A 144,179-nucleotide genomic window follows, 5' to 3' on the forward strand; every position below is an offset into this window, starting at 1 on the left:
CATAATCATTTTCCCTTGCAGCTGTGGGCCTTTTTACACACTATGCAGGGCAAGCCTGGGTTTGCCACTGAAATTACTCTTGACAAGGAGCTACAACCAGTCCTGATTGCCTCACGTATAATGCATGTGTTTGCGAATGCAGGTTTGTCCTGACTTCTTGTTCAGGGGCGGAGCCACCATTGGGCGAATGGGTCCAAAGACCCCAGGCTGCTGCCCCTCAGGGGCCGCACCTCGCGGCCCTGACATGCTCCCCCCGCGTCTGATGTCAGACGCGGGTGTGTGTGTGCTGGTTTAGCTCCTGAGCGGGGCTGTGGGGCCCCGTTCAGGAGTCAAATGGCTGGCACTGCATTTGCGGCGCAGCCATGAGCGGCTCTCTTCGCCATGCTGCAAACACAGCGGCGGCCCCAATCTAGCTCCCGAATGGGGCTGCACGGCCCCATTCAGGAGTTGGACGGCCAACGCTGTGTTCTCAGCCCGGCCAGAAGCAGCCCTCCCCTGCCTTTAAGGCAGGGAAGAGCCGCTCCTGGCCACGCGGCCCCATTCAGGAGCCTGACCACGCCCTCCACATCTGACGTCTGATGCGGGGGTGTGGCTAGCCCTGCGTCTGATGTCAGATGCAGGGGCGGGGTGAGCGGGGTCTCCATGGTGGCCAGGCACGGGCCGCTCGCGGTCTGGCTCCGCCACTGTTCTTGTTTACACTTTTATATTTTGTACACTTAAAACGCCTCAAGTCTAGACTAGAAAAAATGTAATGTGTGAAGAGCCTCTGAGGGTCAAACTTGACATAATATGAGACAACCTACATCTTTTTCAAAAAGCAGCCATAAGGGAGGGCTCATTTTGAAATGACGCTACAGTGGAGACAGGGTTAAACTCTTTCCTCCTATGCTGCAGCCCTGACACAAATTGTCTTCCTTCTACTAAAGCCACCATTAGCTGTGAAGGGAGAATTTGCAAGCAGAAATATTTTTCCGCACTTTCATGAGGCAAGGTGAGGCAGTCACCTCAGAGGGCAGATTATTGGGTGTCAACTGGACAGCAAGATGCCCCCCACTATCACGAGGTATAAGCCCTTTGGGATCATGAGGTAAGCTCTTTGGGATCCATCTGGCCCTTGCAAACTTCACAAGGAGAGCCTTTTGTCGCACTCCTTGCAAAGTTTGCAAGAGGCACAAGGAGATGTTTTTGACAACTTTCTCTCCTCCTCACCTCCCATGCTGCTTTCAAAGCTTGCAAAGGTCAGTTTTAAAAGTGAGCTGGCCCCCATTGGGGCATGGAGCAAGACAACATTTTGCATGTCCCCTCAGGCAAGGCAATACCATGGGTCATCCTTGCCTCCACACCTAATAGAAACCTGAGAGGTGGATCAGGAACTGGCACAGTTAAATCGTCCCCTGACCCCAGCCCACTCCGCTACAACCACTATCCAAATCACTTCACCCCCTGCTTCAGCTGCTTTTTGGGAAAGAAACCAAGGTTGGGAGCGGAATCCTCCTCTTTGGAAAGCCAGTGTGATATAGTGGTTAAAATGCTGGATTAGGTCAGAGAGATCAGAATTCAGTCAGCTTTCTGGAGTGCCTTTGGCCGGGCACCCCCCCTCCAGCCTAAGCTACTTCAGTTGTTCTTAGGATAAAGTGGGATAACCTATATTGTGTGTTGCCTTGAGCTTCGTGGAGAAAGGGTGAGATTCATAGTGTGGCTTCACATGTAACGATGGCAAGTAAATGGGAGGAAAATGCCAGGTGAGTGCACACTCTTCTGTGGTGTTTGAATATTCTCCACTGAACTTCAAATGCAGGTTGCAAATGTCAGTGGCGGAGGGAACCCAACATTGTTCATATGACATTGGCGGGTTCAGATTGCAGGGAAGAGGCAGAAGTACTGGGAGCACAGGTTCACTGGGAACCATCAGCTTTCTCCTACTTGATCACTGCCATTATGTGGGAAGCAACCCAGTATAATAGGCGGAGAGCTGGTCTTGTGGTAGCAAGCATGAAATGTCCCCTTTGCTAAGCAGAGTCCACCATGGTTTGCATTTGAATGAGAGACTACATGTGTGAGCACGGGAAGATATTCCCCTCAGGGAATAACTGGAAAGAGCAACACCTTCATGCTTGCATGCAGAAGGTTCCAAGTTCCCTCCCTGGCAGCATTTCCAGGGAGGTCTGAGCGAGACTCCTGCCTGCAGCCTTGGAGAAGCTGCTGCCATTCGGTGTAGACAATGCTGAGCTAGATAGACCAAAGTTCTGACTTGGTATTTGACAGCTTCCTGTGTTCCTAATACTTTAGTACATGCAGTTCAGTCCACACACATGCATTTATTAAAGTAAAGGTAAAGTGTGCTAACAAGTCAATTTCGACTCCTGGTGCCAAGAGTTACCTACTATTTCTTGCAAGGAATTTCACATGGCATGAAGGAGTTTTTAATTGTTCACATTCTGATTCAGCTCATGCTCCTTTTGTGTATTCCATCTTGTTATTTAAAAAAAATTTAAATTCTTTCTTTATGTAAGGTAGGCATGTTATAAATCAGATACCAGCCTGGTCTTGTTGTCAACAAGACGTATTTGACTCACTTCTGCTGCTGCCAGGCCTGTGATACCAAGCAGGCTCCAAATAATGGCTTCTTGATCTTTTCAAGCCTTTCCTCAACTCCCTCATCCAAAAGCAATTAATGAGTGTGATTAAGGGGGTTGTCAGGTGGAGAGAGGCACTTCCTGTTAGCACCTGTGGCACATCACAAAACACGAGTGCCGCTAATTTCCTAGCAGAAGGGTGTTTGGGGAGAGCACAGGCCTGTTAAGAAAGCCACTTTAGCTTCAGTTTAGGAATGTTGGTGTTCGGGTTGCCAGCTCCAACTGAAGCTATTCCTGGAGGTTCCCCCCTCCCATTTTCTCCAACATCAAGTCATTAAAACTCCCAGGATTGCTTTCAGTAGTCACCTGGGAGATGGATGACAGAGCTGTTTTCAATGCACGAGATCCAGCGTGGTGTAGTGGTTAGAGTGCTGGACTAGGACTGGGGAGACCCGAGTTCAAATCCCCATTCAGTCATAATACTTGCTGGGTGACTCTGGGCCAATCACTTCTCTCTTAGCCTAACCTACTTCACAGGGTTGTTGTGAGGAGAAACAAGTATGTAGTACAGCACTCTGGGCTCCTTGGAGGAAGAGTGGGATATAAAATGTAAATAATAATAATTAATAAATATAATGCACTTGAACATACGAAGTAATAACAAGTGCCTCTGAGCATGTGCTGAATCACTAAGTAATTACCACCAGATGACACATCTGAGATTAGAGGGAAGGGATTCGGGTACTTTAGACTCTGTTCCTCATTTCCTGCTCTGGTCCTTTTCTAGGAAGGTGTGGAAGACTCTCTAGAGCCTAATGAGTTGGTTTGGTACTGAAAGCTGAGATGTTGTAGGCAGCAGGTGTTGAGTGTCATTTAGGGTTGCCAACTGACTAAAGCTATTCTGCTGATTTCCAACCACCACCTCCAGTGTTCCCTCTAACAGGGATTTCCAGATGTTACATAGGAACATAGGAAACTGCCATATACTGAGTCAGACCATTGATCTATCTAGCTCAGTATTGTCTTCACAGACTGGCAGTGGCTTCTCCAAGGTTGCAGGCAGGAATCTCTCTCAGTCCTATCTTGGAGATGCCAGGGAGGGAACTTGGAACCTTCTGCTCTTCCCAGAGCGGCTTCATCCCCTGAGGGGAATACCTTACAGTGCTCACACATCAAGTCTCCCATTCATATGCAACCAGGGCAGACCCTGCTTAGCTGTGGGGACAAGTCATGCTTGCTACCACAAGACCAGCTCTCCTGTAGTTGTCGACTACAACTCCAAGCATGCCCAGCTGCAATGGCCTTTGGCTGGGGATTATGGGATTTGTAGCCAACAACATCTGGGAATCCCTGTTAGAGGGAACACTGACCCCCCCCCAATATTTTTCCTAATATCAAGCCATCAAAAGCCCTATCCACATGTTATGTCCAACACTCATATGATGAGTGTACAGGGTACACAGGTATAGATCTGTACACAGATAGAGTTATTCACATGTTGTCAGGTTGAACACAGGTGCAGCAGTACACTTCCTAACTTTACCATGCGTCCAAGGATCCTGTACCCAGGCTCACGTTAAAAAATGAACCCAGGTGCAGTCATTCACACAAAACCATGTATGAGTTGTACAGACATCTATCTGTACACTCATACAACATAATGAGCCCTTTCTCACGATCGGTGAGAAACGGCTTGAGGACAAGCAGAGAGGAAGCCCTGTAATCTTCCATCCCCACAGATGATTCTTGTTCCTGGTCTGGGCACAGAGTCGGAGATCACGTGCCCAGATGTGCAGCTGCTTCCTCAGGCAGTGTGGAGGATCAGGAGCCGGGACACATCACCCTGGGCCCCAGAACTCCCATAATGCACTGCATGAGTGCCCCCCACCGATGTTGGCCGGGAGCCCCACAGTCTCCCAGCCCCATATGCCAGCCGCCACGGCTGGCAGACGATCAGAACAACAAGGTTAAGGAATCACTTGCTCCCTTAACTTCATTTGAAGGGGGGCTCTGGCGGTGGGTTTGCCACTGTGCTGCTGGCAGGAGCCGTGTGGCTCCCGGTGATTCTCATGCGCAGGCAGAACCGAGCTGGGCTTCCTTTGCCTGGTTTTGCCTGCATGTGAGAAGAGCCTCAGTGGGTGTCTGAATTAGGCTAAAATCTTCAGGATTGCTTCCAAGTGTCGTTTGGAGACTGATGCCAATTCCTGGGGACTCCAGGCCAATCCTGGAGGGTTGGCAACCCTTGTGCCATTAAGGGCCATTAAACGACTACTGAGCTATGGGATGCTCTCCAGTGGGAAGTTCTCCTGCACATGCCCCAGTGGAAGGAATGGAGTTTTGCAAGAGTATGATAGTTTGTGCAGCAGAACCTCCTCCTGGATTGCAGGAGGAGAGCTGGTCTTGTGGTAGCAAGCATGACTTGTCCCCTTAGCTAAGCAGGGTCCGCCCTGGTGGCATTTGAATGGGAGATTACATGTGAGCACTGTAAGATAGTCCCCTTAGGGGATGGAGCCACTCTGGGACAAGTAGAAGATTCCGAGTTCCCTCCCTGGCATCTCCAAGATAGGGCTGAGAGAGATTCCTGCCTGCAACCCTGGAGAAGCCGCTGCCAGTCTGTGTAGAGAATACTTTGCTAGATAGACCAATGGTCTGACTCACACATCAGCTTCCTATGTCCCTATGCATGGCACATCAATTAACAAGAGAGGTGTGCCATCTAGATTTCTCACTTCAGGCTGCAAGATGTCTCTGGCTTTCTCTGTCTGAAAGGGAACTTTGAAGCAATTCTGAGGCTGAAGAAAGAAAACCCCTTCCAGCTAGAAAACTATACATGCAAACAAAACAAAACAATCATGAAAAGCTAGTGCTGGGGTGGTGGTGACAGAGAACCAACAGAGCCTGTTGTGCATTTGTGTCTTTAGAGGCTTAGGACAGACATGTGTACTTCTGGGGGTGGGGCAAAAAGCTTTTACTAACCTGTCGGGAGCAATGAATTAAATCCCAGTTAACTTGTTCGCTGCTCTCACTGTTTCTTTTTGGGATTAAAGGTAGTTTGGGAAAAAGCCGCTGTAAGCCAGCTTTCAAAATGAGGCAATCTGTCAAGGTGGCACAGTTCGGCAACAGGGCTGTGGAAGAAAAGCGACAGGCCCGGCTGGTGACTTTGCATGTGCAGGCACGCTCCTTTGCATGCAAACCCTGTTTAGCACTCTTAGAGCTGGCTGGTCTCAGGTGCCACTGGCATTAAGCCCGGTCGGTCGTGGCAGAGTTCCGGAGCCCTTTCCTGTCTTACTGAACCTCCAAGCTTCTCTAAGGCTCCCCTGGCCTATGCAAACAACAGAATGGGGTGGGAGCGAGGCATGAGTCCCTGAAAATGAGGGGGAGTGGATAATGTTCTCCCAGACCTTAAAATCACAATGGAGGCCTGGGTCACATTAGCGGCAGCCCACATGGCTGCTTGTAACTAACTGCATAGGTCGGGGGGGGGGCTGCACCACTCGGGCCCCCCTGCAGATGTTTGACTACAACTCCCATCATCCCTGGCTATTGGCCATTGTGGCTGAGGATGCTGGGAGTTGAAGTCTAAACCAGCTGGCGGGCCTACATTGTGCAGCCCTGGCATAGGTGGGCGGTTCCCTTTGACTCAGCAAGCCTGGTGGACCGAGCTCTATAGATCTACTCTTGGGCCTCAGCAGGTCAGAGGTCACCTTTAGCCTGCAAGACTAGCTTGACACCAGGCCAGTCCAGACCACCCCCCAGGCCCTATAAAGTCTCGGACTCTGAGCAATTTGTTACTGGGAGGAGCTACTGAGCAGACGCCTTGCGCTCTGAGCTACCTTCATCTCTCTATCTGCTCTACACATGAGCACCAGCCCTAGAGCCAGCGGCTTCTCTCTCCAGACTTCGCCAAGATCTGACATGAGCTAAAGGCACTCCCACTGTGCGGGGGGTGGTCTGCCATCGATATTATCGTCTCAGCCCTGTCTCCTATTACAACCTGCAGAAGACAAAGGTCCATGCTGGGGGGGAAAGGAAAACGTTGGGACTTAATGGCACTTCTGCACTCATGAACTAAAGAAATCTGGTGAGTTCTCTTTAAAAAGGGATGCACACAGCATCGTATGCTCCAACTCTCTCTTGTTTTTGAGAATCTGTCCCCGGTGAATCACTGGCCCCATCTTTGCCTCTTTGGGAATGGCTTGTCCACTTCCCCACTGCCCCATGTGAGTGGCTAGAATTGTCATTCTTTCAGATTTCAGCCCCTCCCCAGCATCTCAGGAAATTAAAGCTCCAAGCGAGTGGATGGATGTATCATGTCATTGGTGCACCTGCATGTAAGTGGGTGCACAACAGGAAGGCACTAAGCAGTGCACAGCACAGAGTGAGTGGAATTCAGTCTCCAGGAATATATAATAGTGGGTGGGGGACTTGTGCAGTAATCCTTGGTATAAGACTCTGTTGTTACAAGTGTATCCCTAGTTTCATTTATGAAATGCTGACGAGTATGGGCTTGATTCATCTGCTCTGGTAATCCGGGGGAAAAACGTGCTCTTTGTGGCCCTTAAGAACATAAGAAAAACCCTGCTGGATCAGGCCCAAGGCCCATTTAGTTCAGTTCAGCATCCTTTCTCACACAGTGTCCCACTAGATGCCTCTGGGAAGCCCACAGGCAAGAGCCACCGCTACTCCCTTGCAATGGATATTCAGAGGCAACTTGCCTCTGAGGCTGGAAGTGGCCTATAGCCCTCCGACTAGTAGCCACTGATAGACCTGTCCTCCATGAATTTATCTAAACGGCTCTGAAAGCCAGCCAGGCTGCTCCCTGCTCCCTGTATGTAGCATGCTTGTAGTCAGAATTTACACCACGCCTCCCAGGTTGCTTGGTCACACCCCTACACACTGTACCCCACACCTGCCAGGCTGCTTGGCCAGGCCCCTACACACTGTAAGCCACATCTCCAAGGTTGCATGGATGGTCATGCCCCTTACACACTAGACATCATGCCTCCCGGTTTCTTTGCCACACCCCTGTACACTCACAAGCTGTTTTCATTGGTGAAATGTTGGAGGGTATGCAATATGTGTACATTTTATACACAAGGGGACACTGAAAAAGCCATCCTCCTTGGCAGACAGAACAGGCCCCTTATCAATTGACTGCCCCCTGATGTGTGTGGTGCAGGGAGGATCTGCAGAGATGTGAGTTATACATGGTGTGGAAAGAGAGATATTTTTCTCCCTCAAAATACTGGAATTCACGGTCAGCAAATGAATTGCTTGACAGGAGATTCGGGGGAAACCAAACAAAGAGTACATATTTGCACAGCACATAGTTAATTTATCGAAGTCACTGCTACAAAATGCCCCTGCTAACTTGGCAAAGAGGCACCTTTTAACGTGGTGATTCTCTTTATTTAGCAGGGGGAGAATAACTGGCCCTTTTCACCCCCAGCACAGTACCTCCAGTGACTGTTGCTGGTGTCTATCTTATGTTTCTTTTAGATTGTGAACCCTTTGGGGACAGGGATCCATCTTATGTATTTATTATTTCTCTGTGTAAACTGCCCTGAGCCATTTTTGGAAGGGCGGTATAGAAATTGAATTATTATTATTATTATTATTATTATTATTATTAATAAATGTGGTGATGGGCACAGGTTTAGATGGCTTAGAAACAAGATTAGGCAAGTGATATCTCAGGGCTGCACAACTTCGGCTCCTCCTGCAAATACTGGCCATAATCCCTGACTATTCACTGGGGATTATGGGATTATGGGAGTTGTAGTCCAAAAACAACAGGAGGGCCAAAGTGGTGGTATCTTAATAGAACTTCCAGGTTCTGAGGAGGGAGTCCTTTAAGTACCAATTTTTGGGATGGGGGCAAATAGGAGGGAGGCTTCTTGCCTTTGTACCCTGCTAAGTGTTCTCCATAACAGCCTATTGGTCATCATCGTTACAAGCAGGATGCTGAATCTGATGGACCTTTGGTCTGATCCAGCAGGGCTCTTCTTCTGTTCTTGTTTCTTCAGCTAGTTACAACCCCAAGAACATCATCTCTGCTGCACGCATGCGCAGGAATACCATGCAACTGAAGAATGCACCATTCCCACATAGCTTCACTTATGCATGATCCAAGCTTCCCATTTAAGAATTTTGGAGGAGACTGCTCAATTCCTGGGCCCCCCCTTTTTTTGTGGAGCAGAATGTGCCTCACTCAATGTGATTTGGCTTTTTTTGTTTCCAAAGGAAACGAGGCCTGGAGGAGTGTGTGGTGTTTTTAGACATAAGGTACATGGGTGCGTCACTGGCGTGAGGTGGAATTAGCATAATAAATTGCCAGCTGCTTTCTTAACCTGTAGGGCAAATAACTTAAGCTGTGGTGGAGAGGTATTTCGATGAATCACACAAGGCGGGGCTCTTATGGGGCATCTTGTGTCGTCCTTGATGGGTTACGATGAGATGGATTGCACTGCCTTAAATTACTGGGGCAGGGCAAGGGGAGGAATGTGTAATTTATTTTTAAAGCAAGAGATGTTATGGAGCTCAGCCATTGGCGTAGCCACTGTTGAGCGGTGGTGGGGGAGGGACCAATGTTCCTCTGCAGTGGAGATGCGGAGCCCACCAGGGCACCTCTACACACACACACACACACACACACACACACACACACACACACACACTGCTGCTACAGAAGCCACCAGAGCCACAGCAGCCAGCACTGGGTGCTGCAGTGTTTCCTGCGGCCACTAGAGGCCGCACTGATCCCCTTCTGCCATCATGTGTGGGGGGCCCATCCAGCTGGGCTGGTGAATCAAGTACTGGCCAGCTGGACGGATTGCACATCAGTGCCTGGCTCCAGCAATGGCCCTTGAGTCAGCATGCTGATGCAGATGGAAGCGGCCTGGCCGGTGTGGAGTAGCATGCCCTCAGAGGAGGGGGAAGGCACAATGCCCAGCAGCAGCAGGGGTTGTGGGGGGCACAGCACCCATCTCCGCATCCTCTCCTGGAGCCACCACCAGCTTCCTACCCCCCTGGGCTCAGCCATGTCTGAAAGTCACACCTTCTCACCTTTAAATCCATCTCCCTAATCCCAGAATGAGCCACCTAGTGGCGCAGTGGGGAAATGCCTCGACGAGCAAGCCAAAGGTTGCCGGTTCGAATCCCCACGGGTATATTTCCCCTATATCAGACAGCAGCGATATAGGAAGATGCTGAAAGGCATCATCTCAGACTGCACGGGAGATGGCTATGGTCAACCCCTCCTGGATTCTACCCAAGACAACCACAGGGCTCTGTGGGCGCCAGGAGTCGACACCGACTCGACGGCACACTCTAATTTACTTTCACCCCAGAATACTTCCTGATGGGGTGTTTTTAGTCAGGAACTGCCACACCTTGTTCCCTCAGTGCTTATGGGTGTTGGTGATGAATTGTGGGCAGCAGCTGCTAGGTGGTGTAGGGCTTGAAGGCCAGACAGGGAGACCCAGGGGCAACCAGTCAGAGCTGAGGGATCAAACCATTCGCTGAAGGTCAGGAACATGCCAGAGGTCAAACCAAGCAAGGAGATCTTAAACCTGAGGCAAGGTTTGCTTCAGACAAGAAACCTCTTATACTCTTCCTCTATGTTGGGAGGCCAATAGTGGGCCTTACAGCTTGGGGCCTGGAAAGTTGAAAGCTGTTGCAGTGCAACAAGTCACCACATGGGGCAGTGGTAACGGGGCCATCACCTACCAGAGACTATTGGATGCTTCTACCCCACCCCCATATCCATCCCTATTATAATTGTAATTTGTAATTTGTAATTGTAATAATTGTAATTTGTAATTGTATAATTATAATTACAATTATAATTGTAATTTGTAATTTGTAATTTGTAATTGTAATTTGCATGTATTTTAATTGTAAGCCCTTTTTTGCAGACTAATCTTGGTGGGAAAGCCAAGTGGATATAATAAATAAGCATGGCAAGGAAGTCAGTGCTTGACACATGCTCTCATCTTTATTACTTCTTCCTCGTCTTTACCCTAGGGACTCTCCATGCGGCGGGATTCAAGCTGTGCAGTGCTGCTGGTGTCTATTGGGCAAGTTTCACTGCAAAGCTCACTGTCAGGAGTCTGCTGATCCTTGCTGCATGACATGTTTAGCATAGCAGGAACAGCTGGCCTGCATACAAACACCAATTTGAACTGTCCAGGAGTGAATCATTTTGGTGATTGGAGCATTACAGCCCAGTAATGGTGTGTGTGTGTGTGTGTGTGTGTGTGTGTGTGTGTGTGTGTGTGTGTGAATGTTGTGAAGACTTTGCTTCAACATGCACTCTCTCTCTGGAAGGGGCCAAAGTTGAAATGCAACAGATATCTACTACACAGGAACTGTGAATTGGATACATTCTCACCTCCCTTTCAGTCCAGTTCTTTAATTTGTGCTGGGAATAAAACTCCCACACTGCACCAGTGGAAGGCACTTTCTCATTGCAGAAAGCCAGAAATGAAATCCCCAGTTTCCGGGTTTTCACCTCCTGCCAAGCTGACAAGGTTCTTTAGGTCTCTGACTCCATTTGGAAGGAAACCAGGTTGGACTCTGTATTCCCCGCCCCCTGGACTTCATAAATAATCCCTTTCCTTTTTCCCACAACTTAAGTAGAGGCGAGCATTAAGGCCATGAAAGAGGGGTATTGCCCATTTCACTTGCTGGGCAATATTGCTCGGCAATAAGCTATTTCCCCGAACTGAGAAAAAGCAGAAAGAAACCTGCCCTGCTCCTTCCGTCATGGAGAGCAGTGGCAGGTGGCGCTCAGATTGGGGGGCAGCACATCTGACAGTGCCCACTCGGGCACAATTTGCAATGGGGGCTACTCAATGTGTCTGATTTTCAGTCCAGAGCAAAGTTCTGAAATTACAGTTTGCATTCTTAAGCTGCTGCTTTCTTGCTTATTAAATGTGATGCTCAAATCAGCCCCCCACCCACACTTCCTGCACCTGTCATTCAGATGCAAAACCTGTTTTGGAAAGAGTGACTTGAAAATGGCTCTCTTCTGCTCTTTTTCCTGTGCTAACAACCGGTCTGTGCACTAGGCAGACCTAAGGGCACCAAATCAGGGTGGGGGGTGGGCATCACTGCAGCTCTCTGTGGCGTCTGGGGCGGGTGGTCTGAACCAGATTATATCTTTAAAAATGCATAAGATGTCCCACCACTGCCACCCTGCCCTGCACCATTCCCTCATAGGAACATAGAAACATAGGAAGCTGCCATATACTGAGGCAGACCATAGGTCCATCTCGCTCAGTATTGTCTGCCCAGACTGGCAGAGGCTTCTCCAGGGTTGCACGCAGGAATCTCTCTCAGCCCTATCTTGGAGAAGCCAGGGAGGGAACTTGAAACCTTCTGCTCTTCCCAGAGCAGCTCCATCCCCTGAGGGGAATATCTTACAGTGCTCACACATGTAGTCTCCCATTCATATGCAACCAGGGCAGACCCTGCTTAGCTAAGGGGACAAGTCCTGCTTGCTCCCACCAGACCAGCTCTCCTTTCCTAGACCAGCTCTCCTCTCTCTCAATCAACATGGAGTCTGCCCCCACCATGTGCCCCTCCTCCACTGCTCAGCTAGCTGATGTGCATGTGTGGAGGCCAATTTGAAGAGCCAGCTGGGTAAAAAACTTTGCCAGGGCGACCCCTCAACTGTCTGCTGTGCATACATGCCCGTTAGCTGAGTGGCAGAGTGCACAGATGGAGTGGACTCCTTGCAGAGTTGGGCAGCCAAGTGGGACACCTTCTGCATTTCTAAAGGTATTGTCTGCTCTCTCAGCACCACCCCGCCCCAGGCAGTACCAGCGACCAAGTATGACTTGGGCACTCCCCTCCCACATTCAATTAAAGTTATATTCTGTACGGTAGAGAATATGACTTTAACAGAATGTGGGTGTGCGCCAAAGTCATACTTTGCCTAGGGCTCCAAAATCCCCAGGGCTGGCCCTATCCCCGAGTGCTTATAGCACCAAACCAGAAGGGAGGAAAGTTGTATTTCCAGGAAGTGGGGCCTACTGACCCTGCATTCATGACCTCCATGCCACACTTCTACATGCAGAGATTACAAGTCACCCACCTCGATCCATGTGGACACCACTGCCCCATCCCTGTGTCTGTGAAATGTCTAAGGCCTGGCCAGGACAGGGCATTGCACTGTGCTCAGTGAAAGGGTTCTTGCACAAGGATTGTGCAAAAACAAAAGTGAGCACTTCAGCCAATTGTACAAAAGATTCCCACAGTCGTTCCCATCTGCCGGATTGGAGCGTCGCAGACAAGAAACAGCAGTTCACCTGTTGAACTCCTCAGCTGGGAAATGGAGTTGAGAGCCTCCAGCTGTAAGATGGCCAGCCCCTCTGGAAAGGCAGACTCCAAGAATCCCCCAAATCCCTTGGTTCCCTAGGGCTGCTGATTTTGCAACTGACTCTTGCTCTGGTGCCTTGAACAGCAACTTGATCTGCAGGGAGTCATTCGCACATGGCTTCATGCGGGGCAAATGTTGAGTGAAGCCATTTCGAATTACACTTGCAGCATTGAGGGAAGCAGCCCCTCCCCTCTGCTCTCGGTTTTTGTTTTTGCAAGTTCACATGGCATGTCTCCGCGTTTTCCTTCTAGCCCATGGGGGCGGGGAGAGAGATTACTAAAGAGCTACGTCTGCATTTCTAAAGAGAGCATCTCTCTTATCATGCTAATGAGTCTACATAAGTGCCTCTCCCTATTTGCTCCAGAAAAAAGTAGCTCAAAACCAGAATTTTAAAAACCCAGAAATACATCAACATGAGATAGAATTCGCAAGACAAAGCCCGATTTGTGTGTGGAGTGGGTCCAAGGATCTCGAAGGGACTTTGGGGTAAGTTTGGCTGGTGTGTGGATGCAAACACTCTCTTCCGAAGGAGATTTGGGGTAGAAGCCCTGTCTGTAAAGCCTCCAGGAGAAGCTTTTCATGGCATGGATCTGAACATTATCGCCTTCTGATGGCTCCAGATCAAAGGGCTGTTAAAGGCACTGCATCGGGGGCCTGTTGAAAAGTTGGCAGGCAGTCCCACAGTTCTTTGGTATGAGCTTATCATAATCTAGTTTGAATATTTTAAGGTAGTATTTAAATAGCACACGGAGGTGTGGTTCAGATTATCCCTACACACACGATTAGGCAGCACAGACACACACACAAACGCATGCACAAATGCGCACGTGATTAGGCAGCAGCACATCAATGCACCAGGAGTGCAGTCAATAGGTGCACTCTCACATCCCTAATTGTGCATGAGTGAGGTCACTTAGAAAGTATTGTCCAAACCACTCCCAGGGGCTCCTATCTCAATACTGTTAGCTTTTTTTGTAATTTATTCATAATTTCTTAGGGTGCGATCCAGCCTTTTGATATTTTAAAAATATCTTACTAAGTTCAATAGGATAAAATGAGCCCCTTGTGGCGCAGTGGTAAAAACTGCCGCCCTGTAACCAGAAGGTTACAAGTTCCATCCTGACCAGGGGCTCAAGGTTGACTCAGCCTTCCATCCTTCCGAGGTCAGTAAAATGAGTACCCAGAATGTTGGGGGGCAATATGCTAAATCATTGTAAACCGCTTAGAGAGCTCCGGCTATAAAGTGGTATATAATTTATTTATTTATTGGCTTTTTATTTTATTTTTATTTTTAAAATATACTTTTTATTCAAGTTTCAAAACACAAAAGGACAAACACAACTTATACAAACATTCACGAAGACATACGATGAAGACTTCCATCTCAATCATTGGAACATGTGTTATTGACAGTAACCATTTCTTGCCCGTAGATTAAACATTCTCTCCCCAATAATCATATAAACTTAAGAATATTTTTGACACATTTGTTAATAGCCCTCAAAGGCCTGAGAAAAATCCATTTTATGGTGTATTTTTAAATAGACAAGAAGAGGGTCCCATTCTTTTTTAAAATCTTCAAATTTATTTCTTAGTAGTGATGTTAATTTCGCCATTTCTGCCAATTCTAGTATTTTAAGGATCCAATCCCCTTTAGATGGGCATTGACTATCTTTCCATTTGTGTGCAAATATCAGTCTTGCTGCCGCTGTTAAGTACATGAAGAGGGTCCAATATTTCCTCGGGAGAGCATTGTTATCAATACCTAATAGTATTGATTCTGGACTCTTAGGAAAGGTCATTTTGAAAAAATTTTTAAGTCCGTTATATATTAAGTCCCAATAACCTCTCACTTTATTGCATGTCCACCATAAATGAAAATAAGAACCCTCTTCTTTCTTACAAAGCAGTATATAAATGTAAGTGCTATTGCTATTGCTATAAAAGCAGGGGTGGGGGCTGATCCAGATTGGGACTGCAGTGGGTAGTGGTGCTGAAGCCCCATTACCCACCCTGTACTGTGACCCCAATCCAGAAAGCATCCCTCACTTCACCAAGCATCATCCTTCACCTTACTTCATCCCTTACTGCCCATCCCTTACTACTTCACCAAGCATCCAAGGTTCCCTTTTCTTCCAAGGGTTACCCTTAGATGTGAACCTGAACTAAGGCTCAGAGCCAGAAATTATTTTCAGCTGTCTTCAGTCCAGAAAGTAAAACAGTAACAGTGGGAAAAGATTGCCTCTGATCATATGTAGTCTCACGCCTCCTCCAGGTAACTATGTCCTACACACGAATTTTGTCCTTACATAGGAACCTGCCTTATACTCAGCCAAACCATTGGTCCACCTAGCTCAGTATTGTCTACTCTGATTTCAGGGTTTCAGGAAAGTATTTTGTAGGGAAGTGCAGAATGGTTCGCGGATGGAATGTTTCAACTGCAAACCGGCCGTTTCGACTGTTGTGAGCTCAGAACAGAACAGCTTTCAAATGAAGTGCCTGTTCCAAGCTCAGAATGGATTGACCACATTCCAAGTTGGAACACTCAAAGCATTTCGAGCGCCATTTTGGACTCCAAAAATGGTGCTCTTCTGGCCTCTGCACACGCATGGCAGCCATTTGCATGGTCAGCACCACCACGCAAGAGGCTGCCACATGTGCACAGAAGCCAGAAGAGCATCATTTTGGAGTCCAAAATGGTGCTCACAATGTTCTGAGTTGGAATCAGGCCATTCCGTTGGAACAATTAGCTCAACCAGTCATTCCAACAGAACGATCCAGGCATTTGTGTTCCATTCAGAGCTTGGAATGGAGTGCAAATACCTTTTCATGCACATCCCTAGTATTTTGCCCTACTTGGTGATGACAAGAAATTGAACCTGGGACCTTCAACATGCTAAGCAGATGCTCTGCCATTGAGCTATAACCCCAGATCCTCCCCACTGCATGCTATTGAGAGAGAGAGAGAGGGCCTACTAGGGCCAATTTCATGATTAATGATGTGTCTAGTTTGGCCCTTAGTTGTTGCTATTATTAAACAATTGAGGTCAGAAACTCTTGTCTGATCTAGTGCAGATCACCTGGAGATCTACTGGTAGAGCCTGTTATGCCTTCTGCCTGCCCCTGATGCATAACAGGCTACCAAGCCAGGGGAAATAAAAACGTAATTAACTGGTGAAGATAAAATTAGAGCATTCTGTGCCAAATGTCCAAAGGGGCTTTGTAACCACAGAACATGACTCAGTAAGAAGTGATAAGGCCAAAGGAATGGGGATCAGGAAAGATAGAATAACCAAGGGCAAAACAATTAGTCTTATGTGGGTTTTCTGAAATCCACTCCATTCTCTAGCATGAGATTGCTGGTTTGAGCACACTTAAGCCAGTTGGCACTAGATGGCAAAGAAAGATGTTTTTGAGGGTAGTTGTGCAATAGGACAGAATAATTAGGTCTATGTGTAGGGTATAATCTTTGTATTCGGTATTAGGGATGTGCAAAAAATTTCGGGCACAGAACGATCTGTGCCTGAAATGAACAATTTCAGGTGATTCGGGGCCGAACCGAATCACCCCCGATGCCCCCCGAATTTTTTCGGGCACGAGCCGAATCACCCGAATTTCGGGCACAAAAAATTCGGGTGATTCGGTTCATGGTTGATTTTTGGCGATTTTTTAAGTTTTAGTGACTTTGGGGCAGTTTGGGGGTATAGCATGGGATTTGGGCAAAAGGAGTGGGGTGCGGTGGTAGTGCCTAATGGGTGCAGGCTACCACCCCAATTTCAGGGGGATTGGGCAAAGGGCTGATTTTTGGTAAATTTCTGAAAATTTCATGTCTTTGGGGCAGATTGGGGCATATTGGGGCAGAAAGTGGGGGCTGGGGCAGAATAGTGGGGTGGGGTGGTAGTGCCTAATGGGTGCAGGCTACCACCCCAATTTCAGGGGGTTTGGACAAAGGGGTGATTTTTTGAGAATTTTTGAAGTTTTGGTGACTTTGGGGCAGTTTGGGGGCAGAAAGTGGATCTGCCCCAAAATAGTGGGGTGGAGTGGTAGTGCCTCATGGGTGGAGGCTACCACACCAATTTCAGGGGGATTGGGCAGAGGGCTGATTTTTTGAGAATTTTTGAAGTTTGGGTGTCTTTGGGGCAGATTGGGGGCAGAAAGTGGATCTGCCCCAAAGGAGTGGGGTGGGCTGGTAGATAGTGCCTGATGGCTGGAGGCTACCACCCATCCCCAATTTAAGAGTGATTGGGCAGAGGGGTGAATTATGGTGAATTTATTTGTATGAGGTTTGTCTTCATAAGGTGAAGTGTGCTAAATTGATTACTTCCTCATATTATTCATAGTAAAGGAAAGTGTGAAAAAGTGAAAGTGGGGTCATGAGAGTTGTTTAATTGAAAAAAATCTCATTTGCTATGATAGAATGAGAATTCACACCTTAGAAGTTTTTTCTGAGGTGTGAATTCTCATTCTATCATAGCAAATGAGATTTTTTTCAATTAAACAACTCTCATGACCCCACTTTCACTTTTTCACACTTTACTTTACTATGAATAATATGAGGAAGTAATCAATTTAGCACACTTCACCTTATGAAGACAAACCTCATACAAATAAATTCACCATAATTCACCCCTCTGCCCAATCACTCTTAAATTGGGGATGGGTGGTAGCCTCCAGCCATCAGGCACTATCTACCAGCCCACCCCACTCCTTTGGGGCAGATCCACTTTCTGCCCCCAATCTGCCCCAAAGACACCCAAACTTCAAAAATTCTCAAAAAATCAGCCCTCTGCCCAATCCCCCTGAAATTGGTGTGGTAGCCTCCAACCATGAGGCACTACCACCCCACCCCACTATTTTGGGGCAGATCCACTTTCTGCCCCCAAACTGCCCCAAAGTCACCAAAACTTCAAAAATTCTCAAAAAATCACCCCTTTGTCCAAACCCCCTGAAATTGGGGTGGTAGCCTGCACCCATTAGGAACTACAACCCCACCCCACTATTCTGCCCCAGCCCCCACTTTCTGCCCCAATATGCCCCAATCTGCCCCAAAGACATGAAATTTTCAGAAATTTACCAAAAATCAGCCCTTTGCCCAATCCCCCTGAAATTGGGGTGGTAGCCTGCACCCATTAGGCACTACCACCCCACCCCACTCCTTTTGCCCAAATCCCATGCTATGCCCCCGAACTGCCCCAAAGTCACTAAAACTTTAAAAATTCACAAAAAATCAGGACTTTGCCCAATCCCCCTGAAATTGGGGTGGTAGACTCTACCCATTGGGCACTACCACCCCACCCCAAAATTTTGCCCCTGGGCCCCTTTTTACCCCCCCGAATCGATTCGGATTCGGATTCGGATTAAATCCGAATCCGAACCGAATCAAGGGTGATTCGGGTGACCCAGATTCGGGCACAAAACAGAACGGGGGTGATTCGGCTCGGGTCCGAGCCGAATCACCCGAAAATCCGAATTGCACACCCCTATTCGGTATAATGATGTTCAGGGCTTTGGAGACTGAGGCTTGTACTGTCCTGGTCCAGCCACTGCTACCATTCCTGCCATTTTGCATATAACGTCAAAATGGTTGACCTGCTCATCAGAATGGCTGACCTAGACATGCATGACACAACACAGTTTATTTACACTGACCATTTGGATATGTGCATATTAAAGTCAAAATGGCAGCCACATTGGCAGCGGGAAGGAGAAGGCACATCTGAATCCTAAACTGTCATTGTGAGACCAGAATGGATCCAAACTGTATTGATTTGAGCTTTGCTTATGAAACTATGGGAAACACCTATATCAGGCAGCAGCGATATAGGAAGGTGCTGAAAAGGCATCATCTCATACTGCGTGGGATGAGGCAATGGTAAACCCCTCCTGTATTCTACCAAATAAAACCACATGGCTCTGTGGTCGCCAGGAGTCGACACTGACCCGACGGCACAACCTATGCCTATACCTATGTACACTCAAGGTTTTATATCTCTCCTTCTCCCAAATATTCAAGGAAGAAAATGGCATGTTAATTCTATTATGTGAAGAAGCTTGGAGTTGTGTCACTCATCACTAGTGATGACCCAGGCAGTGTCTGTGCCACCACATCCCACATTATGGTCACGATCACATTTTTGTCATGTGGGCTTATGGAAGAAATGCAAAAGCCACAGCTCTAGTAAAACTGGTGGACAGCCAGTTTAAATGACTCCTGGGTAGTCCCACTGAAATTAATTGGACAAGTCAACCTCTTTTTTTAAAGGACCATCCACAAGTTGAGAGCTCCTCATCATTCAGGGCAGCCCTTTCATGAGGTGAGGTGAGACAGTCAGTTCAGGGGACAGATTATTGGTGCTTTAGCAGGGAAACAAGATCCCACCCACCCCGCTGCCATCGGAGGAACCAATATGACATTGCAAGTTTTGCAAGGAGTGCCTCTCCTCACACTCCTTGCAAAGCTTGCAAGATGCACAAGCAGAGAAGAGGGGGCTACTCGCAACTGTCCCTCCTCACCGCGCCCCCCACACCACTTTCAAAGCTTGGGAGGGGGCTTGGTTTTGAAAGGGGTATGACCCCCACCAGGGACATGGGGCAAGGCAGCATTTGGCACCTAACTTCAGATGCCACAATATCTTAGTCCACCCCTGTTCATCGTGCTGGATGTTAAGCAAAGCAAAGCAAAGCAAAAAAGAAAAAGAAAAAGAAAAAAGATGGTGGTTGTGATAGTTGCCTGGGCATGGGGCAATTGTCCTAAACATCTGTGATTTTTAACAGTCTTTAGATAGAGTACAGGAAGTGTCAAGCAGGGCTGACTCGTGCTGATTAGGACCACTGGGTGCTAGACACAATCTCAGGCCACACCCAGGGCTTCTGGGCTGAAGGATGGACAACAATGGCTATTCCCTCTAATTTAGAAAACATAAAATCTAGCAGTTGCTGAAATGCCAGAGGTACCATCTGTGACAATTCTGTGCCAAACTTAAATATATAGAATATAATCACAGTGACAATTTACTCCCCAGTAACCAATGGTCATGCACTCTACCTAGCGTTGGTAAGTTAATTAAATCTTGTCATATGAGAGGAAATTGCTATCCTGATTCAAGCCAGAATAGATAGAATCATACTTTTGGATTCAAAACACATCAAGGGAATATTCGTGTTCATTTCTTCCATGGAGATAGAAGTCAGACCATGTGTGCTTGAGAATTCTTTCTTCCTAATCTGTGTTAGCTCTACTCTGCACCTGCTCAGAAGTACTCTTTATCTCATGCGCTATGAGGCTGAAGCCTGGTATTAAAAGTATGTCCCAGGCCGAAGTTGGGCTCAAATTAAGTGTTGGTCATCAAGGCTTAATTTGAACCAGGATTCACAAAAGCTCAGGCAAAGAGCGACAAGGGGAAACACACATGCACCCCCCCCCCCACACACACACACTTACCATGTCCCTCTAATTTCACCACATCAATCCTTCCTTCCTATGAGCAGCCTCTGTGTTTATAAAGACACCAAGCCAGGCCTTTGGGGAGTAGAGCTTAACTCCAGTCTGGCATGCAGCCGACAGGCTGCCGCCTGTGCAAAGGACCTGCTTTGCATTATTGGGGAATGTGCATTCCCTTCCACATGTGGCAGACAGATTGTGCCTGGGGGCATGGGGTGGCGAGCAAGCGGCTCTGCTCCAGCTCTTGACCCATATAGCTTGCAACCCGTCCTTTCCCTTCCCACCATTTCTTTTCTCCTCAACAAAACTCTGAAAGTGGGAAGGGGCCAGCTGGAGTCCAATGCCTCCTTGGATTGCTTAATATTGCCTCCACACACACCAGTCCGTGGTTTTGCACTGTGTCTCATACCCTCCAACACGTCAACGATGGAAACGGGGACATGTTTGTAACATCTCTATTAGGATAGCAAGGATCACGTCATGAACCACATCTCCATTATTACACATTGGGACTAAGGGACATTTCCCATATATTGTCTGCATAGATGTTCTTAAAAAGATCTAATTGACCTACTTAAAAAAAATTATTTGATTTATATACTGACATTCCAAAGGTGGTTCAGGGCGGGTTATGTTAAAATTAAAAATACATAACAATTAAAATCAAAAAGCCTGAGGGAAGCTGGCTCTCGTGAAATTCCAGTATGGAAAAGATTCTTACCCAATGGTCAGTGGAGCTATATCTTTGTTATCAAAGACAGGAAACAAAAACATGGTTTTGCCAGGGGATGTGTTTATAATATGAGAAATTATAAAAATATTTGGTATCCTATGTGCGTCACTAATTAGATGACAAGGTATGAGTGGATGTTCTACCCGCGCAAGGGGAGAGGGACGATTCCTGCTGCTCCCTCCTGCCTTCTGCTGCTCTTTGGAACCCTCCAAAAATCTGATGATCCCTGAATCCTTAGCGACATATTTTCAAGGGCTATAGGGGTGATCAGTAAAGGGAAGGGGTGATCAGCAAAAATTGCCCTTGTGTGAGCAAAATGTCTTCCGTTCATGGAACTGCTCAGGGGCGTTGCAAGGTTGGAGTGGGCCCAGAGACAAGATTTTAAAATGCCCCCCCCTCACTGAAGCTCAGCTCATGAAATAAAGAAATCTTAAATGAGGCTGAATAGTGGTAACAAAATGCATAGTAAAATGTGTGTGTGTGCGCATTATTATTTTTTTAAAGGTTTTGTAAATTGTGGACGATGCAAGTCATTTAATGGTACTAGAGAAAAACATGCTGTTCTGGTAGCTCCAGGTCTTAACACGCACATCAGTTTCGGAGGATGAATACAACTGAAGGAAGCCCGGGCGGGTGCGCGGCTGGGGGAGTCAGTCATGTGACTTGCCTCTGGGCCCGCCTCAAAGGCAGTGGGCCTCCAGACAACTGTCTCCCCCTGCCTTATTATAGTTACGCCCCTGGAACTGCTAGTCAAGATGCTGTCCATTGCTGACGTTACTTACTTACTTACTTACTTATTGCATTTATATACCACCTAATATTGAAATCTAATATCAAAATCTCTACTCTGCCTGCTGCCAGCCGCCTTGATTTACTCCACAACAGCCTTTCCTCAGCTGACTTCAGTGCCAAGAGGGTGATTGTTCTTTTGGTCACCATATACTAACAAAGCACAAATATATATGACCAAGAAATTCAATGTATATGTCACACAATGTCTGCAGTGCCAGAACCCAGAGCAGAGATAGGGAGCATGAGGAAGCTAGCCCAGTCAGGTGAGGCTTCCGATTTATGTTTGCATCCGTAACATGCTCAGAAGCCCCCACTGAGGGTGAAAGCACTGGAGGAGGGCGGATTGTATACCTTTTTGTGCCTTTAGCATGGCATTGATTTATCTACTAGAATGGATTTATTTAGAGCAGGGTTTCTCAAATTTGGGTCCCAAGATGTTGTTGGACTACAACTCCCATCATCTCCAGCTGAATGACCAAAGGTCATTGTGGCTGAGGAACATGGTTCTGGTAGTCCAATAACCTCTGGAGAGGGTGGGAGCTGTAGCCCAGCAACATCTGAGGATGATAGGATATGTAGTCCAACAACATTTGGGAACGTAAGTTTGAGAACCTCCGATTTAGAGCATTGATATACAGTGGTCCCTCTACTTACGAAATTAATCCGTTCCGAATGCACATTTGTAAGTCGAAAAATTCGTAAGTCGAAAAGTGGTTTCCCATAGGAATGCATTGGGAACGGATTAATGCGTTCCGGAGCCTAGAAAAAAGACCCAGACCCCCAGTAAGGCTTGCAAACTGCACAGGAACATTTCTTTTCAAGAATAAATAGGCAGTAAACAGGCAGGTAAGTCAAGGAAACCGCATGTAAAATTTGTAAGTCGAGGAAACCCCATCTAAAAATTTGTAAGTCGAGGAAACCCCATCTAAAAATTTGTAAGTCGAAAAAACCGCATCTAAAACCGGATCTAAAACTGCCGTTTGTAACTCGAAAAATACTTAAGTCGAGTAGTTTGTAAGTCGAGGGACCACTGTAATCGCTTTCAACATGTTCCTCAAGGCAGTTTACAAGCAAAAGCACAAAAAAATCCCAATCTTAAAACAGCAGTTAGGTTTAGCAGCCCAATTAAAACATTTTGAAAAGGCTCGGGAGAATAAGATTTCTTCCTGGTGTCCAAAGGAGAGCAGCGTAGGCGCCAGGTGTCTTGTGCCTATCTGAGGAGGGATTGCACAGATGGGGAGCCCCCACTGAAAAGACTCACTCTGGTCACCACCCACCACCCCTAGGGCAGCAAGGGCATCTAGAGGAGAGCCTGCAAAGTGCACAGGAATGTTGATGGGGAACAGGCATTCCTAGGCTGTTTAGAACTTTAAATGCCAACACCAACATCTTGAGATGCTTCAGAATCCCTGAGGCTATTGTCACGCGCCACCTAACCCAGACTAGTGATGTCCAGCCCGGGTTAGGTTGCACATAAGAACTGCTGGGATCCGGCCTGATCCTGGTAGGCCAGTGCTGCCAAGCCCTGCTTCCAAACCCGGCTCTTAGCCAAGATTAAGGGAGAGAGCGCCCCCTTAACTTGAGCTAACAGCTTGTGTGTCCTCTGAGACTATGTTTAGCCCCAGTGGACACAGAGATGGGCACCTAGCATGTCCACCTCCTGGGGAAATCCCCCAATGGATTGCAGATGTTGCGCAGTGCGTTGTGGGATTCACTCATTAACTTGTGGAATCCTCTGCTACAAGATGTAGCGACAGCCAACAACCTGGATGGCTTTAAGAGGGTTTTGGATAAATTCTTGGAGGAGAGGTCTATCAGTGGCTACTAGTCGGAGGGCTATAGGCCACCTCCAGCCTCAGAGGTAGGATGCTTCTGAATACCAGTTGCAGGGGAGTAACAGCAGGAGAGAGGACATGCCCTCAACCCCTGCCTGTGGCTTCCAGCGGCATCTGGTGGGCCACTGTGTGAAACAGGATGCTGGACTAGATGGGCCTTGAGCCTGATCCTGCAGGGCTGTTCTTATGTTCTTATGAATTATGGGAGAGCAAGTTGAGCAAATTACTTTGCCCCTCGACAACATCCTTTTCTTTCTCAAAGTGTCAGTTCAAAGTGCCAGATAAGACTGGGATGGAATTCTCCTTCTCATGTCATCTCATGTCCTTGTTTCCTGATTCCAGTGAATCACGCTCTTCACTGCCTGGTGGGAGACCCACTGGATCTGATTACTTATTATGATCCAATTACAGCAGATGTGAGATTAAGAATCTATTTTTTCTACTTTTCCCAAAGAGGCAATAAAACTGCCAACAAGAGGGTTTCCAAGCCCCGTCTCAACCCTTTTACTCTCCCTCCTCCTTCCCAAACTGATATTAACCTCCTGCTCCTTTCCAGCTCCTACAGTTAATATTTTTGCCTCCTGCAATAACCATAAATCGGCCTGGTTTCCCAAGGGGTCATATTATGTAGCCAGTGTTGTATATGCAGGACCACCTTGCAAGGCCTCCCAACTGCTTGTTCCCTCATTCTGGATATGCTGCTGCTTATCTATCTATCTATCTATCTATCTATCTATCTATCTATCTATCTATCCATCCAGCGTGGTGTAGTGGTTAGAGTGCTGGACTAGGACCGGGGAGACCCGAGTGCAAATCCCCATTCAGCCATGAGACTTGCTGGGTGACTCTGGGCCAGTCACTTCTCTCTCAGCCTAACCTACTTCACAGGATTGTTGTGAAAGAGAAACTTAAGTATGTAGTGCACTGCTCTGAGCTCCTTGGAGGAAGAGCGGGATATAAATGTAAAATAATAATAATAATAATAATAATAATAATAATAATAATTAATAATAATAATAATAATATCTATCATCTTCTTAAAGAATATGTACCACGAAGGTAAAGAAAAATGCAGTGTTAAGATGAAAATGATTGAAAATATGCAACTTCATTTAACCAGCAGTGAGGAAATGCACTCTGAACAGGCTCAGAGGCACTCAACTCTAGATGATTTAGTCTACACATTATCGTGAGCAGATTCTAGCTCAGTCACCCCATATATAAAACAAGCCTGTACAACCTTCACCTCAAACTCCTTGGCTGATTCATCCTAAAAAGGAGAAGTGCTCAGGAGAGGAGAGGGGACCTTAATTGTTGTGGCCCCACAATCCATGGAATCCCCTTCTCATGGCTTTCTCTTTACTTCTGACATAGGCTGAAGCTACTCCATCATGTTAGTACTTCTCACGGTTTGGAGGTGTTAAGTGACTTTGTGTTTTTATTGTGATTTATGCTTGTTTTTGAATTATTGTTGTAAGCCCCCTTGGGTCCTCTGGAGAAAGATGGGGTACACAATTTTTAAATACAAAAAGAAACTCAAGCTATCCTGGAAGCTATACCTTGTGACCAGAGGCGTAACTATAGGGGGGGCAGGGGGGGCACGTGCCCCGGGCACCATCTTTTCTGGTCACGTGGGGGGCGCCACCATGACAAAAATTTTTTTTTTTAATTTTTAAAAATTTTTTGTTAATACAAATGTTTCCTGCTCAGTGCAGCAGTGCTGCACCAGTCAAGGGAGCGCGTCGGCGCCCCCTCCCCCACGAGCGGTCCCTTCCACACCACCCGCGACCCCCCCCCATTGCTTTGCTGGCACCTGGCAGCCAGTCAGTGGCCTGGGTTGGCAGCGGCGGCGGGCGCTTGTGAGGAAAAACCTAAGTATAATGTAGTATGTTGGGGGCGCGGGGGGCATGGGGGGGCGCCATTTCAGTGCTTGCCCCGGGCGCCGTTTTCCCTAGTTACGCCTCTGCTTGTGACTTCATAAAAACAGCCCTGCCGGATCAGGCCTAAGGTCTATCTAGTCCAGCACCCTGTTTCACACACAGTGGCTCACCAGATGCCTCCAGGAAGCCAACAGGCAAGAGCTGAGGGCATGCCCTCTCTCCTACTGCTATTCCCCTGCAACTGGTATTTAGAGGCATCTTGCCTCTGAGGCTTGAGGTGGCCTATATCCACTAGACTAAACTTGAGCTAGACTAGACTAGGTAAAGTAAAGTGTGCCGTCAAGTCAATTTCGACTCCTGGCGTCCACAGAGCCCTGTGGTTTTCTTTGGTAGAATACAGGAGGGGTTTACCATTGCCTCCTCCCGCAAAGTATGAGATGATGCCTTTCAGCATCTTCCTATATCGCTGCTGCCTAATATAGGTGTTTCCCATAGTCTGGGAAACATACCAGCGGGGATTCGAACCAACAACCTTCGGCTTGTTAGTCAAACATTTCCCTGCTGCGCCACTAGACTAGACCTCCCCCTTAATCCTAAATGTGTGGGAGCTAGCAATGGTAATATGCTAATTGTAATTGGCTTGGGTCCAGGCTATTTGAGAGAGTACCTCTTTTGTCATAATCCCTGCTGCCTGCTACGATCTTCTGGTGAGGTCCGGTTACGATTGCCACCAGCTCATTTGGTGGTGACCCAGGACCAGGCTTTTTCTGTGGAAGAACCTCAGGACCCTCCTATTGTCTCAGGCTTTTAATTAGAATTAATTTTAATAATTTTAATAATTTTAAAAAACTTGTTTTAATAATTTTATTCTATTGTTTTTATTGTTTTGTATTTTAATTTGTGGCTTTAAAATATTTTAAATTTTGTACACCGCCTAGAGATATACATATCAGGCAGTATAAACAAACAAACAAACAAACAATATGGTAATTGTTTGTTATATTTCTATCCCGCCCCTTCTCCAAGGAACCCCAAGCGGTGTACATGGTTATGTTTATCTTCACAAGAACCAAACTCCAGTGATACTGCCTTAGCGCCCTGCCCATTCACCCAATCTGTGCATGATACACAAGTACACTTGCAGGTCTTCGATGGGATGATCAAGTAAAATGGCTGAGGGTTGCTTGAGAGTGAGGAGGAAGACAGAGAGAGAGTGTGTGTCAATGCATATAGGCTCCCTACAAACATCTGGGGATGTAAGCACATGGGTTTCGGCCTTACCACCAGTGTGCCAGGTGCTGCAGCAATCAAAACATGTTCACTTTCACCTTTGACACCTCTGACTTTTCACGCTTGGGTGTTAAAGTCCGATGCGTCAAAGGTGAAAGTGAACGTGCCTCCATTGCAAGGGTTGAGTCCAGGAACACGTGCAATAATAAAGGGGAGAGAGAGTGCTCTGAACCTGTGCAGAGGGTCATTCCCCCTTCACAGAGCAACCATAAAGAGCCCTTCTTCTCATCTGGTATTATGAAGGACTTCCCCTTCCAGATCTGCTTATAAATGGTCGAGTCGAGATAATAACACTGAATTAAACAGCCTTGGCTATCTCTCAGCGTGTAAACAAGATGTAAAACAAAACTCGCCTGTAAAATAACTAACATCTGGTGAGCTGCTCCTCCCACTGCCAACATTTGCTCTTTATTCCCTTCCTGTGGGAGGTTTGGGCTTTAAGAGGAAATGGTTTAAAATAAGTAGTTGCTTGCTTAACATCATTCACAATTCAGGCTGGTGTTGGAGAGTTGGTCCCCCCCCCACCCCCGCATCGTGTGTGTGTGTGTGTGTGTGTGTGTGAGAGAGAGAGAGAGAGAGAGAGAGAGCGCTTTTGTTCAGTGTGATATAGGAAGATGCTGAAAGGCATCATCTCATACTCTGCGGGAGGAGGCAATGGTAAACTCCTCCTGTATTCTGTCAAAGAAAACCACATGGCTCTGTGGGTGCCAGGAGTAGAAATCAACTTGACAGCACACTTTACCTTTACCTTTATGAAGAGAACAGTGGTCCACATACTGTGCAGCTAGTTGCTGATCTAAGCAACAGGCACACTCAGGAACATAGGAAGCTGCTTTATAGGAAGCCAAACCATTGGTCTATGTAGCTCTACACTGACTGGCAGTGGCTTCTCCAGAGTCTCTCCTACACCTACCTGAAGGTGCCAGGGAGTGAACCTGGGATCTTCTCCATGCAAGCATGCAGGTGCTCTGCCACTGAACTATGGCCCCCATTCTCTAAGAGGAATGTTTTACAGCTCTGAGCACTCACATGAAGCCACCCATCCAAATGCAAACCAAGGCAGACCTTGCTTAGCAATAGGGACCATTCATGCTCTCTACCACAAAACTAGCTCTCCTCCTCAAAGCCTGCCAATTCTGAGCCTTCTTAAAGGCCACCGTTGCAGCCTCTGAAGGTGGGGAGGCTTCTCCATGTAGCAGCAGAAGTACTATCATGCATTCCTTTAGTAGCCATGGAGCCTCCCCGACTTCGCAAGCCGTGGTGGCCGGGTTTCATGGGGCTCGGAAACAGCGAGCGCGCCTGTCGCTTAGATCAGGGGTTTGCTGCACGGTATGTGAGCCACCATGTAGAGTGGGTTACGGTTCTCTGCCTGTCGAAGGAAAGAAAGCTCTCCACAATTATGTGCGCAGCAGCACTCAGTCTTAGCACTGGTTTTAAGTGCACTGCTGGCTGGCTCAGTGCTGAAACATAATGGAAGACAAGGATGCTTCTGAACAAATTCATGGAAGACAGGTCTATTAATGACTACTAGGCTCAGAGGTAGGATGCCTCTGAATACCAGTTGCAGGGGAGCAACAGCAGAAGAGGTGGCATGCCTTCCCCAGCACAGCATCCCTCCAGTGGCTGTTGCTGGTGTCTATCTTATTTATTTATTATTATTTATTATTTATTTATTCGATTTTTATACCGCCCTTCCGAGCTGGCTCAGGGCGGTTTACAATTAAAAAACAGAAATCATTAAAAACAATTAAAACAGAAATACAAATATAAACACCAATTTAAAACATCTTAAAAAACAATTAGACTATCAAAACAATTAAAACCCTGAAAACCAGGTTAACATTAAAACAATTAAAACTAATTAAAAACCCTGAAAGGCCAGGCCAAACAGATGGGTTTTAAGGGCTCTCTTGAAGGACAGTAAAGAATTAAGATTACGGATTTATGTTTCTTTTTTGGATTTTGAGCCCTTTGGGGATTGGGAGCCATTCTCTCTCTGTCTCTCTCTCTCCCTCCCTCCCTCCCTCCCTCTCTCTCTGCTCTGTGAACTTTTGTTGAAAAGTAGTATAAAAATGGTTGTCGTATATCCATCAGCTCCTGCTTATGTGCTTCCCGGAGGCATCTGGGGGACTACTGTGGGAAACAAAATGCTTGGCTAGATGGGCCTTGGGCCTGATCCAGCAGGGCTCTTCTTACCTTCTTATGAGCAGAGGGTCTTTACCACATTACACTAGTGTATTACCACTGCTAGCTCTCACACATTTAGGATTAGAAAGGAGGTCACAAGTTATAGCTTCCAGGATGGCTTGAGTTTCTTTTGGCATTGAAAAATTGCATACTCCACCTTTCTCCAGAGGACCCAAGGGGACTTACAACAATAATTCAAAAATAAGTGTAAAAACCAATAAAAACACAAAGTCACTTAACAACACCAACCCATGAGAAGTACAAACATGAAGGAGTGTCTTCAGCCTATGTCAGTCAGAAGACAAGTAAAGAGGGAGCCAGGAAGGGATTCCATAGATTGGGGGTCGGGGCACTACAAGTAAGGTCCTCTCTCCTCTCTTGAGTTCTGGCACTTCTCCTTTTTAGGGTGTATCAGCCACGAGTTTGGGGCAAAGGTGCTGAATGTGATCAGACCATTTAGTAACTAATACTGATCCCCCTGAGTGGCGCAGTGGGGAAATGCTTGACTAATAAGCAGAAGGTTGCTGGTTCGAATCCCCGCTGGTACTATATCAGGCAGAAGCAATATAGGAAGATGCTGAAAGGCATCATCTCACACTGCATGGGAGGAGGCAATGGTAAACCCCTCCTGTGTTCTACCAAAGAAAACCACAGGGCTCTGTGGATGCCAGGAGTCGAAATTGACTTGATGGCATATTTTACCTTTACTGATCCCCCTGCTAACCATGTGACCGGCAATCCAATGGAATCAAGACTCAAGCACGCAGGTGAAAAAAGCACCATACATACATGGGAAGGATCTGGTGTGCAGCAAAGTCCTTTCTTATTTAGGGAGCTGTTTCCAGTTTGGAGTCCAGAGAGTGGTCTGGAAGCACCTGCCTGCTGTCCAGCTTCTGAAACGAAGCAGAATGGACCTGGCCAGCAAATGGATGGGGGACCACCCAGATGCTGGCAGCTCCATACACATTATGCCAAGCCCTTTGGAGGAAGAGCAGGAGACAGATGTTCCAGTGAAATAACTTTGTACTCTTGCATGTAACTGCCCCTGGAAGTGACCCATCATCAGCTAGCCACATGGCAGTCCAGGGGAATCATGCGCTTTCTCATCAATTAGTGCAAATGTACTTGAACATGCATATTAGTAAATGCAAGCAAAGAGGTCCAGAGCATTTATCCCTAAAAACAAACATCTGTGCCTGTATTGGAACGTCTGGGATAGATGTATGCTCATTCAGCTTGTTTACCCCAATCTGCTCAATTTAATTGGAAAGTAAACTTTGAGGGGTTGCAGGCTTTCGGAGAATTTGAGGGTTGTCAGTTTTGCTCCGTGAAAGGAGAGGAAGGATGAGAAATACTAGGTATTTGGAGAGCAACAGATGTGGCTGGGCTGGGACCTGGACAGACTGAAGATGCTTTCCCACCCACTCTGCACTCCACCCCATGACTGGAATACATACAAGATGCAGTGGGCACAGGTATGCGTATTTATTCACATCTGAACAGTACACAGTTACAGTTGTCCACGCAGCCACTACAAAATCATCTAAGATCACACACCTTATTTTAGTTCTCAGCATCCCCTTGAGTCATCCATCCATGCAAACTGAAAAGCAAGGGGCAAGGGCCTTCCAACAATCACAGTAAAACCTACGGACCAATCCAGTGCTTCTATCACAGAAATATTTATTCATGGTACGAATTTTTGAATAAACGGACAATTGTATGTCAGGCAAACCATGGGACAGGAGGATAACAGTATTAACAAAACAAAAATCCCACACACTTTGAGATAAACAAATGAAATATACAAAAGGCAACAAAGATTTTGTAAAGTCACTAACTTTGGCTGTTTTTAGTCTTTCTTTCTTTCTTTCTTTCTTTCTTTCTTTCTTTCTTTCTTTCTTTCTTTCTTTCTTTCTTTCTTTCTTTCTTTCTTTCTTTTCACTATGAAATTCTGAATAAAAATTAGAAATATGCCAACCAAGTTTTAAGGGGACATGTAGCTTTCCAACTCCAAGCTACATCTTTTTTCATGCAACTGTCTTTTTAAACTAAGCATGGTTCTGCTAACAGGAGTGCACTCTTGTTAAACTGTTAATTGATGCATTCAATGCAGTAGGGTGTTTTCCCACCTTTCTTGGGACTTCATGTATTCTCCATGCCCCCTCTTTTCTTGGCCCTCATCTCTCTGTAAGTGGTATAAGAACCCACCATCCCTCCCCCCTTTCTTGGGTGGAAAAAGCGTTTGGGTCTGTACCTCAGAGGCCCAATGTCCACACTTGACTAGTTCCTTTGGCTTTGTGCCCTCATGTATTATCAGATGTCTCCATATTCAGACAGACAACAGCACTGGCTGATTTACACCGCTATAGCAATCAATACTGTCCATAGAAACCCAGCCATGGGATGCAAAATTAATATTGTTCAAAGTCTTTATTATTGATTAATAGTGTTCATTCAGTCCATTACTTCTTTTTCGTTGCTGCTGCCTATATAATACTCTCAGAACATGGAAGCAGAAGGAAACATGACTTGACTTGACATGATAGAAGACATTGGGCAACTGCCTCTTTGCTCTTGCCATCATGAATGGCACCAGGGCGGGGGGGAGCACCCCCTGACAAACGGGGATCCCCCTGCAGCCATCTCCCTCACGGCTGGACCTCTGTGGGAACTTGAACGAAAGGCACTTTTCACATATGCAGCGTGTTTTCTTTTCATTATTATCAATCAATGGCTGACATGATGTGCAACCTAACATTTCCGTAATGCTCCGCCCCGGTGTGCTGTGGACAGCCTCAGCGCTGTTCTGAAAGAGCAGTGGCACATCATCTGCCATCATTTCCCCCAGTGCAGTGAATGGGTAATAGCTGGTTGTGCAGCCTCCCGGTCAGAAGGTACTGGGGCAGGTTCTGAGTCTGCAGATGCCCCGGGATGAAGCATTACGGAGATGTTCGGCTAGGCTGACCACCACGCCAACCAAAACATACAGAAAAGATCAATATATATAAAAGTCAGCTCCCATGGGTGTTGGGGCTTTTCCATAGACATTGTCTCTGTTCTGGTCCAGGGCATGCTTGTCTATGTATCTGTGTTCAGGCTTGGGAGTGGAGTCTAAGTTTCAGTTTAGTCTTCTTGCTTGCCATCCTGAATTCAAACTGAGAGGTTTCCCCCCTCTCTGCATAAGAGACTGTTACCCTGTTTATTGTTTTCTTAGCCTATGTTTTTAGTTAGTAATAAATATCAAACTCTTGTTTCTCATTTAAAGTTGGCTTCCTGTGTAATCACTTATACAAGATAAGTAGTTATTCTGCAACAATAGGTTCACCTCCATATATGTTTAGGATGGGAGCGTAAAATGTGAAATACACTGTTCGTTTTCTTTCAGAAATCTATCATGTGGGATACAGTTCAGCCCCCAACCCACCCAAAAAGTGCATTTTGCCACTTCTGAGCCCCCTAATATTTTTCTTTTATTGCCGCCACTGAATGTCATACCAGATGTGCTGTGTGGTGTCAGCGCATGGTGTAGTCCCTTTCTCCTACTAACCAATGATATGAGCCAAGGGTGATGGGACACTCACAGCTAGGGATGTGCATGGAACCGGCAGGGGCCGGTTCGAAGGTGGTGGGGGCACAGCAGGGGCCGGTTCGAAGGGGGAGGGTGCACTTACCCCTCCCTCTGCTTTCCCCCCACCAACGCTCTGTTTTTAAAGTCCTCGTCGCCCTGTGCCCTCTTTGGCCAGAAGTGCCGGGTGCTCATGTGCACACCACACTCATGCACACGCCTGGCATATGCATGAGTGAGCGCGGCATGCACCCAGTATGCATACATGCACCTGGCACTTCCGGCCACTTCTGGCCAAAGAGGACATGGGGCAGCAGGAAGGTACGCTGCCAGCCGGATGGGGACTTTAGAAATGGAGCGTCGTTGGAGGAAGAGCGGAGGGAAGGGTAAGTGCACCCTCCACTGCCCTTAAAGCTCTGCCCTGTGCCTTTGATCCGGCGGAACCACTGGCCAATCAAACCGGTTCCATGCACTTCCCTACTGACATCACTCGAGGTCAGGGTTGCATCAACTCCCATCACCCCTGACTATTGGCTACTGTGACTGGGGCTGATTGGGGTTGTAGCCCAAAAACAGGTGTGGAGGGCCGAAGGTGTTGTGATATAGCAGACTTTACAAGGAAGACAAAACCAAGAGACATGGAATGATGCAGCTCTTTCTCTCTCCTAATGCCTACTTTTGCTCTGAGGGACATGTCTGATGCGAGTGCACAGAGAGGTTGGTGTTTGTTTTAACGCTTATGATTAGCCTTGAGAAAGAGTCATATGGCTCAAAATGCACAGTGTATTTTATATAGGCAGAAGGAAAAAAAATGCAAAAGACACAATGAACTGTTCTAATAGTAAAGATGGTGTGTGCTATCTGTTTTGGTGTGCCATCACAGCTGTTTGGCTACAGGCAACGTTTTCATGACCACACCTTGTAAGACAAGGTTCCCAAGCTACCTCCCTCCTCCTCCTCCTCATACTACCAGGAAGGCTCTGAATCATATGCTGAGTCATGTGGCAAAGAGGCTCCCAGCTAGCTACTAATTGGTTGCTGCCCCTGTTCTTGTTTCATAGTCTTTGCCCAAGCAATGCCTTAACAGGCTCCTGAAAGATCTCCAATGAACATGCATCGAGATTCTTGCCTTCCCTCCAGACTGTAGCCTTATTCTTGGAGACATTTCCTTCTGTTGCTCCAGAAGAGAGCTTGACAATGTACAAAGCAAGATAATGGGCTTCTCAACAAGGTATGGGGATCCAATGGTTATGCCTATCTGCCAGAGTTATATACCGGTGTGGTTTCTATATACTGTATGGCTGCAATTATCTCACCACCATTAATAGGACTGAAAGGGTGATGGGAGACTGACATACATTGCCAAACTCAGAGGATGGATCACTTGAGACCTCTAAGAGCAGGCTGGTCAGAATACTTGGTTGGATTCGTTTCAGTAGGTCCATGAGACAATCTCTTCTTAAATTCACTTCCAAAATAGTATTCAGTTTCACCTGTCACTGATGGTGATGGTGGGTAGTTTTTGGTTTGTTTGTTTTTTAAAATCAACAAAGATACTTGCTTTAGGTATCTTATTTCTGACATGGGGTTGAACTTGTTGGACCCTGAGGTTCTTCTTTTAGTTCTCTGAATCCCTGATCTTCCAGAAGAGTTAACTAGGGGTGCAACAACTGCATCTGATTTATGGTCATTTATTAGAGCAGATATTAATTAGAGGCACTAGCTGTGGCTGTTCTCCCTCTAGGCAGGTATGCTGCCAAATTTTGTGACAACCAGAGTCTGTGCTAGATCATGCTGTACTGCCTGCCTGGTGTGGAACTGACTCCCAAAGAGAATAAAGTTCTACTGGAATCTGATAGAAACAGCCTGATCTTTTTATTTCTGTTAAGTCTCTGGACCACTCTAGGTCTCTATACACAGATGTGCCTCGCTCCATTGCAAGGTCAATGATGTCACAGATATACTTTGAAGCCTAATGTGGTCTGGAGACATTTCTCTGGCTGCTCTAAATTTGGTGCACATCCACAGAGGCCTTCAGTGTGTCACACAGTCAAGGACTTTATCGAATGCATGACACACTGGAGCACACACTTGAGGGCTTGCAGCTGTCTTAGAATTCCTCTGCATTCTGGAACATGAGTCAGAGAGTTCAGAGGAATTAAATAAGTCTACCAAAACTTTCCAGGCGTGGAACCCAATTGTTTCCCCCAGTTAGTATCAAAGATGTTATAACCTTGTGGGTTTATATATATAGTGCTATTCTCTCACAACCACTCTCCAATGTACCACAGTTGTTCTTGTTACTGCTAATAGCTACTACATCAGGCCTGCTCAACTTAACCCCTCCAAGCTGTTTTTGGACTACAACTCCCATAATCCCCAGCCTCAGTGGCCAATAGCCAGGGATTATGGGAGTTGTAGACCAATATCTGCAGGAGGGCTAAAGTTGAGCAGCCCGGTACTACATACACACTTCAGACAGGATTTACAGTCAGCAGAGTTATAAATATGGTCCTAACTGGTCATATTTTGGAGTCCCAGGAGATTGTATTTTGTGTGGTATGCAGAAATTGAGACCTTATCCAGAGACCTGCTGACCTGAGGAAACTACTATTGACTTGAATGCTCTGGATTTTATTGTGCCTCATCTCTTGCTTCCATCTCTACATGCTTGAAGAAAAGGTGATGTCAAGAGAAGGGTGTTTGTTGCTATAGGGACAGAATTGCTTGCTAGTCACACACTTTCAAGAAAGGTTAAAACATTTTGCCATACCCCCCCCCCCACCTTTTTTCTTCATTTGGATAGTAACTTAAAACAAGGCACATTTCTCTACAAGAAGAGAAAAAGGGTGTGTGTGTGTGTGTGTGTGTGAGAGAGAGAGAGAGAGAGAGAGAGAGAGAGAGAGAGAGAGAGAGAGAGAGAGGTGGTTAAATGGCCATGAAGTTAAACATTAAGGAACCTTCCTACCAGGGCTAAGATGAGGATGGGCCATAGCCCAGCGGTAGAGCAGATGCCTTGCATCTACAACAGGGGTAGGCAACCTTGGCTCTCCAACTGTTGTTGAACTACAATAAATTGTGGCTGGGAATGATGGGAGTTGTATTTCAACAACAGTTGGAGAGCCAAGGTTGCCCATCCCCTAATCTAGAAGGTCCCTGGTTCAATCCCCCGCATTTCCAGCCAAAAAAAGGTAGTGGAGCTGGAAAGGCCTCCATCTGTTCTGAACCCTTGGAGAGCTGCTGCTATTCAGAATAGACAATAGTGAACTAGACTGACTAACAGTCTGACTCTGAATAAGGCAGCTTCAAGTGTATTTCATTTTAAACATCTGAGTTCATGATAAATTTGGCTGCCCCCTTCCCAGGTTTGTTCATCTTCCACCTGGTATTCTTGTTATTTGGTAGCTCTCATCATCCTGCAAAATGAAAAGGTGGTCCCAAGAATCTTGCAAGATATATCCTTTTCCTCACTCTGAGCTGAGTATCACACCTAGAACAGCCACCACCCAATTCTGCCTAATGCCAGATGTTGAAGTACATCTGGAAGGCCCTGCTCAGTCAAAGCATCCAAGCAATTTCGAGGGAAGCGAAATAAATTTTGATCTATGTAGCAATATTTCTCAGAGGGATTCTGCACATTCCTAATCACATCCAAAGTACACTTTTGGCTGGAGGGTGGTAAATTAACCCTCATTCCATCTTAGCATCCATTTAGTTTTGTTTCCATTGCTTCCTGAAATCCTGTGTGCAGGACTGGGGGCAGGAATCTTTTTTCTGCATAGTTCAAGTTTAGAGGGACAACAGAAAATGTGAAATTATCTCTACTAGTGAGCCAACCTGTTCTTAAAATACTGCAAGCTTTCAAACCCCACAAGTTCTCAATGAGGTCTCTATGAATGTTCAGCCGGAACACAAGTAAAAATACAGATCTTTACCAGGGGCAATGGATTAAATAGCAGTTCACTTCTGTTCTGTTCACCAGAAACATCCCATTTAGCTTCTAAAGACTCTTTCCTTCCAACCATCCCTATATTATTCTTCAGCTCCCTGCAAAGTTTATGAACATGAAAAATCACCCACCAGTCCTGCCCTAGAGGAGGTGCATGCATCACAGGAGACAAGGAGAGCACCCAACCCAATTCTAGCTCCAAGGGCTGCTCATAAATCTTGGTGCAGAATACATGGGACGCCTCTCTATCCACTTCATGCCTTAAGGCCATCCAGGGGCTACTTTGCTCTCCCCCTTTTAATGCAACAGAGGTAATGGCTTTGATAACCCACAGTAATTGGTTCACTAGTCTGTCTGAAGAAGAACACAGAGCATTGCTTCCAACATCTCACCAAAACAACACCTGGGACAACACGGATGATGGTATTTGGCCTGGTTGATAGCATCACAGTGACTGGTAGTTCATTGACGAGTGCCCTTTGCACTATTTGTTTGGGTTTTCTTTTGCCAGCTCCGCTCTCCAGTATGGCTTATGACCCCTTTCATTGAGTATTGCCTGGTTTCTAACTCTGCTAGCTTTGTTTGCACCCAGGAAAGGGCTGAGGAACAATGTTCAAAATGGCTTGCTGGACCTTAGAAATGCATCTGAGCAAGAAGAAGAGAGCAGGGACCCAGAGCCTCTTGATGCCACTCGTGCATGGATGGAAATGTGGATGGACAGTGGTTTCCCTTTTGGCTCCATCCATATACTTCAAGGTTTGGTTTTCACAGTGTCAGTTCTGATAGCCAGAAATCGTGTCCTTCCCTCCCTCCCCATCCCAGGATGCTCCACAAGGCTCTCTCCAAACAGGTCTCCAGAGTGTCCTCTTAATGTTGCATATTCTTTTGCTCCAGGTCCAGTTCATCCTCTTTCTGCTTCTTCAAGCCATGCAACATGTCCAATCAGGCCTCTTTTTATTTCTTGGCTTAGGGAACACAGTGCCTAAGAGAGAAGAGCTGGTGACTGAAGGACAACAGGTGGGAGTGCAGAAAGAGAAGCTACACAGAAGGACGCAGAGAGGCACACGGACGGGCATTTGTGGTTGGAGGCACCTGAAAAAAGAGAGGCTGGACTCCTAGCAGCATTGGCTGGACACAGTTTTTCAGTCCTGCATTTCTGTAGAACCAGTAAAATGCTGTCACTCCAGGAGATTTTTTTTTTTTTTAAAGAAACCCACTCCATTTACCTTCCTCCACATTCTTTTAGCATTTTACAGTTTGCTACTGGCAAGAGGTATTGGGCGAAAATATTAGGGCAAGGGGGGGGAACCAAGTCAGTGCATATACGTAGGGTTGCTCCATGATTCCCTGAACTGGGGGGGGGAACAAACTCCATTTTTCCTTCACATGTTTCTCCTGAGAGGCACCAGTGAGGAAAGAGCAGGGTGGGGGGAACACAGAGGGACCACCCATAGTGCCTCCACCCCCTCTCCCTGCTTCACACTGGTGAACTAGCAGTGGACTCGCTGTAAAGGCTCTCCACAACGTCCCCTCTCTGGATTTTGCGCAAGGCAGAATAAAGGGCATCCATGGTGGCACTGTCCTTGCTGAACCAGTCGGAGAGCAGCGCGCGGACCGGATATTCGTCCTGCGTGAAGGAGTCTATGTGGTCTTCCTTGTAGCCCAGCTCCCCGGCCAGATGGCGCCATGCCTCCTCTGTGGAGCTATTGAGCAGCTTTTCAACCTCCTCTTGCTTGTTGGCTGGCAGAGTGGTGTGAAGGTTCCCATCTCCTTTAAGTCCTGGGAGGGGGGAATGGGAGAAAACAAGAAGGTTACAAAGGGGTAGAATCACATCAGGCCTGGAGACTGACACAAAGATTAACCCCTGCTGACTGGCCAAAGAGGCACCTTTCTAAAAATGGTGATTCTCTTTACTGAGCAGGGGGAGAGCAACTGGCCCTATCCATCCCCAGCACAGCATCCCTTCGGTGGCTGTTGCTGGTGTTTACCTTATGTTTCTTTTTAGATTGTGAGCCCTTTGGGGACAGGGAACCATTTAATGTATTTATTTATGTCTATGTAAACGCTTTGGCAACTTTTGTTGAGAAGTGGTATATAAATATCCGTCGTATTCATATTAAAGGAACCTGATGTAGCCCCACGTCTGAAGCTATGCAGGTCTGGACCCGGACATGACCTGGATGGGTGGTCTTCTGGGAACTCCATAGGCCTCACTCTGAGTTCACAGAGGATGGGCAGAATCAGGGTGGTCCTTTCATGAGGCAAGGTAGATGGAGCCAGTTATCTGGGGGGCTCCCCCTCGCTGAAAGTCTGTGATCTACTAATTTAAAAAATATATCTTCAGAACTACTCATATGTGTATGTGCACCTTATAGCCATGGAAGACAACCACAGATGAAATGCATCAAACACCTTGGTGAACATACAGCATTGTTGGCATTGTGGGAGAGGCTGTTTGTAACATGTTTGTGACAACAGCCTGCATGCAGCTGGGCAAAACACCAGAATTGCATGGACATGGTTGTGTGACGGTACAGCCATTATTTCCAACGCAATTCAAATCACTGCATGTGTGCAACTTCTAACATTTACACAAGAGCACTCTTGCACAACTGCATGCACTCTGTTGTTACGGGCACACAGCAACTCCCACAGTGCTGATCAACGTCCATGGGGAACTGTGCAGTAAGTCATATAAATATGACCTTTTCAAATGATTGTAGGAATCTGTATTGAACATTTCCTATTTAAGCTTCAGTGGCTATGAAGTGAGCACGCATATATGAGTAGTTCTGATGAATGAAAGAAACAGTGACTGGCATCCTGACTAAATTTATTCAAGGAAGTCCATTGAAGTTAAATGGATGTGAGGTTAACTTGTTGTTGAATTTCAGTGGGACCCTCAAATAAAGTTGATCAAGATATCAGCCACTGAGTATAATACATGTGTAATGTTTTACTGTATGATTTTGTCTGACCTCTTTTTGATACAGTATTTGAATAAAAGTAACCCCACATGCAAAGCATTGTTCTAGCAACTGCATGTATTTGCTTAAGAGCAGAATTGGCTCTCTCACCATCTGCATGGAAATCCAGATGGTGCGAGAAAATCCACCTGGAGTCTAGGAATGAAAGCTAATCTTGCATTCCAGAGGAAGAAGTACAAGAGAGAGAGATTTGGTTTGGGTGTTGTTGGGTTTGGGTTTTTTTTTTTTTGCAAATATTTGAGTTTACAGAACTTATTATGTCTGAACACACTGGCGCACAGACCGTAAAAGGAAACATGGGCGGCTGGAGCACCACCAACACTGCTGCGCCTGTGTAAACATCTCCGACCGCATCGTGGAACAGCGCTGTTCTGCTCTGGCTTAAAGTTGTGCAAATGCAGTTATGCAATGAAACACCCATTATTTCCAAAGGGTGTAGTCGAGTCACATGATTGCATTTGCACAATATTACACTGGAGTGGAACAATGTTGTTCTGAAACACCGCTGCCTGTATCGGCACAGATGCAGCAGCATGGGTGGTGCTCCAGCTGCCCACATTTCCTTGCACAGCACGTGACCCTTTGTATTTAAACCCAGATAGTAACTATTTGAACCCTGTGGCACAGGGCGTTTTTGCCCTGTGAATACGATGGTTGCACATTCATGCTTTATTTTAGTCTGTCATACTGAAAGTCAGGGGTCTGAAACCCGCTCCAAGCTCAGTGGAGAAGGGTTTCCATCCCACAATGCTTCTCAGCATCCCATCCCACAATGCTTCTCTCACTTTGGAGGTCAAAGAGTAACTGCCCACAGTTTAGAATGGCTGTTAAATCGGTGGGGAGAAAGGGCAGGAAGGTTGTCCTCGGGGCCAGCTCCAAGGAAGGGTGAGCTAATGTGGGCCCTGGCTGAGCGCCCAAGGCAAACAAAAAGCCCTTGGCCCAAGGCCTGTAGGAGGCAGCCGCCTAGGCCTTCGCTTCTACGTTGGGGGCACATAGTAGCAGAGCGACATAGTTCTGGTAGGCCAGAACAACATTGATTCATCCTGGGGGAACCCCACAAACTATATTCACTCCGGGCCCCACAAAAGCCAGAGACAGTCCTGCATGGCTGCCCTGAGGCCTTGGTGAAAAAAGATGGCAGGCATCAGCACAGCCACTAAGAAATGCTCCACAAAGTAAGCCTTCCCCAAGCCAGGGATGTTCTCAGACTTGGGTCCCCAGATGATGTTGGATTACAGCTCCCAGCATCCCCAGCCACAATAGTCTTTGATGGGATGATGGGAGTTGTAATCCAACAGCATCTGGGGACCCAAGCATGGGAACCCTGTCCCCAAGCCCCTGTTGGGGCTTACCTTACTGAGGAGCAACAGCAGGTCAGAGCACTTTTTGGTCGATGTGCCAGTGGCTCCTTTCTTCCTTTACCCATAATGCAATGCCCCTGCCCCCTCTGTTGATTCCCATGATGCAACAGCAGGAGTGACAACATTGCATTACAGGTAAAAAACATGATGGCTTCCTCACCTCCCGACTTACTAAGGGGACCCTCAAAGAGAGCCCCCCCCCCAGTGGAGACTCCAAGAGACTCCCCACAAACCTGGCCCTGGCTGACCTTCCCCCATTGGGTCTGTTTGGTTCACTGGCTTGTGTCCGGCTGCTCTGCAGGCAACCTATGTGTGCTTGCTCTCTGCCCGAGGCAAACTGTGGGCTGGATTTCATAGCCTGGTCTCCTGGGGAAGGGGAGAGCTAGTGGGTAGATCAGTGGTAGTTCAAGACTTTTGTGTGCCTGAGGCAGAGTACCAAATGCTGCCCCCTCCCCTAAGCATTCCCTCCCTCTTCCCCCCCTTCTTCTTCTTGCTGCCTCACCGATGCCCCAATAATCTACAGCCTCAGACAACCGCCTCACCTCAATGCCTCAACACAGGAAGCTGCCTTATACTGAGTAAGACCATCTCACTCAGTATTGTCTACACCAGGCCTGCTCAACGTTGGCCCCTAGCTGTTTTTGAACTACAACTTCCATAATCACCAGCCACAGTGGCCAATAGCCAGGGATTATGGGAGTTGTAGGCCAATATCTTCAAGCGAGCCAAAGTTGAGCAGGCGTGGTCTACACAGACCGGCTGTGGCTTCTCCAAGGTTGCAGGCAGGAGTCTCTCTCAGCCCTATCTTGGAGATACTGCCAGGGAGGGAACTTGGAACTTTCTGCATGCAAGCACGCAGGTGCTCTTTCCAGAGAGGCCCAATCCCCGAGGGGAATGTCTTACAGTGCTCACATGTAGTCTTCCATTCAAATGAAAACCAGAGCAGACCCTACTTAGCAAAGGGGATGATTCATGCTAGCTACCACAAGACCAGCTCTCCTGAGGTAGATGGTAGCAGGGAGTTTGGCTAAAAGGCCTTTTGGTGTCTTCCAGTGCCACGTTTCTGTGACAATGGCAGCCCCCTATTCCTGAATCAGAGTCCTCTCCTCCTGTTTGCCTTCCTCCCCCTTCAGCGTAAGCAGTTCCTTCCCTTGCCTTGCATGGATGCCGTTTGTGTCTGTGGTTGTTGATCATGGAGGCTTTGGCTGTCCACCGAAATGCCACTGTCGCTGTGAAGCTTCTCCCCTTCTGGCGAAGGTGTCTGGTTGACAGGGCGGTTGTTGGCACCTTGTTTGTTCTGCTTGCAGCTGTTCCATCTAGAGGTGAACATATTCAACAGCTGAGTCTTTTTTGAGGCTTACCCATCCTCCCCAGCTCAAGGTGCACTGCAGACTTGGCATGATCGCCGGCTGTAGATTCCTTCCTTTAGATCACAATGTTTCGGGCATGGCAAATATTATCTCAGGGCCTGCCCAGACAGCCCTCCCTGCAGGGACTGTTTAAGCAGTCCAGATGTGAGGACGTCTTAACCTGCTCACAAGGACTGACACATGTTGTGCAGTCCACAGCCCTGGCCTCCTACTCTCACCTGGGAGTAAAGTGCCTGTATTTCCCCTTCCCTGCCCAAGAGCTGCCCACTTCCCTGCTAACTGGGCAAAGAGGCACCTTTTACCGTGGTGATTCTCTTTATTTAGCATGGGAGAGTAACTGGCCCTATCCAACTCCAGCACAGTACCTCCAGTGACTGTTGCTGGTGTCTATCTCGTGTTTCTTTTTAGATCGTGAGCCCTTTGGGGACAAGGAGCCATCTTATTTATTTATTATTTCTCTGTGTAAACTGCCCTGAGCCATTTTTGGAAAGGCAGTATAGAAATTGAATAAATAATAATAAAAAATAATTGTGCTGAACTAGGAAATTGTTATTACATCTACTTTTAGGGTGGCATACAAGATAATACATATTATCACCTCCCCTTATTTTTATGCTCACAACAATCCAATTAAAAAAACAAAACACACACACACACCCAAGAATTAAACCAAAATTAAGCCAAAAGCCAAAAACTCCACCATTGCTGGCAGAAGGCTGTTATGTCCATCCCATCCCATAGAACAGATTGCTCCACATGGACTGCATTCAGAGGAGGAATGCCTGCTGCATGTTCATATGTAATGGTGCTTATATGTGAGTTCAGATTTTAACAGGTCTCAGTTGCATGCTCTGTACAAACTGGGTGTGAACCTTGCAGCCTTTATCCACAGAGCTAATTTCTGGGGAAACAGCAGCCTGAAGAAGTCATTCCAAATCTGGATAATAACAGCTGTCTCCGGGGGACACCCACGGCAAATCTGATGACAGTGGTATGTTGGCAGGCTTGTAGGCCTTTCTCCACTTTGGCCTGCAAAGATTATCCTCATTTGGGAAGGAGAGTGCTGAACACCACACAAGTACAGCTTGGGGGTGGGAGTTTGTTCTCTGCTGCTGCACATTAGCCCTTTACATCCTACCACTAGGCAGACTTAGGCAGTCGCCTAGGTTGCCAATTCTTGGAAGGTGCTATGTGCCTCCCTTTACCTCTCAAAGCAACCACTGACATGCCTGACTTTGCTAGGAGTTCCCATTTGCTCTCCTCACTAGGCGGATAGTGTGGGGGCTAGGGGAGCAAGTGAGAGAAGTCAACCATCCTTTGCTTTGCTCTCTCTCTCTCCCATCCCAAACTCTCTGCCGTCCTGGCAAATGAGCAGCCTGCATGGCTCAAGTTAAAGCTGGGGCTCTACATTTCTTGGCTGGGTGTGTGTGTGTGTGCCAAAGTGAAACTGAACCGTGTTTACCTCTTGAAAGCGATGTATGCCACCAGCCCCACCACCACAGCGGCCAAGATGGAGCAGTACACAGGGATGAGGTTGTCCGCAGTGCCGCTTCGGATGACCGGCTCAGAGCTGCCCATGACAGTGGTTGCTGTGTCAGCCACAGTGCTCCCGAAACCATCCAGAGCGTTTGGATCATTCGTGAAGGAAAAGGGGCTCTCTGGAGGAAGCTCTGCAAAGGAAGGCAAGGAAGCAAAATAGTGACACATCTGAAAAGAATGTGAGGTTGCAGGCAGGTGGGTGTGCATGGAACCGGCTGGCCTGGTTCGGCTCAAGTCCGGACCGGACTCAAATCTAACTGGGCCAATTCAGTCTAGCACCCCGCAAACCCCCCAGTTCTGTTCAGTTCGGGAGGAGGGTCATGAAATTTTTGAAGGTTTTTTTTTTTAAAAAAAAAATTACCTTCTAATGGCTCTATGAGGCAGCAGAGGTTCCACAAAGGTTTTCCCTACCACCCGCCGGCCTTGAAAATGCCCCCTTGGGCCTTTTTTAAAAAAATGGTCTCTGTGCATGTGCAAATGGCCTCTATGAGGCCCTGGGCCATGCCAGGCCTCGCAGAGACCATTTGCGCATACATGGCAGCCACCATTTTGGCCACTGCACCATTTGGGCCGAAAAATTGGCTGAAAAATTGGCTGAAAAGCCCCAAGGGAGGCATTTTGAAGACCGGCGGGGGAGGGGGAACTTCCGTGGACCCCCCGCCGCTGCCTCGAAGAGCCATTAGAAGGAAATTTTTAAAAAACCACTTCAAAAATTTCGCATATCCCCCCAAACCATAGGGGAGTTCAGTTCTAGGCTGAGATGAACTGGGGGGGGGGGTTTCGGTCCAGCCTAGAATGATCGAACCAAACTGGTTCTACGTCAAACCAGTTCGACATAGAACCGGTTCGCACATCCCTAGTGGGTGTGGCAGGTCAGAAGCCTTTTTTACTCATTTAGTTTGCAGTGGAGACTCTGCCCCTTCCTGCTGCAAAGGTTTGTAGCATGCCTGAGTGGAACCCCCATGCATACAGCTTTATGGAAGGATGGCTCTGTCCATGCAGTCAGGAATTTCGCTAAGAGAAGGTGACCAGACACTACACTCTGCATGGGGGTGCCACTCAAGGCCTAATCACATGTTCTGTTCAACACACATACAGTTTAGCCTAGTTCAGACATTATTGTACAAATGTACAGATGTCTGTACACTCTTACATGTGTTTGTGTGAATGACTGCACCTGTGTTCATTTAAAAAGTGAACCTGGGTACAGGCCTCTCAAATGCATAGTGCAGATAGGAAGTGTACTGCTCCGCCTGTGCTCAGGAGAACATATGAATCACTTTACCAGTGCACAGACCTGTACCAGTGTATAATGTACACTCGAGTTGTATGAGTGTTTAGCATAATGTCTGGATAGGGCTTCTGTTCTGTGTAGAGTGTGCATAGGCACAAATCCATGCACAGGTAAAGTGATTCACATGGTATGTAGAACACAGATAAAGCAGTACATTTCCTAACTGTATCACACATTTGAGAGGCCTGAACCCAGGTTGGCTTTTAAAATGAACACAGGTAGTCATTTCACACAAAAACATATACAAATATCCAGATATCTGAATGCAGGTACGGCAGAATGCCTGAACATGGCTTCAGTCTTCGAGTCTGCCACCCTCCCAATACACATGTTCACTGAACACACAACACTTCATAACTGCATGAGCCATGATATCAGTATGTGACCTACTGAAAATGATTCCTTTGCAGGTATTTCTTTATGCATAGCAAATGGGCAGGAGTCACCAAACATTGGAAGAAACAGTGTTTTTGGTGTATTAATGAATATGTGGGTGTCTATGGGGCTGTTCACACGACCACAGGTGAGTTGGGGGCAGGGAAAGGCAGTGTTCAACCTACCTTCCCCCAGACAACCACTTGCAGCCCTGAATGCGTGCAAGCCGCAATTCCACACAAGCAGCACTGCCAAGAGCAGCACTGATGAATCTTCCTGCTGCTCGCAGAAGCGCGGGTAAACAGAGGCCGGGACTTGTTGTCCCAGCCTCCAGAGATCCCAAAATGCACCATGCAACACACTCGATGCATTGGAGGATTCCCCCAAGAGACAGACACTCTAGGCACCCATCTCTGTGGGTGGCCGGGCTGGAAGCACCCTGGCTTGCACATGAGCAAGTCACACCTTGGCTAGCAACCAGGCTAAAAAGCTAGGCTAGGCAGTGCTGACCTGCCAGAATTGGGCCCGATCCCAGCAGTTCTCACATGCAGCCTAATCCAGGCTGGGAGTCCATAGCCTGGGTTAGGCTGCGCGTGAGAACAGCCTCTATGTGTTGCAAACTGTCCAGAGATGTGAGTTTGGGGCACAAATATACTAAGTTAGTAAGGAAGTCCAAAAAAGATAAGACTTTGTAGCTAGTGCCGGAGTACCTTGACCACTTAATTGGACAGCGAGCGCTCTTCCTCCAGTGCCAGAGCGGCACTGATGCTGAAGGAGGAGCATCTGCTGTCTGGTTAAGTTTTCCAGGCAGCTGGGCACCATCGACAAGGAGTGGGGTGCCAGCACTTGCTCCTCGTTCAGCACCACAATGACTCCACTGTCTTTCTGCTGCAGTGAAGGAAGAGTGTCTGTCTGCTGCCCAGTTAGATTTCCCAGGCACCATTGGGAGGGGGAGTGCGCACACAGCCACACTTGCTATTACCGAGGCGAGGCCCAGCAGACCACTGGAAGACCCAACACAAGACTTTGCTCAGAGGCCCCCTCAAGCTGGTGACAATCCTAACCTGGCAGTAATGTCAATAAGGAGCAACAGCAGCACGCCTCTCAATGCTGGGCTGGTGGCGGCTGCCATTTTGATTCCTCAACATGTCCCCAGCAGTGTCCCTCTGAGGCATCGTGTGTGTGTGGGGTGGGGGTGGGGGTGGGGAAATGGCTGCCAGCTGCCCAGTGCTGAGAGGAGCACCAGGGGGAAAAAACAAAAACATGTTCAATGGAGGTCCAGCGCTCTTCCCAAGGGAGGAAGCTGGTCTTGTAGTAGCAAGCATGGATTGTCCCCTTTGCTAAGCAGGGTCTGCCCTGGTTTGCATTTGAATGGGAGACTACATGTGAGCACTGGAAGATATTCCTCTTAGGGGATGGGGCCACTCTAGGAAGAGCACCTGCATGCTTGCATGCAGAAGGTTCCAGGTTCCCTCCCTGGCATCTCCAAGATAGGACTGAGAGAGAGAGGGACTCCTGCCTGTAACCTTGGAGAAGCTGCCAGTCTGTACCAACAAATATTGAGCTAGATGGACCAATGGTCTGACTCAGTAGAAGGCAGCTTCCTATGTTCCTGGGGCAGGCCTCAGCAGTGGGTCTTTCTGGGCTGTTGCTGGGACTATGACAGCTGCCTGAGGGGGCTGTGTGCTCATGCCGGGCTTCTCAGTCCCACGTTCAGCACCTGTTGAAATATCGGCATCACTGGTGTTGTAATCCACTGGGGCTGAAGTCTGCACTGGCCATCGCGTCGGGAAACCTGTCAAGAAAACAGGGGGGGCAATTTAGCAACAGAATCAGGAGTACTGAAGCAGGTGCGGCCATGATCCAAAATTGTGGGGCCAACAAGTGCAGGGCAAATTACAGGTATTCTCAGCTGTTCTGTGAAGCACCTGGATGGCGCTCGTGGACCACTCTGGGTTCACAGTCCACAGTTTGAGAACCTCTTGGCTAGGACATCCAAAAACAAAACTGGGATTCTAATATTTTAAACAAACGTCTCTGGAACCTATGCAAGAAACAAAAAGCTGCTTGGGTTCAAGGCAATGGATTTAGAGGGGGGCTTCAGCACATTTAATCTTGATGCAGGAGAGTGTCTATTGTCTCTTTTCCGGTAGCTGAGAAGAAGGGAAAGCCAATGGTTGCAGATTTTAAGTCCTGATTGTTCCTTTAGCAGCCGTTTGATCCAGGGGTGCCTACCCCATCCCAAGTGTTTGAAGAGGTCCCCCCCCCCATTTTATTGAACTCCCCGCTGTCAATCCTAATAAGTTTAACCCACATCTTCAATCACCAAAACATTTTCTTCTTCGTTTCACCACCACCACCAAAATGTGAGAAGTTAATCCTTAAGCTTTCCCTCTCTCTGCACCCCTGGTTTACTTAGCAACAATCGGAGGTGATTGTATTTAGCCTCATAAGAGGAAAAGTTAATCACTTGCCAACTGATGCATATCAGTTAGTTAGCTTATCCCCTGCTAACTGAGCAAAGAGGCACCTTTTAAAAGTGGTGATTCTCTTTATTTAGCAGGGGGTGACCAACTGGCCCTATCCATCCCCAGCACATCATCCCTCCAGTGGATGCTGGTGGTGTCTATGTTTCTTTTTAGATTGTGAGCCCTGTGGGAACATGGAGCCATCTTTATTTATTTATTGACTTGTGCACTCCTGCTCTAGAACAAATACTTTGGAGGAGCAAAGTGGTGGCAGAATATTAGGGAAGCAAGGATTTTGCTACACATTATGGCCATTTACACGACCTGTGAGCAGGATGGGGAGAGCCGTGCAGCTATTTGGTGGCTAGGGGAATGCAGCCGAGCCTCCAGAAATCCCTCAATGCACCTTTCAATGAGCACTCTAGGTTCTGAGGCTGCGTGGGCTGCAGGCAGCCTGAACAGACACATAACCGGTTACCAGAGTGGAAGGGCACTCTTGTGCCCTTTTACCTCGGTAATAGCCCGAGTACAAAACTTGGGATATCCAGCGGGGCAGTGCCAGGATCAGGGGCGTAGCAAGGTTGGCCCAGAGACAAGATTTTAAAATGCCCCCCCACCTCACTGAAGCTCAGCTCATGAAGTAAAGAAATCTTAAATGAGGCTGAATAGTGGTAACAAAAAGCATAGTAAAATATATTTATATATATAAAACCTATGTGCCACAATAGAACATCATCTGAAATTATTTTTAAAAAGGTTTTGTAAATTGTGGACGATGCAAGTCATTTAATGGTACTAGAGAAAGACATGCTGTTCTGGTAGCTCCAGGTCTTAACACTCACATCAATTTTGGAGGATGAATACAACTGAAGGAAGCCCAGGTGGGTGCACGACTGGGGGAGTCAGTCATGTGACTTGCCTCTGGGGGGCCCCCAAGGCAGTGGGCCCCCAGACAACTGTCTCCTCTTGCTCCATTATAGTTACGCCCCTGGCCAGGATCCAGCGCCTCCAGGATTAATAATTTACCTTATTAATGAAGCTGAATGTGTCTGTCATGACAAGAAACAAATCTGTCTACAACTTTCTTCAGATCAAGAGACTGGTCACTTTTATGTCAAAGTGTCAAACTTTCCCCTCAATAGCCGAGATAGCCAAGACCATAACATACTATGACTGTACTGTCTGACACTTTGCTGTAAAGTTCCAATCTGGTGGATAGAGGAGCAAAATGGGGAGAGGGGAATATATATATTGGGGGGGGGCACACCCACTAAACCTTGCTACCCCTTGGAGTCATCCCTGTTTGGTAAGGTGACCTTCTACCTGGATGGATCTACCGCATGGCAGCAGATGCCGCTTTCTTCCATTCTTGGTGGGTCAGCAGCTGTAAGAACGGCCTTCCAGCCTGTAGCTGCAACCTGCATGCCCTTCCTCCCACAATACAATACCCAGCATCACAATGCTATGCAGGATCCTGTGGGGGGAACATTATGAATTGCAGGTGCCAATTAATACACTGTTGGTGCTGCTGCTAGCCCACCAAGAGTGAACAAACCCCACATTTACCACCATGGTAAAGCAGGGAGGGGTGCCTGCCCACCCACCCAGTGGCTGCCTGTTGCCACCGGGGCCCAATCCCCCCAGGAGGTCAGGGTAGGCATCATCAGTGCCCACTCCCCACAATGCTGGGACCTCGGCATCTGCAGCCCAAGGATGCCTTGTGCGAATGTCAGCACTCGAAACAGGTCAGGTTGTTGTTTTCCTTCCTGGCCAGTTGGCACCCAAGGAAAAATCCTGTGTGTGGCAAGCAAAACAAATGCCTCTGCCTGTGTGAGTGAGGTAAAAATGGATTTAAAGTTTTGCTGCCAGGGAAGGCAAAACAACCCTGATATTGTTACGAGAGAATGGAAAAGGCCAGGAAGAGAGTACATACTCACTGGTTCTGTTTACCCATCTTCAGTGGTTAAGAAAAAGGAGGCCAAGTCCATTGGGAGACTGGGTGGGTGGGTTGGGGTGTGGTGTGGTGTGGCGTGCAGTGGGGGATTTCTTTTCCCCCTGGTTCTGTGAGAATGTTGGAGAGCAAAAAATCTGGAAATTGATAAAAGAACTTCACCCAAATTTAGTAGAGAGTAGGCTGGGCAGGGCAGTGGGCCAAGAAAGAGGGAAGTTAAGGCCTCTTCACACAGTTTTCCTGGGATAACAACCTCACAACTTTCTTCATCCTCTGATTGTTTAGAGAAGTGAGGCTGAGTGAGTTTTAAAAGAGTCAGAAACCACTGAGGAGATTGGGAGCTGGGTTGGTTCACCTCTCTTTCATCCCAGGTGAAGTTATTCCATAAAGGAGAGCAGGGGCTGTTATCTCTGGTGGGCCAAGTTCACAGTTCCATGGAGAAGCACAGTGATCTGTGAATGACCCAAGAGAATCAGGAAGGTGTGTGACTGAAACACCCTGTAATTCCTAGGGAGAACAACGTTTGAATGATGGTGGTGGTGGAAATAAAATAGATATATGAGACACAGGCTCGCAATTCTTTTCCTCAGTTGTGAAATGGAATAAAACAGAACAAATGCGGGAAGCAGAGGGGCTTGAGTTTTCTGATTTAAAGCATTGGCATAGATTGCTGCTGCTGGGGCTGTGCTGAAAGTTTGTGGATTTCAGTTTTCTTAATGGCGTGCTTTTGAAGGTGTAGGGTGTGTCATTGGATTAATAGCTACGTTTGCTGAAAAACAAGTGATTTTTTGAAATCATTTGATGGAACCCCCAGAACTCTTCCATACAATGCAGGGAGCAAGAGGTAAAATATTCTCCCCATGCTGTGCCACTCAGGTTCAAACTGCACCGCCAACCCCAACTAGAGCCCTTCAGCACTAGTGTACTATAGAGCAGAGGGAGGGAAGTCTTTGGGAAGGAGTTAAGGAAAAGGTTCACCTTCTCTACAACTCTATAATGCTAAAATGATCATGCGGGGCTGGCAGCAGTTTTTGGACTACAACTCCCATAATCCCCAGCCACAGTGGCCAATAGTCAGGGTTTATGGGAGCCTAACTACTGCTGGACCACAGAATAGGAGCCCTGTAGTCTAGCTGTGCTGTAGTGCTAATGTCTAGTGCTGTAGTTACCCCTGCTAACTTGGCAAAGAGGCACCTTTTAATGTGGTGATTCTCTTTTATTTAGCAGGGGGAGAGGAACTGACCCTGTCCACCTCCAGCACAGTACCTCCAGTGACTGTTGCTGGTGTGTAGCTTATGTTTCTTTTTAGATTGTGAGCCCTTTGGGGGTAATCATAATCAAATAAATAAATAAGAAATAAATAATACATAACTGTAAGATCTGCCCACTTCCCTGCTAACTGGGCAACGAGGCACCTTTTAATGTGGTGATTCTCTTTTATTTAGCAGGGGGAGAGTAACTGGCCCTATCCACCCACAGCACAGTACCTCCAGTGACTGTTGCTGGTGTCTATCATGTTTCTTTTTAGATTGTGACCCCTTTGGGAACAGGGACCCATTTTATTTATTTGTTATTTCTCTGTGTAAACCGCCCTGAGCCATATTTGGAAGGGCGGTATAGAAATAATAATGATGATGATGATGATGATGACATTTTGATGAGTTTCCTTTTGTTGTTGCTGTTATTTTTCTTATTGATGTGCTTTTAAAAAACAACAACAACAAACATTTGTATACCACCCAAAACTTACATCTCTGGGCAGTTTACAATAAAACAATACAAACAAAACAAAACAAAAGGTTGAAAACATTACAATGATTTAAAATTCAAAACAACGTTAAAAACGATTAAAACAGATTCTAATTAAAGGCCTGGTTGAACTGATGTGTCTTAACCCGGTGCGGAGGGAGGCCAGCGGTGCTTGGACTCAGCCCGCCAGGGCAGCCCTCCTAGCCCCGCCCTCTGCATCAGTGTCTGATGTCAGAGGCAGGGATGTCAGATGCCAGGGGTGTGGTTTGCCTCCCAAATGGTGCCACCCCTGCGTCTGACATCAGACACGGGGGGGGGCATGTCTGGGGTGAGAGGCACGGCCCCTGAGGGGCAGTGGCCCAGGTTCTTTGAACCTGTTTGCTCAATGGTGGCTCCGTCCCTGGTCTTAACTGCCCCTTTAAAAGTTGTCAGAGACGGGGAGGCTCTTATTTCAACAGGGAGCACATTCCAAAGCCTCAGGGTGGCAATGGAGAAGGCCCGTCCCCGAGTAGCCACCAGACCAGCTGCAGACGAACCTCTTCTGAGGTTCTCTTTGAAGGTGTAGGATGCATAGGCGGATTAAAGAAGAGGCATTAGAGGCGGCTGCCTGTGGCGGCAAAATTTCAGCGGCTTTTTTTTTTTTTTTTTTTTTTTGGAAATAAATAAATATTTCACATTGTGTGTCTGTCAGTCTGTGTGTGTCTGCCAGTCCTGCCGCCTGGGTGGCCAGCAGGGCGGAAGGATGGCAGCAGTAGCACAATGCTGCGATGTCGTTGTTGGGCAGCAGGGGGCTTCCCCTTCACTTCGGCATCGGCAGGGGCTTCTGCCTGATACTGGGGAAGGAACTATTGAGCCCTGGCAAAATCAGCCCCGGAGGCAACTTTCCTTAGCTTCACCGAGCGAGCGGAACTTCCCCCTCTATGGGCAAGAGCAGCGCCAGCGAAGGAAGGGCTTTCCAGGGCCACTGCCCCCGCTGGAGGTTGCTCCTGCACAACGGAGAAGCAGCTACTGTTACGCCAAAGTAAGCGCTCGGGTTACACAACGGAGAGTCCTGCAGAGAGCGAGGCTGATAGAGGAGCTCCCCAGCGGCAGCAGTGTTTGTGTAACAGCCTGCAGAGGCGGGGCAGGGAGGACTAATCGCAGAGAGCCGGCGAAAGTTGGGCTCTCAAGGTCTGGCTAGCTAGGAACCAAAATAAGTCCCAATGTTCAAAGTTTGCCCCTGCCACTGAATTATTATTATAGCAAGGGTAAATTTTATAGCTGATGATTCACGAAGGGATGTGTGCGGGAAGTCCACCTTTTTGTGTGTATTTGCAATGAATGACTGTTACAATTAATAAAAATTGAATTTGGAAAGAAAGAAAAAGGTTTGCCCCTGCCACGATCTCGTTAGGGCCCCCCGGGGCAAACCGTTTCCCTCTTAGTTCAAGTCCCCTCCTCCGCCAACAGTATGGGAACAATTTCCGGTTCCAAAGAGGAAAGCAGCTTCTAGACGTTAGCAGAGCGCCGGCTGCAGAAAGGGATGAGGAGGAGGTGGAGGCTGCGGCCCTCCGGCCATTTCACTGGGGCTCCTCCTCCCCATTAAACCCAGGAGGCTGGAGATCAAATCCCAGCAGGCCCCAAAGCGCGGGAAGAGGAGCCGAGGCCAAGGGGGTGGGGCATGGAGGAGATGTGCATGGGATGGATGGAGGACAGCGAAGCAAACAGGCAGCTGAGCCACCTAAGTGAGCCAGCGTGGTGTAGTGGTTAGAGTGCTGGACTAGGACTGGGGAAACCCGAGTTCAAATCCCCATTCAGCCATGAGACTTGCTGGGTGACTCTGGGCCAGTCACTTCTCTCTCAGCCTAACCTACTTCACAGGGTTGTTGTGAGGAGAAACCTAAGTATCTAGTACACCGCTCTGGGCTCCTTGGAGGAAGAGCGGGATATAAAATGTAAAAAATAAAATAAAAATTTAAACAGCCCCTGCCCCCAAAGACGGAGGAGGCAAGGAGCTCTGGCTGGCGGCGGCCGTGGTGGTGGGGCCTGGCTGGGGCGGGCGTGTGTGTCTGGGAGCTCAGCATACTGGCAGCCTCATGCCCATCCACAGCCACCCTCAGCAGGCAGCTGCTGCTCCAGTCCAGCAGGCAGGCGGCGACAGCATGGTCCATGGATGTATCATTGCTGCTGCCGCCCGGGATGGCAGCAGCCAAGAGTGTGGGCCTGCTGGCCAAGTGTGGCCAAGGCATCTCGGAGGGTGGTTGAGCAGAGGAGAGCAGCGGCTGGGCAGGCCAGTGACACAGCATGCACCAATCCCCATGTCTGTGAGTCTCTTGATGATGATATTGATATATATTCATTGCTTTGCGGCCGGAGAGTTGGGATTGGCTGGGAGGCGAGGCGGCTCATTCCTTGCTTGCCTACGGGCGGCAAAAGGGTTAATCCGCCCCTGGTAGGATGTGTCATTGGATTAATAGCTACATTTGCTGAGAAACATGTGCTGGTTTGCGGGGTTTATTTGGCTATGTGTCTTATTTGCGATATCCTGCTGCTGTAGAATGAAAAAAAACACCAACCCATGAATATTAAAACAACCCAAAATAATAACAATAATTGCAGATGGGCGGCCATCCTTTGTGCTCTCCCCAAAGGGCAGGCGGTGAGAGGCCGAGGGCAGTGTGGAATAAAGGGGAGCTGTGAACCGAAGGACACAGGCAGGCTATTGTTAGTGGGACTGCTTGCTCAGTGGGGGCTAGAAAGGGCAGGGTTGCAACAAGCCGGAAATGGCTATGACTGAAGTGGCACTTTGAAAGGGCAGCGGGAGCCTAACAGGCAGGGCTCTGTTCCCGGCTCTGTAATGAAAGGATAATCCAGCCATTCCTCCTCTCAGCTGAGAGTTATTGTTGAGAGTTATATGATTACTTACATTCGAGGGTTTTCAAGCACGGCCTCCACCTCCAACCCAGGCAGGGAGCAGTGAGAGACCAAAACGCCAGACTCGAGAGGTGCGAGGGCTTGGCCGAATGAAGCAGGAATATAGGAAGCTGACTTGGACTGAGTCAGCTGGGAGGAGGGATGATCTTGTGGTAACAAGCATGGCGTGTCCCCTTTGCTAAGCAGGAGCTGCCATGGTTTGCATTTGAGTGGCTACATGTGAGCACTGGCTGCTATAAGATATCCGGCCATAGTTCAGTGGAAGAGTACAGGACCTGCTTGCAGGCAGAAGGTCCAGGTTCAATCCCTGGCATCTCCAGGGCGCTTTCCAGATTAATCCCTACAACAGTGTCACTATGGATCTGCTAAGTGTGCTTCCATACTTCCTGTGTTGTGACACAGCAGTCCCTGTGCTGACAGGAGAGGAGAGCTGGTCTTGTGGTAGCAAGCATGACTTCTCTGCTAGCTAAGCAGGGTCCACCCTGGTTGCATATGAAAGGGAGACTAGAAGTGTGAGCACTGGAAGATATTCTGATGGAGCCACTCTGGGAAGAGCAGAAGGTTCCAAGTTCCCTCCCTAGCTTCTTCTCCAAGATAGGGCTGAGAGAGTTTCCTCCCACTGGGCAACAGCCTCTTCCCACAGCAGCAGTCCGTGATGCAACTCCAGCTGTCTTGCAGGTGTATGGAGCCATTTTGGTGCCAAGAGAGACACTCGGCTCTGTTGCCGCGGTGCCACGACCACCGCTTCTGTACAAAAGGGGGCCTGAGAGCTGCAAGGATCAAGCGCAGCCTGCAAGCAGGTATTTAAGACCAGTGCAGGGGGCAAGAAGGAGAGTGACCCATACTGAGGCCTCCTTCTCTCTACATCTGAGGAGTAGAAGGCAGATGTTGATGCCGTGCCCTAGAATTCTTCTTCACTTTGTGAATGAATACTCTGCTGTGCACACAATTTTATTCATGGATCAAAGTCAGGGTTTCTCAAACTCAGGTCCCCGGATATTGCTGGACTACAACTCCCATTATCCCCCAGTCACAGTGGCCAAAGGCATTCGCCTGCATTAGCTCCTTGTAACCGTCCACATCCACTTCAACCTTCTAGTCCTTACAATACGGCTTCCTTTGTTTCTCCACCCCTGACTGAGGGTAGATTTGCACCGCCTGGGAGTGCTGTGCCTGTTTCAGACCTGAACATGAACCAACTCCTCCTTGTTTCCAGGAAGCGGGTTCTGCATACTTGGCACCCATATAAAATGCAGGTTTGCAGCTGGCCTGACAGATATTTCCAGGGCGTGCTCGGTGCCAATCTCATCAGAAACGCCACTGCAAGCAGGGAGCCATTGTGCAGTTGTGATGCTGCTATCATGTCAGGGGCGGAGCTACCATTGGCTGAATGGGTTCAAAGAACCCGGGATGCGCCCAATCAGGGGCCGCGCCTCCTGGCCCTGACATGCCCCCCGTGTCTGACGTCTGATGTGGGGGTGCTGGTTTAGCTCCTGAGCAGGGGGTGTGCGGCCCCCATTCAGGAGATAAATGGCCACTGCCACTTCTGGCTGTGCCGCGAACACAGTGCCAGCCCTAGTCTAACTCCCGAAGGGGCCACGCGGCCCCTTCGGGAGTTGGAATCCAACTCCTGAACGAAGCCACAAGACTCTGTTCAGGAGCCAGACCACCCCCACCCCCACCCCCTGTCTGATGTCAGACGTGGGGGTCAGGGTGAGCAGGGCCGCTGCTGCACACGGGCCGCCGGTGGTCAGGCTCTGCGCCTGTATCATGTATCTTGTTATTAGCCTGGTAACATCTCCCCATAATCCCTTCCTCTCTCCATTCCACAGAAGCTCATATGGCCTTCAACTCCCCTTCCCCCTTCTTCCTGCTCTGTGCCTTCGGCCCTGTGACGGAGGCTAAAAGGACTGCATCACACTCAACGGCCATAATTCAAGGGGCACTTGACAGGACAGTGGGAACTCTTCACGTGGAAGACTTTTCTCTTCTCTGATTTTCATGCAGGGGGTCCTAGGTTCAATTCCTGGCAGCATCTCCAGGTAGGCCTGGGAAAGACCCCTGTCTGAAACTTTGGAGTGCTGCTGCCAGTCAGTGTGGACAGTACTGAGCTAGGTGGACCAATGATCTGACTCAACATAAGGCAGTGTTCTGTGTACCTATATTCCTATGTCTCTGTTCTGGAAATTATCTCCTGCAAGTACCTTCTCAAGAACTACTACTGTGCTGGAAAGCCTTTCCTGAAATCCTTGCTCCAAGTCCCTTGTAAAGGGGACTTGTAAATCCTTGCTCCCAGTCCCTTTTCTCAAAGTGATCACTCTCCTTCCTCATTGCAACTGCACTGACTGCCCATATTCCATTACTGTCCCTTCCGCCTCAGGAGTTAGAATTCACAGGGGCCAGCCCATTTTTAACATAATAGCTGATTACCTCTGCATACCGCATCTGACACTGGGGTACACTCCTCAATTGTGGTCTCATATTCCTCACAGATGGTGCAAGGGAAACAGGGGTCCACATGGTTGGCATCATCCGAGTAGGTCCCCGGCGGGCATTTCTCACATAAGGTGTTCTGGTCGTCGTTGCAGGGGTACACAAGGCCAAAGCCCTTTTCACAGACTTTGCACTCTTTGCAGCTGCTGCTCCTCTCATCCCGGTAGTAGCCATAGATACATTTGCAGACAGTGTTGTCGGACTCCACACAGGGCGCCAACATGCTCTCCAGGCCTACGCACTCTTTGCACGGCTTGCATGGCTCTATGGCACTCACAATGTCTGAATAGCTCACACCTGGAAGGCACAGAGAAGGAAAGAACAGAAGTGAGGGACAGTCCCTCTCAAATAACTTGCATTCCACTGACCTGTGTTAGTGTGGAACAGAGAGGGAACTTGGAACCTAGATGCTCTTCCCAGAGCGGCTCCATCCCCTAAAGGGCTCACATATAGTCTTCCATTCAAATGCCACCAGGGTGGACCCCGCTTATCAAAAGGGACAATTCATGCTTGCTAGCACAAGACCAGCTCTCCTCCCATGTGGCATGGGGGTGGTGGGGGCTCCTGAATTTATTTTGCAAGGTTTGGGGTAGGGTAGGGTAGGGGAAGTGTTAGTCCCCAGACAAAAGCAACCTAAGTCCCAGAATGCAATAAATGATTGCAGAGACAGGTCTTAATACCTGCCGACTTTTATATTTTCAAAAGGAGCATGACCATTGTTTCTTTGTCTCAGCATGCATTAGTGCATCCAGAGATCTTTCCCAACTAGGCGCAAGCTAACCTAATCTGCAAACAGGTTCCTGATTAATGTTCTTAAGAAGAACTGTCCTTATTTATATATACATTATTTATAGACGTGGAAAGGGCTTTTGGAGGGAGGAATGAGATGCAAAAACTGCTCTCCCCCCCTCTTTGCCCTTCCACACCTGGTCCACTGCACAAGAAGCACCGGGATGTTGAAGGCTCCTTGTGGATCTGCAGCCCTCCTTCAGCCGCTGGAGGGCTGCAGAGAATGTCAGCCACTATTTTTAAATTTTAAAAATATTTTTAAAAACCCAATGCTACATGCCGGGTCTAGTAGAAACACAAAATGGCAGGCAGCTATGCTGGTTTCATAGCCAACATTTTTAAAAAAAATCTGAACAAGAACAGTGTCATAATAGCTTAGCTTTATTAGGGTCAACTACAAATCACAAAGTAGTGAGTCAGCTTTTGAGTCTGACAGGGCTCTTTCTCAGGCACGTTATTAAGAAACAAGAAAAGGATGCTGGTGCAGGTCCAGGGGCATAGTAAGGTCAGCATGGGTCGGCGTGGGCCCTGGGACAAAAAGTGCAGATGTATCATTCCCCCCCTCCACACACACACACCACAAACTTCTTCTTATAAAGGAGAGAGCAAAGAGCACGCTGACACCCAACCACCCACCCCTCTCCCCCAGGCCTGTGACATTTGTCCCATCTTGTTCAATTACAGCTATGTCTCTGTAGAGGACCTTAGGGAAGTGTGGGATGGAACAGACAGGTAAGGCAGGCTAAATTGTGAGTATGGATTCAAAAGATGTTAAATCTTTGGCTACAGGGGCCTTTAGTAAATTAAGCATAACAATATGCTGGCTGTCTTAATTATGGTCCTTGTTTCCACCCGCCCCGCCCCCCCATTTCCTCCCCAAATTAAGCAATCCTATTGTGACTCCTGAAGGATAGGGGAGGCCTGTTTAAAGTTTGCATAACTATGCCTGAAGGCAAAATTCACTAGCTATTCATGGTTGTGTAGTTATAATCTGCTTGTAACAATAAAATTGACCTGACTCCCTCACAAAGATCTCATAGGATGAATCACACACCAGAGAGAATTATAAAGTGCATTGCAATGCCTAAAGAGGCAATATATTATGATTTAATGGGGAGTTAAACCAGCGGAAGGAGCTATGCATACACGCTGACTTCAGGTTAAAATAGTTTATTTTGATTTAGCTTCAGGCTTTGGCTCCAGTGAGCCTGCCTATCTGTTTGGAAACAGGGTGGGGAGGAGGATCTCCAGTTTCACATGTGCAAGGGGAGAAAAGAGAGGTAGGGGAAAGATCTGTACCTGGATCATAGAATTGCTAGGTACAGGCCCCAAGAGGGCCTCTGTATTTTTCAGAGCTGAGCAGAGAAGCAAACGCCACTAGCAGCAGTTTTTCCTGTCACAATGCTACAGCAAACACAGAAGCCAGATCATATCTATATCTATATCTATATCTATATCTATATCTATATCTATATCTATATCTATATCTATATCTATATCTATATCTATATTAGGGATGTGCGAACCGGTTCGGATCTATGATAGCAAATGAGATTTTCAATGAGACACCATGAATCCACTCTAATTTGCCCAATTCCTTTCAAATAATTCTGATAGCTTCCTTGCCCACCCTAAGAACTACCAGCCACCACACTGCACTCTACGACACCTCCTTCCCCCCAACGTGAAGCTATACATTTGCTGCAATCCTAATTATTCTCTATGAGGAATTCAAAAATAGTTTAACAATTCACCAATAATCAGAGGAGTGTCCAATTGCCTTGGGATTTTTTTGGGTGGTAGGCACCCCTATCTGTATACCACCCACCCCACTTTTGTGCCCTTAGGTGCTCCACAATAGGGGATATGGACTGGTTCTGGTCCCATTGTACTCTATGAGAAAAATAATTAAAAATATTTCAAATATTCATAAAAAATCATAGGGGTGTCTGATTGCTTCAGGGTTTGCATGGTTGTTGGCACCCATGGGTGCTCCACAATAAGAAATAATGGCCTGGTTCGAGTCCCATTATATCCTATGAGAAAAAATAAAAATAATTTTCAAAAATTCATAAAAAATCGTACGAGTGTCCAATTGCTTTGGGGTTTGGGTGACAGGTACCCCTGGGTGCCAGCTACCATCCTACCAATTTTCAGGTGTCTGAACTGATCTGAACCGGTCCGAACCAGTTCGGATCCAAACTGAACCAGGGGGTGGTTCGAACAAAACCAAAACCAAACCTCCCCCTCCTGGTTCGGACCCGGTTTGGATCCGAACCAAACCGGGCAAACTGGTTTTGTGCACATCCCTTATCTATATCTATATCTATATCTATATCTATATCTATATCTATATCTATATCTATATCTATATCTATAAACAGCTTCACACAATTAGTGTGGAGTGCCTTGACGTGGTTTGCGGGGAAAGCAGGCTTAGCCCACTCTCCCTGCAGACAATCGCCCTCAGAGCCCTGGGCAGCCGGATCGGCCACCCACACAACTACTGGCTCCATCACGGAGCCAGTGGGGGCTGTTGGGATCTGGAGCTACTTGGCGCCCGGAAGCCCCAGGATGCCCCACACAAGTGCACTGGGCATTCGGGGGGCAGGGGGGCGAGCCTGGGAGGTTGGTTGTAGCCTCCCAGCCAGGGGTCTACTCATGTGTTGCCATGCGCCGCGGCAGCACACGAGCAGAAAAACAAGGTTAACGGAGGGCTCAGAGAATTAACGGAGAGTGGGAGACTGTGAATGCACCGCTGCACCAGCATGCATAGAGCCTGGCTTGGCAGCTAGCTGGCTGCCCTGCCTCGAGCCAAGAGGTGAAGTTGCTGGCCTGGCTGGGGAGAGCAGGCTGGGTGACCCTTGGGGGAGGAGGACAGAAGACTGTATGTGTGGTAGACCTAACTGGGAGATGGATGTGCAGTTAAGAATCAAGGGCCTTGTGAACTCTGCACCTAGACAGCAGACTGAGCAGAAATACAGCTCTCCTGGTCATCAGCTTCACAGTGGTGAGCTGTTTTTGTTCTCAAATTATCCAATTTTTAAATTAAACTATGCATACATAATACCAATAAACATATGCAAAGTTTATGGAAAGTGGAGACTTGGGTACTTTTTTAGTGGAAAGTGTCCTCTATCTCCACTTTCTTGGTGATGGATATCGACTTTTTTCACCATCTGGATCTGGCAACCCTAGGCATAGTCCAGACTAGCCATTTTGCCAGGACCCAGAATCAGAGTGGCTGTTTGAAGCGCCGGCAGGCAGCTGCTATCCCCTTTCACCAAGAATTGCTTTTGGCATGGGTTGGATTTGAACAAATGGCCTGAATGCAGCCAAAAACCTTCCTAAGAGCCTTGCTCTGTGACACTCAGTGACTCCCAAAGCTGAGGTACATGCACACAAAGCAAACTAAAACTCTTTGAAATCAGTTCTTTAATTTGAAACACATGGTTGCTGCCACCTTAATGCTGATGTGCATGTGTAATCTCCGCTTCTACACACAGAGTCTGAATATTCCTCTGATTATTCTGACTTCATCAGATCTGCTAATTTCAAGACCTCTCATCTCTAGCTGCAAAACTACAACAAATAATCCAAACGAATGAATTAACTGAAATGAATGTTTTTTAATCAGCAAAACTGTAAGATGGTGAATTATTCTTATTCATATTTGTATAATTATGCCATACACGGAAAGCAGTCAGTGACAGATAACCCCTTGTAAAATAAAAATTAAAAATGACTTGGCCTGTTGCCTACGCCTGCTTTGTCTGTTTGATGAGAAGAGGAAAGAGGGAGATTGCAATGAATCTAGACGAATTTTACTGGATGTTTTAATATTTGCAATCATTTAGCTGGTGTTTCTACACATATCAACATCTCAAATGCTTCTGTCTGGTCCTCCTACAGCTCTGTCAGGATTGAAGAGCAGGCAGATATTTTGTTTTTCTGATCCTGACGTGCAGCTGACCTCCAGCACAACCTTTATCAAAAACTGCAAGAAAAGCTCTTGCAATGAGTTCTGGTACCATTGTTGCATGGGGGCGTTGGGGGTTGGGATGTGATACTTCTCCCTGATAGTCATCACAATGCCATGTAAACAATGATACTTCTACTTATTTGTACTTTTGCAGGGATCATTCTTTTTAGGGAATGTTGCAGGTGCAATATGTGGGGATGGGACCTTCGCTGTAGAGCATCTTCTTTGTATGTAGAAGGTCCCTGGTTCAGTCTCTCCCTGGCATCTCCAGGAAGTTATTCACACATGGCTTCATGCTGCGGGGTAAATGTTGAGCGAAGCCACTTCGAATTGCACTTGCGGCATTGAGGGAAGCAGCCCCTCCCCTCTGATCTCAGGTTTTATTTTGGTGCAGGTTCACATCACATGCCTCTGTGTTTTCCTTCTAGCCATTGTGTGTATGTGTGGGTGGGGAGATTTCTAAAGCCTATATCTGCATTCCTAAAGACTGTATCCCTCTTATCATGTTAATGATTCTACGTCAGTGCCTCTCCCTATTTGCTCCGGCGTTTTCAGAAAAACTTGCTTAAAACCAGCATTTTAAAAATCTGGAAATGCATCGAGATAAGCTAGAATTAGGATGACAAAGCCTGATTTGTGTGTGGAGTGCTTCCAAGGATCTCGAATGGACTTCGGGTAAGTTTGACTGGTGTGTGAATGCACACACTCTCTTCTGGAGGAGATTCGGGGTAACAGCTCTGTCTGTAAAGCCTCCAGGTAGGGTTGGGGGAAACTCCTGCCTGAATCCTTGCATAGCTGCTGGCAGTCAATGTAGACAATACTGAGCTAGATGGGCCAATAGTCTGACTCAGTATAAGACAGTTTCCTATGTTCCTATGTTCTACTTCATGTCGGAGTAAGAAATTCCCCAAGACCACCTGAAATCCCAGCACTCTGTGTGGGATATGGGTATGCACATGCTATGAAATCAGTTGGAGGATAATAGTAGAGTTGTGTTGCTTGTCAGTAACCATGTCTCTGTTGTCTGTTCTATTGAAGTTGTTCCTGCTACCTCAAGAAACTGTGTTCTTAATTGTCCCTCTTCTCATACGATATGAAGCTGCCTTATCAGACCATTGGTCCCTCTAGCCCAGCAATGTGTCTACTCTGGCTAGTACAAGCTCTTTCTGGTAGAGACTATCTATCTATCTCTGCTCTGGTGGACCAGGCTCAAGGCCCATCTAGTCCAGCGTCCTGTTTCACACAGTGGCTCACCAGATGCCTCCAAGAAGCCCACAGGCCCAGATGCCTCCAAGAAGCCTGCTGGGTGATGGCTTGCCCCCTCTTCTGTCATTGCTCCCCTGCAACTGGTATTTAGCGGCATTATGCCTCTGAGGCTGGAGGTGGCCTGTAGCCACCAGACTAGTAGCCTAGTAGTCTGGACTTTCCAAGGTTAAACCTGGAAAGGCATGAGCCGGTCTTGTGGTGGTGAGCATGAATTGTCCCCTTTGCTAAGCAGGGTCTGTCTTTGTTTACATTTCGACGGGAGTCTACATGAACTCTGTAAGATAGAGAGCCCTTAGGGGATGGGGATGGGGCTCTGTAGAAAAGCATCTGCTTGCATGTGGAAAGTCCAGGTTCACGCCCTGGCAGCATCTCCAGGTAGGACTGGGAGAGAACCTTAGAGAGCCACTGCCAGTCAGTGCTTTCAATACTGAGCTAAGATGGACCAAGGGTCTGGTTTGATATAAGGCAGCTTCCTATGTGTCTATATTCCATTGAGCTGAGACTCCTAATAAGTAGAATCATAGAGTTGGAAGGGCTTTATAGGCCATCTGATCCAAACCCTTACTCAACAGCAGGCATCCATAACAGATGGTGGTCCAGGCTTTGCCTGAAGAGCTGCCCACTCCAGGGCTGAGACTGCAGCCTTTGGCTCCTCAGGCAAACAACTCAGGGCAGCCAGCCACCACAGCCACCTGGAGCATTCCCAGATGGCGATTCTAATTTGGCTTCCCCACGGAAGGGCAGGTGTATGTTCACATATCCTCCAGATTTTCCTCAAAATCCCTGGGAGCTGTCGGGGAGCACTCCAGATATGATTCGGGTTTTTCATTGCACATTAAGGACTTGGCCCGGTTTATGTCCGGGGGACTTTAAAAATCCACTTTTTGCATCGGTTTTGGGAGGCAAATTCTAACTTGCAGTAAAGCCTCGCAGGAAACCCGCTGTAAAGCCTGCTGTCTGGGAAAGTTCCTGAGAACATGGAGTTCCCCTAGACAATATGAGCTTGCCTACCTACTAAGCTCTTCAGCAGAATCTCTGCTCTGGGTTCTGCCACTCTTGGAGGTGCAACTGGCAGTCGCACAGTCAGGGGGCTGGGTGTGATGGCAGCACCTGGATTATGGGGTTCACATGGCCCCAATGCTGAAAATATTTCTTGACAGGTCATTAAGACTTTCTGCCTTGTTTTGTCAGCCATTCGGCCTGAGCTGAACTTTCTGTCTGGCTCTTTCTCTGTTGCTGTGATTATTTAACATCACTTATGTTGCTATCGTGTTTTAATTACTGTATTTTGTTTTCATTAGTTTTTATGGGTTGCTGTGTTTTTTTTAACACATGCCACACTGAAGGCCTTTATAGGCAGAAAGGTACTAGCATTAAGAAGTACTAAGGATAAAATTAAATAACTGGTCCTGCCTCTTGTTCCCAGTATAATCTACTCTGGCTTGCTGTAGTTTTCTAAGATCTCAGACCGAGATCCCAGCACCTGCTATCTGAAAACCTTCAAAACTGTAGGGACTGAAACTAGGGGGACTGGTCTGCATGCAAGGAAGAGGTTCTACCCTTGAATTGTGGGCCTTCCTGCAGGACAACTCTAGGCTGATTCTTTTAAAACATGGTGAAGTGTTACATAGGAACATAGGAGGCTGCCATATACTGGGGCTATTCTTACAATCACAAAAATGGGGCTAGGAAAATCCTAGCCTGATTTTTGTGATCGTCAGAACCACCGGGCTCGCAGCCGAGCCCGGTGGTTCTGGAGTGGCTAACCCGCTCCTGTAGCCCACCCCTTAGCCCGGGTTTGCAGAGCGAGTGCTCTGCAAACCCAGACTATCTGCTCGTGAGTAGCCACGGTGCGGCTCCGCATCGCGGCTACTTGTGAGTAGACCACCAGCCGGGAGGCTTAAAAGCAGCCTCCCAGCTCGGGGGTCTCCCCAGTATGCCCTGTGCACTCGCGCAGGGCATACTGGGGCTTCCAGGGGCCGCAGGCCCCCAAGCTCCCCAGCCCCCACTGGCTCCGTCTCAGAGCCGGCCATCGTGTGGGCGGCCGATTCAGCCGCCCAGGGCTCCCTGCCCACTCATGAGCGGGGACAGCGGGCTTAGCCCGCTCTTCCCACTCACCACTAGGAACCGGGTCTCACTGATTGTGAGACCCGGTCCACTGAGTCAGACCATTGGTCTATCTAGCTCAGTATTGTCTACACAGACTGGCAGCGAGTTCTCTAAGGTTGCAGGCAGGAATCTCTCTCAGCCCTATCTTGAAGAAGCCAGAGAGGGAACTTGGAACCTTCTGCTCTTCCCAGAGCGGCTCCATCCCCTGAGGGGAATATCTTACGGTGCTCACACATCTAGTCTGCCTTTCATATGCAACTAGGGTGGACCCTGCTTAGCTAAGGGGGACAAGTTATGCTTGCTACCACAAGACCAGCTCTCCTCTCCACCATATATATATTGTGCCATATAAAACAGAGATAGTTATACTGAATGACTGAAGAGAAATTAAAACCTCAGATCAGCAAAAGCAATTAATTGTGTTGCTATGAATATCAGCAAAATTTGAAATGGCTCGAATTTGGGGGGAAAGAAGACCATCAGGAATAAGAGAATGTTTTTAAAAAGTGGTAGGGGTGGAATCCTAATACAGGACAAATCATCTTCATAAATTAAAGTATCTTTGAATGTGAGTTACAAATATTGGGTTTTTTTAGAAAGGTGGATTCCTTTTCTTAATGATATTGACAATTCAAAGTCCACTTATACTAGGCCAGAGCGGTTAATGTTGATATTCATTATGTGAGACATTTAAGTTTAAAATGTTCGCTTTTTGATAGTAATAGTGCTGAATTATGTTTGTATTTTGTTTAGAATTTCCTAGTTTTATGTGATCTATCATTAATATTATTGCTTTGTGTGTTTTAAATGAAAAAATTGAAACTAAATAGGTTTTTAAAATGTGGCAAACAGCATTATGGCTCCCCAGCTTCCAACTATTATGTGTACACTAGCAGTGTCTCAGTCTATATATCTCTATTATCTATATATCTATTATTATTTTTATACCGCCTAACAAAACATCTCCAGGCAATTTGCAGAGCAATGAAAAAAACAAGACAGTTAAAATGCTGAAATTAAAACAGACCAATTAAACACAGCCATCAAATTGCCTGGTTTAAAAGATATGTTTTTAAAGCTCTCTTAAAGACCAGCAGTCCTTATATCTTGGCTGGGAGCGTGTTCCAGAGCTTGGGGGCAGGGCTGTCCCTAAGAGGGTACAGGGCTGGGAACGAGCAGCACTCCCCTTCAGCCTCCCCGCCCCCCACTGGATACTCAGCAGGCCACTCCCCATCAGCTGTATCCCTCGCACACCCCATCAGCCACTGCTCCTCACCCCACTCCCTGCTCAGTGAAATGAAATGAAAGGAATGCTTCAGTAGAGGAAAATTCCCTAGTAGCTTTAGGGTTAATTTAGCACGTAGCTAAAGAGTTCCATCACCTCCCTTCCTCCTCCTTCGAGCAAAGAGAGAGGTGATCAAACTTCTCAGCCCCATATGAGCTGGATACTAAATGAGGGTGCTCCAGGGTGCTCGGACGCCTCTCATTTAGTATCCAGCCCACGCGACACTGGGAAGTTCGGTTGCCGCTCTCCTCGCTGGAACAATGAGGGAGGTGATTGAATTCCTTAGTGCTGTGTGTTAAGGAGAGGAGAGTGGCAACCGAACTTCACAGCACCATGTGAGCTGGATACTGAATGAGAGGTGCATGTGCACCCTGATGCTTAATCAGGGCGCACGCAGGCCTCTCGTTTAGTATCCAGCTCGCATGGTGCTGGGAAGTTGGATCACCTCTCTCTTTGCTTGGAGAAGGGGGGCGCGGAGCAGTAGCTGATGGAGAGGGTGGGAATGGTTGGGCCCAGCCACAGGGTCTGGGAGAGCACAGGGCTGGGGGCGATCACCCCTCTTTCCCCACCTAAAGGACAGACCTGCATGGGGGCAGCCTCAGAGAGGGCCCAACTGAATTGCTTCCAGACGAGCTGTCGACAACTGCAGGGCAATCTCTCCAGATGATCTTAACAGGTGATGTGGATCATGTAGAAGGAGGTGCTCTAGCAAATAACCTGGATACAAGCTGTTTAGGGCTTTATAGATGATTACCAACAACACCATATTTACTTGGAAGCATATTGGAAGCCAGTGTGATGCTTTCAGAAGAGGAGAAAGATGGTCTCTCCAAGTTGTCCCAGAGTCCAACCTGGCTCCCACGTTTTGCACCAACTGGAGCTTCCAGACTACCTTCAAAAGCAGCCTTATGTAGAGAGCATTATAGTAATCAAGGAAGAGAGCCAGTCTTGCAGTAGCAAGCATGAATTGTTCCCTTTGCTAAGAAGGGTTCACCTTGGTTTGCATTTGGATGGGTAACTACATGTGAGCACTGTGCTGTAAAATGAATGTATTCCTCTTAGGGAATGCAATATGGCGCTTAGGGAATACAGCTCTTAGGGCCTTAGCTTAGTGGTGGAGCTTCTGTTTGCACACAGAAAGTCCCAGGTTCAGTATCTCCAAGTAACATCTCCAAGTAGGGCTGGGAAAGACTCTTCCCTGAAACGTTGGAGAAGCTGCTGCCAGCCTGTGTAGACAATACTGAGCTAGATGGACCAATGGTCTGACTCGGTATAAGGCAGCTTCCTATGTTCTTAAGCCTAGAGGTTACCAGCATGTGCACCAGTGTTTTAATTATTCATTATTTGTCAATGAAAGGGAACATAATGCTTTCAAGGATCCTACAGAAAAGTCCAATAAGTCAGGAGAGTTTCTTTTCCCCAGTCTTTAACATCAGCTGCTTACATCCAAATATGTTTGAGCCTCATAAAAATTCTCATAGTGCCAACATTTCAACTCAGCAGAATCCTTCCCAGTTCCTATACGTTACTCTGGCAGTCATAATATCTTAATCTGGCATCCACCGCAGGGGGCGGGGAGGGCACCATGTTTGCATCTTCCATTGCATCTGTTTTCCGTCAATTAGTTATGGGAAAGGATTAGGATTGTGGTGTCCAATATAAACATTCAACAACTATGCTAAAATTGCTGACTTTCCATTGACCCTATTCTTCGTTCCTGTGTCTTTGGTTTCAGCTGCACTCCGTAGGGAATTAAATCCGGTATGTAAATCAAACTCTCTGTGACCTGACCCACATCCCTGAAAGACTCCCAAACCTCTTCACCCCTTTTTCTGCCTTAGGATCTCCCTCATCACCATCATGTCCCAAAGATGTTTCAAGAAGGTGAGCTTATTTCAAAATGTTGCAAGGACACAGTCACTGGCTGCCTAAAAACTGGTCACCCATGTCCCAGTGTTAGAGCAGGATCCCTAGTATCTGGGATAAGCTATTGAGATCACTTTTATTGGGTCGATTTTGATTCACTTTTATTGGGTCGATTGGGTCAGGATATGCAAGCTTTTGGGTCACAGAGATCTTTTTATTTGGGTTGCTAGCATTACAGAGAACTACAGCACACAACAGCTACCTAATGGCTCAGCGAGGAAATGACTTGACTAGCAAGCCAGAGGTTGTTGGTTCGAATCCCCGCTGGTATGTTTCCTCCATATCGGGCAGCAGTGATATAAAAAGATGCTGAAAGGCATCATCTCATATTGCGTGGGAGATGGCAATGGTAAACCCCTCCTGTATTCTACCAAAGGCAACCAGAGGGCTCTGTGGGCACCAGGAGTCAACACTGACTCAACAGCACATTTTACTTTACTTTACAGCATGTAAATCACTTTATCTGTGTACAGATCTGTACCTGTCTATACTGTATAAAGGTAACATGAGCCGTCGAGTCGGTGTCAACTCCTAGTGACCACAGAGCCCTGTGGTTGTCTTTGGTAGAATACAGGGGGGGTTTTCCATTGCCATCTCCCACACAATATGAGATGATGCCTTTCAGCATATTTTTATATCATGGCTGCCCAATATAGAGGAAACATACCAGCGAGGATTCGAACCAACAACCTCTGGCTTGCTAGTCAAGTCATTTCCTCGCTGAGCCATTAGGTGGCTTGGGGATACACTATATACATGAATGAACCCTATTCACATGCTATGTTCAGCACTTGTACAAGGAGTGCACCATGTATACAGGTACAGATCTGTACACAGGCACAGTTATTAATATTAAAATTATGTTGAACACAGGTACAGCTGTACACTGCCTATCTGTACCATACATTTGAGAGGACTGCAACCAGGTTCACTTTTAAAATGGATGCAAGTATAGTCATTCACACAAAAACATGTAAGAGTGTGTAATGTCTTTCTACAGGTGCTGAACATAACATGTGAATAGGGCTTATATTGGCTTACCAACCCAGCATATATGCACTGAGAAAAGCTTTACCTGGTGAATTTTCACTTGTTCTGCAGTGATAAGAGTACAGGAATGTTGCTAGAAAATAAAAGTAGGTATCCTTGCTCACTGTCATTAGGGGATGATGAGAAAGGGCTCACTATGTGTTCACTGACCCTCTTGGAGATTTAACTTCTAGAGATTCTGGGGAGGGAATTGAATCCTGAAGAATGAAAATTCTAGCAACTCCCATGAAATAAGCTTGAACAAGGCATCCCCAAGAAGCAAAGATAGGAACCAAAGAGGAGCAGTGATTTACTAGGAACAGATTCCAGAAAATAGGGGCTGGTGTGCTGTGCAACGTTACCCATGCAGTTGAATGTAACATTTCTGTGGCTGCTGAAGTGCATAATGGCACAAATGGAGTTATGTGACAGTGCAGCCATTATATAGCATGGCTGCACTGCCACATAACTCAATTTGTGCCATTTTTGTGCACACACAACTGCACAAACATCATGTTCCACTGTGTGTATACGTTGCACAGTATGCAAGTCATGGACTGTTCCTGGTGGTGACCATTGGAGCAAAAAGCAACTGATGCTCTAACTGGGAGGAAAATGGCATTTCTCCACTGACATGTCACAGTTTGGAAAATACTCTACACCTAGAGGAAAGCTCTCCAGGTCACAATGAACAGCACCCGTGTATTTATACTGTGCGCACACAGAAATCTGAAAAAGGCCCTCAGATGCCACAATGATTGCCTGGATAATTCCTGATGGCAAAATATGGGGTGCTTGAATCCAGGTTCCACGCTGACCTGGATGTCAGGTCAAGCTTTTCTTCTTGTTCTTCTAGTGAGGTTTGAATGGGGCATGGAGGGCTTGAACCCGCTCCTCCTGAAGGCTGCTAGATATATTAACACTAATCTGCCATTGATTTCTTCCCCTAGAGCAGTCCAGCCCCAGCCCCCAGCCGCCTAGTGCACCGTATTAATCTTTAATTAGCCGTGTGATCTCTTGAGGACATTCTTGGGAAATAGCAATTTTCCCTCTGAATGGCAGGATGCAAGAAGTCACTCTTCAGATTGAATGCCTCCATCAACACACGCCATGCTCTCATTTAAACTTGCCCTTTGCTGTCACTATCAATGAGGCAGTGGCCTTTGTCACTGCCCTCTCCAGCAACCTCATCAAGTCCCCCTTGTAACTCCAGGAAAAGAAGTAATACGCCTAAATTGCAGGAAGAAACATTACGGGGTACTACTAGGAGGAATTCTTGAATCGCTAGAAGACTCAAGCCCTGGGAAGAATGTTTTGGAAAGCGTCTATGCTCCAGAAGTGGAGGAGCCCAAGATCAGTAGCAGAGCACATGCTTTCCATGCAGGAGGCCCCAGGCCCAGATTCATTCCCTGGTATCTCCAACTAAAGGGCCAGGTAACAGATGCTAGGAAAAGCCCTGCCTGAGACCCTGGAGAGTCAATCAGTCAGAGTAGACAATACTGAGCTACCAGGAGCGTAGAGACCGTTGAGCAAGGGGGGGGGAAATTGTACCCAGGCCCCAAGGGTCTGGGGGCCCCCAAGGCTCCCCCTCACCCAGGACGCCCCCTTGCCCCCTCCAGCACTGCCTGGGAGTGTGAGGCATGTCCCTCTTTTCTCCAGCCAACATTTCAATGAAACGTTGGCTGGAGAAGGATGGACTCTCTGCCCGGGGAACTGGCCCCTCCCCTGTGACTTATGTCAGACACAAGAGGGCGGGGCCAGTGCCGAGAACAGGGCTGTCACAGCTCTGGCAGAGTTTTTTCCCCCTGTCAGCAGTTGGTGGAATTGCTGAAAGGGAACTCCTTTCCAGGGAGCTCTCTTCCAGGTTGGCGATTCCACCAAATGCTGACAGGAGAAATGAAACTCCACTGGGGCTGTGACAGCCCCGTTCTTGGCACTGGCCCTGCCCCTTGCATCTGAAGCAGGTGGTGTGGCTTGGCAGGCACACTTGCTTTGCATGCGTGAAGGAACACCCAGGGGTGGGTGGGGGCACCAATCGGACTTTGTCCTCTGGTCCCTACCAAGCTCCCTACACCGCTGTGCATTATGTGGAACAATGGTCTGATTCCGTATCTCACATGTTCCTAACAGAAAACCCTCTGGTTAGATTAGAGCAGAGGTTCTCAAACTTGGGTCCCCAGATGTAGTCCAACAACATCTGGGAACTGTAGTCCAACATCTGGGGACCCAAGTTTGAGAACCCCTGGATTAGAGAGCTAAAGACACTCCAGTCCATCCATCATGCCGTGCAAGGCACAATGGAGGAATGCTGGACAAGGGTGCTGTCACAGCATATAGTTGTAAAGCTGTGTTCTCACGGTCATAAGGATCCTGGTTAAAAGTTAATCAGGATCAGCGAGCCCAGCAGAGGTGATTGTGAGAATACAGAATGTCAGGGCAATCCTGGTCAAACCGCTCCAATTAACCAGCATTAGCTGGAATAGAGATCTAGGACTGAAGGCAGAGATGGTTGGAATAGTGAAATCACACACAGGAGACCTGTTCACACATTAAGTTCAACACACACACAATCTGTGTACAGTATATGCATGTAGTTATTCACACATTAAGGCAGTTCACATGGTCACTAAGAGCGTAGGACGAGCATCCTACCCAGCTTTGGGAGCTATGCGCACTTCGACTTTCCAATCATCTGCTAGCAAAAACCTAGTTAGGAGGAGGGGGAGTGATAGTCTGCAAGAGAGGAGTCTTACCCAGTACTTGTCCCCAGCATTTTAACATGGTAGGAGGAAAAGCCATCCCACCCAGCTCCTCTCTCATAGATGATCACTTCACACTCCTCCTACCCAGATTTTTGCTAGTGTACAATCAAAGATCAGGAGTGTGCATAGCTCCCGAAACTGGGTAGGATGCATAGCTCCCAAAACTGGGTAGGTCGCTCGCTTGCCTACTCAGTTAGTGATCTTGTGAACTGTCTTATTATATTCAGTGCACATACAGTAATACATTTTCTAGGTGTACCCTAGAATTACCCTAGAAATGTAGGTGTACCCAACATTTAAAGAAGCCTGTACCTAGGTTCACTCAGTAATTCACACTAATATAGGCAGCTATACATAGTCTAATGTCTGAATAGGGCGAAAGAAGGAAGAGCTGCTGATGGCTAGACATCTGCTCTTGATCTCTTCTTATCTCTCTTCTCTTGGAGGCTTATCTTTCCTGCCCCTGCCCCTGCCACTTCCTTTTGAAAATTAGGTGCTAAGAAGAAAGATAAGAGGAGTTAAGCAATAGGACAGAGTCAGACAGACAGCAGCTATGCCTTCACTGCCTATTATTTTTCTAGTCTATAGCTTTCTTGGTAGAGGAGCCGCCATAATCCTCAAACTACTGAGCTCTCAAGTGGTGAGTGTAATGTGTAGCCAGGCTCCAACATGACTACTCTTCTGGAATCTTTGTGTTCCTTGAGCAAAAGCAGGAGGCTCCAAAAGCACCAAATCACAGCACAAAATGTGACCGTCTTTCTCTCTGTGGGGTTTCTCCCCTTCTCCAGGAAAATCTCTGTTGCCCCTCTTCAGAAGAGCAAATAGATCCATTGGTGTTTATTTTAGGAAGTTTCATAAATTATTCGAGAGAATAATAATTCACGCTGGGAAACAGGATTTGAGCCGTGAAAGAGTTCCCGTAGATCTGGGTGATGGGAGGTGGCTTAATCGAATATCTTGCTCTGGGAATAATTAGGATCCCAACAGAAAAAGCTTCCACATTATCTTCCTAATATGACAGACCAGCCTTTTGCCCACATTAACAGTGCTTTAGAGAGGTAACAGATCTTTTTCAGACCTTGGAAGGCTGTTCCAAAGAGAGGTTGCTGCTCATGGTGTGCACATGTTAGTTTCTGATCATCAGATTTTGCAGGCTTTCTGTATTGTTTCAGAAAACCTGCCAAACCTATTTGGCCAGATGAGACAGAATAAATATGTGCATGCACATAAAAGCTTCAGTCTCAAGCTACTTTCAAGTCTTAATGTTGAAAACTATTGTTTTTCTCTAGCCCAAGGATTGCCTTCAGTTGTGAATTTCTGCTGAGAGGGTAAAATCTAAATGTGGTGGATTTCAGCTCCTCACTAGGGTTGCCGACTAGAAAAAAATATAACCTGGCTGGGTTTTTTGTTTGGAGGCAGCTGCTGGAAAATAGAGGCAAGCCCAGTTTTCTCCTCCTCCATTGCATTTTCCTTCTATTAGCTGTACACACCTCAAGTGAATAGACCACTTTCTGTCATGATCCTGGATTTGGGCCTCCATGCACACACTTGGTGGAGGAGGTGGCCAGTTCAGGAAATGAGACAGGGTGGGAAGCCATATTCCCTGGAACAGGGATTCCCAGACATTGTTGACCTAAATTCCCAGCATTCCCATCCAAAGCCATTGCAGCTGGGAATTATAATCCACAGCATCTGGGAACCCCTGTTACAGAGAATATTGGTGGGAAGACTCTATGACCCAGACACAAAGTGACCCTGTGTTGCTGGGACCTCCAAGAGCAGGGGAGCCAGGGGAACCAGAACCAGCATCCTCACCACAACACTAAAACATGGCCCTGCTTTCTATCCTGCTCCTGGCTGATCCAGATTCTTCTCCGCTGGACCATGGACAGCTCCAAAGGTCAGAATCAAATAAAGTGACAGGACTGGATACTGCAATATAAGACAGTGTTGCTCCAGCGAAGTCTAGAAGCAGACTGTTGGCTGTTGTGGTTGCTGCTTAGGCAAGATAAACTGGCTCTTCCCCTTTCCCTGGAAAACCTCTGTTCTTCAAAGGGGTCCCACTTGATTCTTCAAACACTGGCTCTGGCAATGCTGGGACTTCTCCTATCGTTGGAGGGCCATAAGGGAACTCCTCTGAGTCAGAGGCAGGGCTGTGCTCTTGGATTGTGGTGGAGGTGCTTGCTCAGGTTCCCCTGATCCTCTTAGAGTAGGGGTGTACAAAATGGCTCGACGTCAAGAAAGTTCAGCATCAAGCCGGTTCGGTTCAACGGCTTGGGGTCAAACCGAACAACCCCCTGTTCAGTCTGACCCCAGATTGAACATCCCCAAATGTTCAGGGGGTTCACAAACTTCTTTTAGTTAAAAAAAATTACCTTACTCCCCTCGGGGGAGTTCCTGGAGGCAGCGTAGGGTCCGCGAAGGTTCACCCTCCCCCTGCCGGCTGTCCTGCCGGCCCAGTTTTTGGCCTTCTCCCAGAGGCACGACGGCCATTTTGGAGGCCGCGCACCTGCGCAGTTGGCCTCTGCATGGTCCAGATCCCCCCCAAACCAAACTGAATGGGGGGATTTGAGGGGGAGGTGCTGGACTAAACTGGCCCGGTTGGGTTTGAGGCCAGTCCGGACTCGAACCAAACCGGGCCAGCTGGTTCTGTGCACATCCCTATCTCAAAGTGGGGGGTCCAGGAGAAAGAAGTCTCCCACAGTGTTCCCTGTAACAGGGATGCCCAGATGTTGTTGACTACAACTTCCATAACCCCCAGCCAAAAGCCACTGCAAGGGAGTGACAGCAGGAGAGAGGACATGACCTCACCTCTTTCCTGTGGGCTTCTCAGAGGCATCTGGTAGGTCACTGTGCGATACAGGATGCTGGACTAGATGGCCCCTGGGCCTGGTCCAGCAGGGCTGTTCTTATGTTCTTATTGCAGCCGAGGATGCTAAAAGTTGTACTCAACAACATCTGGGCATCCCTGTTATAGAGAATACTAATCACCCAGGGTCTAGATCATGGCTGATTCCCAACCTGTCTCATCTTCTGAACTCTCCAACTGATCCCCCAAGTAGGGGGAGCCTGGTTCTGAGGTCATGCCACCTTCATTCTGACTTGGAGTTCTTTGAGGACCTGCCAGTCCAGACAGAGATCTCCCAGTGCCAACAGGGTAGAGCTTAGAAAATTGAGAAGGCCCCTTTAAACAACAAAGCCTTTCGTAATGCAGGGGCAGGGCCAATCCACTCTTCCTAGGCAGTAGGTATAAAACATCAATCAGCTCCAAGCATCTTCTGGAGCAACATCCATTGCATGCTTGTTCTACCCAGCTCTCTTGATCATTTACTCGGAGCTGTCCCAGGTCCTTACACCTTTTCCACTGGGGCTGTCTGGTGTCCCTACTGGATCTCTGCTTTGGCTGAAGCCCCAGCTTTGCTTGAATACTTTCCTGTTTTGCTCCATCCCCAGACCCACCAAAAAGATTCAGCTCCTAAACCTATCCCTAGACTGCTGGGCTCCACCTGCCAAGTCCATCCACCACAGAGGCCACCCCCAGCTCCAGCGGGTTCCTTCTTCAGACTCTTTTCAGGGATAATATTTCACTGAAAGGGTCAGAAGCCATTACTGTGATCACGGAAGTCATCTAAGTGGACTCTAACCGGGGAGGTGGGGGAAATGAATTGGAGTGTGTGCTAAGGGTGACATGAACATGAATTGCCACTGGTGCTGTCACTGGCCAGCTAAAAATCCTTGATAATATCTATTAACCACAATGATATGTGCTCTGAGACCTTACCAGAAGGGTGCTCTACATATGTGTAAATTAAATTTGTTTGTGAGTAGGGCAGAGGCTGATAGCAATAGCAATAGCAATAGCACTTACATTTATATACCGCTCTATAGCTGGAAGCTCTCTAAGCGGTTTACAATGATTTAACATATTGCCCCCAACATTCTGGGTACTCATTTTACCGACCTCGGAAGGATGGAAGGCTGAGTCAACCTTGAGCCCCTGGGCAGGATCGAACTTGTAACCTTCTGGTTACAGGGCAGCAGTTTTACCACTGCGCCACCAGGGGCTGATACCCTGGATGTACCAGGAGATGGCCAACTACAGATGCATATTGGGATAGAAAACACCTCAACTGAGTTTGCACTAATGATCTTGAACTGGCCAGATGCAGAGTCTCTTCTCACAAGCAGTGAGAAGGACTCCAGAGTGGACAGCAGGGAAGAAGGCTGCGGGGCTGCAGGGTAAGAATATGACTGCTCCCCCTGTGCTGGGCGTGCCCTCCGCTCGCCCAGACGATTCCCTGTGCACCGAGGCAGCAGGGAGGGCTGGGGGCTGGGATGTGTCATCCCAACCCCCAGAAATATCATGATGCACTGCACGAGTGCACGGTACATCATGGGGTCCCCTCCCCCTCGGGGTCCCCGCAGTCTGGCAGCCATGGTTGCAAGTAGCTTCGTCTGCCAGATAGTTTTTAAAGGGGGGCGGTTAAGGGAGCACTCACTCCCTTAACCTCATTTTAAAGAGTGGCTACTGAGGCAGGTTTGCCAATCCTGGCGGTTCACATGCAGTTGCAAAACTGGGCTGCACTCTCGTAGCCCAGTTTTGCACATACGTGTGAATAGCCTCGCAGACTCAAGTTCCGATATTAATAATAAGAATAAGAATAAGATATTGAGATTACTTGAGATCTTTGACTACCGAAGGCCCCAGATGTCATCCAGATTTGAACACAGGAACACTTTGACTTGTTTGCAAGATAACAGAGAAGATTTACTAAAGTACAATCTGAGAACTAAAGATGTGGCCTGGACATTTTAATTTGGTTTGGGGTATTTGGAAATGAAGCTTTGCACAGGATATAAAACAGACAGAGAGACAGAGAGGCTGCTCGTGTGGAACGCTGGGATCCACGTGGATCCCAGTGCTCCGGCCCAGCCAAACCTTTCTTTTAAGCCCATCTCTTAGCTGAGGTTAAGGGACCGAGCTCTGAGCTCCTTTGAGGAAGTGTGGAATATAAATGTAATAATAAGACAGGAGGAGGAGGAAAAAGCAGCTGCATGGCATGAGATACATGCACACTAGTTCCAAGCATGAATTTACTCACCCTCCACACATTCCCGCAGTGCCCGTCTTTCTTCCCAGCATGAATTCAGACTCTCTTCAGATGCAGGTACTTGTGCAATTTTACAGCACCACCTGCCAACCAGCTCTTGCTTTCCATGAAGAACCAATTACTGCTCTTCTGGCAAATGGTTGTTCTTCAAGGGAAGCAAGAGGTGGCCAGCAGGTGGCGCTGTAAAATTGCACAAGTACCCTGCTCTGCATCTGAGCAGAGCATGAATTTGTGCTGGGATTGGGAAGGAAGACAGAAGCCTGCAGGAGTGTGTGGAGGGTGAGTAAACCCGTGCATGGAACTTGCATGCAAGCTTCTCATGTCATGCAGCTTACTGTTATCTGGAAGGACCCACAGTCTGAACTTCCTATATGTACATCCATATCTAGTTTCTGTTTTTCGTTTTTAAACAGCATTCTAATAATCTATTTTTTTTTTGCTTTTTGTGGTCCCACCTTCTATTCTGCATCGGCTCATTTGCTATTGTTTTTGCCTCCTTCTACAACTCCCACCTCCAACTCAGTGTTGGAAGCACAAACTCGTGGAAACTAGTGCCAAAAAATAAAATAAACTCCCTTAATCTAGATGCCTGTAAAAGGCATCCCAGAAGGCAACAATAGGGGCAATGATTTATCAAGGGCTGAGATCAGAAAACTGTCTCTGATAAATCAGGACCGTGGAGCAAATCTCCCCACTCCTGCATGGTCTGTAATCCCTCTGAGCAGAGGCTTTGATTTGCCTCAATCCTCCTTCCTCTTATCTTACCATGGTTTAATATCCAGCTTTGACTCAGTTGTTGGTGCAAACAGTGCTTAACCTGGGTAATTCCTTACATCACACTGAATTATTGATAGGGACCATTAGATTGGTGCAGAGGAAGAGAGAAGGCAGCACATCCGGAGAAGAGGAACGGATAGGCGGCATGGGTGTATTTTCAGGGGCAGTGAGACAAGCCCTTCAGACAGCTATTGAAATTATGCTCCATGTGATGATGGATGTGGAGGAATACATGCATTATTTCCATTGCCATCGCTGTGGCATTGCCACAGATCCAACTGATTCTCAGTATAAGGCCAAAAGTGACAGCAAACGTCACCACACAAAGAGAATTCTGGGTAGTGGTGGCTCGTATGGGGGGAGGGCAGAAAACAAGCCACAGGTGCTGCTCGTTCTCCTCACCCTGGCCCGGCTCTTTTGCTCTCTCCTGCCTCACCCCATAGCAATGTTAACCTAAAGTGCCTGGGCTGGTATTCGCAAAGTTCAGGATTGCAACCCCCAACCCAGTGCATACCAGCCGGTGTGCCCTGGGTTAATGCTGTGATGGCGTTGAGGCAGGAGAGAACAAGGCAGCCAGGGTGGAATCAGAACAGTGAGAACGAGCCACAGCTGCGAATCATCCCACTTCCCAGCCTCGTCTGTACTGACCACCACTGGTCCTAGGGTTGGTCCTTCTGCACATGGATGGGATCTTTCACTCCTGGAAGGGCTGCTTTCCACCTGCCACTAGAATGTTGTTCCAGAAAAGGGAAACTAAATCCAAATGACACAAAAAAATCTCAACTGCGCTGATAGGGTCTGAGCTGGTGGTGACAAAGCAAGAAAGGGATCTTGGGATCATGGTGGATAATAATGAAAACATTCACCCTGTGGGTGGCAAACCCCCTGCTAGGGATCATTAGGAAAGGAATCAAAAATAAAACTGCTAATATTATAATGGCTTTATACAAATCGATGGTGCAAACACAATTTGGCTAATGCCCTGCGCAGAGTAACATGGGTGGTTTTCAAACACCCATGCTGCTTCAGGCACCTAAAACAAACTCTGCATTGTTGTTCAAGAGCACTTTTTGCACTCATATCTAAAATTATGCAAACACAGTTGTGCAACGCTACATTTATTTCCTTTTTTGAAAATGAATTTTTTGTTATTTTACATATCTTTTTAAGGAAAGCGGGGTGGGGGACACACCAACAAAGCATTTCCACAAACAAAAGATAGCAATAATGAAGCAGGATGTTAATCTTACAAGGAATATCTATCAGATACAAGATAATTGTACTGCAGCTAGTGCAAAATGCAGCAGCCAGGGTTTTGTCTGGAGCTCCCTGGTGGGAGCATATCACTCCCCTTTGGAAAGAGCTGGACGGGCTACCAGTTTGTTTCCGGGTCCAATTCAAGGTGCTGTTTTTGACCTTTAAAGCCCTTAACGGTTTGGGCCCAGGATACCTGAGGGACCGCCTGCCCCCAAGGGTTGCTGCCCACTCGACGAGGTCATCTGAGGGGGCTCTGCTCCGGGTGCTGACAATGAGGGAGGCTCGGCTGTCGTGCACTCGGGACAGGGCCTTCTCTGTTGCTGCCCCCAGACTTTGGGATGCTCTCCCAGTGGCTATTCGCTCTTCGGTCTCCATCATGGCTTTTATAAAGCATGTGAAGACTTGGCTTTTTACTCAGGCTTTTATGTGATTGTCTCCACTGCTGCTTCTTTGTATATTGTATGGTTATTTTTATGTATGTATTAAAAAATTTTTTATTAGATCTGTTTTTATATTTTAGCATAATATTTTAATTGTGTAATTGTTATAGTCCTGTTAATTTTTTCTATGTGAACCGCCTTGTGATTGTTTTTAATTAAAGGCAGTATATAAATTTAACAATAAATAAAATAATTCTTCCCTGCCTTGCCCAAAAGTAATCACAGGCCCTTCTTCCCTATCAGCTGCTCAGTGGATTTGTCAGACAAGCCACCTGGACAAGCCACCTACCTACTATCAGAAGGAAAACCCTGCGCAGGCACAGAATTCCTTGGCTGAATCTTGGGATTCCAGCCATTGTCTGCATGCATTAATACTACAGCTCACTGATATTGTTCAAGATTCAGTGTTCTTTGTCCTTCCCAGGAGTGAATAATATTTTAACTTCTGTTGAGGGAGAAGATTTATGTAGCATTTTAAGTGTGGCTCTCAGTTTGAAAGCGCCTTTGATGTTCTGAAAACCTGCATACTAGAGATGTGCAAAACAATTTGAGCTCAAAACTATTTGAACTCAAAAAATAGCCATTTCAAATGTTTTGAGCTCAAAACGAAATGACCTTAAAATAAAATGCCTGTTTCAAGCTCAAAACAAAATGACCCCGTTTCAAGCTTGAACCGCTATGAGTGTTTCGAGCACCATTTGGGAGGGCTGTTTTTCTGGGATGAGCTGGCCTACTGATTGGGGTTGGTGAGTAGACCAGTCATCTGGGTGGGCCGACGCGCTAAGTAAGGATTTGCACACAACCTGTTTTACCAGTTTGATTCGAATCTGAACCGGATTCAAACCTGACCAATTTGCTTTTGTCCCCCTATGGACCGGGGCCCGGCTCAGTTTGAACTCGAGCCAGTTGGGCTGGTTCGAGGGGGCAGGGGGCTTCTGTAATTGTTTAAATGCTTTAAAAAACCCAAAGTACTTACTCCCGCAGTGGCTTCATGGGGTGCTGTGGCAGCTCCCCCTACTCCCACTGGTCACCCCCCCCCCCCCCAAGTGTCCTGAGGCCAGTTCAGCCCATTTTGAGCCTCTGCACATAAGCATGGCCATTTTTTCTGCGGTGCATGAGCACGGGCCATTGGTATGACCACATAATCTATATATATAATTCTCCTGGGTGTGCCCAGGAAAAATGCGTACCAGCAGCCCAGCTGATTGGCTGGGCTGCGGGGGTGCCTGATTGGTCCTGGCGGCACACCCAGGAGAACGGCGGCGGCGGCCATGGCCGCTGGTGGGTCCGGCCTGGCAGCGACGGGGACAGGCCGAGGAGCTGAAGTGCCGGGCCTGGCCGGGCAAGGCGAGGAGGCAGCGGGGGAAGCTGGGCGAGGCGGCAGCGGGCCCGGGCAGGTGGCAGGCCCGGCCGGAGGAGGCGGCGGGCCCGGCCGGGAGGAGGCAGTGGGGGAAGCCGGGCGAGGCGGCGGCGGGCCCAGCCGGAGCCGCGGGCGGCGGCGGTGGGCCCAGGCAGACCCCAACTAGAGGCACAGATGTTCTGTGCCCGGGCCCACTAGTTTACAATAAACTGTCAGCCAGTTTATTTTATAGAAGTTGTTAGAATAAACCAAGATCAGTTCAGGCATAACAACTGATCTTGGTTAGTTTCTAGCCAAAACTGGAAGGAAAATTCTTTGGAGCCACATGAGGACAGGGGAGGGGGACAGGGGAGGGGTGCACTCCTGAGGCTACGAGACAAGAGCATGGAACTACTCAGCTTTGACCATAGTCCCATGTGACATCTGGACTGGCCCTCTCACTCCCTGCAAATGTCTGAACAACTGGTTGGCCAAATAAAGGTACGCTTTCAGCTATGACTCTTAAAACATCACTGGATGAATCAATCAGTGCTGTTATTTCACAAGGACTCTCTTCCTCTAATGCACATTGGCTAAATGTCTATTTATTTATTTCATATATTGGAAATATGTATATCCTGCCTCTCCAGCCCAATGCTGCTTGGCCAACTTAAAACAATAAATCACAGTAAAAGCACCTTAAATTAAGAATTAATTTGGCGATCAAATATTGCATTCTATCCAGTATCTTTTATGTTTTGTTGTTTAGAAGTTTGTTCCAGTGGGGATCCTGTAAAGAGTGTGAGGGGTGGAGTCCGAAAGGAAAAGGGAGGGAAAGGAGAAGGAGAAAATGGAGTTGTTTTCAAATAAACTCTTAGTTAAATCTATTTAAGTTCACTTTGTACTTGTGAGGGAAGCAGCTATAAAACAGCAAGCAGTCTAAAATATAGGGCTAAAAATTGGAAACCCAATTAAAATCACAGCTCAAACACAAAGATCACTGGTACAGACAGCAGGTTAACATGGTTTTTCTATCAGTAATAAAACAGGCTCCTCTGAAATCTACTTAGTCTCTTTGCTTGCTCTTTGCCCCTCAGGACTTGTTTCTTCTAACTTCCTCTGTTTCTTCTAACTTTCTGTTTCTTTCAACTTCCCCTTTATCATTTTGACATCACACAGGGAAAAATTCCAGGATCATTTTTTAATGTTTCCCTTTGAGTTTTTCTTACAAGATAACATTCTCTGCAGCTATGGGAACATACAGGCCCAACCCAAAGACTCCCATTTTGCAACCCAGCAGCTAAAACTGCCATCCTGTATGGAAACAGCTTGGGAGCACAGATGCAGAAGAGCGTCACAAGGTCAAATGTGTGCACAGTAACATAAAACAGGAGCACATGTGTTTATGCCCACAACCACCCACAGACAGATTAACCAAGATAGACAAACATCCATGCTGTGGTAGTTTCAATGTGGTAGACCAATCATAAATCGGATCGTTGTAAGGCTTCCTCCCACCCATCTTCCCAAATAGATATCCCAGATGAGAGAGGAAATGTCTCCATCCAGTAATGGGCTGGAATTTGAGGTTTAGCGGGGTGAAAGGGAATGTGTCTCAGAGCACAAGCTTGGAGATGCATAGCCAGCCTGATGAGGGAAAGTGTGTAGGGTTCCGCATGCCTGACTCTGTTATTGGATGCAGCTCCATCATCACCACGGGTATCACCTGCCACCCCATTACATCAGGCTTCTGCAAACCCAACCAAGCAGCCCCTCCAGTGGAAAATACATTTCTACATGTGGAGTTTATTTGCTGAATCAGAGTGTAAGGAAGCATTCGTACTAAAACCCCTCCTGTTGCAATTTGAGATGTGTCGGTCTTACTTGTTTGCTGACCCATAAACATGCTGTGTAAACGTCGTTCTGTGACACAGAATCCACCTTGGGATTTTCTTAATGAAAGGTGGGGTATAAATTTAACAATAAATAAAAATAGTGGTTAAAATGTCAGATTAGGGCCAGAAAGACTTGGGTTCATTCTTGCGGCTGTGTAAACCACTAATTTTGTTCAGAAGCAGTATATAAAAAATGGCTGACATGTTCTGCAGTATAACATCGATGGTGCAGACCCACCTATGCTGCTGCAGAGCTCTCATACACACAGTGATGCTGCTGCACAAAAGGGCTGTTCTGGTACTTGCAGGATTGCAGTTGTGCAGGACTTGCCTTGGGAACAATGCAAGTAGTGTGAGACCTGGGATCACGCAGGGGTGACCTGTACTGGAACTGCCCTCCTGGGCAGCAACATTGCTGAGTGTGTCGGAGCCCTGCAGTGGCACATGCGGGTCTGCATTGTATGTGTTACACTGCAGAACAGGTCAGCCGATAAGAAGAGCTGGTCTCACAATAATGAGCATGTCCCTTTGCTAAGCAGGGTTCACCTTGGGTTGCATTTGGATGGGTGACTGCACATGAGCACTTGTGCTGTAAGGTATTTCCCTTTGGGGATGGGGCTATAGCTCAGTGGTAGAGCATCTGCTTGCATGCAGAAGGTGGGGCTGAGAAAGACCCCTGCCCGGAACCTTGGAGAACTGCTGCTAGTCAGCATAGACAATACTGAGCTAAATGGACCAATGGTCTGACTCAGTATAAGGCAGCTTCCTATGTTCCTAATAATAATAACGGTTACTCATCTAAGCTAATCTGAGGCTCAAAGAAAGCAGCTTCCTAACAAAGCAAGGGAGAAGCATCACTCTTGCTTAGCTAAAAGGCGTGTTCCAAAGGGTTGCAACCAGGAAAACAGAGGGAGGGTGAGAAAGACAACCCCCCATCGGGTAACCTCTGGTTCTGAGGTTAAACCTAGCTTTGGAGTGAAGCAACAGAGATTTTTCTCTGTTGCTTGGCTCCAAGGATGATTGTGAAGGGGTACACTTTGGAGATCCGTTGCATGCAATGCAGAGTGAGGTGACTAGCCATTCTTCTCCACTCACATTTTAATCTGATTTTGAGAAGAATGTGGGAGCTTATAAAGTCCACCTTTCCTTGAAGGCAAGCATTAACAAGCCTTTGAAATTTGTTCCCAAGTCTGACTCAAGAATTTTGTTGGCATCCCTTGTTATGAGGTGTGATATGTGAGTCTGGAAGACTCCCACTCAAAACCTCCTCAGTCAAGAACTTATTCAATTGGCAACCACTATACTCTTAGCCATGTACCCCGAGTCTACAGTAACTTTGCTCTACCTTAGAGGGTTGTTGTAAGGATACCTGAGATATTGAGGTCGTACTCACAACCAGCTCTACCCGGGCTAGTGCACCCAACCCGTGCTGGTTGTGAGAACCTCTGGGATCAGTCCTGATCCCCTGTTTAATGAGTAACATTTGCACCAAGAACTCTAGAAGCAGAGTGCTAAATGGAACCGGATGGGAGATGAGGTGGATTTTTCCAGCAACTGAAGGTAAGTGTAAGCCCTCCTTATTATATTTTGGATGCAACCAATGGCCTGTTTTAGTACTTTAGGAACACTCATGTGGAAATTGCTCTTGTCTGTCATGGCTGTTCTTATTTCTGTTTATTGATTTCCCCCTAACTGGAGTCAGCTTTCAGCTAACCCAACCACTGCCACCCATGGTTGGTACCATCTTGGGTTTTTATGAGTTTCTGCCAGCAAGTCTGCACACCAAATATATGAAAGAAAGAAAGAGGGAGGGAGGGGAGAGGGAGACGGAGAGAGGGAAGGGAGAGAGAGGGAGGGAGGGGAGAGGGAGGAGATTGCAGCATATGTTCGGTGCAAGCTGCAGGAGATTTAAAGGTAAAGTGTGTCGTCAAGGCAATTTCGACTCCTGGCGACCACAGAGCCCTGTGGTTGTCTTTGGTAGAATACAGGAGGGGTTTACCATTGCCTCCTCCCGCACAGTATGAGATGATGCCTTTCAACATCTTCCTGTATCACTACTGCCCGATATAGTACCAGCAGGGATTCAAACCAGCAGCCTTCTGCTTGCTAGTGAAGCATTTCCCCGCTGTGCCACTTAAGGTGACTGTAGGTGATTTACTCAGCCTTTAAAAAGGCTCCTCCATGGGACATATTGAAAGTTTTGCAGGAATTCTAACAAGACTTCTAGCACAGAGCAGCAGTGGCTTCCCCTTTTTTCTGCCCTGCCAAATGCCAATACAGCAACTCTTCCAAGGTCAGATTATTAGCCTGGTATTCGATACCCAGCATCTCTGCTGCCATTCTCTGTGAGGTTAAGTAGCAGCCATTGATTTTGCATGGGAAGGTTATTTTTAGTTATTTTTAACCAACACTGTGAGGAGCAGAACAGATCTCTCCTTCCCAGCCTTCTCACTGTCAGACGCTTTTGAGGATTTGGGAGCCACTCTTCATCTGACCCAGGTACCCTGTTATCAAAGCATGAGACCTGCTGAATTCTTGTATTATAGCGAGCCTGGATCATATTCACTGTCAAGAAAATTCTAATTTGGCATCCTGACAAAACAAAGCAGCTCAGTGTGATTATTTTGTACTTCGAACCTCCTATCTTGTCAATCTGAGGGTTAGAACAGGAGTTCCCAAACCTGGACTACAACTCCCATTATCCCCAGACACAATGGCTTGGACCTTGTGGCTGGAGGTGATGGGAGCTGTAATCCAATAATGTCTCGGGAGCCAAATATGAGGACCCCTGGATTGGAAAGATAATTTTAACTTTTGCCAATGTGTAGTGCAATTGGCGTGTGTAAGTCTGCAAAGCATCTGCTTTGCATGCAGAAGGTCCCGGGTTCAATCTCCGGTTTCTCCAGCCAGGACTGAGAAAAATTACTGCCTGAAATCCCGTAGAGCAGCTGACAATCAGAGTAGACAAAACTGAGCTAGATGGACCAGTGGTCTGACTCAGTAGATGGCAGCTTCCTTTTATCCATGCACACAATACAATCAATAATGTAGATGAGAAAGGAAGGAACTGAAAAGCCACAGCAAACTGCACACAGGCAGCATTTTCCATGAAATTCAGAAATAAAACATGAAACACTGGAAGATTCCACAACACATCAGTTCCACTGCAGAAACATGACTGCATGGGACTCAGAACACTAGAGTCCTGGGACAAATTTGGACGATGGTGGTGGGAATCTGAAAGCACCCATATTGCAAACAGCCATGTTCCACACATTCTCCAGAAGGGCAAAACGAAACTCGTACATTACTTACTGTCCAGGCAGGGTTCACACACAGTTTGGTTTATCCCGCAGGGCTGGGCAACCCCTTCTCCAAGGTTACAGGCTTTGCAGCATTCCCCACTGGCGGTGTACTTCTTGTTGGGGCACTTTTCCTTGGCCTGTGCTGATCCCTGAGTCAGGAGGGAAGCAGAATGAATGGGGGGGTCATTGGAAGCTGCTTTCTACCAAGTCAGACCATAGATCCATCTAGCTCAGCATTGTCTACACAGACTGGCAGCAGCTTCTCCAAGGTTGCAGGCAGGAGTCTCTCTCAGCCCTATCTTGGAGATGCTGCCAGGGAGGGAACTTGGAACCTTCTGCATGCAAGCATGCAGGTGCTCTTACCAGAGCGCCCCCACCTCCTAAGGGGGATATCTTACAGTGCTCACACATGTAGTCTCCCATTCAAATGAAAACCAGGGTGGACCCTGCTTAGCAAAGGGGACAATTCATGCTTGCTCTCTCAGCTCTCCCTCTAACACAGGGATGCAAAGCTCTGGCCCTTCACCTGATGTTGGGCTCTCATTAGCATCGTCCTTGACTCTTGGCCACTGTGGCTGGAGATGGTGGCAGTTGTCGTCCAACAATAGTTAGAGTGAAATTGAAGTTGTGCAGCCCTGCTCTCATATTTAGTGCACAAATGTGTGATCATAAATAAATGTGTGACTATAGGAAGGCAAGTGGATAGAAATGCTCTCATTGCCCTGTTTACACTGCAGCCACCAGGCAACCCCAACATGCTGGTTCATAGGCCGGTGGCGTTTTTAAATATTGCCAGATATATGTCTCCTGAAGTATTTATTTATTCCAGAAACATTTAAATAAGTGTATTTTATTTAAATATTTAAATACACCACCCTGGCTGCCTCACTCTCTCCTGGTTCACCCTGCCACAGTGTTAACCTGAGGTGCACAGGCTGGTATTTGCCAGACTGGGAAGTGCAATTCCCAACCTGGTGAATATCAGCCCACATGCCTCAGATTAATACCATGGTGGGGTGAACTAGGCCAGGGCAGGGTGAGTTGAATGAGGAAGAATCCCATCTGCAGCTCCTTTTCCACCACCCCCAGCCCCACCTGTACTAGCCACCCCTGCTGCACAAGCCTCCAAAGAATTCACTTTTGATTTAGGTAAGGAAACAAATCAAGATTGGTTTCTTCTAGCCAATTTCCCTAAAATAAATCGAGATATGAACCCAGGGTTTGATGTGGGTTTCATATCTCTGTTGATTTTTGGGGAACTTGGTTAGAATCAACCAAGATCAGTTGGTTCAGAAATCAAGACTAATTTTTATTTGTATTTTACCTAAGTTGGAGGCAGGGGCGTAGCTATAATTGAGTGGATGGGTTCAAAGAACTCGGGCGCCGCAGCTCCTGAGCTCCCCCCAACTCCACCCCTCCCTATTTTCTTCATTATCTCTCTCACTCCAAGGGGCCACCAGAGAGAGAGGTGAACATGGGCCCCCTCTCCCCTAGCTACATCCCTAATTGGAGGTAGAATTCCTTGGAGACTTGCACAGGCAAGGGAGATGTGTATGTGCACTCCCAAGGCTCAAGGGACCAAGGTTTAATTGTGGTTCTGTACCATGTCTGAATCGACCCACTTCCTCTCTCGCATCAGAGAACACAACTGCTCTCTGACACAGGAGAAATTTATAGCTGATTTGTTAAAAGTTTGTACCAATTGGTCAGTTCTCCAGAAAACTGATTTGTTATTATTTATTTACTAAGGATCCTAGGATAATGAAAAGATCTTTCTGGCGGCTTTATCCAAGATATGTGCCAGTTTTTCTAAGCAGATCTAGCAGATGCAATAGATTGTGCACCCATTGTTTGTGGTTCCTTCTTCTGTAAATTGTAACTCATTTGTAAAGACCTATGGCTAAAACAATAAACTGAACAGAACTGGAATAGACATGCAGAGAACTTATTGGGTCAGCACTCTGGAAATTCAATGTGGCTTTGACAGTAGAATCAATGTTTGAGAACAATTGCTTTTTTAAAAAAAGAAACACACACACACAACATTCCATCGGAACCACCTGGGGGAGAGATGAACTCACCTATTAACTATTACTGACATCAAAGCTTTTGAGAATAAGAAACTCTTTTTCTGAATGCAGCTTCCTCTCACCCGCACCCCAGATCACTGCAAATAAGACCTGACCTGCCAATCCAGCCACCAGCTGCTGGTGATGTAATCCAAAAGCCATGAGCTAGTCATCCATTTATGAGGAGCAATCAAAATGACATCAACTCTTGAGCAGCTTCCTGGCAAGGTCTCCAAGATGAAGATGGCATTGGGCAGCCAGCCAGCACAGAATGGCAGGGGTGCAGATCTCCCCCAAGCCTTTGAGGAATCTCCCCCATTTTACTAACCCCCCCCAAATCTAATAGCCCATATCATCAACCCCCAAAATATATTTTTCTCTCCTCCATAGGTGTATTTCCCCACCTTGCCTACCCCCCCCATTAAGTGGGGAAATGCTCCTCAAGCTTTCCCATAATTTGCACCTCTGCATAATGTATATGTGGAAGTCTTCATTTGAAAAGAATTGCTTGCTAATGGACAGATGTTATGGGCCTAGTGACAGGTTATGGCTATTAGAACCCCAATCTAATTTTGTTTTTCCTATTAAAATTAAAAGCAGCTGGAGTGGAGAAGCAACGTATGTGTGTGTTAGTGGGCACATGTGAGCATTTGTGTGCACTCAACCTTTTCCCCACCTGCAGCTTCTCCGTGGCAAATCTTTCTCCCTCCCAGCTCCTTTTCCACCAGCAGGGTTCAAAATTGTGTGGTGCAGATTGTACATCCAACCACCAGCCCTGCCCACCACATGATGTGAATGTGCACATTCTACTCTCTCCCCCTGTGCACTGTTCTACTTTTCATAATTGGATGGGAATTGATATTAGGGGTATGCAGAACTGGTTTGATTCAAACCGGCCTGGTTTGACCAATTTGAACTCGGACCAGTGAAGCTCCCCAAAAAGGGTTCGAACTGGACCTTGCTGCTTCTCCACTCCATTTTGCCCCAGCCAGCTTCTTTTCTTTTTAAAAGAACCAGTTTGACCTGGTTCGACCACACAAACCAAACTGCCAGCTAGCTCTAACGTACCAGTTCACACACTGGTGGTTCAGTTCAAATTTGGTCCGAATTTGAATCAAAGTGCCGAAAAGTTTCCATACACATCCCTAGCTGCTATTATTAATCACGTGTTTAGAGATGGTTCAGATGAAGCACCCCAACATAATTATGAAAAGTGGAATGGCACACAGAAAGGGGAAGCAGGCGTGCTCATGTCCCTAATTTTGTGGACCACGGAGCTAGTTGGATGTATCATCCAAACAGACCCAATATGTGTTTGAACCTCAAGGAGTGGAGAGATAAGCAGCTTGCAGAGAGAGCAATCTGGAGTTGAGAAGCTGTGAGTGGTAAAGGGGTTAAGCACTCCAGCCTGCGGCTTTTCCACTCCATTTTGCTCCAGCCAACCACTATTCTTAAAACAAACCAACAACAACAAACCAATCAAAGGTCTATATTACAAAATATCAGAGGCCTACCAGTGGACTAGGACATGTCATAATTGGACAGGCTCACCACTGGAAATTTACAGTAAGCCAATATTTTCCCAGGATGTGGTCTGAGGGCACATGATTCAGTCATCTTTGCTGAAGCTACAGGTCTAGGCCTGGTCAGTGCTTGGATGGGTGACCTCCTGGCAACCCCATGGGTGCCACCAAGGGCTGAAACCAAAATGTCTCTTCTAAGCATTTTGAGTATTTCAGGATCCCTGCCAAGGGGAAACTGAAATCCAAAAAGAATGCCAAGGCTCCTCCCTAGAAGATATTTTCAGAGAATTTTCTTAGATGGTTTCTCCACCTTCCGCCTAGGACAGAAGAAAGGTGGGACATTAAGTCTAATCTATAAAGATATGTTCCGGACTTCTGAATGCTGTGACACAAGCCGGAGGTACACTTTACTCTTACTCGAAAAAAAGGTTTACTAGTAGTCGCTAGAATAATAAAGCACTGAACATATGTTTGCTCAGATAAAAATGCAAAGCACCTGAAAAGGGTGGGGGGGGGGAAGCCCTGTACTACAATATACAAAATGCCCAGCCTACAAGAGGCATGGGGGAGGGGCAAAGAAGACGGGGCCATCTGTATTTGGTTCAGAAGCAGTATGTTTGTCATTTGAGAATAGAGTTGTCAGCTCTGACTGAATCTATTCCTGGGTATTCGCCCCTCCCCGCCCCCTCAAGTTTTCCTCCATATTGAATGAATGAACGAATGAAGGGAATGAATGAACAAATTCACAATATCAACCATTAAACTCTCTAGGACTACTTTTAAAAGTCACGTTGAAGAGGAGAGCTGGTCTTGTAGTAGCAAGCATTACTTGTCCCCATAAATAAGCAGGGTCCTCCCTGGTTGCATATGAATGGGAGACTTGATGTGTGACCACTGATCACTGTAAGATATTCCTCTCAGGGGATGGAGCCACTCTGGAAAGAGCAGAAGGTTCCAAGTTCCCTGCCTGGCATCTCCAAGACAGGGCTGAGAGAGATTCCTGCCTGCAACCTTGGGTCAGTGTCGATTCCTGGAGACTCCACACCAGGCCTGCTCAATTTTGCCCCCCCAGCTGTTTTTGAACTACAGATCCCATAATCCCCAGCCACAGTGGCCAGTAGCTAAGAATTATGGGAGTTGTAGGCCAACATCTGCAGGAGGGCTGAAGTTGAGCAGGCCTGTTCCAGACCAATCCTGGAGGGCTGGCAACACTATTTGAGACAGAGTCAGGGGAATCAGTGGTCTTTCCCTGCAATGAAAACATGACATCCACTCCTCTTTGCAAGGTGCGCCATCTAAACATTACTCACCCAAAGAGAAGCCAAATCCCTTCAGTATGTCTCATGAAAGAGGCACACACCAAACAGTAACTCATACAGAGATATGGGAGCAGGATTCAAATCTTCACTCAGTCATGAAGCTCATTGGGTGTCCTTGGGCTACTCACCTTCACTCAGTCTAACCTACCTCATAGGGTTGTTATGAGGAAAACATGGGAGGGGGAAATCATGTATGCCGCCTTGAGCTGCTTGGATGAGGCAAGACAGGATAGAGATGTGCTAAATTAAGCAGTGGGTGTTGCCAGCAACGCGAACCCAAAAGGTAGATTTCGGGGTGTTTGCCAAACACCCTGGAGCAGTTTCACTAACATGGGTCATGCCAGAGATGCAGCAGACAGCCTACTCAAGGGATGGTACTTTGGACTCACAAGAACTTTTAAGTATTGGAGGAATTTATTTTGAAGTACACTAGCTGTTATCTTGTGGGACACCAGTGCACCCCACATACAGTTTGAGGGACTGTGATGATAAATCCTGGCTCCAGTGGTCACAGCTGGAACGCGACTTAGGAGGGCAAAAGCAAGAAAATGAAGAAAAATAACCTAAATTTCATTTGCTGAAATAATCTGATTTTCTATTCTTCGTGTACATTTTTTCCCCTCCAACATTATGGATTTTGGGGGGGGGGGGGATTGAGTTGCTGAATAGAGTTGCAACTTGCCAGATCAGTTGCATCCAAAAACCTGAGCATTCTGTCATGAGGCATGGTCACAAGTTTCAGAGGTGCACGTAGATAATTTTGGAGCCTGGACCTAAAAGCCTTTGGAGGGCCCCCTCTCCTGCAAATTAAGTATCATCACGCTCAGCCAGGCAACCATATGACCCAGACAGACTAAAGAGGATTTGGTGGCCCCCAGGGACTGTGGAGGCCCTGGACCTCAGACCCGAAGTCCAGGGGTTAGAGTGCCTCTGGTGAGCTTAAAGCCCCTTCGGGAAGAGAATTATCTTATTCTTTTGCTATATAAACTGCTTTGAGAACTCTTTTGTTGGAAGCAGAGGTAAGGTAAAGTTGTGCCATCAAGTCGGTATTGACTCCCGGCGACCACAGAGCCCTGTGGTTGTCTTTGGTAGAATACAGGAGGGGTTTACCATTGCCATCTCCTGCGCAGTAGGAGATGATGCCTTTCAGCATCTTCCTATATCGCTGCTGCCCGATATAGGTGTTTCCCACAGTCTGGGAGACACACCAGCGGGGTTCAAACCAGCACCCTCTTGCTCCCTAAGCAACTTACTTCCCTGCTGTGCCATTAGGTGGGTTGTAAATATTCTGAAATATTTTATTTATTTATTTATTTATTTATTTATTTATTTATTTCATTTGTATACTGCCATCCAGAAAATGGCTCAGGGTGGTTCTCAATGAAAAATAAATCAATTTTTAAAAGTAACATACAACTCATTAAAAGCCATTAAAACCACTTAAATGCTATTAAAGGCCAAGCTTGGAAAATGGATCTTTATGATAAGGAGATGATAAATCTTTAATTCCCATGTCCCACAACCTGGGTGCAGCTACCAAGAAGGCCTGGTCCCAAGTCGCCACCAGACAGATTGGCGGCACCTGGATATTTACCTCTCCTGATAATCTTAATTAGCCATGGGGATCTTACAGAAAATGCACTCTCTCAGAGCCTAATAATAATTATTATTATGTAATCATTGCCCTCCTGATTTGTTTCAGCTTGACTTTAATCTTAAATGAAAAGAAGATTACAAGGGGAAAATGCACTGCATGGGAGAAATCAGTTGCCTGTCAGTTTCAGGATAGGGCTAACAACTAGCTAATTCTGCCTCATTTGAAATTCATGCCAGTCGCATTCGAGCTTTGACCACTGGAGCTAAGATTTATCATCACAGTCCCCCAAACTGTATGTGGGGGTGCACTGGTGTCCCACAAAATAACAGCTAGTGTACTTCAAAATAATAATAATAATTTATTTACACAGTCAGACAGGTGTTATTGACTGGTTTGTTTTATCCAGACATCAAGTCCTTCCCAAGGACCTGGGATGCCAGAATTTTATTGTCAATGTTGTTGCTGTTATAGATATCGTCGCAGAATAAAAATATAGGCTGTTCCCAGTAAAGTTGCTTTTTGTAATGGCTGATGGTGATTTCTGTGGCCCCTATGGTGTTGAGGTGCTCTTCAAGGTCTTTTGGAACTGCACCCAGGGCGCCAATTACCACTGGGATTATTTTGGTCTTCTTCTGCCACAGCCTTTCAATTTCAATTTGTAGATCTTTGTATTTTGTGATTTTTTTTCTATCTCTTTTTCTTCTATTCTGCTATCCCCTGGTATTGCTATGTCAATTATTTTAACTTGTTTTTCTTTCTTCTCAACTACAGTTATATCTGGTGTATTGTGTGGCAGATGTTTGTCTGTTTGTAGTCGGAAGTCCCATAATATTTTTACATCTTCATTTTCTTCAACCTTTTCAATTGTATGGTCCCACCAATTTCTGGCTACAGGTAGCTTGTATTTTTTGCAGATGTTCCAGTGTATCATCCCTGCTACCCTGTCATGCCTTTGTTTGTAGTCAGTCTGTGCGATCTTTTTACAACAGCTGATTAGGTGGTCCACTGTTTCATCTGCTTCTTTACAAAGGCGGCACTTGCTGTTTGTTGTTGACTTTTCGACTTTTGCTCTTATTGCATTTGTTCTTAGTGCCTGTTCTTGCACAGCCAGTATTAAACCCTCTGTTTCTTTCTTCAAGTTGCCATTTTTAAGCCATTGCCAGGACTTGGTGATGTCTGATTTTCCACTTATATTGTGCAAATATTGACCATGCGGTGGCTTATTTTTCCATTTTTCTGCTCGGTTCTTGACTTGTTCTTTCTTGTAGGCCTGCTTTGTTTCATTGGTGTTGAATAGTTTCTCGTTCTTGACCATTTTAAGTGCATCTTCTTCACTGTCCTTGATATATTCTTCAAGGCCTCTTTTCTCCTCCTCTACTGTTTGATGGACTTGCAGCATTCCTCTTCCACCTGAGCTGCGAGGGAGGTATAGCCTATCGACATCACTGCAGGGGTGCAGAGCACGATTGATGGTCATGATTTTCCTGGTCTTACAATCCAGCGTCTCTAGCTCTGCCTGGGTCCAGTCTATTATTCCTGCAGTGTATCTGATAACAGGTATAGCCCAGGTGTTTATGGCTTGTATGGTGTTCCCGCCATTAAGTTTGGACTTGAGGATTTTTCTAACTCTCCTGATGTATTCACTTCCAATTTTTCTTTTAACTTCAGTGTGTGCAATGTTATCAGCCTGGAGAATGCCCAAGTATCTGTAATGTTCTTTCTCTTCCAGGTTTTTGATGTTGCTTCCATTGGGCAGTTCTATTCCTTCTGTTTTTCTTATTTTTCCTCTGTTCATTATTAATGCAGCACACTTGTCTAGTCCAAACTCCATTGCTATATTGCTACTGAATATATGGACAGTGTTTAGCAGTGATTCGATTTCTGACTGGGACTTTCCATACAACTTCAGAGCGTCCATGTACAGCAGATGGTTGATTTTACTTGATGTTTTAGATGTTTGGTATCTGAGGCCTGTTTTATTTAGTATTTGTGAAAGTGGGGTCATGGCAATTACAAACAACAGAGGGGATAGTGAGTCCCCTTGGAAAATGCTTCTTCTAAAGCTAACCTGTCCAAGTGTCTCACCATTGATTGTTAACTGTGTACTCCACATGCTCATTGCTTTTTTAATAAATATCTGAATGTTTTTGCTGACACCAGTTGTTTCTAAACATTTTAGTATCCATGTGTGAGGCAATGAATCGAAGGCTTTCTTGTAGTCAATCCATGCAACACTTAGATTTGTTTTTCTTCTCTTGCAATTTTCTAAAACCATTTTGTCAATCAGCCGCTAGTCTTTTGTGCCTCTGGTGTTTGGGCAATTTCCTTTCTGTTCAACTGGAAGCTGTTTGTTAGTTAATAAGTGTTGCATCACTTCATCTGCTATTATTCCAGTTAATAATTTGAACATGGTTGGTAGGCAGGTTATTGGTCTATAAATACTTGGAACTGCACCTTTTGCTGTGTCTTTCATTATGAGATGAGTTTTCCCAGTTGTTAGCCATTGTTCAATATCACCTCCTTGCAACATGTGATTGAACTGTTTTGATAGTTGTTTATGAAGGCTTGTTAGGTGTTTCAGCCAAAAGCCATGCAGTTCATCATCGCCTGGAGCAGTCCAATTTTTAATTTTCTTTGCTCTTTCACTTATTAATTCTGGTGTTATTATTAGATCTTGCATTTGTTGGTTACATTTTTCGACCTCTTTCATCCAGCCTGCTTTTTTATTATAATCTATTGGATTGTCCCATAATTTCCCCCAGAATTGCACTGTTTCTTCTTTATTTGGTGTTTCTATGTTTCTTGCAGTTTCTCCTTCTATGCTTTGGTAGAAACATCTCTGATTCAACTGGAATTGGAGGTTCTGCCTGTGTTGTGTAATTCTGACTTCGTATCTGCTAATCTTCTTTGACACTGCTGTTATTTGCTGCTTTATTATTTTCAGGACTTCTCTAATTTTCCTTGAATCTAGGTTATATTATTGGATCAGATACTGTTTGGTGTTTTCATTCTTCAGCTTCTTGTCTTTTATATCTTTCAATTTACTAGCATCTGATCTGAGCCTGGAGATTTTATTTTCTAATCTAATCTTCCATTTAGGTGATGTACTGATTTCTTTTTTTACTGGTCCACTGATCTTATATCCGAGCTCTTGTGTTGTTATTGTTGCTGTACTGTACATTAGTTGGTTTGTTTCTTGCAAATTCTTGGTTGTTATTTCTGCAAGTGCAGCATTGACATCTTTTAATGCCTGAGCGAGTTGTTTTTTGGCAACTGTTTTTAGAGCTGGAAGTCGAACCCTGGTGGTTGTTTGGTACATGTGCTCAGTTATTTTTTGCTTTAGTTCTTGTTGCTTTTCTGTTAAACGGCATTTGGGTTTTTGAAGTGAAGGCAAAGGGGAGGTTGCCTGGTTTTGATGTTGAAAGAGTTCAGCAACAGTGGCACCCTCTATTTCCAACACCTCCTCCACCTGCGCCTGAGCAACTTCTTCAGTTGGTGGTAATTCTTCTTCCATATCTTGAGCCTGTGTTGCTCTTTGCAGTTCTTCCAGCTCAACTTCTGTGAATACTTTATTTCTTATTATGAATCTTCTCTGGTCTGCTAGCCTTTGTTCTGTTATTTCTGTATCTGGATGCTTCTCTTTCCAAATTTGGTACATTCTTTTAAAATAACCTCTTCTAGTTGGACTAGACTTGTAATAGCAGATCATTATTTCCTTGTTGGCATTTTTTGTATATTTTTTCCGGTTAAGCGACGTTTCTTCCAGTAACCCTGCAGTCTCCAGCCCTGGTTGCTCAACTGAAGATCCTGAGTCCTGTAGCCCACTTGCCACCAGATGTCCAGGGTCTCCTGCACCTGGCGCGGTCCTTGTTGACCCGGGAGATGACCGATTATTATTATTATTATTATTATTATTATTATTATTATTATTAATCATCATCTTTATCTTCATCATCAACAACAATAGAAATTAGGGTGATTGAATATCAGGGCAGAGCCTAGCTTTACTGCAGAGCCCAATGGTGGCCCTAAAATAGCCCGAAAGGGGGTAAAAATAGCCTTTGGCTCTTGTCTGACTGAGAAAAAAGCAAAACACTGAAGAAACAGGGTCACTTTTGGCAAGGTGACAACCCTACTGTTGCAGCTGTGGCTTTCCACAATCAGCTGGACTAGCAACTGTAGAAGCAATCTTCAGCTTTAATTGTTCAAAAGAAAATTCATTGACGTAAATCAATGAATTCAGAATATTTTTCAGAAATGTTAAAAGAGTAAATTGTGAAATTTTGCAGGATGTTGAACTGGTTTTTTAAAAAGTCATTACATGCAAGATCTGAGATGCTAACTCGAACAATGTTAACACGGAATAGGCCAAGATAAGCTTTGCAAGAAGATAGCCAGAAGTGCTGGAAATAAAGATTTAGGCGCCATTCCCAGAGCAATTTGCCTGGCTATAAAGCCAAGTCATGTTATTTGTAGTTTTACTGAATGCAGAAGAACTGCCTTCCCACAATTTTGTTCAGAGCTGTGCATAACATGAGGAGTGCCATTACCTTCTCAGGAATCCAGAGACCCAATAACTGAACATGTGTACATTAAAGTGCTTTATAATCTGGAGCCAGGAGGAGTTAGATGCATTTTCTATCTCATGGGAGAAGCAATTAGCTTACAAATAAACATTATCCTTTTCTCGCAAGGCGGTAATATATCTAAGGAGTTGTGTGGTTAGACAGGAACCTCTGGGGTGGGGTGGAGGTAAAATCAGCTGAGGAGCAGAGTTAATTCTTCTGCAGAAGTAGGTGCTTTCTCAGTTTAGTTATCCACTGGTTTGTTGCCTCTTTTTTACAGCAACACTGCTTACTTTCTTATATGGCATCCTAGGGTTTGCTAACCTAGAGCACATGGGTGGCAGCAGTGGCACATCAATGCTACAGAAAATAATGGCTGACATACAGCAGTGAGAGGGCAGCCGAACAGGACTTCCCAACTAGCTGCACCAGTGCAGCAGGGAAGCGGCAATATTTGATGTCTTCCCCTTCCCCAGGAAGCCCTCTGTGTCAGACCCATAGCCACTAGGAGCTAGGATGGGCCTGCCCCCACCCCCATTTATAGCCTACTTTCCTTAGGTAAGCTTATGAGATCACCTGGCATTCTCTGTGTGTGTCCCCGCTATCAACTTCGCAGTGCCTGAGCCAATATGAACCAAATTGGGTACAGTTGTAGGGACACATAGGGACACCTCAACAGCGTAGTTTGTGATGATGTCATCCACCCTGATTCAAGACGGTGAACCAGAGGCATAACAAGGCTGGAGTGGGCCCGGAGACAAAATTTTAAAATGGGCCCCTCGCTGATACACACACACACACACACACACACACACACACTTCACAATATATCGTCATGTGACATGCCTCTGGGGGGCCCCTCGAGGCGTGGGGGCCCCCAGACAGCCGCCTCCCCTTGCCTAATAGTAGTTACGCCCCTGCGGTGAACGCATAAATATTTGTGGTGCAAGTAGGCTAACATGTGAACTGCCTAGCCGATTTGAACCAAATTTGCTACAAGTGTAGGACACATAGGGACAGCTCAAGAGCACAGTTGGTGATGATGTCATCCACTCCAGTTCAAGACGGCGGACATGTGAACCTTTAAGGCTGAAATGGGCTAACTTGTGGGGATGGTAATTATCAATTAAGATAATTAATTGAAAGGAAAGTAGGCAGATTAGTAGGCAGATTGAACGGAAAGTAGGCAGAATAGTTCTTACCAGAACTTATTTGTTTACAAATAAATTCTCCAGGTTGCAAGCTGTCTCCCCTGGTCTACATTTTTGGTGCTCCCCCCCACAGTGGTATTTACAGGGGAACAAAGTGCAGCTGGGGAACAAAGTGCAGCCAGGGGCCCCGCTGTTTTTCCAGCACGTACGCAAGCCACGCCCCTTGCGTCAGATGTCAGATGTAAGGGGGTGGGGCAATTCGCTGCTGTACTCAGATTGAGGGACCCACCCCACCTCCACCTCCTCCTCCTCCTCCTCCTCCCCGCCGGAATGGTCAGGCTCTCCGGGCACCGCTTCGGCTACTCTGCAACCAGCTGAGCAGCCTGCTCCTCAGGCGCCCCTCGCCCACGGCCACTCTGCAGCAGCCAGCAGCCCACCCAGCGCCTCTTCATGGCCGAGCCCAGCATTGTTGCGACCACTGGACAGGCAGGAAGAACCGCCACTAGTTCCTGCCCAGCCCCCAGCCCCTACCCCACTGCCAGAATGAAACCCTGCCAGGTTTTTTGGCTTTGGCCCCGCCCCTTGTATCTGATGTTAGATGCAGGGACAGGACCAAGCCCAGGAGAGGGTCCCTCCCTCATCCATAGAGCTGGAAAGAGGAGGAGAGGAGAGAGGGGTGGGCTTCGCACTCCCAGCTGGCAAGTGCCTTGCTTGTCAGCTGAGTGCAGGAAGGGGCAAGGTATTGGAAGTTAAAGGACTTTGCGCTGTCTCTTTGCCTCAGACAGTGGAGGACAGACTAGTAAGTCAGAGGGCTAGAGAGTCAAGACATTGGTCATCCCTTCTCCACTGCTCTGATGCTATCCCTTTGAAATGTAGATTGCTACTCTTAGGGAATTCAACTTCCTCCTTCCTCTCTCTCTTCCCTACCTGGCCTCCTACCTTGCAACATGGCAAGCCCCTCTCCCTGCACCATGTGTGCAGAGAGGATGCAGAATCCATCTGCATCCAGCTAGATAGATAGATTAGAGATCCTAACTCCTCACTTTCCTATCTAGAATGGAGTTCCTTAATAAATGCCTTTTATATTGATTTGAAACTATCATTTGGCTCCAAGTTACTTTACTCTCAGGATACACGCATGCCTAACTAAACTACCGCTGTGTTGTGCCTCTGTGCACTCTGCTATAATGAGAAAGGGATTCTCTCACCACAGAGAATTTCCAACACAAGGTAGCACCCTGAGCCAGGGAGAGCCTTGTGGGACCCCCTAACCCTCCTGGCCTGGGGACAATTATCTCCCCCCCCCCCGTTCATTGGGTGCTACACCCCTGGCTCCCCCCTAAACATTTAGACTGGCTATGGGTCTGCTCTGTGTCACCCAAAAATATGTCCCTGAGGGTTGCTAGCTTCTCCTTTGGGGTTGTGAAGCTCTGTGCTAAAACGCAAGCCAGAATTCTGCATTTTGTGAAGCTGAGCTCTGGGAGTTGTGTCTGTTATACCCACATCAAACAAGCTTACAAAATCCTCAGCTATCGGTTTGAAGGCACAGGATGCAGCAACTGTACTGAAGCTTAAGATGGCCTGAGCAGGGTCAATACCTAGCTAGGAAGCTGCCTGGAACCCTGTCTACACTGCCTGGAGTTCCATGGGGAAAGGCAGCATACACATGAAATAATAAATCATATTCTGTTTTTGTCACAGCACTTTAGCCTTCACTCCAAGCTGCAACTAAGTACATGTGACTAAAATAAATGCACCTTATTTTTGTTTACCCCGGCCTCCATCCTCCTCCACTTCCGTTCCCCTTCCCCTAACATTCACCCCATGGTAAATTTTAGATTGTAAGTTCCTCGGGGCAGGGACCTGTCCCCTTGTATTTTGTGAAGCACCATGTACACTACACCATGCAAATGGCACTACATCAATAGTACATAAATGTACACTATACCATGGCACCACATAAATAAGCAAACAATTCTGTTTCTACTAATCAGAGGAAAGGGCTAGAGGCTGTGTAGGAAAGTCTTTTAGCAGCCATTTTGTTTGATCTGCACACATTAATAGGTGAACATGTCTAACTCCATGCCTTAAAAGTTTCAGCATCTGATTCCTGCAACTCAGATTGCTCTGAAAGGTACAAGAGCTTGCCAGCTTCATTTGTAGGAGAATGACAGAGAGCAGACGAGCAGACGGTTGCCTTGAAAGAAATTCACTTGAAAGAAAGAAGGATATAAGCCCTTCAAATAAATAAAACATGAAAACACGCACGAATTGGGAAAGAGACATAATTTTGCACTCAAGATCTGTTAGAAGTAGGGTTGCCACATGTTGAGGATTGGTGTGGACAGTCCAGGAATTGAATGTCCTGTCCAGTAGGGATGTGCCAAAATGCTGACCATGCAGATGGCCACAGCCCATGCGCGGAGGTCATGTGCATGCCGGCATCACACACAGGGGCAGCTTGGAGACGCCCTGCCAGTGCGTGCTGATAGCTGGGGGGAGCACCACCACAACGAAAGTGGTGGCAAGCAGAGGAGGTGTGGTTATGGATCTGCTCTCCTCCGTGATAAAGGGGCTGTGTGAGCCCTCAGTTTTAAAGGGATGGTGCCGTAATTCGGAAGCCAAATTAGTTTCGGTACATCCCTCCTGTCCAGGATGCAGAGAAAGCATCTTCCTGGATATGAAATATCCAGCACTCTGAGCAGAAAGATTGCTTTAATGAATTTTACCCATTTTTCTTGTGCTTCCCTCCAGGCACTACTAGGTACGTGGTGTCAGTGTTTCAAAGCCCCATATACCCCTGCTAACTGGGCAAAGAGGCACCTTTTACCGTGGTGATTCTCTTTATTTAGCAGTGGGAGAGTAACTGGCCCTATCCATCCCCAGCACAGTACTTCCAGTGACTGTTGCTGGTGTGTGTCTTATGTTTCTTTTTAGAATGTGAGCCCTTTGGGGACAGGAAGCCATCTTATTTGTTATTTCTCTTTGTAAACCGCCCTGAGCCATTTCTGGAAGGGCGGTATAGAAATCAAATCATCATCATCATCATCATCATCATCATCATCTCTTTTCTGGCACCAGTGCTGCTGGCTGCCAAGGCTGGGTGTCCCTATATGGCTCAGTAAACCCCCTCCCCTCCTTTCTGGATCATTTCTAGAGTTAGCAAGGATGGTAGTAGGCCTGCAGGTTTTGCTCCTTACCCTCTCCTCTGCAATGCATGCTATAGAAAAAAATGCACAGAACGGTCATCAAGCTCTCCCAAGCCGTGTCAGTAGTGGCCTGCACTAACAAGCTGGGGGGGCGTGGGGCGGAAAATGAGCCCCAGCCCCCATCTGTTTGGGTACTGGCAGCCATTCTCTGCCAGCCATTGGTACTGGCAGCCATTCTCTGCATTCTTTGCCACTGCTTTCTGACCTCGTCCCGGCTGTAATTGAGCTGTGAGGGCTGGTCATTTGTCCGGTAGAGGCAGGAAATCCTCAACTGGGTGACTGAAGAGCAGTGTTCCCTGTAACAGGGATTCCCAGATGTTGTTGACTACAGTTCCCAGAATCCTCAGCCAAAGGCCATTGCAGCTGGGGATTCTGGGAGCTGTAGTCAACAACATCTGGAAATCCTGGTTACAGGGAACACTGGTTGGAGGACTGGGAAGCATCTGTGTACGAGGCACAACCTTAGCTTGTTGGCACGGGCAGCGGATCTCCTCCTCCACAGATGAAAGCTAAGATTACCCATAAGAACATAGCATAAGAACAACCCTGCTGGATCAGGCCGAGGGTCTATCTAGTCCAGCATCCTGTTTCACAAAGTGGCCCACCGGATTCCTTGGAGAAGCCCACAGGCAAGAGATGAGGGCATGCCCTCTTTTTGGCTGTTCCTCCTCTGCAACTGGTTTTCAGAGGCATCTTGCCTCTGAGGCTGGAGGTGGCCTATAGCCATTAGACTAGCAGCCAATGATATCGGCTTCTTGCACTGGCAAACTACAATAACATCTCACACACAATCATTTCCCCATCCTTCGACCAACTTTTTGGTCACTCACACAATCAAGTGTCAGAAGCATGTGCACCTCCTCGTCCCGACTTTTAGTGGCAAACGGATTTTAAGAATCAGCCCAACAAGACAATCAAAAACAAGAATATGTCTAGCTGATTCTCTCTGTATCTGGGCAGCTTCAGCATGCACAACCTCCAGGGGCTGCCAGACTCATCTGTCCGCTCTCTCCCACCCACCCATGTCCACTAGTGGGAGGAGTGGCTGTGTGGCTCCTCTGCTGCACCCAGATGAGTCTCCGTTCAAACACTGGCTGGGTGCTTCTTTCTCTGCCTTGCTCTGAGCGGAGAAAGAACACACCCAAACAGTGCTTGAATGACGTGCCGAATGGGAGTGTCAGAAGGGTGGCGTGGCCTGTCTTGCCTATAGTGGCTACGCCCCGTGTATGACATGTGCAGGGTTATGGCCAGTACGCACTGATGCACGCACACAAGTCAGACAAGCAATGAAGAGAAAGGAGCCCCCAGCAAGACCTGATCCCATGGCAGCCAGTAAGCTCCCTACACACCTTCTTAGATATGTGCCTGTTTAGAAGCATAGGAAAGGGAAGGGAAGATTGTGCCGTCCAGTCAGTGTCAACTTCTAGTGACCACAGAGCCATGTGGTTTTCTTGGTAGAATACAGGAGGGGTTTATCATTGCCTTCTCCCACACAGTATGAGATGATGCCTTTCAGCACCTTCCTATATCACTGCTGCCTGATAAAGGGGTTTCCCATATTCTGGGAAACTTAGAAGCATACTGGTCTTTAAATTATTCTGTTTGTTAATTCTGTATTGATGTAAAAATTTGCTTCTTTATTTATATTTATAGCCTACTCTTCCTCTAAGGGGTCCAGAGCAGTAGATATGGTTATGTTTATCCTCACAACAACCCTCTGAGATAAGTAAGGGTGAGAGATAAGTGACTGGCCCAGAGTCACCCGGAAAGTTGTGTGTCTGAACAGGGATTTGAACTCAGGTCTTCTCCGTCCTAGTCCAACACTCTAACCTCTCTCTAACCTTTACACCACACTGGCTTTTGATAGCTGCTTTCAATCTCTTTTATGAGAGAAAGGTGGGATAGAAGTCTTTTAATAAATGAAATTGTTGCTTCACATTTTCCAGGGTAGATTCCTGGCACTGAAAATAGATTCCAAGTGCCACCCATGGGCTGAAATCAAGCCCCTGGGAGTACAACAGCCTACGTAAATTAAGCTCATCTCAAGGCGGGATGATAAGAAAGGAGCAAACAGAGGCTGACATCCAGAGTAAATTACTCCTGAGTAGTCCAACTGAAATTAAGTAGTCCTTTAGCATAACTCCTAAGTAGTACTATTCAGTAAGTTAGCCTGGATGTCAGCCATTGCCTTCCCCATGGTCTCCCCCTTCTCCTCCCTCACACCCACGTTTTCAGTGATGTGGAAAATGTAGCTTCTATTCCATATCCAGGTTTCAGAAATAGGTTTGCATCCTACCCCCACTTCAGCTTTGTGTTTTCCGGACTGCTCTATACCGCCCCCCCAACTCCCCAGATTAGTAGTCTCAAGGGAGGGCACATGGTCTGCATTAGGTCCATCCAAATATGCTTGCTATTAACACGACTCCTGTTGACAAAGCTGCAGGTATTAACCCCATAAAACATTCTGACAGGTGGAACAAAATGGGGAGGGAAAGGGAAAGAGAGAGTGACACCTTTGGTAAGCCTTTAATTGATGTTTAAGTCGAGTTCATGTTGGTGGTTCGTTTTTTCCTTTCCTTTTTCCTTTCTTTTAAAAGAAAGACAAAGAGCTGGGAAGAGAAACCGCTAATTCCACAGCTTGGGATGTCTTTGTGCAGGTCATTTGACAGTTGCCAACAATGTTGAAGTGGGCATTTTGTTGCTGCTGTTGCGGATGATGATGATGATGATGATGATGATGACGATGATGATCAGGAGGAGGAGGAGGAGGAGGGAAAGGGTAAATACAGGGGTTCTCAAACTTGGGTCCCCAGATTTTGTTGACTCCTATCATCCTCTGCCACAATGGTCAAGTTTGAGAAGTGTGAATCTACACTGAATTAGTGTGATTGTGTGAACCCACACCAAGGTGCAATCTCAGTTTCATCTCAGGCTATAAACCTCCTTGGCATGAGTTCACACAATCATACTAATGTCGGTAACTCATGTTAAATCTAAATTCGAATGAGCCAGGCCACTGTCGGTTGTTTTTCTTTTCCCCTTTCCACATTGACTTGTGATGTGAACTACTGAATATGGAAATCCTGCCTCTACCACTGACTCATTGTGGACTCATTGTGGTGCCCTGGACAAGGCAACCATTCTCATTCTTAGTTCCCTGATCTGTAAAATGGACATAAGTAGCAACCTGCCTCATTGAGCTGGGACATACTAGGCTGGTTCTCACAATCCTCATCTGGGTAGGAGGAGTGTTCAGACAATGGAGGAGAGCCAGCATGCTTCCAATTGATGGCCAGGTAAACCAAAACCACAAGGTAGGAGGAGAGGAGAGTGGTCATATGGGAGACAGGAGCTGGGTAGGATGGATGATCCCAACCCAGAGTCTCTCTCCAGCAGCATTATACCGAGGGTGGATGTCCTACCCAGTTCTTGTCTCCCACATAATCATCTCCCCTCCTCCTACCTTAATCCTTTGAGTTCCCACAACCACCATTCAGAAGTGTGCCTGGCTCTCCTCCTTTGTCTGGGCTCTCATCCTACCCAGATGAGGATCATACAAAGGAGCTGACTGTAAACAACAAATAATGAAATGAGCTGTATAAACAATTAGGACTAATAACAGCTGCTCTTTGGGGTGATTTGGGCAGGAGGGGGCTATTTTCTGTCCCCCTCATCCATAAAGAAGAAGGTATTAGCAAGGCCATAACTAACTTCCTGTGGACTGATTCATCTATTTATTTCCTTTCTCTTCCCACTTCGGCTTGGAGTGTGAAAAGTTGAACTGCTATTCTAGATGACAGCCTGCTGTGATTTTCCACTTGCCTCAAGATCTCTAAATGGGGGGAGAGAAGTATTCATAACTATTTTTTTCCCCTAGACGTGCTATTTCTGACCTTAGGGTCGTTCTACTTGAGCAACAAAAATTCACAAAGACATTTGGAGCGGCCGCCTGCAGAGCTGGGATACATTCCCCACTTTGATTGCATTTCTCAAGCTTAGGATAAGAATTCAGGAGGATGGTTCTCCTATTTAGCACTGCCATGGCAATGGTCTTATGGTCACTTTTTGGCCTCAGAGAACATTGAAGTGATACGGCTGTGCTGTGTCTGGGCTTGGCACTCTAGTTAATGAGAAGAAGTGCTTCCGTATTCCTGTGACTTTTGGTTCTCATTCTGCTAACTTGGTTCCATCTCCATTGTCTTGCAAGCCAACACCCACCACCTTCTCAGTTCATGCATTTGAGGAAGACTGCTATTGCCTATGAGCCTGCTGATTGCAATAAACCAATTAGCCCTTAAGGTGTCATAAATTAACCCAGGGCATCAGAGAATCCGGGGAACAGTTTCCAGTGGTGGATGCAGCATTGTGTTCTCAAACAAAGCTGGTTCTTTGTGACACAGAAATGGAAGAGGTGGGACAGGGCATAGGCAGATGGGCTTTATCATCCTCAGGCAGTGCTTAATTTTTAAATAGGAAGGCTGTGCACATGATCCTCGGTATGGTAGTGTTACAAAAAACAGCCTGTTCGGGGGCTACAAGCAACACCCCTCTATATGATTTGGAACTGCAGTCTTGCAGTCTCCATCTTGGCTACCCGGACTCACGGGACTGTGAGCCCTCCATATGCCCATATTTGGTAAACTCTCAGTTAGTCGCTTAGCACAAGCAGCATGGGGCAACTTTACCCCAGGTCAAGTATGACGTGTGACTGCAAGGTACCCCCACACCCATGCCCCTCTCTATTTACAATACAGAGAAGGAGGCTGGCTGAGCAGACAGGACTTAAGGAGAGCTATTTCTCAAAAAAAAAAAAAAAAAGAAACTCCTCTTTTTGAGGCAAAAAGGATTCATCTTACTAATCACCTCAACAGGAGCTGAGATAAGGCTGTGACACTCCCACCTCACTATCTCAGCTATACTGGTCTGGCAGGGACCAGAGAAAGAGGCATGTTAGTGTAAAAAGACTTTCGATCTCCATACCTGGTCTTCCTGATCCACAAGATAGGTCTTGAGCTTGCCCATGTACCCTATCCCATACAGGTTTTTCAAACCATTTCACTTTATTGACATCCATGATTAAATCATACAGCATGTACCCCAAGTCCATAGTTCCATAGTCTGCCAGTGTGACAGACACACCAAGGGAATTGGAATAAGGTAATAAAATAATAATAATAATAATATAATACACACACACACACACACACACACACACACACACCCCTTCTTCCAATTCCCTTGGTATGTCTGTCACAACTGCAAGATATGGAATGCTGGCCAAAGCTTTGTTCTAGAAAAAAAGACTTGAGATAGGAATATAGTACAATCAGATTTATTTAAGGATTATTGGGGTACAGGAAATGAAAAATAGTTAGGTGGATGGTGAAAGGCAATAAAACATGACTAGCAATATCAATTAGAGGCTCATGAAGAGGCGTTTTAGCTTAAAGGTCTGGTTTGCAATTAAATCAGCTTCAGGCTTGCCAGAGGGATAACCCAGGAGGGCAGATTTAGACTCAAGAGGAGGGATCATATTTTATAATCACCCCATTGACCCAATTCCAAACCTGGGTGGCTCAGATCTGCTAACGGGGTTTAAAGTGAGTTAGGACCAAGACGGAGCCTGTTCTACCATTTGTTTTGATCAAACAAAACAAAACTTTTGCCACCACAAAACTTGCCACGCAGTTTTAAACTGTTTGCAGGCAGTTGGAGGCCATATTTATCATAGAGTCCTGTGGCTTATGGGGCCAGGCATAGTGGAGCTGCTGCAGTACTGAAGGCTGCCTCTCTGGTGCTCAGTCAATGCATTGTGGGATAGCTGGAGGAGCCAGCTCCCAATATCAGCAATGGAGAATGCTGATGTAGCATTTGTGTGGGAGCATGAGTTGCAGAGCCAAAAGTAGGGTCTGGTCATCTGGGAGCAATGAGGTAGGAACCCAGACTCATGTGGTCATGAAAACAGGCTCATTATGTCGTATGAGTACACATATCTGTTTCCTCATACATGCTTCTGTGTGTATGACTACACCTGCATTCATTTTAAAATAAACCTGGGTACAAGCCCCTGAAATGCATGGTACAAACAGGAAATGTACTGCTATACCTGTGTTCAATATAACATGTAAATAACTGTACCTGTGTACACTGTATACTTATGATATAAGTGATCAACAATATCTGAATAGTGCTTGGCTTAGATGGTAAACCCTAGAGTAGGGTTTGTCTTGTTTTAACCTTTGTACAGCACTGGATCAATGGGGATTATAAAATATGTATTATTAATCATTATTCTGTATTATACTTTCTAGACTGAAGGTTATTCTAAGTGTCACTTATGAAAACAGAGCTAACAGAAGTTAATGGAGATAATAAAGGAGAAACTGAGGAATCATAGTGAGTGGGTAGTAACAGAGGTGGTCCTGTCATGGGGCAGGTTGAGCTGGTCACCTCAGATGGTGGACCAGGGGTGTAGGAACCTCACCAATGGCTAGGGAACAAGGTCCCGCCAGCTGATCCCATGTAAGTGGTGATCATGTGTGTGCTACGTATGCACACGCCCAAGCCACGCCCCCTGCATCGACATCAGATTAGGGGGCGTGGCCAGTACTAGGGATGGGGCCAGTCAGACTCAGCCCCTGCAGAGTTTCCCCAATCAGCATTTCATCAATGATCGGTGCTCCCAGAAACATAAGATCACTCATCTTGGGGGGAAGGTTTGTTCAGCCAGCCTTCTCTCCCACCCACCCAGCTGTGGAACAACCTCAGTGCCTTTTAATAACTAAATATTACAAGCAGCAGAAAAGAGGGGCTGCAATTTAATAGATGCATATATGCTTTGCATGAAGAAGGTCCCAGATTCAATCTTCAGTTGAAAAGATCTCAGATAACAGAGCTGGAAAAAATGCTTGCCTGAGATCTTGAAAATCTCCAGCCAGATGGACCAATAATCTGACTTCTTCTATAAAACAGTCTTTAAGTTTATCCCCTCTCACCTCAGCAATGTCTCCCCTCTCAGTCTCATGAATTGTTTTCCCCTGCTTTTCCTTGTTGTGTTATTGTGTGTGTGTTTATGTGTATGAGCATGTTTCTTTAGTTTGTTCTAATGAGGCATACAGTGGCGCACCTAGGTAATTTGGGTCCCCGGACCGCCCCTGCTTTGAGGCCCCACTGCCACCGCTGTGAGCCCTCTGCCACTGCCACTGTGAGCCCCCCGCCACTACTGCCACAAGCCCTCCACCACTGTTGCTGCCGCCGCCACCGCAAAACCAAACCGCCGCTCTTTGCAAGTATTCTAGCCACCATGCGCACAGCCAGAGGGTGAGGGGTGAACCTGAGCAGGCTTCCCCCTGTGGCAACAGCGGTTGGCAGAGTAGGAGTGGCTGCTGGGCTGACCATCCGCCTCAGCGACCTTTGAGCGGATGGTCAGTCCAGTGGCCGCTCCTGCTCTGCCTGCTGCCATGGGCGGGGAGGCCTGCTCAGGCTCACCCCCCACCCTCTGGCCGTGCACATGGTGGCTATAATACTTGCCAGTGGATCAGCAGAGGGGGCTCATGGCTTGTGGCGGGGGGGCTTGTGGTAGCAGGAGGCCCCCCGGACCTTGGATGCCATGGGCCGGGGGCAAGAGTACCTCTGGATGCGTATTTAGAAGCATCTCACTGATTTCAGCTGGATTTACTTCCAAGTAAACATGGCTAGGATTGCATTCTGTAGTTATTTGTAAAGTGTGCGCTCCCCAGCTCCATTGCTGGGGCACACAACCCATCACCCAATGTCCTTCAAAAACAACAAGCCTGAAGAGTCCTTCTGTGGCAAATTTGTCTTCTTAGCGCTATGACTCTCCTCCTCCTCCCATGCACGATGTGGGGGTGGTTGGGATAGTGCATCAAGATCTGGGTGGACACTATGTCAGTGTGAGGTATAAAGTCCATGCTTTTATTTGCCTGAAAGGCCATGAGTATCTATCCCATGGGGTACTTCAGTACTAGGTATGGTTTGAAAAAGGACATTTCCTGGCAGGGGTGTAGCAAGGTTGGAGTGGGCTCTGGGACAAAAGGTTGGAATGGGCCCCCTCCTCCTGTGCCTTCTTCTTCAGGGAGGTGGGAGGGGGAGAACCAAGAGCAAGCTGTCACCCAGCTAGTGGGCTCCCCTCCCTCAGGGGCCCAGGGGCATCCTCTCCCCCACCCATTCAATTGTATCTATGACACTGTTTCCTAGTACTGTACGCCTGCCCTCCTTAGAACAGATGAGGTAGCCTGATGTGTCTGGAGATGTCTCACTGTCAGTTCAGCAGGCATCAGAAACAGGACTAGAAATCAGGGATGTTGCATGGGGGGAAGTGAAGTAGATTTGAAAATCAAGCTCAGTTCAGAGACGCCCCTGACTGCCAAATTAGTAAGAATGCCATCAGGGTACTTACACTCTCTCTCTCTCTCTCTCTCTCTCTCTCTCTCTCTCTCTCTCTCTCACACACACACACACACACACAACTTCAGCCCTCCTGCAGATGTTGGCCTACAGTTCCCATAATCCCTGGCTATTGGCCACTATGGCTGGGGATTGTGGGAGTTGTAGTCCAAAAACAGCTGAGGGCCTAAGTTGAGCAGGCCTGCTCTAACCCAAAGGCAGTTCCAGAGGGGGAGGCAAGCACCCCCTTCAGAAAAATAGTTCACCCCTACCTGCCCTTCCATTTCTGTCTCAGAAATATAACATGTGGGGCACAGCTCATCCCCCCAGAAATGCACTTTGCCCTTTCTGTGCCCCCGTCAATGTTTCCTCCCCTTGTGCTACCACTGCTGTCACTCCATGTCCCTTTCTGTTAGGTTCACATATGTCTTCGCCAGAATCCTAAGCGTGTCACTTACCCCCATTTCTGCTTGAAACAGCAGAACTCAGAAGAAGGACCCTGCATAGCCTGAACACTTCCTTGTCGCTTTGAAAAGCCAGATGGCCCACATTTTGCTACACATTTCTTTTTTCGGCATGTATTGTTCCAGGCCCCCCTCTGGCATCAAGGCACTTTCTGAAAACTGTGCACATTACGCTTTTTCTCTTTTCGCTTCAGCCAGCTTGAGAAGAATTTTAATTGAGGATCTTTTTGAGAATTGAGAACCTTTTCACTGCATATGGTTATCTGTATTCTTGGTGTTTAGAGAAGTCCTAGATTTCTCTCTCTCTCTCTCTTTATATTTCTAATCTTTTCTTTTTATAACATACTAGAATGACTGGGAGTCACCTTCAGCTTGAGAGAGCACAAATTTAACTGGCTCGTTTATGCCAGGGAAGCGAGCTGCTTATTTTCTCCCCGCCACCCATTGGTGGGCAAGATGGCACCTCCAACTGCTGGCTCAGCACTAGGAGAGCCATGGATTGTACTACTCAGCTGTCCACAGCCAGAGACTGCCTGGGGAGACAGCCGGAGAAGAAACACAGACAGTGCTGAACTCGTTAAAAAATGAGGTGCCCAGGGCTGAAGCGGGCTGGGAAGCCACACCCTCTGCCTTCATGCCTGGAACTCCCTCCTTGAAAACCTTTATGGGTGCCGCCTTTCTCTTTCATTCTCATTCTCTCCATTTCCTCTTCAAAAAATAACCATTTTGATAAAGCCCTTGCTTAACCCTCCCTTGATCTTCACTCCCTATGTGTAGTTTCATTTGCTCACATTTGTCCCGAATTGCTACCCTCACTTCTTCCCCAACTCCCTTCCCTCCGTTCTTCTCCCACTGCCGAACTTCAGACTGTAGGCTCCTTAGGGAAGGAAACGGTCTCTTTTTTGCTTAGGCACTAGAATGCCATGTGTGTTGTTAGCACAGCACTGTATAAATTAATCCTTTTTTTTTTTTTAATGTAATAATTGGAAGCGCTTCCTCCAGTCTCTGATGGGGCCTGGCTGTGATTAATGATGGAGAGCTTTCACTCTTCATATGCTCAGAGGCACTCTTATTGTATTGACATATTTCAGGGCTAAAATGCCTGAACACATAAAATGGCTTCTAGGCTGAGTCCTGTTCCAAGTTAAGCCCTGGGCATAATGTTAAGGTGCCCTGCCTACAAGGATACTCTGCAGCCACACTTTCAAACTCTTTGTTGTAGTTCCAAAGCTTTATGATCCTGTCTTACATCCCTGCCATCTGCTTCTCCCATTCAGCTACCAGTTCCAGGATGCCAGTTCTGAATCTGCCTGTCCCTTTATTTCACTAAACATCCAAGGTTCCCTTTTCTTTCAAGGGTTACTCACAGGCCTGAATGTGAACTAAGGCTCAGCCCCAGAAATCATTTTCAGCTGTTTTCAGTCCAGAAACAAGTGAAACAATAACAATGGAAGGATTGCCTCTGACCAAATATAAACTCCCTTAACCACCAAGTAACTATATCCCACATGGGAATTTTGCCCGGACATAGAAAGCAGCCTTATACTGAGTCAGACCATTGGTCTACCTAGTTCATCATTGTCTGCTCTGACTGACAGCAGCTTTTCGGGGTTTCCGACAGGAATGTTGCCCTACCCGGAGATGTCAGGATTGAGCCTGGGGCCTTTTGCTTGCAAAGCAGATGCCCGATCACTGAGCTGCTGCAGTCCAGGTCCCACCCCCTCCCTGTCCATCTAGAATAATGGGACAGATTCTGCTGCAGCCTTCTCTGTTTCTCACATGGTGAATGATACCCTGTTCTCTCCAATATACCCCCCTTTCCTCTCCCCCTCTGCCTGGCTGCTTGTCCCAGATGCTCCCCAAATGAGGAGCTCCCACTCTTGTCTTCTCTGTGCTTTTTCTTCGATCTCTCTCTCCTGGCAACTCCTTATGTGTGACAGCAGGTAGCTGTCCTTTGGGATACCCAGATCAACAGACGGCCTCAGCAGAACAGACAATTCTAAACTTCGAGTGGGTTTGTTTATTATGTCTGTATATTTTGCATACGAGAATAATCCATGAAGAAGATCCCTGAACAAGATATCTCATGTGTTTGGGTTTTTAATTTATTTATGCTTAAGTTTGTGGGGTGGGGGCTTTGATTGGGACTACTGCACTAGAGGGGTGGGGTTTAACCATTCCCTCTCTCTGCTGCTTTCCTGATCAAAATCCCCTCTCAGATGCTGGCATGTGAAGCACAGGACAGAGCATACAGGTATCTAAATTAAGGGTGCCTTATACTGTAAGTCTTGCCTTTTGGAGCAAATAGCTTCAGGGGCCCCTTTGAACTGGGAAAGAGGGGCAGGGCAGGGAAAGGGTTAAATACCCCACCCCCACCCCCAATGTTGTGGTCCTGTTTTTAACCCTTTTCAAAAAACAAAAAAAAAGTCATAAGGGAAATCCTATTCTTGGGCCTCCCATCATATCTAGTTTGGCACTTTCGAGAACCAGTAGGATACAATGCGCAGAGACTTTGTCGGGTTTGGAGGATGAGGGAAAGTCACGTTGAGTTATGAACTCGCTGGCCAGATCTTTAGCTTAGCCCGATCAACTTCACAGCATTGTTGAGAGGCTAAAATTCCGCGCGGATATTTCCCCTTCCGAAGTGGCTAATAACAGTTTCAGGTGTCTGTGTGCCCACACACACCTGAAACTGTTAGTAGCCACGGAAGGAGAAACGACCATGAGGGAGGGGTGTGTGTGTGTGTGTGTGTGTGTGTGTGAGAGAGAGAGACGAGATCGGACCCGGTCGCAGACAGAAAGGGTTAAACCCACTTCCCTCTGAGTGGTGGTCCCGATCCAAGCCGCACCCACACGCACACACAGCCGCTTTAAAAGGAGCGGGGGTCGTTGGGGGTTCCGGTCAGCCTGGATTGGCCGGCCCTCTGCTCTTTGGGGGCAGTGCAGTCGTCCCCACTTTGGACTGGCCTTCCTTGCATGCCCTGCTCTGCCTCTTATTACCGACTCCTTTCTAATCGCATATCCCTGTAGTAGTCATGCTAATGTCAGTTATGGAATGATTAGAAATAAATAGAAGCAGTCACTCTGGCGTGGTTTTCCGAAGCCACTTTCAGCCACTGTGGTTCTTTCTCGCTCTTTACTCGCGCTTCCTCCTCACACCCGTCCATGAAGGCGAAGAGGCGTTTAGCCGAAAGGCATCATCATCATCATCATCATCATGAAGGGTGAAACCACGTCTCCAACTCTTTCTCGAAACACGCTCGGGAGCAGCCTACCTTCCCCACCCCACCCCGCCCCTCACGCTGGCGGAACAATTCCAGGCGCCCCCCCGATCAGAACGCAGAAGAACCTGCGCGGTAGCAGCAGGATCGCCCACAACTTGACGCGCTCTTCTTTGGGGAGGAGAAAGCGGATCGGCCAGGCTACATGCCGCCTCCCCCCCGGTGGGCTCTGCCTCTTCTGCCTGTCCCACATCCTGCCCCACCCGCGTCGTCCCTCCCCTGCCTTGTCTTCCCCAGATGTCCTTCTCCACTAGGCTGGGTGATCGCGACTGCCGGATTTCTCTGCTCTGTGACGGTTCCGATTCTGAGCAGATGCGAGGAGTGGTTGGTAGGGGTCAGGGAGTGGGATGCGCTCTTCCGCTCCCGGAGATCCACTCGCCACCTCCACTCCCACCGACCTCTCCGCGGTTAGGATGCTATTTTCAATAACTTTGGGGCACGCGCGACCTCCTTCCCCACCTTTCTCCCGTTTCTTCCGGACGCGGCTGCTGGCTTTATCCGTGCTCCTTCTTCCCCCAGATGTTCACCCACAGAGAGACCCAAACCGGGCACTCGCAGCTGCAGAATATCTCCTCGATCGGCCGCCCCCAAAGAGGCACGCCAGCTTCGGCCCATTCTTGCGTCTCAGCGAAGGCACCGCTCTTTCACGGCTCCCCTGGGGGCAGCAGGGCACCTTTGCCCCAGCTGCTTCGGATGACACCAGCAGCTAACCCCTGGCAAGGGTCTGCCCGCGCTTTCCTCCCAAGGGCGGCTGCCAACATCACCTTCCATTGATCCTCAACCCCAACCCAGTGATGTGGTTGTCAATCCAGAAGTGCAGGCGCTCTCCGTGACAGCCCCCATGGATATGCCCACCCCAACAGCCAGAGAGAAGCCAAGAAGTACCGGCGCTCCGTCCCTGCGCCCCCCCCTCCCCCGCCCTACCCAGTTCTGTCTTCCAAAACGGGAGGGGAAATAATCTCCCCCTCACCGCGCGGCTTGGCGCACCCGCCCACCACCACCCAGTTCCCTCCATTTGCTCCCGAGGGCGAATGATCCACTCACCCCGGAAAGCAGCAGCAGCAGCCCCAGCGCTAATGCCAGCCTCTTCTTCATGATCCTCAGAGCTGGAGAGAGATGCACCGCAGGAAGGGAAGAAGCCGGCGATGATCTGAGTGGGCGAGGTGGCAGCGGCAGGCGCCTTCAACATCCCCTCCTCAGTCCGCTGCTGGTGGGTGGTGGGTGGGTGGGTGTCTCAGGTTGAAGGCGAGGGCGAAGAGCAGCAGCAGCAGCAGCACTGTAGCTCTAGTGACTGAGAGAGCCGGGACAGCAGCACCTGCTTTCTGTAACTGGCAAGCTCAGCCCCCTTTTTTTATTAAAACGATCAATGCTCTCCTCCCACTGGCTGGGTGGCTTTTAAAAAAAACCTTACAGCCCCTCCCCCTTTCATGCCCCCAGCAAGAGCTTAACAAATAGAGAACATAATTTGGTTGTGTGTGTGTGTTTTGTTTTGTTTTGTTTGCGGAGTGGGGATTAAAGCTGGCGCGCTCTCTCTCTCGCTCTCTTTTAACCACTTCTAAAAGTGGGGTGGGGTGGAGTTTAAGGGTTGGCAGGCACACCCCCTGAGCTTGGAAAAGACACACACACACACCCCGCCAAGCAAGGCAAAGAGGCAGAGCAGAGAGGAAGTTGGGGGTCTCCCTCCTCCTCTTTCTTCATCAGAGTCCATTGACATCCGTCTGGCTGAAGGAAGAAGAGGAGGGTAGACAGATAAATTGACCGGGGAAGAGGAGAACTGCACTTTGCCAAGGGGCAATCAATCATGGTGTTGGAAAGGAGATCATCCAGACCACTCCTTGGCACTGAGACGTGAAATGCCTGGAGCCATTGTCTTCTATGCCTTCTTCTTCTTCTGGAGCTGTCATTTGAAAAGTCAGTCCTACCAGCAAGTAGGACTACAGCCGTTTGAGGTGGAGTGCAGCCCCTGGCAGCATCTCTAGGTAGTGCTGGGTTCCACCTGAAACCTTGGAGAACAGCCGCTGCCAGTCAGTATAGACAATACCAAGCTGAATGGACCAATGGTCTAACTCAGTATAAGGCAGTTTCCAATGTTCACTTCAGGTGTGCAATCCTAAGCATACATACTTGGGAGTAGGTCCTGTAGAACACACTGCCACAGGATTGTGTTGCATGGGTGGGCCGAATAGAAGGTGGCAGACAGATCTGACCCCCCCAGGGCACATTTAACTGTGAAGTTCTCCTGCATAAGCTGTGCAGAGCGCCCATTCATTTCAATAGCACCTACACACCCTCCAGCTACTTTTAGGCCTCTGGGTGTGGACCAGCTCCTATGTTCCTCCACCCCTGGAGGGCTTGTGGTGGGCATGATGGGTCTTTTCTGTCATTGCACATGCCCCTAGCATGGCTGACCTTCAGGTGAGCAGCTCTTACTGAGGGGTTTGAACTCGTTCTATAGAAACCTTTCAACCTTGTGTCTTCCTCCAAGGATCACAGGGTGCAGGGAGAGACCTTCCATGAGGCAGGGTGAGGCGGTTGCCTCAAGAACAGTTTGGAGGTGGCACAAGGGAGCAGCACAAGGGGGCAGTATATGTGTGCTCTTCATTTCCCCCGACTTGCCATGCTGGGGTGCACCTTTCATTTCTCTCCTCCCTGCCCCCCACCCCACAACTTGAGTTAGGAATGCCCTTGCTACTGCTACCTGGCTTTGGCCTAGTCTGAGAGCATTTGCATGCCTCCGCAGCTGCCTCAGCAGCATGGCCTGGGAATGCTGAGCACCCATGTGCAGATGAGGTCGGTGTGTCCTATTTTCCATTGCAGGCAGCAAAATGTTTTGGAGCGCCTTTGTCAGGATGGCATACATGGCCCCCCTCCACTTGATCCTCAAAACAACCCTGTGAGGTAAATTAGACTGAGAGGATTAGCCCACGTCACCCAGTGAGCATCATGGCTCAACAAGGATTTGAACCTAGCCCTACACTAGCCCTAGATTTGAACCTAGCCCTACACTCTAACCTCTATGCCACACTGGCTCTCAATTTTAGATTTAATTTATTGTTCATTTGAAATGTTGGAGGGCCTTTGATCATCTTTTAGATCAGAGTTCCCAACCTTTGGTGCCCCAGATGCTGTTGGACAACAACTCCCATCATCCCCAACCAAAGGCCACTGTAGCTGGGGGTGATGGGCATTGTAGTCCAACAAAATCCAATTGGGAACCCAATTTTGATAGAAGAGCTGGGTAAGAACATAAGAACAGCCTTGCTGGATTGGGCCCAAGGCCCATCTAGTCCAGCATCCTGTTTCACACAATGGCCCACCGGATGCCACTGGAAGCCTACAGGCAGGAGCTGAGGGCATGCCCTCTCTCCTGCTGTTACTCCCCTGCAACTGGTACTACTCAGAGGCATCCTACCTTTGAGATTGGAGGTGGCCCTCCGACTAGTAGCCATTGATAGACTTCTCCTCCATGAAGTTATCCAAGCCCCTCTTAAAGCCATCCAGGTTGTTGGCTGTCACCACATCTTGTGGCAGAGAATTCCACAAGTTGATTATGCGTTGTGTGAAAAAATGCTTCCGTTTGCTGGTCCTAAATTTCCCGGCAATCAGTTTCATGGGATGATCCCTGGTTCTAGTGTTATGCAAGAAGGAGAAGAATTTCTCTCTATCTATTTTCTCCACTCCATGCATGATTTTATAGACCTCTATCATGTCTCCCTGCAGTCACCTTTTTTCTAAACTAAAAAGCCCCAGGTGTTGTAGTCTTGCCTCATAAGAAAGGTGCTCTAGGCCTCTGATCATCTTGGCTGCCTTCTTCTGCACCTTTTCCAGTTCTACAATGTCCTTTTTAGATGTGGTGACCAGAATTGTACACAATACTCCAAGTGTAGCTGCACCATAGTTTTCTATAAGGGTATTATATTAGCAGTTTAATTTTCAGTCCCCTTCCTAATGATTCCTAGCATGGAAAAATGGTAAAAATGCCTGGAAAATAATCAACCCATCAGTCACCTGAGATGGATCGTGTCCCTTTTTGAAGGTGCCATTTTGATTTTCCTCCTCTGGTACCCAAATGTCTCATGCTGGATCTATATCACAACATGTAATAAAAACATAACACATGAGCAATAATTTTAGATAGATAGATAGATAGACAGACAGATAGATAGATAGATAGATAGATAGATAGATAGATAGATAGATAGATTAGATTAGATTGTGTGTGTGTGTGGGGGGGAATAACTCTGATTTTATTTGTAGACATTTTGCACCTAAATTGAAAATTCATAATTACAGCACTGCTCTCTTCTGAAACGGAGCACATGTATTTAAATCAGGGATTCCCAACCTTGAGTCACCAGAAGTTGATGGACTACAACTCACATCATCCCCAGCCACACTGTTTTCTCTCAGGCTCATTGTGGCTGGGGGTGATGGAAGTTCTAGTCCAACAACATCTGGGATCCGAGGTTGGGAACTCCTGATTTAAATAATGCACACTGAGAATGAAATAAAAGAGAATCTGCTGCCCAAATAAACTGCTTTGTACTGCTTTGTAATAAAGCCGCTCCTGCTTTTAAACTTTTACCCTTCGTTTTACTCCCCACATCGTACAAAATGGTTTCACTTTCCTGATTTTAAACAACTCCTTTCTGAGGCCTCCAAACGATCAATAATAACAGAAACAAGGATCTAATTGTCTGACTCAACAAAATTATCCCTCTTCTGCCCGCAGCCTTGTTGCTCACTGGATCTCATCTGTCCTCTCTTGTCTCTTTCATTTGTGAAAGGCACAGCCTTCGTAATTCCATTCCCTGGACTCTGAATCCCTAAACTGCCCACTTGTTTAAGGACAGAAATGTCAAAACACTGTAACTTCTCCACCTCATTAAAATGATGCTGGAGAGAAGGGATCCTGCATGTAATACAGCACATGGGAGCATGACTCGGCTTGAACAGACTCTCCGGTTGCTCATCAGACTTTTAATGGCTTTAATTGTGGCTTTAATAATGAATGCCAGTTTGAACATTTACCCAGAAAGCACCCTGTGCTCTTGGAAAATGCTCCTTAAACCTGCGGGTGAGGGTGGAAGAAATGAGACATCACTTTAAATTTTATACACACACACACACACACACACACACACACATATTCATGTGCACTAAAATGTCTTCTCCAAAAGTCTTTTGGAGAAGACATTCTAGTGCACATCAAGTGCTTCTTCAAAGTTCTAGAAACTTCATGGGTGGACTGTGTTGAAGCAGACAGGGCCAGGACCAAGCTGGGGGGGGGCCTTGGGGGGCGCTCAGCAAGGTGCCCTCCTGCAGCAGGCCACTGGGCCTCTTCTTCCATGGTTCCTCCTTCAATATTTGTGGGAATCTTAGATGGCAGTGGAGGTGGGTGATGGCTTTGCTGCTCTCTTGGCAGCAGAAGTGCAGATCCCCCTAAACATTTGAGGAGTTTCCCCCTCCTGTTATTGAATTCCCCTGCCGGACCTCATAACCTATATCTTCAGTCTCCAAAACATATTTTTCTCCTCCCCCCAAAAGTGTCTTTCCTCCCCCCTGCCAAAAAATTAAGTGTAAAAGTGCTGCTCAAGCTTTCCCTTTGTCTGCCCCCCCCCAACCTGGCAGTTGCCAGCTAGTGGCGGCCATTTTTTCTACATACTCTCTGAGCAATGCTATGCCAAGGACATCGGGTGGGGGGCAGGAAAGGCAGCTGGGCTCGATTCTCCACAGAGGCTCAAGTTTTTCCACACAATATTCTGGAACAATGCTATGTCTGGGGCATTGGGCGGGGCGGATGGATGGAAGCTGGGCCTGATCCTCCCCAGAGGTTTGAGGGTTAGGTGCTACTTTCCCCCACCTAATATCCTGGAAAAATGCTATGTCCATTGCATTGTGCAAGAGGTGGGGGTGGGGGGGTGGGTGAAAATGGCAGCTGGACCCAATCCTCCCCAGGGACCAAAGGGACCAAAGTAGACCAAAGTGTTGAGCCCTGCCAGGGTGTTTCTGGGTATCTGGAAGCTGCCTGAGGGTGCCATCTGCTGATGTTGGGTCTGAGGCCAGAGCTGTATCTCTGGTATTTGGATCATGTACAACGGAGAGCCAGGATTAAAGGAGGCACACCAGTACACTCACCAGTACGCTCTAATTGGAGCTCTGGGTGTGGCTAAGAATCCCAGTCCAGACATGTGGAGCTCTTCAGTGCATACCAGATCCTGCTGATCTCTGCAATGGACAGGGACTGGTGTGGATGGAGTGGCCTATGCATTGGGCTCCTTGCGTGGGATGTTTCCTTTGCTCATAAATAATTTTGAGACTCCATCCCAGGGATGGCTTACCCAGTGACCATATGGGCACATGATGACCACTCGGAATCTAGTTATACACATTGGCTGGTAGCAGAAGAGGAACTGGGCTTTTGGCATGCCCAGTGGAATATTTTAACTCCCCCCCTTTGAACAGCAGAACCCAGTGTCATGTCGCTTATGGAACACCTCTGTATTTCAAAAGAAGGTTTCCGTGAGGCATACAGAGCTCCTGTTTGAGAAACCCTTGCTAACTGGTTAAAGAAAGAGACACTTTTACAAGTGGTGATTTTATTTATATTTAGCGGGGGGGGGGGGGTAGCAACTCACCCTAGTCAACCCCAGCACAGCATCGCTCCAGTGGTTGCTACAGTTGTCTATCTTCTTTTTAGACCAGAGATAGGCAATCTTGGCCCTCCAGCTGTTGTTGAACTACAACTCCTATCATCCCCAGCCACAGAAATCACCATCAGCCAACTACAAAAAAACTTTACTGGGAACAGCCTATTTATTTATTTATTTATTTATTTATTTATTTATTTTATTTATATACCGCCCTTCCAAAATGGCTCAGGGCGGTTTTGTGATGATATCTATAACAACAACAATATTGATAATAAAATCCAGCCATCCTAGGTCCTTGGGAAGGACTTGATGTCTGCATAAAACAAACCAGTCAATAACACCTGTCTGACTGTGTACACAAGAAATAATAATAAAAGGAATAGTAATAAAACATGAATTAAATCTCCCTTGGTCATGCAGAATTAATTGCACAGCCCCTTGGATCCAAACCATTGACTCCCTGCCTGTCAGAATGACCATACGGACATGTGGTGGTGGCTCTTTGAAATCCTATTGCATCCACTGACTGGGACCAGAAGAGACACTTTAGGCTTTGGGCATAAGAGGAATATTTTAACTTTTCCTTTGAACAGCAGACCCCAGTGCCATGTCACAAACCGCTTATGGAACACCTCTGCATTTCAAAAGAGGGTTTCCATGGGGCATGCAGAGCTGCTGTTTAAGAAACATGAGTCCAAACTCCCTTGGTCATGCAGAACTATTGCATGATCCCTGGGATCCAAGCCCCTGACTCTCTGCCTGTTCGAATACGCATCTTTGAAACATAAGAACACAAGAAGAGCCCTGCTGGATTAGACGGACAGTCCATCTAGTCTAGCATTCTGTTTTCCACAGTGGCCAATCAGATGCCTCCAGGAAGTTCATAAACCGGGCACGAAAGCCACAGCCCTCCCTTGTTATTGCTCCCCAGCAAATAGGATTCAGTCGTATTCTGCCTCTGAACCTGAAGGCTTCATATGTCTATCATGATTAATAGTCATTGGCAGAAGACTCTCTTCCACATATCTGTTTCCTACACCTTTAAAAGCATGTAAGTTATTGGTCATCACTATGTGGAATTAATGAAACTATTAATTGTGTGATACATAAACCTTCTTGAGAAATTCCATTCTGAGGTACAGTTTCTCAGTCTTGAACAGCAGATTTATATGAGAAATCTGGCCGCTAATTCAAATATGGGGAGGTATCATTGATATGTAATATACAATATTAATATTAATATACAATATTAATATACAATATTAATATTAATATACTATATATATACACACATATACACACACAATACAATATACAATATTAATATTAATACAATATTAATTGTAATATCCAATATTACAATTTTTCATTTTTCAGAGAAAGACCCTGGATGCTTTTGCACATGCTTGCAATCATATTGTAAAGTAAAGTGTGCCGTCGAGTTGGTGTCAACTCCTGGTGACCACAGAACTCTGTGGCTGTCTTTGGTAGAATACAGGAGGGGGTTACCACTGCCATCTCCAATGCAGTATGAGTTGATGCCTTTCAGCATCTCCCTATATCACTACTGCCCAATATAGGTGTTTCCCATAGTGTAGGAAACATACCAGCGGGGATTTGAACCGGCAACCTCTGGCTTGCTCGTCAAGTCATTTCCCCGCTGCGCCATTAGGTGACCATGGGTTTAAGTCTGCATGAACAGTTGCTCTTGTGCATGTGTATCTTAGTCCCATGAATACATGATCATTCAGTTTTGTCCACAAGAATTAGGATGGCTTTGCACAGAAGATCAAACATGGCTTAGCCCACAAAGGTGAACAGATTGTTAGAATACAGTTCTTGCAAGACTATATAACACTTATTGGTTGAAGTCTGAGTGGTAGCTGGAAGCATGGTGAAAACATGGATGGATTTTGGAATGTTTGGATCAGTATTTGGAAGTGGCAGAACCACAATATTTATTCAACAAATATCAGCACCAAGTGCAGTGGTAGGCAAGATCTTGTTGGACTACAACTCCCATCATCCCCAGCCACTGTGGATAATGAAAGCTGTAGTCCAACAATATCTGTGGAGTCAAGGTTGCCTATAAAAAGAATTGTAATGAATTGTATTCGTTACATATATAAGACATATATGCATGTATCTGTATGAATATAAATTTGCATGGAAAAGGGAATTACCCAATAATTTCAGGCCAATCTATAAACAATAAGATGAGACTGTCCTCGTCATCGCTGGCTGAAGTCCTAGGCAGAGATGTGGAAAGTCCCCAAAAATTGTGACTACCAATAAAAGGCAGCACCAAACCAAGGTCATAGATAGGAAAATATTAACACATCTCTTTCCCAAGTGATGATCAACATGGAGTGATCACATTCAGAATGTATGGATAATAATCCATTTGGCAAAACGGTATATATGTCTCATGGGAAGTTTCCTTTGACTGAATCAGACCATTGGTCTACTTAGCATTTTCTACACTGACTGACAGCAGCTCTCCAAAGTTTCAGGCAGGAGTCCTTCCCCGCTCTACTTGCAGCTGAACCTGGGACCTTCTGCATGCAAAGCAGATGCTCCACTACAGAGCTACAGCCCCATCTCATAGGATCATCATCACCCCATCTCAGGGAGATGAAGCATCTACAAGGTTCCCACACTGAAGACAGCCCATTACCTTGAGCAGCAGAATTGCCGTCTGCCAAAAAGCTTCCGCTCCAGTCCTGAGACTCATGATTTGGCCTGCTGTTGAGCCTTGAGCAACGTTTGGTAATTATTAACTTGGAATGAGTGGGTGAACAAATGAGGATCCTCTGAATTGATATGTTTATGTACTACTTGTTGACGTTTGCTACCAAATAAAACCTATAACTTACCCCTCACAAAAGATCTGGACAATAATTTTGTGAAACCATGCATCCTGATGGAATCAGGCCTCAGAATGATGGGCACCACCATAGTAACATAGGAAGCTGCCATATACTGAGTCAGACCTTTGGTCCATCTAGCTCAGTATTGTCTACACAGACTGGCAGTGGCTTTTCCAAAACTGCAGGCAGGAGTCTCTCTCAGCCCTATCTGGAGATGCCAGGGAGGGAACGTTGAACCTTTTGCATGCAATGCAAGCATTCAAGAGCTCTTCCCAGAGCGGCCCCTTCCCCTGAGGGGAATATCTTACAGTGCTCACACATGTCTCCCATTCAAATGCAACCAGGGTAGAACCTGCTTAGCAAAGGGGACAATTGCTACCACAAGACCAGCTCTCATCCATCAACCCATCTTGAGCGGATCTTTGTAGATGCTCTGACTTCTGCTGCTGTCAAGCTTGCACTTATCTCAAGCACTGTGGGAGTTGTAGAGAACATGGAAGGGACACAGGAGGAGCAGTGGGGAGCTTCCATGAGGTAAGGTGAGGTGGTCGTCTCAGGAACAGATGTGGGGAGAGGTGGAGGGGGCAGCAAGCTCTGGGGGCCTGCCACCATAGGTGCCATCCACTGTCACTTCCCTTTGCCCTGCTGTGGCGTCCTATTCAGTGATGGGTGTGTTTGTCATTCTTAGTCTATCAATGGCTACTGGTCTGAGGGCTATAAGCCACCTCCAGCCTCAGAGGCAAGATGCCTCTGAATACCAGTTGCAGGGGAGCAACAGCAGGAAAGAGGGCATGCCCTCACCTCTTGCCTGTGGGCTTCTCCAGTTGGCCACTATGTGAAACAGGGTGCTGGACCAGATAGGACTTGGGCCTGATCCAGCAGGGCTGTTCTTATGTTCTTATTTTGTCCTTTGCCCCAGGCAGCCAGATCTGGTCCTAGGATAAATTGCACTCTGGGCCTTTAGCGTCCCTTACCCATGGCAAATTACTGAGACTCATTTTTGTAGTTAGTAACCAAATAACCCTGCAGAATTTCGAATACAACGTTGACACAGGCTGAAATCCAAACTAAGCTGCTCAATATTACTACTCAAGAGTTACTCCAAAGGATGACTTAATTTCAACAGGACTTCCACTGAGTAATTTAGTCAGATCGTCATCCACTGCTCCCCGCTCCCCCGCCGCCAGCTCATTGTAGACATGACACTCAACAAGCAGTAAGCCACAAAGCTCAGCTCGACACCCCCTTCAGACAGGCATCAAGGGTGACTGCCAGGCCAGGCCTGCAAGCAGCACACCACCACCACCACCACCACTACAACGACAACGGATGTGGAAGGGAGCAGGGCCTGGGGCAAATCAGCCAATGTAGGGGCCCCTTCTAGTTAATTTCCACAGGGGTTAAAAAGAGTGGCAGTGGGACTATGGATATTTATATACCAGTTTTCAACAACATTCTCAAAGCGGTTTACATAGAAAATGTCTTGGACTGGCCCTGCAAAGAAGCTACAATATCTATGAGACGGGCAGTAATGAGGGAGGTCAGAGTGAAGGAAGAGGTCTGAGATTAACAATGCTGAATTCTAGAGAATGGCCAGGAGAGGGTCAGGTGGCAGCAGAAAGCCAGACAACTGGTTCAGAAATGAAGCAACGAGGTAAATAAATAACTCCCCAGCCCTGCCTGAGTAGTCCACAAGATGTTGCAGAGCTGTTCTCCCCCCCACACACACACCCCTCCCAGAATCTCTGCTCTTTGTTCTTTTTATTCCTACCACCACCACCAAATGGGTCTCTCCTCCCTGTGCCCTTCTCACCCTTCCTTTGATTGTCTTTCCTCTCAACTCTCTCCAGGAATCCAATATCTGCCCAGTAATGAGGTGGCCCAAACCCACTGCAGTAGCATGAAGGGTGGGTGTGTTTTTTCAGATGCCGATCGTAAAATCACTTTTTATATCCCTCATTACCGCTCAGGCCTTGCTGCCAGCAAAGCACTGTAGCCTTTCAGCCTTCACCCCGATGATAAAAACCTCAGGGAGGCAAGTATTCTGACCAGCCATCCGTTGGGTCATATAGCAATTCTCCTCACATACATGGTTGCGAAGATGCGAGACATCCCCGTGGGCCACTGTTTTGATGGCCTTCTGGCCAGAGTTAACTTTTTTCCTCTAGAAGAGGGACTTATTTATTTATTTATTTATTTATTTATTTATTTATTTATTTATTTATTTAACATATTTTTATAACGCCCAAAACTCACTTAGTCATATTGATTGCCTCCGACTGGGTTTTCTCTCAAAACTGGGAACTATCGACCCAGCAAAGCTTGCGGGATCATCGGGTGCATGCTCTGTTGTCATTTTTTTCCCCCCTTGATGGATCTGTTTGCTCTGATTAGCAACTACAAAAGGACCTTAATGGTGTTGGGATGGGGGACAGGAGGAACTGCTCTCCCTGCTACAGAAATATTAATGAAAGGAAGCGAGATGGTCTTATGGTAGCAAGCACGACTTGTCGCCTTAGCTAAGCAGGGTCTGCCCTGGTTGCATAAGAATGGGAGACTTGATGTGTGAGCACTGTAAGAGATTCCCCTCAGGGGATGGAGCCGCTCTGGGAAGAGCATCTAGGTTCCAAGTTCCTTCCCTGTCATCTCCAAGATAGGGCTGAGAGAGATTCCTGCCTGCAACCTTGGAGAAGCCGTTGCCCGTCCTTGGCAGAACGACCAAGGTTCTGACTCAGTATATGGCAGTTTACTACGTTCCTATGTCTTCCATTCATTTTTATCTCAGAATATTGGGGCAACTTCCGACTGGGACTGAATCATGTACAGTCAGTGCAAGCCTATGAGTGTTTACTCAGAAATAACGAGAGCTTACTCTCTCATTACTCTCTTACTCTCAAGCAAGTGTATTAGGATACAGTATGAAAGTACCCGTGTGGACCCGCAACAAAATGTTGCAATATGTCCCTGGTGTGAACAAAAGGTGAATGTTTGGCACAAACAGTGATCAGCAGATTAACAGATTTGGAGGACTGACTCCCTCCCTCCTCCTGCCTTCTCTAATGATGTTCTTGCCTCTCCTTTGGAACATGGGAATAATAAAATGTGCCTCTGGGCATGTGCAGAGTACCTTTGCATCATCAGAAGCATTCCCAGATGGGGCTTTTAGCTCACTTCTCTACTGGAATGGAAGATGTGCATTGGCACATTAGCCGGGTTCGCCTCTAAGTCCATGTGAGATATTGGGGAGCTTGCCACACATGGTTCAGATTTTTCATTGCACATTAGAGCCGAGCCTGATTTATGTTTAGGTTTTAAAAACCCACTTTTTGCATTGGTTTTTTGGGGAGCAAATTTGAACTCGCAGTAAATCCGTAGTAAAGCCTGCTGTCTGGGAAAGCTCCAGATGAGAAATAATCACAGCTAGTGTGTTCCTCTCTCTCTCTCTCTCTCTCTCTCTCTCTCTCTCTCTCTCTCTCTCTCTCTCTCTCACACACACACACACACACACACACACACATGCACGCCAGAGAGCACTGAATCCAAGCCAGGCCCTGACAAGTTCCTTTGTTATAAATTCAATCTACCTTTCAAAATACATGGAGTGTCCTAAGTTAATAGGGGATGGAGATGGAGTAGATTCTATCAGGGTATCTTCTAGCCCTAACGCAAAAGCAGGCATGACTGCCTCTTCCCTGAAGCCTCAATGGATCCTCCTAGTTATGGTCCTACACAAAATAAAGCCATACCCAAAATATTTTAAGATGCAGCCTTAAAGTTGTTGCTTCTAAGCTACCCAGACATATGCAACCCACATGGTTCTTCTTCCTTGGAATACGACTTGGAGGCTGCTGGCTTAGATCAAGTGCCTCTTTAGGGCGAAGGTGCAAAGGATGGGGGAGGAACTGGGAGCCGGGGGAGGGGGCGAGGCTGAGAGACCAGCATCTAGTTAGCAAAGAGGAGCTTTAGAATGTGGGGTCCTTCACTGAGATCCGCAAGCAGTAGCAGGAAGGGAGACACAGCTACGCTAAGCAAGGAACTGCTGGATTAGAAAACAGAGCAGATTGTGTGCAGCTAAACTGATCTCCCCCTGCCGCCACCCCCACCCTCTCTTTCCCTGCAATATTTGCATTTCCTGGAACACACACAGCAGATTCCCTGGAGACATCCATTTTGACAACTGGGGGAGATTTAGGGGCTAGCTATGCTGCATTACTAGAACCTCAGAACTGTTGTTTTTTTAAAAAGCAGCTGGGGAGAGGAATTGAGGGTGGAGAGGCAGCAGTGGGAAGGGAATCCTTTCCCCACCTGCCACTTCCCTTTCCAAATCCACACTCAATGGACTTGACTCACTTCCCCCTTAATACGAGGTTCACTTCCCCCTTAGTATGAGGTTCAGCTGCTTGTTTGCACATACCAAAGAGATAACCCCTTAGGAGTTAAAGCCTCCTGAAGGTCATCACACTGTTGCCACAGTGTTTGTCTTTCTAAAGAAGGGATGGGATGAACCCAGGATGAAAAGACTATTGTCACTGTCCAACACAACTACTCTGTAGGCTTGTTCACACAACCCATTTGAGTTGGGTAGGAACCCAGGTGAGATGTTGAGGCAGGTCTCACGATCACAGAGACCCGACTCCATAGGGTTTGTGGAGAGAATGGGCTAAGCCCGCTTTCCCCACAGACAAGCAGGGCGTCAGCCCTGAGTGGCCAGGTCGGCCACCCACACAACTGCCGGGTCCGTGACGGAGCCGGTGGGGGCTCAAAGAATCTGGGGCTGTGCAGCCCCTGGAAGGGCAGGGCATTCTCGAGAGACCCCCGAGCCAGGAGGCTGATTTTGAGCACTCACTCCACAAACCCGGTTTAAGGGGAGGGTTACTTGAGCGGGTTACCTGCTCTGGAACCACCAGGCTCTCAGCCAAGCCAAGTGGTTCACATGGACTGCAAAAATCAGGCTAGGCTCCCTTAGCCTGATTTTTGCACTCCGTGTGAATAGCCTTGTTATCTTGTATGCAACACACCAGCATCATCTCAGCCTGGCTACCCAGCCTGCACACGAGCATGGCTGCCAAAGGCTTCATCCATCATTAAGAGATGAAGTGAACAAGAAGCACCTTTTTTTCTTTTCTTTTTTTGGTCAGTCAAAAAGCTGTTGTCAGGGCCTGATGCAGATTGGGAACTTTCAAACTTCCATATTCTTCACAATAATCCTTTGGGTTTGGAAACTGCTCCAGTTTCTGACTGTTAGCTCTATAAGCGCTTAACACTTTCCCTTGTGCTATTTTCTCAGAAAAAAATCACCCTCCATGCAGCTCTTTGCCCCTGAAGCAGCTATTTGATTTTTAGAAGGGGAAAAAGAAAAGGGTCTTAATTCTCTCCACCCTCTTTGCAGGTTTTGGTCCTGTTCTGGAGCAGACACACACTCTGGTGGTTACATTTAGACACCCCTGCCCCACAAGAGGCACTTTACTTCCTGTTTTAAGCCTCTCTTTTAATATCAAGCTTATCTTTGGCCCAGAAGCAGAGAGAGAAGATGGGTATACACAACTGAAAACAAAAATGGAGGGTTCAAGTTGAGGATTGAAAACTGGGTTCTCAGTTTGAAAAAATTCAAGAATCCTGACTTAGGAGTGTACAGCAATATTAAAAGAGCCATTGGAGTCAGGCTAAATTAAAACATGTGTCCTGGAGGAACCAGGAACAAGTTAAGGGCAACTCTCAGTGAGAGTCTCTCACTTCCTGCCTGGCTTTGTAGAGTAGTAGACACAAGCTGAGAGAGCTCTCTAAATAATTTTGCTTTAAATAAATACAAGGTTTGTTTGGAAAAACATTGTCTGCATTCACATGTAACATGAAACCTGAGGTTGGCGAACTCGCAGTTTCGGTTTTAAACTGTAAATTGCATTGCAGACGTTCATCCAACCGCAGTCTGCCAACCTCCGGTTACAGGAGAGGGGAGCCCCTCCCTGCTGCTCGGCTGCCCAGGCCGATCCCAGCAAACTCCACAACCAGACTGTGGGCAAAACGTCAGTACGTCAGCAAAGCAGCCGTGATTGGCCTTGATCTTGAAGGGGGCGTGCCGAGTGCGATTGTGTGTTTTTGGAAGCTCAGTCCGCCCATCCTCAGCATGGAAAGGGCATTTAAATCCCTTTAAATGCCATGCCATGCCAGTGCTAGGAGGGGATATGTATACGAGGAAGGGCAAAGGATCCTGGTGGGATCCTAGGATGGTCCTGCGAGGGATCACCCCGGTAAAGCAGTCCATGCAGACCAAGCCACACTCCTGCTCCCCTGGCAGCTTGCTGCCGCTGGACCAGCAATCCAATGAGAGGGCCAGTCTGCTGCGGACATCAGTGGGGTTATAAAGCCTGGGTCTTCCGTCGGACTTGACTCTCACCAGTTGAGCTTAACCCATCAATGGGGCCCCCACTTGTGTGAGGGCCCCACTCTCTCTGGTAAATGATTACACTTTTGCACTGCAACCCTCTTCTCCTCTGGGAAGCATTGCATGCACCCAAAGGAGATTTTGATGTTCCATGTGTCAGAGCCTTGCTGCATGTGCGGACGGGGGGAACACTGGGTGTGAGGATGGAGCTTTACTCCCATTCAAAATTTCCTGGTCTGGTCCAGCGTTGTGCCATTTGCAGAACTGCCGGTATGGGGAATCACAGGAGAGCGGAGCCCCGATTTCCAGCGGCCCCAGGAGAGCAGGGGTCACTGTTTGGGGGCACAAGAAAGGGTACACATGTACACATGGGCTGACAGGCTGGCAGGGGGCACACTTTGACAGCTTTTTGGCGGCAGCCACCAAGACAGGAAGAGCAGTCACCAGGGTACCCATCCCCACAACTTTCCTCCATAGAGCAGCCTGGCTTGATATAGAACCCTAATGGTTTGACATTCTTGTGTGAGAGAGCTGGATGTGGAAGAAGGGGTTTTGTGACAGACACCCCTTTCCCCACAGACAGGTCTTCTCATGAGTTTCAAGGGGGAGTCCCAATGGCCTGGCACTCTCTTGAGCAAGCGTGGTTTGCCCCGGGTCAGCATCCATCCTCATTGCATATGAGGAATTGCTCTTTTCACTGGAAAAGTGCTGATTCTGATGCCTGGCCCTGCTCATGAGTAAGCCTAGGGAGCGCAAACGTCCCCAAAGGGGAAAGGGCTGGGGCCCCCTTCCCTAACTTCTTTGCTAAAAATAAAAATAGAAATTGGCTGTTCAATTGGTCAGGGCTGCCTTTTAAACCCAATCATGGGTACCCCACCCCCAGCCATATGTTCCCATCCCGGTGCTATGATGGGGTGCCCTGCTTATGTTGCCAGTTGCAAATGTTTGTGCTGGTGTGTATACATTGTTGTCACTTTATTCTTGGGGAATGAAGCACTTTAATGCCTGCCCTGTCATCCTGTCCCCGTCCCCTCCTGCTTGCCAGGAGTGGAGAGCAAGGGACAGAGTGGGGAGGGGGAATGCCCCTATGTGACTGTGCCACTTGACAGGCTGACAAGCTTGGGATGGGATGTCTTGGGATGGGATGACAAGCTTGGGATGGGAATGCCAGGCTACTGCATTGCTAGAGAGGTGACAGGAGGGGCAGGGCTGGTGCTCAGAGAAGTGGCCAGTGAAGACCACTTTCACTGTCCAAAGGCATGGAGTAGACACAATCCTGGGCAGGTCTGCACCATGGTCTCTATTATTGTGGGTTCAAAAATGGAGCGAAACTGCAGTTATGGCAGCATCCTGGTTCAGACATAATGCTTCGGCATCCAAACCAGAGACCTTGGCGGTGAACCTTGTGCAAACCAAAAGTTCAAATTGGAGTTTGGCAAGCCAAACCACAGGTCCCTTTTGGCTTGAAACCATGGTTCTATGAATTTGGATGTAATGGAGTTCCAACCTCTACCCCGTTTAACTCCAGTTTTGGTGTTACATCTGAATTCGGCCAGAGAGTCTTCCTGCTGATTAAAGGAAGGTAAACCAACAACTGGCAACAGGGAGTGCCTTCTGCCTTCCAAACATTCCAACTTTAAATGATAATCTGGTGGGAGACTCCTCCAGCTTCCCATTGCTGGGGAAGTTAGATCTGTAAGTGCTAGGAGCAGAGCGTTCTTGGGGGTGAATCTGTAATTCTGGGATTCCCTAGCCAGGGAAGATTGCCATGATACATCTCTTGTGGCCAAACTAGACATTGCTCACAATGTGTGTCGTCACCTTGGCAGCACTTCTTGAAGAGGAAGAGCCATGTGGGAGGAAGGGATCAAGAAGAGAGATGCAGCAAGTGGCAGGGATCAAAATCCACCTGCCCTTTCTGTTCCTCTTGCAGCTTCCTCTCTCTCAGCATGTGAAAATGTGTATCTTCCTGCATTTAAACTCCAGGGGAAGACTTGGGAGGAGCAACTGAAATGGCAGGCAGTGCAAGGGATAAGCACCACCTCCTGCTGCTTCTCTTCTCCCTGGTCTCATCCTCCCCCAAAGTGACCTTTTCTCTTTTAAAAGGTCCAGAGCAGTGATGTTACCACAGAATGCATACATTGGCTCTTCATATCAGTCCATGTCGTCCATAGGAGATGCACCCATCCCACCAGGCTTTGAACAGCTGCTTTCAACTATTTAAATAGTTTTGGACAACCCACCTGCTCTTAAAATATTCTGGTTTCTTTTTGTATATTGTTTTGGTTTGGAAAGATGCTGCATTTTACTGCTTTTTCGATTTAATTGCTAGAGTGTGTTCTACCTGTAAACCACCTGGAGCAGGGAGTCTCAACGTTGGGTCCCCAGATGTTATTGGACTTCAGCTCCCATAATCCCCAGCCCCAGTGGCCTTCAGTTGGGGATTATGGGAGTTAAAGTCCAATAACATCTGGGGACCCAACACTGAGAATCCCTGACCTGGAGTGGTCTTGGAGCAGAAGGGCAGCGGCGGAGGAAAAGGTAAGGAACTAAATTGTCTTCCTCATGTTACATGCAAAGCCAGCCTTGGCCAGCCTTGGCTCACACGTCCACTGCCCGTGCCATCTCGAGTCCGCTGTTGTGTGAGTCCACTTTTTCCCCACTGAGTTCGTGAAAACCTCCAGCCTTTGATTGCACTCACCCGCTTGCCTTTGGAATGCTGTGATTGATTCCCACTTTGCTATGGAATGCCTCTTTGAGACTCTATCAAAACCAGGAGCCCCTTTTTAGCTTGGCCTATGAGGCTCCCCTCTGCTTGCCCGCCCCCCTGTAGGTAGGGGACAGGGTCCTTCTCTGCCATGGCCTTCAAAGCAATGGGCCTTCTGCTCTTGTCCCAGCGGCACCAGCAGTCTTTTTCTCCCAGTGGTTGTATGACAATATGCCCCAGGGTGAGGAAAGAGGGAATGTGTGTCTGTGCACACGGGGCAGGGGGTGGAGGGGGGGGGGTCTACTGGCAACATAAAGCAGAAACACGGAAAGGAAAATGCAAGACATCCAATCAGATGGGCTGCATCTGCAAGGTGGGCTGGTAGCCAGCAAAGGTAAATGAAAACTGCTGCTCCCCATTATAACTTTACACAGCCCCCTTTGATAAATGTGTTAGCTCTTAGTGTAAACTCCCTACACAGGTTCTTTGCCTGTCCCGCAGGGACCGTTGGTCCTCTGTGACTCCACAAAGTGATGACCCAAAAAACCAAACAAAAACCAGAAAAACCCACTTCTGAGGCTAAAGATCCATTTCTCTCTGCTCCAAACTAGCCCATGAGGCTACACATTCCCCTCTCCCTCATTAGAAGATGGAAGGGATTCAATCAAGACATCCACACACTCTGCTTTCAGTCTGAACCGAGCTGACATTTCTCCCATTGGCAGTCATGAGCCAAGTGAAAGAGGCAGAAAAAGGCTTATTGCTCTGTAGATGGTCTTTGAGCTTTTCTTTGTGTGTGTGTGTGTGTGTGTGTGTGTGTGTGTGTGTGTGTGTGTTTGTAATGTAGCAGCAAAGCAGATGCTGCCCTACATGACAGCCACTCGGCCACCTCTTCCTCTTGTCTGCCAGCTGGCAGCTATCCTATAGCTGTTCCCTTAGATCAGGGCTGCTCAACTTCAGCCCGCCTCCAGATGTTAGCCTACAACTCCCAGAATCCCTGGGTATTGGCCACTGTGGCTGGTGTTTATGGGAGTTGTAGTCCAAAAACAGCTGGTGGGGGGGGGCTAAGTTGATCAGGCCTGCTGAGTCGGCAGTATAGGAGAAGAATTTATTTATTTATTTATTTATTTAATATACTGCTCTTCCCAAAATAGCTCAGGGTGGGTTGAATGGCAGTTCAGTCCCCACATAGCAGAGCAAAACCAATTGGGTGAGAAAGCAGCTAAGCAAGAGGTCTTGAGACAGTTCTTTAGTATTGAAGAACTACAAGTACTTATTTAAAGAAAAGGTTACAAAGAAATGTGAAAGAGCCTGCAGCTTATTTTAGCTGTAGCTCATGGCTGAAAAGAGAGACCAAAACAAAAATAGCCATCTCTGGAGAGACAAAATGGAGACTAACACCCCAGTGGTCACCATGAGACATTACAGCCGAGAGCGGATGTTGCCACGGTCCTAGCTCCAACAGGAAGCAAGCAACCTCATCCTGCATTTCCTCACCCTCACACTCACTCTCTAGAAATGGCACAACATCCAAGGTCAGGACCAGGAGCTTTTTCAGACGGTGACTTTACCGCAACATTACTCTGGAAGGATGGGTGTGTGTTCACATATTGGCCAGAGTTACCCCCAAATATGTGTGATATTTCAGAGGGCACTTGACACACGGTTCAGGTTTTTCCCTCTGCATCAGAACCTAGCCCAATTTATGCCCGGGGTAAAATAATCCTCTTTTTGCACCCGAGTATCCATTATGCCCCAAACTCACAGTAAAGCCTCACGGTCAACTTGCGGTAAAGCCTGCTGTCGGAAAAGCCTCCCAAAGGGTAAGGCAGGCAATCAAGAATCAAGGGGCAGGAGAGAAGATGAGTTTGGGTCAGTCAGGAGTTGGGAACCAGGTAAGCAGACCAGGATATTACACACAGCCATCGGTCAGAGGCAGAGCCAAGAGACAAGCCAGGCACACCATAAGAACATAAGAACAGCCCTGCTGGATCAGGCTCAAGGCCCATCTAGTCCAGCATCCTGTTTCACACAGTGGCCCACCAGATGCCACTGGAAGCCACAGGCAGGAGTTGAGGGCATGCCCTCTCTCCTGCCATTGCTCCCCTGCAACTGGTACTCAGAGGCACACCCTTGAGGCTGGAGGTGGCCCACAGCCCTCTGACTAGTAGCCATTGATAGACCTCTCCTCCATGAAGTCATCCAAACCCCTCTTAAAGCCATCCAGGTTGTTGGCCGTTACCACATCCTGTGGCAGAGAGTTCCACAAGTGGATCACGCGTTGTGTGAAAAAGTACTTCCGTTTTTTGGTCCTAGACCTCCTGGCAATCAATTTCATGGAGTGACCCCTGGTTCTAGTGTTGTGTGAGAGGGAAAAGATCTCTCTCTCTCCACTTTCTCCATGCCATGCATGATTTTATAGACCTCTATCATGTCTCCACGCAGTCGTCTTTTTTCTAAACTAAAAAGCCCCAGGTGTTGTAGTCTTGCCTCATAAGAAAGGTGCTCTAGGCCTCTGATCATCTTGGTTGCCCTCTTCTGTACCTTCTCCAGTTCAACAATGTCCTTTTTAAGATGTGGTGACGAGAATTGTACGCAGTACTCCAAGTGTGGTCGCACCATAGTTTTGTATAAGGGCATTATAATGTTAGCCATTTTATTTTCAATCCCCTTCCTAATGATCCCTAGCATGGAATTTGCCTTTTTCACAGCTGCCGCACATTGAATAGACACTTTCAACGAGCTGTCAACCACAACCCCAAGATCCCTTTCCTGGTCCGTCACCGACAGCTCAGATCCCATCAGCATATACTTGAAGTTGGGGGTTTTCGTCCCAATGTGCATCACTTTACACTTGCTAACATTGAACCGCATTTGCCATTTTGTCGCCCACTCCCCCAGTTTGGAGAGATCCTTTTGGAGCTGCTCACAATCTGTTTTGGATTTCACTACCCGGAAGAGTTTGGTATCATCTGCAAATTTGGCCATATCGCTGCTTACCCCTGCTTCTAGATCATTTATGAATAAATTAAAAAGCACCGGTCCCAGTACAGATCCCTGGGCGACCCCACTTCTTACTTCCCTCCATTGTGAAAACTCTCCATTTATACCTACAAAAGCCTATACCTACAAAAGCCTTTTATACCTATAAAAGCCAGGGGTCAAGCAAAAGGACTCCATTCCCAGAACTCCTCACATGCCTTCCTATGCACCTTCCAAGATGTCATTAGGGTTTCCCATGGCCCTGCTTCCCTTTAAGGGCCCTCCCTGATGCTGTGAACAGGACTGCTGCATGCGGAGGTAAGTGGTGGAGTGGCCGCCTCCACACAGGGCCAGGTATGATGTGCATGTGATCAGCTTCGATCTCTCGAAGCTGAATCTTTGCAAAGGCCTACCTTGGACTTTTACACACACAAGTTTACTGGGCGGCTTTACTGCAAACTTGAAGTTATCCCACAAAATCAATGCAAATAGTGGATTTTTTTTTACCCTGGATATAAATCGTGCTACACAATAACACGCAGGGGAAAACCCGAATTGTGTGTGAACTCGCAGGGACTTCGGGGTAAATCTGACCGATATGTGAACGCATCCCCTCCATTCCGGAGGAGATGTGAGTTAAAGGGCCTTAAAAGCCCCATGTGACAAACTTCCTGAAGGCTCAAAAGGTTCCTGCAATGCAGCAGGCTGCCACAAGAGGCAGCGACATGACGAGACTCAGCCCAAGTAGAACCGGATATTTCTTCACTACCACCTTTCCCCTCTCCTCCTGCTGAGTCCCTGTGACAGGGACCAGCTGTGGGGCATGTTGTTCCCCAACGAGGCAGGAGGAGGTGGCAACAACCACGTGGCATGCATACAATTATATCCTACACTGCAAACATGCATAGGTTAAAAGGAAAGTTCAAAGCATATTCACAAGGCTATGAGACGCCTTTAAAAAAATATGTGTGTTTGTCTTGACCCTATGGAAAGTAGGCAGGGCAGCTTGGCAAGAGCCAAGCTGCAGGGTAATTAAAGCTGCCCCACGGATATTACAGTTATCTCATGAAAAATGTGGCTATGTGAATCTATTAAAGGAAGTCATACCACATGTGATAAGACTTCTTCCCCACAGTTTCCTAAGAGCAACAATGTTATTGGTTACTTAAAGTATCAAGAAAGCTTGGCAAAAGAACTCCTTGCAAAAGCTCAGCTCCTCTGTAGTATAAGCAACTTGCGTTCTGCACACTTGCATTCTGCACGCGTTCAATCCGATGAAAACCACAATGAGCAAACGCATCAGTTGCAATGATGTGGGTCCACTCTTGCGACAGGGAGAACATTTCTCCTTTAACTGTCAAGTGAAAAAGTCAGACAGAGCCAATGCAAGAGCTTCTGGGTTTAGCTGGAGCACTTTCCAAAAGCTTAGCTTATTTTATCCATCTTGAGTTTCAATAGGCAAACAAGTTCACAGGAATCCACTGCTTGGGGCTCGGAAAAGACAACCAGCCATGAAATTCTGCCTGCAGATTTTGCACCACATTTCTTTAATGCTCAGGCTTTGGGGAGGTGGCAGTGGTGGCAGCATCTGCCAGCTTCTGAGAATCAGCCGTCCACCTCAGAGATCTCACAGATGGGCCAACACCGCCCCAGGATCTTGTAATGTGGGACTAGCTAGTACCCTTTTGGAGCCTGGTTAGGAATTGCGAGGTGGGGGTGGGAGGGCATTCTCTCTAATTGGCCTAGCAGGGATTCCCAACCTTTTCAAAAACAAATGTTTTTCGACCCTTTCTGACGAAAACCTTCAGCTCAGGTCCCCGAAAGGGAGAGAATTTAAATGTTAACGTCATAGCTACTCCAGTCACCAGCTTACACCCAGACTAAATTACTCATGAGTACTCCCCTTAACATAAGACAAGTAAGCTTGTCCCATTGTTTAGGTAAGATTGCTAATGAGTAACCTAGTCTGGATATGAGCCAGTGGCTGCAGCGGCCAGTCTCATAACTGTAACACTTAAGTGTGTGTGTGTGTGTGTGTGTGTGTGTGTGTGTGTGTGTATACACACCAACATACATAAAAACACAAATTTAAGTGTTACAGTTAGAGAGAGAGCCTACTACCAGAGGTGCACCTAGGTAATTTTGGAGCCTGATCCTAAAAGCCTTTTGGGGCCCCACTCTCTGCTGCCGTAATATAAGCATCATCCCTACACACACACACACACACACACACACACACCGTGTCACATGCAACATTTTATACACCACCATTTTAAATGCAGTATTTTCACACCACAATATTTTCAAGGAAAGGAATATGCTCATCCCACTGAACTGCAGATACCACATTTTACATTTACAATCCTGCCAACTCCGCTACACACAGTGGGAGGGAGATTGGGTGGGCTACGGGTGGCCACAGCACTCAGGGGCCACCCTCACCACAGTCATGCTTGGCTGCCCGGGCCAGCACGGACCAGCAGCATGGCACGGCCACCACACCACCCAGAACAGACTAAAGAGGATTGGGGGGGCCCAGGGGGTGTGGAGGCCCTGGACTTATGCCCAGAAGTTCAGGGGCAAGAGTGCCTCTGCCTACTGGCTCACATCCACACTACATCTAGTCAATGGCTCACATCCACATTACATTACTCATAAGCAGTCTTATTGCAATTCATGGGACAAGTTTACTTGTCCTATTAGTTTCCATGTGAATTGATTGATTGATTAAGTGCCGTCAAGTCGGTGTCGACTCTTAGCAACCAAATAGATAGATTCTCTCCAGGATGATCTGTCTTCAACTTGGCCTTTAAGGTTTCTCAGTGGTGCATTCATTGCTGTTGTAATCGAGTCCATCCACCTTGCTCCTGGTTGTCCTCTTCTTCTCCTTCCTTCAACCTTTCCCAGCATTATGGACTTTTCAAGGGAGCTGGGTTTTAGCATAATGTGTCCGAAGCATGATAGTTTGAGCCTGGTCATTTGTGCCTCGAGTGAAAATTCTGGATTTATTTGTTCTATGATCCATTTGTTTGTTTTCCTGGCTGTCCATGGTATCCTCAAAGGTCTTCTCCAGCCCCAAAGTTCAAAAGCATCAATATGTTTTCTATCTTGCTTCTTCAAAATGCAGCTTTTGCATCCATAGAGTATCACAGGGAAAACCATTATCCAAACAATTCTAATCCTTGTAAGTATAGACACGTCACAGCATCTAAATATCCATTCCAAGGACTTCATTGCAACCCTACCAAGTGCTAGTCTGCGGCGTATATTTCTTGACTGCTGAATCCTTTACTGTTCAGTGGGAATACTCAGTGCTAATTTCCTGAAGCCTGTCAGGTTGGGAGAAGAAGGGGTACACTGCAGCATGGGGAGGCAGGGTGGCTCCGAGAACCCATGGGGAGCCCTTCAACTACCCCTACCCTACGGGTACTAGCATAGCAAGGTTGGAGTGGGCCCAGAGACAAGATTTTAAAATGCCCACCCACCCCCCACCACTGAAGCTCAGCTCACAGGGGCGTAGCAAGTTTGCAGTGGGCCCAGAGACGAGATTTTAAAATGGGGCCCCCCCACTCAAAGTCCAGGGCCTCCGCACATCCCAGGCCCCCAAGGGTTTAAGTCTTATATTCCAAAGTAAGTATGCTGCCTGGAAATACATTTCACTGAATACACACACGCACACGTCACAATATATAGTGATATACATTGAGTACTATATATTTGTGCTACTTTTAATGCCTAGAACACACTAGCAACGCTAATTATTAAAATGGCCCCCTCGCTGCAGATTAGCAAAGGAGACTTTCAACCATGCAGGGTGAGCCTATGTTTGTTTTCTCAGAATTCTGAACAAATTCAGTCAAGTTCGATTCCAGGAGGTTTTTCACAGGAGGCTTTTAAAGCCCTTTAACACACATCTCCTCTGGAATGGAGGTGCTGCATTCACATGTTGGCCAGATTGACCCTGAAGTCCCCGCGAGTTATTGGGGAGCAGTTCACACGCAAGAAAAATAAAATAAAATAAAAGCACAAGACATGCTTCACAGTTCTCACTCAGACCTTCTGGGTTGCAAAACAACTTGAACATAAGTGCATTTATAAATGAATGAATGAATGAATAAAATAAATATAATACTGTTTCTTCCAGAAGTTTTTGTAATTTTCTGCCATGAAACAAGCCACTTATTGGACTTTTTAGATAGTTTTTTTTAAGCCAGCAAATTTTCCAAGCTGTTTAAAAATAAATATTCAGAGACTTCTCAGTCCCTCCACCCCGATATCAAAGCCCTATGGCAAGCAGATGCCTATATATGGGGGGGGGGGGAGGAAGGTAACCACAAAAAGGAGTTCACACTCTACCTGGCAAATGCTGGGCTGGGCAGGGCAGCAAGGGGTCTGCTGCAGAGACCAGTGGTGGCCACTCTGGCTGCCTCCTCCTTCCTGGCTGGCTTGGGCCCTACTGGAGTTCAGGCTTCACAGAGGCCTACACGGAGGCCTCCGTGGAAGCCCCGCCCACCCACCGATCAGCTGAGAGGCGGGAGAAAAGGAGCTCTTTGCAGCTTGTCTGCTGCCTCGATTGCCGGCCAGGAGAACAAGCTGGAGAGACGGCGAACAGGGCAAGTGGCTGAGGGGCCTTGGGGCTGGGCAGGGGGCAATGGGGAGTCATGTGAGGTGCCTCTGGGGGGCCCCTCCAGGCAGTGGGGCCCCCAGACAACTGTCTCCCCTTGCCCGATCATTGTTACGCGCCTGTCAGCTAATGAAGTAAAGAAATCTTAAATGAGGCTGAATAGTGGTAACAAAAAGCATAGTAAAATCTCTCTCTCTCTCTCTCTCTCTCTCTCTCTCTCTCTCTCTCTCTCTCCTATGTGCTACAATAGAACATCATCCTATTTTTTTTTTAAGGTTTTGTAAATTGTGGATGATGCAAGTCATTGAATGGTCCTAGAGAAAGACATGCTGTTCTGGTAGCTCCAGGTCTTAACACTCACATCAGTTTCGGAAGATGAATACAACTGAAGGAAGCCCGGGCGGTTGCGCGGCTGGGGGAGTCAGTCATGTGACTTGCCTCTGGGGGCCCCCCAAGGCAGAGGGCCCCCAGACAACTGTCTCCCCTTGCCCTATTATAGTTACACCCCTATATCCTCTGTTGGGACCTCATAAGAACATAAGAACAGCCCTGCTGGATCAGGCCCAAGGCCCATCTAGTCCAGCATCATGTTTCACACAGTGGCCTACCAGATGCCTCTGGGAGCCGCAGGCAGGAGTTGAAGGCATGCCCTCCCTCCAGCTGTTACTCCCCTGCAACTGGTACTCAGAGGCATCTTCCCTTTGAGGCTGGAGGTGGCCTATAGCCCCTGGCATAAGATGATGCCCTTTTACCAGATGCTCTACACACTGCTTGGATTTACGGGATGTTCTATTAGTCAGTGGGGTCTCATTATAAAGAAGGTTGTTAGTAACAACGGGCAGGATCAGTGCAGATAGAGGGAATTAAGGCCAGGTTGCACAAGTGAGCACCCTGAGGCATCATGATGGTGCCAGGAGGTTTACCCAACCAGCATTTTACCACCAACTGACTCCAGGGGATCTGGAGAAAGGAGCTCGCCTTAGGCCCTCACCACCTCATTGCTTTTAAGAGCCAAATGGCCCTAGATGCTCATGGGAATGCCTAGCTAAAGGGTGTGCTTCCAACTGCAGGTACCCTTGTCTTTCAATCAGGATTGGGGGTCTCCCTCCGCTATTTTTCTCTATATATCTCCAGTATTTGGCACAGGGCAAGAAAAAATAGCCAAGGGGGCCCAATCCTGATTGCAACCACAATTGAGAAGCAGCAATTTCATATAGGACATTTTTCAGACCCAGAAGCTCAGCTTTTATCCCCAGCCAGCAGCATGGGACTATTTGATCATCTGCTACATAGAGATAGATAGATAGATAGATAGATAGATAGATAGATAGATAGATAGATAGATAGCCTGGCTGCTTTTGTTGTTGTTGTTGTTGCTATTTTTCTATGGTTCAACCAATTATTTCCCCCCAATATGAATATTTTGTTCAATATTTATTTATTTGTTTATTGCATTTTTATAAAGATAAATGAATAATTGGGACCCACATGATAATGATGTAGTGATTGATTTTCCACCTTGATTTTCCATCTTGATTTTCCACCCTCTTTCCCTCCCTATCCTGCACTTTCTCTTTATCTCTCCCTCTGCACCCTATTGTTCTGCTTCACTCACCTTTCCCTTCTCTTAAAAGAAACTTGAGCTTATAACAATAAAAACTCCCACACCAAAGAATATATGAATCTGCTTTATACTGAGTCAGACACTGACCCAATTAATTCAGTATTGTCTACACTGACTGGCAGCAGCTCTCTGGCATTTCACGCAGAGAAGAGTCTTTTCCAGACCTACCTAGAGATGCCAGGGACTGGTCTTGGACCTGCTTAGCAGTCCTCCTTGCTCCTCTCCTGCAATGTTCAGATAAGGACTTCAGGGAAGGGACTTCCCCAACCATAGCTCGGGGTGTGATGAGGTATTGAACCTGGGACTTTCTGCATGTAAAGAAAAATATGTGCTTTACGACAGCCCCGTCCTTTTAATGGTGGACTTGGAGTGAGCGACCCATGTTGGGTTGGACTATGAAGGATTTGTTTCAGTTCCTGACCCACCTGTTGAAGATCAGTGCCTTAGATTATGCATTTTCCCCATATATCCCAACCCAGATCTTAAAATCTTCTTCGGAGGCCCTCCTCCGAGTACCCCTACCAAATGAGGTGAGGCAGGTGCCTACTAGGGAGGGGGCCTTTTCGGAGGTTGCACCCTGTTTATGGAATAGTCTTCCCAGTAAGGTTCACCTGCTTCATCACTTTGCTCTTTTAAACGCCAGGTGAAGACCTTTTTTATTCACTCAGGCCTTTTAAATTTTGATCTGATTTTAACTGACTTTCTAAAATGTCGTTTAAATTGTTTTGTACTATATTTTGTATTTTCTTCCCTCTCTCCCCTCCGCATGTTATGATTTAATGTGTTGTGTGCTTTTATCTCATATTTTAATATTGTGTTGTCAGCCGCACAGAGAGCAATTTGTTATGGGGCAGCTAACAAATATATGCCATTTCTTTGAATGTTGCAATATATTGTTTTGCTGTCTGTAAGTTACAACCTGAGTTAACTAGATTATTGTTATTTTAAGCCTCCTTAAAGTCTGGGATGATTTGTTTGATATCTATTGCTGCCAATATTGTCTGGTCATTGACTGTATCTTAAATTTTAAAAGCTAACAAATAAAGTTTATTTATTAATAATAACTTTTATTTATTTATTTATTTATTTATTTATTTATTTATTTATTTATTTATTTGAGCTACATAGATGTGCAAACATTTGACCTTGAATGCAGACATTAGAATTGCCAGTGAGGCTCATCTCCTTTCTGCAATGAGTATGTCACAACTCTGCCCCCCGCCCCACACACACACCCCGCCCCAGGCTTTGCTGGCACTTCATCTCCACCCTACCCCTCCTGCATGTCTGTGAGCAAGCACCATGCCCCATCCTCCGGCAGTAGATCAAGTTAAACGCAATATGTTCATTTGCACCTCGCAAAACTTCCCATCGATTTCACTAAAAAGCAAGAGGTAATTACTTTCCTAACAAAGATGGCCACACATTAGTGGAAAGTTATAAATAATGATGCATAAATAAGACAGCAACCGACCAAAGACAAGAATTACTCAGAGCTCTGTGCGGCAGAGAAAATAATTAAGAGATATGAAAGGGGGTGGAGGAGAGAAGGCTGAAGCTCTGCCTGCCGCCCCCACAACCCCAACCCCACCACTGCCCCTCCCATACACACACAACTCATACACAAATCACTGCCCTAGGCCTTGGCTGGAATTTTGTATCTATTCATCCCACTGCATGGCTGTGAGTGAATGCCACACCCTACCCTCCAGTATTTGGCACAGGGCAAGATGTTCAACTCTCAGTTGCAATTGAAACATCACATGGCATCTGCATGTGAAAGAGAAGTCTTTGACTTCAACACAGAAGCCCTAAGGGTCAGATGCAATAACTCCCATGTGTTGCAAAGGATTCTGGGATGCATTTTATGGCACAGTCTCAGTTTGTGTGTTGGCTCCATGTGAAATAGAAAGCTTTTCCTGCTGTCTGAAAAGTCTGAAGAAACAGGTTTTTTTAAATCTCTCTCTCTCTCTCTCTCTCTCTCTCTCTCATATTTCTAGGTAGTGTACATCAGTTAAAATACAACAAATATAAAACAAGATAAAATGATTAAAACAATTTAATCATTTAAAACCAATTAAAATTAACTAAAAGCCTGAGAAAACAGTGGCATCTTAAGGGTCTTTTTAAAAACAGCCAGAGATGGAGAAACTCTTATTTTAACAGGGAGCACATTCGAGAGCCCCGGGGCAGCCACAGAGAAGAACCAGTACCGAGTAGTCACAAAATGAGCCGGTGGTAGCTGTAAACAATACCTCACCAGATATCTTAATAGGCAGGAGGGTTAATGACAGAGAATGCGATCTCTTAAATACCCTGGACCCAAGCATTAAGGGCTTTATAGGT

At 47.1% G+C, this 144,179-nt stretch overlaps 1 protein-coding gene across 1 annotated transcript; it reads right to left on the reverse strand.

Moving 5' to 3' along the window:
• Positions 1-36,597: 36,597 nt before the first annotated feature.
• NGFR (nerve growth factor receptor) lies at positions 36,598-115,177 on the reverse strand. Its single transcript, XM_053263338.1, has 7 exons — positions 115,036-115,177; positions 86,418-86,556; positions 57,073-57,432; positions 47,282-47,356; positions 43,816-44,023; positions 42,139-42,299; positions 36,598-38,414 (listed from the first exon to the last, which is right to left on the reverse strand). Exons 1-7 carry the CDS (start codon positions 115,084-115,086, stop codon positions 38,113-38,115), a joined length of 1,296 nt encoding a protein of 431 aa, XP_053119313.1. The 5' UTR covers positions 115,087-115,177; the 3' UTR covers positions 36,598-38,112.
• Positions 115,178-144,179: the final 29,002 nt, after the last annotated feature.

Source organism: Hemicordylus capensis, chromosome 6, assembly GCF_027244095.1.
Source record: "Hemicordylus capensis ecotype Gifberg chromosome 6, rHemCap1.1.pri, whole genome shotgun sequence".
Lineage (NCBI taxonomy): Eukaryota > Metazoa > Chordata > Lepidosauria > Squamata > Cordylidae > Hemicordylus > Hemicordylus capensis.

Excerpts from the sequence above, each read along its gene's own strand:
- NGFR (XM_053263338.1), bottom strand. The coding sequence starts at position 115,086 with ATGAAGAAGAGGCTGGCATTAGCGCTGGGGCTGCTGCTGCTGCTTTCC. Across the intron at positions 86,557-115,035 it reads TGCTGCTGCTGCTTTCCGGG|GGATCAGCACAGGCCAAGGA; the intron begins GTGAGTGGATCA and ends CTCCTGACTCAG. Across the intron at positions 42,300-43,815 it reads GCATACATCGCTTTCAAGAG|ATGGAACAGCTGCAAGCAGA; the intron begins GTAAACACGGTT and ends GTTCACCTCTAG.